The 144,179-nt window shown below is 41.9% G+C and overlaps 2 protein-coding genes across 3 annotated transcripts; one reads left to right on the forward strand and one right to left on the reverse strand.

The window, feature by feature from the left end:
- Nucleotides 1-247: 247 nt before the first annotated feature.
- On the reverse strand, nt 248-28,947 carry NIPSNAP1 (nipsnap homolog 1). Its single transcript, XM_075276619.1, has 10 exons — nt 28,813-28,947; nt 19,616-19,743; nt 17,868-17,913; nt 16,903-16,997; nt 16,767-16,837; nt 16,438-16,578; nt 14,014-14,045; nt 12,285-12,379; nt 3,360-3,443; nt 248-1,227 (listed from the first exon to the last, which is right to left on the reverse strand). Exons 1-10 carry the CDS (start codon nt 28,893-28,895, stop codon nt 1,163-1,165), a joined length of 840 nt encoding a protein of 279 aa, XP_075132720.1. The 5' UTR covers nt 28,896-28,947; the 3' UTR covers nt 248-1,162.
- Nucleotides 28,948-43,136: 14,189 nt separating this feature from the next.
- On the forward strand, nt 43,137-108,330 carry NF2 (NF2, moesin-ezrin-radixin like (MERLIN) tumor suppressor). Of its 2 annotated transcripts, XM_075276653.1 has the most exons (18): nt 43,137-43,202; nt 52,711-53,006; nt 56,791-56,916; nt 58,266-58,388; nt 58,489-58,572; nt 59,612-59,680; nt 61,567-61,649; nt 61,728-61,803; nt 62,593-62,727; nt 65,359-65,433; nt 65,577-65,690; nt 75,264-75,386; nt 76,871-77,088; nt 80,129-80,234; nt 85,727-85,860; nt 92,588-92,735; nt 93,554-93,600; nt 107,971-108,330. In XM_075276653.1, exons 2-17 carry the CDS (start codon nt 52,806-52,808, stop codon nt 93,575-93,577), a joined length of 1,839 nt encoding a protein of 612 aa, XP_075132754.1. In that variant the 5' UTR covers nt 43,137-43,202; nt 52,711-52,805; the 3' UTR covers nt 93,578-93,600; nt 107,971-108,330. The 2 variants fall into 2 exon arrangements, with proteins under 2 accessions (XP_075132754.1, XP_075132753.1); XM_075276652.1 differs by lacking the exon at nt 93,554-93,600.
- Nucleotides 108,331-144,179: the final 35,849 nt, after the last annotated feature.

Below are 144,179 nucleotides of genomic sequence, written 5' to 3' on the forward strand. Positions count from 1 at the left end.
GATGATGCATGTTGTATGTACTCTATGTAATAAAATATTTGTACGGCAACATGTTGTGACTTCTATGTGTTAAATACAATATATTCAAATAAAAAAAAGTGCATGTGCTATCTAGGTGCTGTGCTGCCAAGAAACACTGCTTTCTTAAATCTTCTCAGACATTGAGAAATTCTGCTTTAGTATTTTACATATAATGTAGGCAGGATATCTCTAGCAAATCAGACAATACAGATTCTGACCACATATATTCAGCTGGGTCTAATTTTATTATTTACATCGTATTGTAAGGGGCAGCACATTTTATGAGCCCATAACAAGACATCAGCAGGAACTTATAGGGCATTACCTAAGTTTTAGACTACAGTATATGTTCACATATCACAGCATCCAAAATATTTCCCTGAGAATTTACTAATACATTACCTGGAGTTTTCTGTTAAAATAATACCTGCCTTTTCAACTAGACATTAAAGGGGCCATCTGACTCTGCTAAAAATAAATGAGGCCTGGATATGGTCTTCTCTGAAAGAATAAACATAAAGCACAGTTCGGTGACCTGTAAGCAAACGACACATGACTGTAAGGTCAGTCGATCACTTGATGTTCGTGTACAGGACATTATTGCGACAAGTCGTAGGTTGCAGCAGTGACCTGAGCACAAATGGAACATTACCATTTCTGGCAAGGACTGAAACTGGCAGGGACCAGGCTTTCTGCACAAAAGCTTAAGACCAGTATAAGAAAAGTTATGGTTATATTTATTTTTCTAAATGAGACAATATCCAGGTCTCATTGTATTTGTTGTAGTAGCACAAAAACATATTTAACCATTCTAAGGATTGGACTACTGTCACTCATGGTCACATGGTGATAAAGTGGCAGAGCTTCTCTATGCTCTTTCAATGTCTAGTGGCAAATCTTAGCAGAGGTGCAAAAAATGCTTTACTAAAAGTTGACTTTGATTTAGTATACACAAGACATTCATGTCATTATACTAATAAAATTCCAATGATGGTTATTCAATATCTTCAGTACTATTTGTCCAAGCCTGCTACACCTGATAGATGTCTGCCTTTACGTGTGTAAATATCACTGGTGAATAGGCAGAATCTACAGAAAGCTCAAAAATGGGAATGGTGTCCTTGAAGGGATGACAGTGGCCTCACTGAAGAGGAGAGATCTTTAAAGGAATCATAACACGAGACTCCATGTTCCGCACAAGAGGTACTATAAGAAACAGGAAAAAAAAAGTAATGAACTTGTCATTATAAAAGATATTATGTTAGAATATTATTTAACAGCTATCATTCATGGTCAATAACCCTCCAAAATGAAAAATGGGGATTCATTTCAATTAAGGAAAAGAACTAGTAACAGTAACCCGGGTTACACAAAACACAACAGAAATAAAACATTAGAACCCATAATGATCAAGCAATAGCCTCATGTACATGGAATGTCTGCCTATCATATTACTCTGTAGGTTTATTATAATATTTTCACATAAATTGGCAAAAAAACTCCCATTTTATTACTATATACTGTGTGACGCATAGATTAACATATCAAAAATAACTTTTTTCGAGATCAAATTAAAATAATTTGTGAACATTAAATAAAAACAAACAAACAAACAAACAAGAAAAAAACCCAACAGGCTAGTTTTGCATTTTAATAGGTATATCGGTGGTTTATTCCACCCTAACTGGGAACTTACAGTATCTCACATTGAGGCCACATATATTCAGACAACTGCAGTTTGTGTCAGATATATAAGCACAACAAAACTGGCACCCCTCTTAAAAATCATCAAAATTATGCCCTCTGATATGTTTTGCTACAATACCGGCATCAAAAAGAAACAGTTTAACTGAAAAATAATAAGGTGCGTGTACCTGAAATAAATCCAAAAGAAAAAAATTGTGTAAAGTACACTTTTCTTAAATCCACTAAATGTTAAATAGACTAGCACCAATAAGACTAGGTGCTTTAGATACAACAGGGTCTCATAAAACGAAGATAGCACATAACATGGTGGTATGGTGTGGTGAAAAAATAAACCACTGAGGTCAAACCCCTTACTAATCTAGTTCCAGCCCAGTATCACCCATGCAAGGGCTAAGTGGATCAAAAACAAAGAGTAGAGGGTAAATACATACAAATCCACACACACCACTACACATAGCCACTGGTTATAGGCAAGTAAAAGACCAACCACAAATGTCAGACTAGCCACTAACTTGGAAGTTTACATGACAATCTCACATATTAGCAAATACCGGTGTCTTCAGGGCTTATAGGGGTATTGGCACAGTGGATGCATTATTTGGACATTATAAACCCTTCCTTTTAGGACCTAGGAATGTGTATGTAAGAAAGTGCCAATTAAATCCTCCCTTTTTCCCTGGATACCTCCCTACCTATACGTTAGCATTGTTGTCAGCCGATCAGTTGCCCCATCTGCGCTCTTCATCCAATGAGAGCCAACTTCCACATGCTGTTATTGCACAAGCGCTCTCCCCAAGTAGCTTTCTGAGAACAATCTACAGAAGGGCAGAGGTGCAAGAGAGTTGCTAGGTCCCGTGACTTCAACTGCGCACACACTCCCTCCCAACATCATTCTGAGGACAAGTCTTGAAATCGCAGGAGTGCACATAGTCAGGTTCTCAATGTGACATCAATTACCCATGCTCCCTTTCTCAGCTTCGCTCGGAGACCAAGTCCCAAATATGAAGTAGGTAGGACTTCTACTGATATTTATAAGTGCGAGTCCCATTCTCTGTCTAAGTAGCACTACAAGCAACTTAGACATTATTGTTGTACCATTAACTATGGGACTGCCCCAGAGTGGAATATAGCACTCTGCTATCTCCAGTACTCCTACAGACTATAAACAGACTGTCCAGTTCAGATGGGGGTGTGGACCCATTCTCTTGTTCGGTGAAGGATCAGATAGTTATCACCTATCCTGTGACTAGGAGGGTCACGTTTTAATGACATAAATCTAATATCAATTTTGAAATTCTGCTCCCATCCCTTAATACCACTGCATTAAAACCTGCCCTGAGTTGTGTATACTAACTAAACTTTTTGATTATGTGACCAGTCACACAACTCTACACATCTTTTGTTATAAGATCCAGTTGAAAACTGAACACTAGTTAAGTAGCACCATGTTTAAACCAATTCAGATACCCTACAGGTGCAATATACAAGCGTGGCTTAAAATGTGTATGAGTAATACTTGAAACTCAGTTACATAGTTCATGAGTTTATACACTCAAAAATTTTAATACTCATTTGAATACTTAAGGTTGCATTTACATTTTAGAAACTCATGTGAGATAATACTGAAGTACCTGTATAATAGACATTTTCATCCCAGCCTCTTTTGGTCCATGCAGCTTTCCTTGTTTCTTCTCTGGACTGTAGATCCTTGTAAGCTAACAAATAGATAATAACAGACAGATAATTAGTACATCTAAAGATGTGAAGTAACAAACAATCCAGAGGACCTCCAGTCCAAATAAAACTCACTATGCAAGACCTTCAAAGCTGAGCATTTGTGCTAACTACTAACTAACAACTATTACAAAGTTACCATCAGCTGTCATGGCACAGATACAATGGACCTACTCAGGTTCCCCATCTCTAAAAGCCTTCTAGCTTAGTTAACATAAGTCACTCCTCTCACATTTCCTATTAGTACACTCCTATACACTACCTTTTCCAGTGCGGAGCCTGATGTAATGACAGGTCTTCATTAACATCTAGTTCTCTATCTATTCTAATAAGCTCGGAGGGAGCAAAAGACGGCAGTATTTCTCGATTTTAACTTTCTTATACTATTCCTCTTAGGACGCAGCCTGCAATTCAATGAAGTTTATAAACAGTATAGGCTAGAGCACCTTCTAACCTTGAATTTACACATGAAGTTGCATATCCCATTAGTGAATCATTGGGCCAGACCAAGTTTTCATAAATCAATAGTACACAATGAATATAAGAAACATAGTATTATTTCTTATTGAAAAAAAAAAAAAAAAAAAAAAAAAAACAGTCTCATTCTCCTCTTATAAGGCTCTTCTCTTCCTTAGTTGCATAGAATAGTCTCCATACTCACCTTATATACAAGTCTATGGAGACGTATGGAGGAGACCATTAACTGATTTATTTCTTTATGCTGAGTAGTGGAAGAGACAGCAGTGTCAAATGAGCTCTCTCTCCGTGTAATGCTCCATGCACACAACCATGTTTTTCATCCATACATTGTTTTAACAGATCTGGATTGGATATGGACCCAATCATTTCTATGGCCCTATACACGGCAGCAACAGACATTACAAAAGGAAAATACAAAAATAAATACCTGCCCGGCTAGGCTCTAACTGAACATAGAATAGGTTACCTCACCTAGAATAACAGAAATCCAAAAGCCAGTACAATCATTCAGGACACAGCTCCAAGAATATGACCTGTTTGCTCTCTAGCCAAGCTCTGCCAGTGTTGCTGCTGGAGCTGGCTTCTCAAGCCTCCTTGATGAGCAGACTCTCTGCAGCTGAGTCACTGCCAGAACATCCCCAAAGTGTGGACTGGAGGGGGGTGGAATAACAGGTCCCACTACCAATCCTACCTGTCATTACTAAAAATCCAGCCCAGTACTGAGCATTTACCAAAATGCTCAGCAGACGAAAGTTGTCTGCTGAGAACAAACATTCCTTCTGGAGTTTTCTCATCTCACCCACCTGAGTAGTCTGGGCGAGATGTACACCCCCTCCATTACCTGACCAGCCATCAGCTTGCTCTCTCACACACACACAGTTTGTATATATACCCCTAACAGAGCTTGTATATGTATATAGCCCTAATAAGGTTTCTACAAATAAGCCTCCCCAGGGACAGCTTCACCCTCATCAGACCGTACAGCTGTGTACACGTCTGAGGATTTCACAAATCAATGTTCCCGTAGACCTGTATGTAAAAAGCAACTTGTATATTAGAATTATTACACTATTCATTTATGAGAAAGTGTTTTAGGACTGGAGGTACTCCTTACCCATTAAGATTGCAGTATTCAGTTATGTTCTTTGACCGAAATTAAGTGTATACCATCCATATATATATATATATATATATATATATATATATATATATATAATTTTTTTTTTTATTTTAATTTATTTATTTATTTTCAAAGTACAGGCTGTTCTGGTTTTTGGATTGCCAAATCTAGAGAGGTTGAATTACTTTATATAGGCTCTAATAACTAAAATGTGTTTTGTGTTGCATATATCTATCTATCTATCTTCATTTTTCAAACATTGTTTTCTTCTTTTAATGAATAGTTATGTGAATTACACTTTCATTGTATGGAAGTAGTTCCATAAGTCCATGCCTTCAATCGTCATCATCTGAAGCCATACTTTCTCTTTAGAATTAACAGGATGACAGTAAAGCGCAAAGACTTTTACCCTTAGCTTATTGTTGTAGAATTGGCACTAGCAGCTCCTCTGACCATCCTTAAGTACAAATGATAAAGAAGCTAATTTGCCACTAAAGGCTTAACAAGTGACCTGTACTGGTTACTTGTATGTGTCAACAGTAAGATAAGAAAGGTCAACGGCTGAGACATCACCCCATAAATCAAGCATGGGCTATTACCACACATTCTGTTTTAATGCTTCAATTCCTTGTAAACTGCCTCTGGATTAATGATGTACAATACTCATCCTAAGGGTGGCTAGACTGCATCGCCAATACACAGCTGCTGTTTCAGAACACTATTTTATTATTCCGATCACTTGTACAAGCCAAAGATGAAATATGGCAAGGCTTCTCAAACATCAATTATGTGCCCCACATTTAAGAACAACACCACACCACACTGTAAGGGTGAGTTTACACTGAGTTTTTTGAACGCAGCATTTTCGAGACAGAATCCGCTTCCAAAAACTGCTCCCTTCTCTACCATTCACTTCAATGAATGTCAGGCAGAAAAAGAAGAGTTCAGACCTATTTTCAGGCAGATTCTGCCTTGCAAACCACATTGAAATGACAGAAAAATAATGTAAAAATTTTTTGCAGTGGTCTTTACCTCCAATTTTAATAGGTTTTGCAAGGTAGAGACCGCCTGAAGGTAGTTTTTTTTTCTTCAAGATGAAAAATGAGCTACTGACTCCATTTGAAATGAAGGCACTTTTTTTTTTTTTTTTTTTTTTAGATTTTAAAATATGAACACTACTTATTTTATTGATCCTTGCAAATCTCCATTTCCTGGTCCCCATCTCACATGCAGGAAATGGCTCAGAAGTGATCACTGAGCTAGTTGCTTAGGTGGGTCATGAAAGGGCATTTCCTGTTGTCAAGCCAAGGAAATAGGAAGCGGAGAGTAGCAAGACCTGGGCAGTGTGAGAATAGCAGTGGTGGAGGATTGATATATTCAAAATGTTCTGGCCTCCAAAAAAAAACACCATTAAGTTTTTATGAGAAATACATTCTTTAAAAATTAAATATATATTTGTATAATTAAATTCACAATTTGTATGAATCAATACCTCAATTGAGGCTGTATTTGCTGCAAAAGGTTGACCAACACCATATTAAAAGATATTTTGATGATTTTTCAAAGGTGTTTCCATTTTTTTTGTTCACCCCCTGTACTTTTATGTGTGTTCTAGGGAAAGGAGGGTGATTTGAATTTTTAATACTTTAATATTTTTTTACTTTTTTTTTTTTTTTTGCATTTATTAGACCCCCTAGGGGTTTTGAACCCCAGGGGGTCTGATCACTAATGCAATGCATTACAATGCTAATGCATTGCAATACATTGCAAAAAATTGTCATTTCTTTTGCAGGCTGCACAGAGCAGTCTGCAAAAGAAAATCACTGCAGACCGGCTGGGGAGCCTTTACAAGGCCGGTACAAGCATGCTCCAGATGCCGGCGATCACCGGAAAATGGCGGTGCCCATGCCCCGCCGGGAAAATGGCGCCTCAGTCAACTTTGACCAAGTTGCCGGAGGTGTTATTGCAGACACCGACCGGAGGCATTATCGCTGGGTGTCTACTGTGTAAAACAGTAGACACCCAGCAGCTATTGCAGCAGCCCGACTCCCGGGCGGCCTCCATAGTTAAACACACAGCGTCCGCCAGGGGCCGAAAAGTATTGTCCCGAGGGCCACAGTTGGCCGGCGGGCTGCAAGTTTGAGACCCCTGTTCTACATCATCTCATTACTGGAGTAAAATTGTGACACATTGTGCAACAGATTTATCAGATACAACCCAAACAGGCTAACCACCGCCATTTTCCTATCCACTTTTTACAGTGAAGTGAGTGGTGTAGAAATGCAAAAAAATAAAATCACAAAATGTTTATGCAAATTAGGCAAAACTGTTTCAAAAGTATAATAAAAATAAATTTTATTTATATAGCGCCAACATATTCTGCAGCGCTGTACAATTTGTAGGGTTCAAATACAGACAGAAAGATACATTACAAAGAAAATCATTTCACACAATAGGACTGAGGGCCCTGCTCGCAAGAGCTTACAATCTATGAGGTAAAGGGGTGACACAAGAGGTAGCAGGGGCGGCATTGCTTATGCAGAGGTCAGACACTTTTGTAATAGAGGTGACTGTCATTACATAAACATAAGACTTTATGAGCCGTCGACAGTCGTGTCCTTTAAATGTGGATGGAGCTTGGACCTATAAAGTTAGCATGAGATGACATCATATCATGTGGGGAAATGTGGGAGCGGGGACAGAGGAGGGTTAAGGGTTTACGTTAGACATTGTGATAGGCTTGTCTGAAAAGAGGTGTCTTTAGTTTGCGTTTGAAACTGTAAAAATTGGGAGTTAATCTGATTGTCCGGGGTAGAGCATTCCAGAGAAGTGGTGCAACTCGGGAGAAGTCTTGTATACGAGCGTGGGAGGTTCTGATAATAGAGGATGTAAGTGTTAGGTCATTTAGTGAATGTAGAACATGGGTTGGGCGGTAGACAGAGATGAGGGAGGAAATGTAGGGAGGTGCGGCATTATGGAGAGCCTTGTGGATGAGAGTGATAACTTTATATTTTATTCTATATTGAATAGGCAGCCAATGTAACGACTGGCACAGACCCGAGGCATCGCTGTAGCGTCTAGCCTGATAGATGAGCCTGGCCGCTGCATTCAGAATAGATTGTAGAGGGGAGAGTTTAGTGAGGGGAAGACCGATAAGTAAGGAGTTACAGTAGTCAAGGCGAGAATGAATCAGAGAGACAATAAGTGTCTTTAGTGTATCTCTGGTAAGGAAAAGGTGTATTCTGGAGATGTTTTTGAGGTGGAGGTGACATGAACGTGCGAGTGATTCAATATGAGGGGTGAAAGAAAGGTCTGCGTCAAACATGACCCCGAGGCAGCGGGCATGCTGCCTAGGAGTTATAGTAAGGCCCGAGACTACAATGGATATATCAGGGACAGATCTATTAGATGGTGGAAACAGTAGTAGTTCAGTCTTAGAGAGGTTTATTTTCAGATAGAGCGAGGACATGATATTTGAGACAGCAGAGAGACAGTTGCTGGTGTTCTGTATGAGTGCAGGGGTGATGTCACGGGAAGATGTGTATAATTGGGTGTCATCAGCATAAAGATGGTACCTGAAGCCAAATCTGGCAATGGTTTGTCCAATGGGGGCTGTGTAGAGAGAAAAGAGCAGGGGGCCTAGGACCGAGCCCTGAGGAGCCCCAACAGCAAGGGAAAGAGGGGAAGAAACAGAGCCTGCAAATGATACACTGAAAGTGCGGTCTGAGAGATAAGAAGAGAACCAGAAGAGCGCAGTGTCATTGAGGCCAACTGAGCGGAGCATAGTGAGGAGGAGTTGATGGTCAACAGTGTCAAAAGCTGCAGAGAGGTCCAGAAGAATAAGAAGAGAGAAGTCACCATTGGATTTAGCCATTAGGAGATCATTGGAGACTTTTGTGAGAGCCATTTCAGTAGAGTGCAGAGCGCGGAAACCAGATTGTAAGGGGTCAAGCAGAGAGTTAGCAGAGAGATAGCGGATTAAACGAGACTAGACCAGGCGTTCCAAGAGTTTAGAGATGAAGGGGAGGTTAGAGACGGGTCGATAGTTAGCAGCACAGGATGGGTCCAGGGAGGGTTTTTTCAATAGCGGAGTTATAACAGCATGCTTGAAGGAGGATGGGAAGATTCCAGAAGAGAGAGAGAGGTTAAATATTTTAGTAAGGTAAGTCGTGACAGCAGGTGACAGAGATTGGAGAAGGTGTGAGGGGAAGGGGTCACTACTGCAGGTTGTAGGGCGAGATGAAGAAAGTAGTTGGGAGACTTCCTCTTCTGTAACAGGTTCAAAAGATGAGAATGGACAGTCTGAAGTGCAGTTGGTGAGGGGATCAATGCCACCTGGGGCTTGGGCAGTAATTTCCTGACGGATCTTATCAATTTTATCATGGAAATAAGTGGCAAGGTCATCGGCACTAAGGTCTGTGAATGGCGTCTGCACCTTTGGTGTGAGTAAAGAGTGTAAAGTTTCAAAAAGCCTTTTAGGGTTGCTGGAGAGAGAAGAGATGAGGGCAGTGAAATAGTCTTGTTTGGCAAGGTAAAGGGCAGAACTATATGTTTTAAGCATAAATTTGAAGTGGAGGAAATCTGCAGGTGAACGTGATTTTCTCCAGAGACGTTCGGCAGACCTAGAGCACCGCTGAAGAAATCGTGTCTGTGGCGTGTGCCAGGGCTGCTGCCTCCTATGTGGGACTTTACGAGTGGAGGGGGGAGCCACCTCATCCAATGCATTTTTAAGGGTTTCATTATAGTGACTGGTGGCCAGATTGGGACAGGAGATTGAGGAGATAGGGGACAGAGAGGACTGTAGAGTATCTAAGAGGTGCTGGGTGTCGATAGTACGCAAGTTCCTATATGTGTGTTGGGTAGGTGTATCTTGTGAAGGGGAGAGGGCACTGATGGTGAGAGACAGAAGATTATGATCAGAGAGGGGCAGAGAAGAGTTAGTAAATTTAGAAACTGTGAGGAGTCGATGGAAGACAAGATTAATCGTGTTTCCACCTACACGTGTGGCAGAAGAAGAACATTGTAAAAGACCAAGAGAAGTGGTTAATGAGAGAAACCGTGAGGCAGCTGGGGAGTGAGGGGTATCAACAGGGATGTTAAAGTCACCCATGATGAGGGTAGGAATGTCACTGGATAAAATGTGGGGAAGCCAAGAAGCAAAGTGATCCAAAAATTGGTAGGGTGAGCCAGGTGGACGGTAGATCACAGCTACATGTAAGGAGAATGGGCGGAAAAGTCTGATAGCATGGACTTCAAATGAGGAGAATGTGAGTGAGGGTACCGGTGGAATGGCCTGAAAAATGCACTGTGGTGACAGAAGTAAGCCTACCCCACCACCCTGCCTGCTGTCAGGCCTAGAGGTATGTGAGAATTGTAGGCCACCATGAGACAGAGCAGCAGGGAAGGCTGTGTCTGCCTGCTGGATCCAAGTTTCAGTAAGGGCGAGCAGGCCGAGGGATTTACTAAGGAATAAGTCATTAATATATTCTAGTTTGTTACACACTGAGCGGGTGTTCCAGAGAGAGCAGTTAAAAGAGACAGGGGAGGGGTGAGGGGAAGGAACACGGTAAATATTAATGAGGTTTGTAGGCCTTCTATGTGTGCAGGAAGAAGAGTTAGTGAAGGAAGGAGGGCCGGGGTTAGGAGAGATGTCTCCAGCAGCTAGGAGGAGTACTATACTTTCTGATTTTTAATTTATGCCAGAACTGTTGCTTTGATAAATTCACCCCATGTCAATTTTTTTAAAAGTTATGCCCCAAAAAGTATTTAACCTCTATCCATATTGACTGCTGACAGTCTGACCACTGGGACCCCTCATTGATCCTGAGAACAGCGAGTTTGTCACTTAGTGAATGGCGCGCTGATTCTCTTTCATGGGAGTGCAAGAGATTAAATTAAATGGAAATGTGGCTAAGTCAGTCCAAGTAACATATAATCAGTCTTAATGCACAATGGAGGGAAGAGGGGGGAACCCTCTATTCTCAGGATCAATGGAGATCTCAGCAGATCTCCTTAATTAAATGAAACAAAATGGTGGTCAAGTTTAAAAATTTGCTTTAAAGGGATTTTTTTTTCCCCCTACAGAAGAAACTTACGGCATATTCACAAAATATACTATAACTGTCTGAAAAATACAGGTCCAATTTCTTGGTCACACACCCATTTTCAAAATGAACCCCCCCAATCTCCATTTCCCAGCTCCACCTCGCACACCATGAAATACAGACTTGTCCTCTCTGAGCTCCACATTTTCATTAACTCCTACAGGAATTCATGGGAGTTATGGAAACAACGAAGCTCACTGTTCTCCACATTTTCCATTAACTTCTAAGGGCGTGATGGAAACCGTGTAGGACATTGAACATAGGACCATTGAGGACAGTCTGGATTTCAGAGATATGACCTACATCTCTTAGACAATTATGGTAGGACCAGGCAATTATGACCCAAATCAAAATTTGGCAAATAATCAGGCATTTTATCTTGGAAATTATTTATGGCATACCCCTTTTTAAACAACGCTCCTTTTATAGTAGAGAATCATGTGTTGGGTTACCCTGCAAGATTCGTCCGATGATTAAGTTTGGATTGAAAAGAAACTGCTATTATACTCAAGTCAAAGGGACCCACAATATAATGATCAGAGGGCCCGGGAAAGGGGGGCGTGGTAATCAAAAATAAAATGCACAGTTACTCACCTCTGCTGAGTTCTGGCACGAATCCCTGGTGTCTTCTGCGCTTCTGACCATTGAAGCCTGTGATTGGGTCTCAGCTGTCGCATACTTCAAATAGTGTTGTGACACTTCTGCCTATGTTTCAAGGCACCATTGAACAGCCGAGACCCAATTACAATCCTCAGTGGTCCCTGACGTCAGTCAGAAGTGCCAAAGACTGCAGGAAGTCGTGCTGGAGCCTAGGAGAGGTGAGTAACACTGTTTTTTTTTTACATTTCCTCACTTTCCCTGGGCCTTCACAAATTATACACTGGACCCTGATATCTGTTTCCAATATGGACCGGTTCAGTCCAAACAGAACCTCACAAGTATTAGCCTAACAAAAAAAAACATTACATCAGTTATCCTGGTTGATGTTCAGTTTGTTATTTTTTGATGAATCGCCCAGCTCTAATTTAGGGCATTTTCTGAGCATAGGCTATAAGTGTCTTTAGTGGGAAAACACTTTTAAGGGGAAATATGTGATTATAGTAACTAATAGTCCTTACCCCACAGATGATGCACTACATACAGCTCTCCAATTTGAGAAAAAAATCCACCCACGGCTTCTTGATTCTCCTGACGATGCTTGATAGCACGAGCCCTTAATGCAACAATAAAAACAAATAAAAATACTGTCATCAAAAATTCCTCAGCACAACTAGTTAAAAAAAAAAATACCGTAAACATTCAACAATGAAATTTATTATAAAGGTTTCTGTATTCCGTATCTTCAACAGCTGTCAGCCGTTCATCCGAGTGTGCATGTGTTTCAATGGATAGAGCGGAGTAATCTGTTACTAGACACCTTGGATAAAGTTTTATCACCAAAGGAACAATATTTTATATTAATATTATAAAGAGTTGTGAGGCCCTAAACACACACATATATATATATATAGCCTATCAGTCCTCCAAAATTGAAGAGGTCAGCTAAATTTTTAAGGCTTCCTTCAATTTTTTTTCTTTGGGGGGGGGGGGGGAGACATGACATTTTGCTGCAAACAGCAGTATTTTCACGTGACTAACTAATACTTACTATAGCTGCATCTGTTGCAGTCTGAACTAGAAACACTGAAAAACTACAGCAAATCATCTGCTACATTGCATTTGCTTGCACATTTTTGTGGTATTTTCCTAAATATTCAGCTAAAATTAGAGAAACTTGAAAGAACTGTAGTGATACTCTGTCTAGGACAATCTGCAGGCTTAGCGCGCCTTAAACATTTGACATTCTTCCACACTATGTGAACTGGGTTTACTTTTAATTTTTGCTTACATCAAGGTAACATCTGACCTCTGCTATACAATACTGTAGCTGCACAAATGCAGCAAAACCATGTCTTAAGTTGGCCATACACATTAGATTAATGTCGGATGAAATGCGTACAAGATGTGAAAAAAACTACATAAAGCCTTGAGGACCATATTTACATATCTTCAAGGAAAGATGGGAAAGGGAGTTATGCTTAAAAGCCATTAAAGGTCTAATTAAGGTACAATACATATATTCCAAAGAAAGACAAGCTTAAGATCAAGGGAATAATATCCAAAATTGAAAGTATTATTTCTGTAAATGGTACTTGGAACATTCTCATGTAATGGAAAAAGAACAGTAAACTATTTCTAAAAGGGATGGTTCTAATAGAACAAGCCCTGAACATACTGTGTGCCCGATTAGTGCATTTGAATGTCATACAGGGTGATCCCAAGTCCTGCTGAAGACAAACTCTATATAGAATACCTCTGTCTCTGGAGTACTGTGCTACTATTAGTTTTCTATTTGAAAGGGGGAAGAAATACAATATTTATGGGCGACTGCCTGCAGGTTCTGCAGCTGACTGCAGATGTATTGCCTGCCAGATACCCAACAAACAACTGTGTAGCAACAGAGACTAACAGCTCTCCATGGATGCACCTACAGACAGAGATAGCCGGCAGTTAATAATAAGATTGCAACTCCTTGACTCAGCTGTTGTTTCTAACAATATAAAGAGAAAAGATATCAGTGAATAAATGATATGTTCAAAGGCAAACTCACCTGCATTTTTCCACCAGAAATGATACAAAACACATTACAATTTTTAACACAAGGTGTAAGGTGAGAAGCTCTCTTTCAATACCTATACTCACTCACCATATGTTACGTCACCATATACAGCTTGGTGCTGTTCTCTGTTTTTGTCTCTCTAATTTTTAACACATGGTTTACACAATCTGGAAATTATTCAGACTTACCAGTTATTTCCCCACTCGATCATTGTTCCTGGCTGGGAATAAATGTAAGTACATTAGTAATGCCAGAGAGTGTGATCTAACTAGGTTGTTTATTAACAACCCTTCACTGCCAGGAAAATCTGGAACATTTCTGTAATACACATTTGTTACATAATTGTGACATAAAATAATACAAAGTAATATTACTACAAATTACGACAAAGCATTACAAATCAAGTAAAAGTCTGAACCAAGCAGATTCTGTGAGGGAGATTTACGGAGGATGCACCAAGTTGCATTTAAATAATTGGAAAAGTAGCATACAACAAATGTGTCTCCTATCACTTACACCACCTATTAAAAATGAGTACAAGATGCAGAGAGCGTCTCCATAACTTCACAAAATCACCAGAACTGAAGAGATAAAAGGTCTGGACAGTCTAGATGGCAATAAATATTTCATCATAGAACTGATAAATAACTTGATCACAGTCACTCATTTTTTCACCCTTTCAATAGGGGAAAATCCCTATAAAATAACATATCTATTCTATTGTTAAAAGTTATGCAATAAATAAAATGTAACTCCTCTGTTAAATCCTCTGACATTCCAGAGGTTCTCATTCTGTGCACTGGTAGCTTGTTAAAAGCAGCGTTCTAAGTGCTCCCCTGACTCAGAGTAGCAGCAGCAATTATTTGAGAGTCTTTTACAGCAGCTTCTTCCTACCTCTACCCGCTTCATAGACTAATATGTAGAAAGTACATCTGTCTGAAAGGTGGAGAAGAAAGCATTTTTCTTTAATAATAAATATTACAAAAGTTGGTACATTTACCTGTACTATTAATTCATGCAAAGTTGTTTATAACTGGAGGTATGCTTTCAGTTTTAAGTTTAGAGTTCCTTTAAAGGGGCTCCATCATTGAGAAAAGTCATTTTTAGCTAATCACATCCTTGCATAGGCTTTAGAAAGGCTATTCCACACCTACCTTTTGTATGTTAATTGCATCAGTGGTTTCTGAATATGTCGGTTTTTATTCATATGCTAATGAGCCTCCAGCCAGCACAGGAAGTTCCCAGCGGCCTCCTCTCTCCCATTATCTTCTATGTGTGTGTCTGCAAACAGGATGCTGAGTCATCATCAGCAGCAGCCTGTGAGGTATACACTCATAGGAAACAATAGCAAAGAGGGTACACAATGCATATGTCTAATTAGCATATGAATAAAAACAGACTTATTCAGAAACCACTGAGGCAATCTACATACTAAAGGGAGGTGTGGAATAGACTTTCTAAAGGCTAGGCAAGAATGTGATTAAAAATGACTTTTTCCAATGATAGAGACTAGAGATGAGCGAACACCGTTCGATCGAATAGATATTTGATCGAATATCAGGCCTTTCGAGGTATTCGATTACAATCGAATACCACGAGGCAAACTCAGTAAAAATTTGTATCCCCTCTCACCTTCCCTGGCGCATTTTTTTCACCAATAACTGCGCATAGGAGGTGGGACAGGAACTACGACAACGGAGGCATCGAAAAAAAAAAAAAAAATCAGAAAAAGGAATTGGTGGCCGAAATCAGGTGACCTCCACTTTAGACGAATGGTGAATTTAACATTCGATTAATTTGAGACTGTGAACTATGTGACTGTGAGACAGGGACAGATCTACAGGCAGGGTTAGCTAGGGATAACCTTTATTTAGGGAGGAATGTCAGATGCAGCAGAGCTGAGTGTGCAGCATGGTTCAACGCACACTCAGCACTGCTACATCAGATGCAGCAGAGCTGAGTGTGCAGCATGGTTCAACGCACACTCAGCACTGCCACATCTGATGTAGCAGTGCTGAGTGTGCGTTGAATCATGCTGCACACTCAGCTCTGCTGCATCTCTGTGTGTGCTGAGCTCTGCCGCTTCTCCGTGTAGTAGTGCTGTGTCAGCACTGCTACATCTGAGATCGAACCACAATGGAAACTACTGTGGACAGATCTTAGACTCCGCCTCCTCCGGCTGAACCAGCGTTGATTGGCCGAATGCTGTATACTGGCCAATCAACGCTGGTCAATGCATTCCTATGGGAAAAAGTCAGCTCGCACATATCGCAAGCTGACAGGGATCCCAACGTAATACAGTGCTTCCCCTGCTGTCCCAGTTGCATTCCAGGGTGTTGGCATCATTTCCTGGGGTGTCATAGTGGACTTGGTGACTCTCCTGAGTCGAATGGTGGGATCCCATGAAACAAAGCATTTTCCCCCATAGACTATAATGGTGTTCAATATTCGTTCGAATAGTCGAATATTGAGCGGCTATTCGAAACGAATATCAAATATTTTACTGTTCGCTCATCTCTAATAGAGACCCTTTAATTTTATATAATACAGACTTTACATCTGTGTATTTTTATATCAGTACAGTAATTGGAAATTAAGTTTTTTGAACAAACCTTTAATCTATATGTACGCAGTTCATAGATATTAGGACCTTTACGAGGGGTTGGTTCATTCCAAAAACTAAACTCCAGAAGCAGTTGGTTTCTACGGGAAAGCAGCATGCGACTACGTTCTTCACGGAAAGCCAGGTATTCCTGTAGGAGAAAGAACAAGGTGCTTCATAAGAAGAAATAGCAAGCAGGTTTCTTCATGGAAAAAGTAGAAAAGGTATACATTTTTTTGGAAATTAGACTATAAAGTAAGGAGCACTTGAAGGATATACACTATAGCTACAAATAATGTGTCTACTAGAGGATTTTGTAGTATTATCTTTGCTCATTACCTTGTTATTTTTCAACTTATTCATACAGTCCATGAGTGCAGGATATCCCCCAGAGAATCGCCACAGATGAACTGAAATGAAAACCAGCATTTAACCAGCAATAGTGCAAAAACCCTCCCAAAAAGTCTGTACCCACCTGCTTGATCCTGCTCCCCATACCACGTATTCCAATTACCCACCAAAACACATGGGTAATCTGGGTCTTGGTGTAGCTTAGGCAGCACTTCCTCACTACACACATATACAAAACACAAAGTAAGTAAAGTAATAGGGATAATAAAGCCAGGCAAGTCAAGGGTTGACCAATAAAACACCCCCTTTCTCTATACCCAATAGGTTATATAGACAGTATAGTGGCGGGGAGTTAGCCATTTTGGAGACCAGTTTATGAACCAGCACCAAAGATTTGCTAAATAAAATAGGTTCCTGCTCTGATGATCCTGGCTTGTCTATTTATTATATGGTTAACCATCCATCTAAAGGGATGTTCTCATCTCTGTCTTTCATGGCCCTGTTTCTGGCTCCCTTAGGTGGTTGGGAGTTACAAACACAGCGGAATGGTGACAGCTAAATAGTAAACAGCACAGCTCCCCATTTCCACTATTTCAACATCCCTCTGTGGGATTTAAGGAAACAGCATGCAATAGCCGAATTATAATTTTCCTCCAAGTACACCCTAGTGTTTGGGAAAAGGAGTCTGGTATTTCCATCTTAGCCACTATTGGTTGTGGTCCAACAGGTGGGGCCCTAACAAATCATCAAGTGATGAAATATTCTAGTGATACACTATCACTTTATGATGCTGGAATACTCCTTAGAACTGGAGAATCTCGACTTTAGTGCTAAATACACAGCCAAGGCTACTTCACCAACAACTTTTATATATATGCCACTATGGCGGCAAGATCAGCGATTAAGATTTCAGCTGACATTCTGCAAGTTATATACATAGTTTTATTTAAAAAATAAATAAAATTTGAAATAAAACGTTTACATGTTTATATAAAAATTATCATTCACCAAAGCTTTCTCTTCTCTCTCTACATAACATATGATCAGTGCTGCCGCATATGCATAGCAAGGCAGATAGATGGTACTCACGTCAGTTTGTTATAAGCGTTCAGGCATTCTGGCTTCACATTATGAACTATAGTGAAAAAAAACAAGAAAAAAAACTTCCTTTAGATGCATCTTGATCTTTACCAGGAGTTCATTGTTTCAATCTAAGGAAAGCTTATAGTGGATGCTAACTAATGTAACAAGAATGGCAAGCTAGCTGTATTTAGGGTGCAGTAAAAAGAAGTAGCCGACATTCAGTGGCCTCATGAAAGCATAGTGGCAGGAGCCATGGTAAATTATTGTCCACATAACTGCATATCGGTGCCACCTTGTGGCTATTACTAACTGTTGAAGCCATAAAATAGTATATATAAAATATATTTGTCCATTGTTCATACAAGAATTACTCAATTACAATTAATAATGCAGAAGCCAATAAAAAAAAACTGCTCATATAAATGTGATACATTTGTGCCTATATTATGAAACACGCTTCATCTCAGCATTGTTCTGCACTAGATTATACTGCATTGACAAAAACCTACATGTTAGCAGAAAATCAGAATCACCGATACCTTATGTACACAACTATATTACAGCTAAGTTTTGTGCAAAGGCAGGGGTATAAAAACTGAATGTACCACGGTATGCCACAAGTTTTATGTGGTTCCTTTTGGCATGATCCAATAAACACCATGTAACAGATATACTTCTATGCTAACACAGCACCAAAAGTGGCATGGTGTAACAGTGCACAGAGCCCCTGTGCCCATCATTTCAGCCAGGGAATAATAATTGTAGAAAAAATAAAATGTGTGTTGCAATCCAAAATAGTGCAATGGTTAGCATGCAAAAGGGAAGATGTTTTTTTTTTTACTTCCTCTGAACATTGAGTAGGTTGGAAACTCAGAAACTGATTTCCCTTAACTTCAAATTAAAATGTTAAAAGAACCAAAATGGGCAGATCAGGATCAATCAGGAAGATTCACGTAGACAGAAAGTATAACTTCCTAACTATGGAACCTCTGGTGTTTCTTACTTATCACAAGGAAGAACATATCTGTTGAATGAACCACGACACCAGTCAGATTTCAATATGCTTAATTCTTTCATTGTCAAGGGAGACAGACTGCCACCTACCAGGTTTAGTAGTACTCCCCTCTCCCTATCGAGAACACGTGCACACTCAGCCAAGGAGTCCATGCAAATATGTGGGGAAGTGCATGTAACAGCTGTTGACTAAGCTAAAGTGTATGGCCAGTTTTTGTATAAGGAACTTAATTTAAGGATCAACAATTTGAGAGGATACATAAAATACAAATAAATAAAAAGTATATATCTCTTCATATTCAACATGTCCTTAAACATGGAGAAAAAAAGATTGATTCCAATGGGCATTTTCAATCACAATGAGATTTATAAAGACCAGCGCACCGCCTCTTAAATCAGACAACTTTTGCCAGGCCATGAGCCTGAATTGAAATCTTCACCAGCTCATACCTGGCATAAATTTCAGGCACCATTTATGCCCATGCCACAACTCTTGCAATGTTATTATTCAGTAGAGTGGCAAGGGAACCATAAAACGCCACCTGAGTCAATAATCGTTGCAAGTGGAGTTTTAAAAGTGGCCAAACAAATGGTGTAAATTGCTGATAAATAAGACCCAATGTGCCTCCACTGCTTTGATGGGTGCTGTGGTCCTCAAAAATGTGGAGATACTTGATACATGAAAAGCGGTCCTCTGAAATGGACAACACAGAATCTGTACTTTAAAACTGCTCTCTTACACTGAATTTTGTACAAGCCACTGGTCTCCTTTTTAGACAACAAAGTTGAATGTGCATCTTTGCGTGGATCCACCTTTCGTACAAAAAGAGACCGAAGCCAGCTGCTCTCTTTGGAATTAGATGAGTACCTGGTGGAAATAGGTTGAACAGGATATTAGGGTACATTATTGAGCATCTACTCATATAAAAAAAAAAAAAAAAAAAAACAAACGCAAATGGATCAAATTGGAATAAGGGTTCTGCTCGCAAAAACTAACAATCTATGAGGTAGAGGGTGGGGGTGACACGAGGTAGCATTCATAGTTCATGCAGCTTTAACAATAGTACAAGGATTTGCTAGAGGAAAAAAAAAAGTGAATATGACGTATCTTAAAGGGGACCTTTCATGTCCTCTGGAACATGCGGTGTAATACACCACTAGAAAGCAGACAGTGCGCTGAATTCAGAGCACTACCAGCTTTCCCGTTCTGTGCTCCCGCTGAAAAGCTATTGGTGCCGTTACCGTAGCTCTTCAGTATCAGAAGGGCGTTTCTGACAGTCTGTCAGAGAATAGCTCTTCAGCGGGAGCACAGAACTGGAAAGCAGATTTCAGCGCACTGTCGGCTTTCTAGCAGTGTATTACACCGCATGTGCCCAAGCACGAGAAAGGTCCTCTTTAAGACAGATTCCACCTTGAAAAACCCATTGAACGCAATGAAAGCAGAAAAAAAAGCAACAATTTTTGATGCTTTTTTAAATGCAGTTTTTGCAAAAAAACGCATCATTTGAAGGGAAGTTTACAGTTTTTTTATGTATAAAAAAAAAAAAAAAGTGTCAAAGTAATTTCCTAATTCTTGAAATTTATTTTTTCAGCCTGCATAAAACTCATACCCTAAACATACCCAAACCCTTAGAGCCGCCTCAGGTTCTGGTCCAAAATACGGTTTGCTGCAACTGGCATCCAGTCGCGCACTCTGCTCTGGACTAGGGCCAAATGAATGGGCCTAGTCAGGAGGGAGTGTCTTCAGGCGGATGCTGCGAGACGAATCCGCCTGAAAGAATAAGCATCTTGCTTCTTTTTCCGGGAGCCGGAACAAAACGGCTCCCGGAAAAAAGAACTGACCGTCTCTCATTGATTTCAATGGGAGCCGTCTTTTTGGTCAGGATTTTGATGCGAATACGGTCTCAAAATCCTGACCAAAAAACCCTGTGTGAACTTATCCTAATGCTCTTATTCATTTCAATGGGAGCCAGGAGCTGATTTTTTTAGCTAGAGGAAAACAAGAGAGTCTTAAATGGGTTGTCCCATCACAAGGATCCTATCTATAATGCTTGTTAATGTGAATGTAAGACTTTTCCTAAATACATTGCTTCAGCAAAACTGCTGTTTGTCCACTATCTTACTTTATTCTTTTTTTTTTTGACACATCCCTTGACTTATCTGGTCATAAGTCAAGTGATGTATCTGCTGCTCTGAGGGGGAGGGGCTAAGCGCACGGGAGCGAGCCTGGAAGGGGGGGGGGGGGGAGAGTTTACCCTTTGGGGGGAAGGGACTGCCAATACAGACTGTGCCAGCATCTACACTCCCCGGCATCCCCCTCTCTATTACAGCGGATGCCAGGGAGTGTAGACGCCGGCACAGATGCCTGCAACATCGCTATGCTCCTGCCCTGCATGAAGCCAGCAGCTGCTATTCCAGAGGGGGGGGGACGACGACGACGACAGAGGAGCGGAATAACAAGAGCTCCTGCCACTGCTGGCTTCATGCAGGGCAGGAGCATAGCGATGTTGCAGGCATCTGTGCCGGCGTCTACACTCCCCGGCATCCGCCTCTCTATTACAGTGGATGCCGGGTCTGTATTGGCATTGTGAAGGCTAGACTGGTCTCACCATCTATGAGCGTGCACGCAGGGCCAGCGGCATCTCGCCACTGGCTTTGCATATGTAACCCCGCCCACCAATGACGCAACAAAGCAGGAAGACAGAAGATTTTACAGCAACGAAGACTAGTGAGTATGCGACGTGGGAATACCCCTTTAAAGGGGCATTCCACATGGAGTAAAGTGGCGCTGATTCTGCCACGATGCCTAGCTTTTCTTTTTTTGTCTCCCTCCTATTCATTTCACAGGGTCTTGCAGGGAGGGGTCCACCTAAAGGTAAATCCTTAGGGGGTATTCACACGGAGTAAAGTGGCAGAATCAGTGCTGATAAAAAAAAAAAGACTCACATTGACTTCAATGGGTTCCGTTTTCCACGTGGAACACATTGAAATCAATGGGAGGCTTTTTAACCCATTGATTTCAAAGTGTTAAAAAGTCTCCCATTGATTTCAATGTTTTCCATGCGGAAAATGGAACCCGTTGAAGTGAATGCGAGTCTTTTTATCAGCGCTGATTCTGCCACTTTACTCCGTGTGAATGCCCCCTAAGGATTTACCTATAGGTGGACCCCACCTTGCAAGCCCCATTGAAATGAATAGGAGGTAGACAAAAAACAAACAAAAAAAAAAAAAAACAACTAGTAAAATCTGTCTGAATATAGATCCTGGAGCCTCTTGTTATCTGTGGCTGAAAGAATTAGCTAGAGAAAAAAAAAATCTGCTCCTGATTCCAATGAAATGAATGAATAGGGTGGCATTTTTTGATGCAAACGCCACCTGAAAAAAAACCTCATGTGAACATTCCCTAACAATAAATGCTAAAAGTTGTGACATAACTACATACCACACCTTTCACTTTAAAGGGGTTGTCCCACGTCGCATACTCACCAGTCTTCGTTTCTGTGAAATCTTCTGTCTTCCGGCTTTGTTTCGTCATTGGTGGGCGGGGTCACATATGCAAAGCCAAGCGGCGAGATGCCGCTGGCCCTGCGTGCGCGCTCATAGACCAGTCTAGCCTTCACAATGCAAATACAGACCCGACAGGGTCAGCCGCTGCTGGCTTCATGCAGGGCAGAAGCATAGCGATGTTGCTGGCTTCACCTGTGCCGGCGTCTAACCCTGTGCCGGCGTCTAACCCTGCATTTGTGGCCCCTTCCCCCAAAGGGTAAACTACCACCCCCCCCTCCAGGCTCACTCCCATGCACTTAGCCCCTCCTCCCTCCCCCTGAGAGCAGGCAGATACATCACTTGACTCATGAGTATCTAGGTCAGGGCTGTGGCCACAAAAAAAATGAATAAAGTAAGATAGTGGACAAACAAAGCAGTTTTGCTGAAGCAATGTATTTAGGAAAAGTCTTACATTCACATTAACAAGCAGTATAGATAGGATCCTTGTGACGGGACATCCCCTTTAATAACTTCCCCTGTATGAGCAGTCTCAGATGCCCACAGTCCTTCAATGAAATATGAATGCTACCACTTGTGTCACCCCTTCTACCTTAGATTGTAAGGTCTTGTGAGCAGGGCTCAACCAGTGATATCTCCTACGCTCATCTTTTTCTACATCTCAGCCCAGTACTCCATAAACAGTAACATTCAGTGAGAGGAAGAAACAGATTTCAAGAGAGAAACAAGGGAAAGTGTGAAAAAAATACAGGATTTCATAAAAAGAAGCCGAAATTGACGAGACAAATACTGCAAGAAAAATCAAAAGGAGTCCAAAAGTTTAGTTACACTTTAAAAACTACCAGTTTCATCAGTTTTAGGCTAAGGCCCCACGTTGCGGAAATGCAGCTTTTTTTTTTTTGCAGATTTTGGTACATTTTTTTTGGAGCCAAACTCACGCTAAATCCGCCTCAAGATCAACCTCCAAAAAAAGCCTCCCAATAGAACTCTATTGTGTGCACTGACCCTTATACGTCTGTCTTTTGCTCAATCCACTCCTGCCTTTTGCTCAAAAAAGTGCAGCAAAATCTACAAAAAAAAAGCTGAATTTCTGCAACATGTGGCCTCAGCCTTGAGACTAAGGCCTCACGGGACGTAACATAGCAATAAAGCGCTGCGGGAAAAACCACGCTACAATGCATTACGGTTCTTCCTGCAGTGCTTTAAACAGAAAGTTTGCAGAGTTTTCCTTTGTGGACTTTTTGTTCAATTACACCTATGGGGAAACCGCGCTGGTTTCCATAGGGCCCCCGCCTAAATATGTGTTTTTTCACTATTGTTTGTAAGCAGCCTTAAAGGAATTCTACCATTAAAAAACTATTTTTTCTAGGTAACACGTCAGAATAACCATTAGAAAGGCTATTCGTCTCCTACCTTTAGAAGTGCTCTCTGCCGCGCCGTTCGTTCGAAATACCGGTTTGTACCGGTATGCTAATTAGTTCTCTCGCAGCGATGGGGGCGTCCCCCAGCGCAGGAGATGCGATGGGGGCGTCCCCATTGCTGCTCGAAAATCGACTGCAGCGCCACCTCTGTGGTCTTCTGTATCCTCCCCTTCCTTCTTTGGCTTGATGTCGGACGCCTGCACAGTACGCTCTGTTCAGCGAAGACTTTGAGGAACGTACTGCGCATGCTCGAAATTGCGGTGTTGGCACTATGGCTGCGGGCATACGCAGTACGTTCGGCAAAGTTCGCCGAACAGAGCGTACTGCGCAGGCGTCCGACATCAAGCCGAAGAAGGAAGGGGAGGATACAGAAGAACATACAGGAGGCACTGCAGTCGGTTTTCGAGCAGCAATGGGGACGCCCACATCGCTGCGACAGAACTAATTAGCATACCGGTACAAACCGGTATTTCGAACGAACGGCGCGGCGGAGAGCACTTCCAAAGGTAGGAGAGGAATAGCCTTTCTAAAGGCTATTCCAACATGTTACCTAGAAAAAATAGTTTTTCAATGGTAGAATCCCTTTAAGATAAGTCATCAATATCAGATCGATGGGGAGCCAACAACCGCCACCAACACTTACAAGCTGTTTGAAGAGTCTGTGGGACTCTATTAGATAACAGACAAGGTACCATACATTTTTTGGGGGCTGTGCATGGTATTGTAGCTCAAGCTTATACATATTAATGTGTCTCATGAGGTCTATGTAGTAGAAGAGGTGCTTGCCCTAGTGCTGCAGTCACTCAGCTGATCAGCCAAGAAGATTTCCATGCACAGAACTTTATTTTTCATCTAAAACAACAACAAACAAGATGGAAGAAAGCTTCTGCATTGTTTTCAACATTACAGTGAATGGTGAGAGAGACAGAATGTGCTGCATCATTCATTCTATTTACGTTTTTCAGCCCATTGTTCTGATCCTATGACGCATCAGAACAACAAACTAAAAGCAGCTAGTGTGAACTTATCCTAACATGTAATAAAGAGTCCGAATACCCAGTACTTGTAAATAATGCACATTACGTTTCAACAATTGTAGCAGTCTGTTTATTATGGGATTAGAGGAACGAACAATTTCAGCTGCCAATTCAGCAGACTGGCTAGACACAACTGTGACGGGAGCAAAAGCCGTATCAAGGCCCATATCAGATACAGTGAAACTACAGCAGGGTATAGATCAATAAACTAAATCTTACATATCACACATTTGTTGTGGAGGGTTTTTTTTTTGTGTAGTAGGATGATGCAACTATATTGTTTTATAAATTCTTAATAATCCATATTATTGGCGTTTCCTTCATCTACTATCCTATTGAAGTCTGAGGTCTTAATTTTAGTATGATGTGTGGAAAACTTCTTTCCTTGATAGAAAAGTTGTGATGGGAGTATTTATATATAATTGTGAGACACCTCTAAGAACTTTAAATGTTGTCACCTTAAAGGGAGACTGTCAGCAAACATTGCTAGGTAGGTTACTCAAAAGTAAAGGTAAACTCAATTATGTCAGCATTGATAGCAGTAACTTTAAAGGGTTCTTTTGGGACTATAAAATGTTTGAAATAGGTCACCAATATCTTATTTGTGGGGTTACAACTCCCAAAAATCCCACCGATCAGTTGGTTTCCCAAGCTCCATGGTCTTTCCAATCACGAACGACATGACATTCATCACATGGCTTTGCTGCAGCTCAGGCCCATTCAAATCCCTTTAATTAAATCTGGAACTTTGCAGGCAGATCTGCTAGGAGTAATCCAGCCAGAGAAGTCTTCTGGCTTTTTGTCAGAAGACTCCACCATACCCAGCCCCCATTTTCTTGAAAGCTTCAGCAGTTTTTTACATCACCTTTCATGCCTCTAAATCAGGGGTCCTCAAACTGCGGCCCGAGGGCCACATGCGGCCCGCCAAGCACTTCTGTCTGGCCCCGCCGACAACGCCGGCAGGCGTGCATTTATAATGAAGATCCTGGGGAGCTCGGACCAGGCGATGGAGCGCACTTCACTTTACCTATTGGAGGGCACCGCTCCCGATGTCTGTGCGACCTGCTCTGCCTCCGGCCCACTGTTTAAAAAGTTTGAGGACCCCTGGTCTAAATGATAGACTTGTCATTCAAATGAAAGGGAAGGGATTATTGACACAAAGCCAGGATATTTACCTAGCTTAGCATCAACTTCAGTCTTGCCAGCATGAAGTGAAAAAGAACTAAAGTTCACTTTCTGAATGAATGACACTTTCACTAATGGCTATGCAGATCTGTTTACACTTGTTTATATGGCACCTATGGATTGATACAAAGGGACGCAGAAAGACTACCCTGCGTCCTCCATAGGAAACAAAGAAACAACAATATGCATGAACAACCAACGCTCCATTCATTTGTACTCAGATTCTGGGACCATGATCTCTGGAAGCCCCATGAAGCTAGTGCTTCATTCACAAGGAGGATGTAAGGGGTCTTTTGGGTTCCTGTTCTACAGATAGCTGGGAATCCTATAAGTTGGACCCCCGCGATCTGACACTTACCCCTATCCTGTGGATAATGCTATGGATCCATGAAAAAAGATAGGCAGTATAAAAATGTAATTTTTCACACAGATCAAACTCAATATATAGGTTTTTTTTATTTTTTTTTAAACACATAGAAAATCCATTTTTCACCCACATGAAAAAATAGATGAGCTGATAGTGGAGAATACCAAAGAGCACATGCACATAAAAAACGGACAGGGGGAATTCTTAAGTTCACACTAAGATTCACACTAGCATTTCTGTGTTTGTCCTTTGGGTCCGCAAAGGGACCCAAAAGACAGAGATTCTGTCTACTTAAAAGAAGCATCTACACGTCGAAGCCCATGAACCCCAAGACTTTTGTCTCAGCCAATTTCTCTGTGGGATGGAGTCTCGAATGTTGGTGTGAACCTAGCATAACAATCAAGGGCCCAACTACCAAGTAAGGACTATCTAAATAAATAAAAAAAAAAAAAAAAGCAACCCCCACCTTTTAGGACATGTGCGGAACGTGAAAATAAAGAAAAACACAAGTAAAACAATTGTTACAACATAGATTTGTTATTTTCACTGTATAGCCATAGCCTTGAAAAAGGCGTCATAAAAACGTATGTCTCAAAACCGAGCTTCTGGGTACAGGTACTAATTCACTAGCGAGGAAGATCACAGAACAAGGGCAGAGGACAGAAACCTAGCTAAACTTGTTTACTCACTGTGCCGATAGAGCAAAAGGGTAATCGCTCCCAGTCCATGAAACAAACGCAACCTTTACCCTCCTCATTTACAGGTCTCACAGTGCACACCGCGAGGGGACACTGTAAAGGGGTGTAGGATGTGTTGCACAACATGACATATAACCACTATAAATGAATTTTGCAATGTTGTATAAAATAACTCGCCAACATTACACAAGCAGACATGTTTTTTAGTATGGAATGATACAGAAGAAATTGGAAACTACTACTAAGGGTATGTAAACAAGATGAATGTTTTACAAAGATTTTGGTATATGTTCCACGCCAGAATAATAGTGATATCTACATCCCACAAAAGTAAATTAGGTTTCCAAAGAAATAAGTGGCCTGTAACTTATTTCTGGCCCAAAAAAGCAAACATTAACCCTATGAAGCGAGTGCAAACTGAAAGATCCATGACACATCCATTGGAATTTTGCTGTTTCCAAACACTCCGTAGGGTTAATTCTTGATTTTTGGCCAGAAATTAGTTTTTAATCTTCAGCTTAGACTACATGGTAAGCTACATCATAGTAAGACCTTAGTTATATGTCATTGTTTCATCTGTGATTTGTCTTTATGGTTGTGTGCCAAGAGGTTAGGTGTAATTGAAACATATGCAACAGTTCTGTTTTCGATCCTGTCCTGGTTTTGGCTTACAATCACTGATATAACTTCTAAGCACTGTGTGAATAAAGATTGACACATTTGCCACACATTTCCCTATTAAGTGTCTCAAATACGGCACAGGGTCATATTGAATTATACATTTTCTTCCATTTGCATGGAAAAGATTGGGGCTTGGGTTGACCACCATATTTATCAAGCCCTATCCCATTTTTTCTGATACTTGAGAAGGATGAGGGAAATATGGTGTGGCATCTAAGTTGTGTATAGCGCAGACTTTTTAAGCAGACAGGGCCTCCATTTTAGGGTCCCCATGCGGACCTGAACAATGGAGATCCGAATGCTAGTGTGAAGTTAGGACGGGTCAGATCTGTCATATTTAGGAGCTGTGCCACATTCCTCAAACACTGTGCTAAGGATTATGGCACATGCTACATTCAACTTACATACTTGCATGCCACTCGCCAGTTTATCAGCATTTATATATACAGTGTATATATATATATATATATATATATATATATATATATATATATATATATAGGCCCTGGTGACTCCGCAATCTAAAAGTAAAACTGACCTTGACTGTCCTACAACTGCTATTTAGTCCGATTTGGATTTTACAGCATCTAAGGTCTATACTACAAAAATCACAAAGATCGCCCCATCTGATCATTTCTACACAAATGGTCAGATTTTATAGGAATAACTAAAGCCTATTAAATCCGGCTAATCCCCCTAATGAGATTTCTGATAGAATCACAGTTAACCCCCTAAAATCATGCCTACAGTCCAGGCATACTTAGCTGGCCGGATTATCTGACAGCAGCTTTGTCCATATACTTAGAATAACTCTAGTTATGATCACAGATTTATGACGCCTTGCAATAAATAAAATACTGGGCTTAAAAAGTACAACAACCTACACTGGGGGCCAAAGGGTTAATGTAGTTGTAGTTGTGTCAGGCATTGCACTCTCCCCATAGAGTTACGTGCACCCATAGCATGGAGTAAGTGACCCCTCTGCACTTGTGACAGGTTAAGATGACGCCTCACGGAAAAGTGTTCCCCAGCTACCCTTCTTACCAGCGTGTCAGCTCGGCCACGCATTCTCCCCGGAGCCCATGGCAGCGGCTCAGTCCCGGGATGATGGACACCCGCGATAACATGTTCTCAGTGTCACATGAAAGATGGGAGCTCAGGTGGGATTCAGTGCGTGCGCGCCTACTAACCGCGTGCCCGTGGCCTCACAGCCCTCACTGCGCATGTGCTGGGTTAATCTGCGCGCCGCCTCGCTCTCTGTAGTACCGGGAAATTCAGGAATAAAATAAGAGCCGGTCTCTGACCTGTAGCCTACAGTTATATGAACGGGAGCTGGGAAGAAAGTGAGGGGATGAAGCTGCCCTGGAAGACTAGGCTCCTGTTACTAGTGTTACTGTAGTGGACTGGGAACGTCATATACTGTATTAGGCCAGTTACAATAAAGTTTCTTCTGTAACTGATTGTTGGTGAGGAGAGCACAGCAGACTGGGGGAGATTTACTAACCCACTACATTTCTAGGGGATATGTGGCACTTCCATCTTTAACAATGGGAGAGCCCTTCATAGGGTCATTCACCAATGGCTTTTATACTCAGACCCCATATAATAACAGCAGACTCCACAGGGGGCGTCACACTACCATTGGTGTCCGCTCAGCAGTGTCCATGGTTATTGTCCGTACAAGACTATAAACACACTAGCTGCTCCATTTGCAATTTCCATTCATTTCAATGGGACTTTATCTTGTGTCCGTTTGTGTCCTTAAGGGCTCGTTCACACGTGAGCCCAGGGGAGGTTTTTGAAATGTAAAGGACCAACGAACCGGATTTGAATGTAAATCCGGTAATGAGGAACTGCGCTCTTCTCAATGATTGGATAATACGGTTTTATTAATCAACGAACTGTCAGTATGGAGAGAAGCAATTCACTGGAACTTGGATTGTGCAGTCTTGTGTAACCTCCGTATTTTGTTAAACTGGGGTTTCTTGGGAAAACATGAGAGGAGTGTATTTTTCCTGCTGTCGTAAGAAGAATAGCAAGAAACAAGCGGAGTGTGATCTGCCTCTGCTGGAAGGGGCTCTCCAAAAGTAACTATTGCACCTGAGGAAGGGCGTGGTTTGACGCCCGAAACGCGTTGTGTGTGAGTTTGTTGATTAATAAAACCGTATTATCCAATCATTGAGAAGAGCGCAGTTCCTCATTACCGGATTTACGTTCAAATCCGGTTCATTGGTCCTTTACATTTCATAATTCGACGCCCGTGTGGTGTTAGGAACATTGCTGCCCCAGTTGAAGAGAAGCCTTGTGGTTGTCTCATATTGTTATTTCGGAGTTGTGACTTGGGCTCACAACCTTTTATGGTGAGCGTCATTCCTCTGTCACATAATCCAATTTCTGAGAGAATTACTACACTACGGTTTGCTCAGTGTCTATATTCACTTTTGTTTTTCAGGGGAGGTTTTTGACAGCGGATTTTGCGTCCAAAACCTCCCCTTACAATGGTGGTCTATGCAGACCGCCAGGCTTCTTTTTTCCGCTAGCGGCGGGCTTCTGCTAGCAGAGAAAAGAAGCTACCTGCCCTATCTTCAGGCGGAAGCTGTGCGGGCAGCACCCTCCTATGTCGGCTCATTCATTTGAGCCGACAGTAGAGGGGAAAGCCGCGATGGTCGCAGCAGGCGGGTTTTGATCAGAGAGAGATGCGGCTCGCCGCGTCTCTCTCGGTGTCAAAACCCGCGAGGGCAGTTCACGTGTGAACTAGCCCTTAGGCTGAGTTCACATGGAGTTTTTTGGTCAGGAATTTGCCTCAAAATCAGTCTCCAAAAAAAGCCTCCCAATAGAACTGTATTGGGAGGCTTTTTTGGAGGCTTATTTTGAGGCGGATTCCTGACCAAAAAACTGTGTGAACTCAGCCTTAGCATCCGTTTACAACCAGGTCCATTTTTTCAAGAGGACAAAAAAATCCTACATGCAGGACTTTTCTGTCCGTTTGAAAAAACAGACAGCAAGTGTCTTTTTTTTTTTATTTTAACGTTGAGGTCTATGGGCAACGGACATATAATGGCCAGTAACTGATAGCCATGAGTTATTGTCCGTTTGTGTCCGTTATGAAAGGTGTCCTTTTTTTTGTTTAACTGGACACCTGCTGAGCGGACACCAACGGTAGTGTGAACCCTGCCTTACTGGTTAAATAAAATAATTGCACCAGGCCATGGTCAGAGTGAATGGGTTACTTTCCGATCCTTTTCCCATACTTAATGGCACCAGGCAGGGCTGCCCCCTGTCGCCCCTTATTTTTGTTCTGACTCTAGAACCCTTCCTTCGGCATGTCAGGGCTAACCCACAGATTTCAGGTGTTGCTCATTCCTCACTGATCTATAAGGTGGCAGCCTATGCGGACGATTTATTGTTCTTTCTCTCCTCTCCTCATCTCTCTTTGCCGGCCTTAATGTCTGCTTTCCAGGAGTACTCGGTGCTGTCCAATTTAAAAAAAAACTTCTCGAAGTCTGAGATTCTTAATGTCTCTCTCCCCACCCATCAGGTTGATTCCTTGAGTCGCTCTCTTCCTTTCCGTTGGGCGCCTTCCTCCCTTAAATACTTGGGGATCTACCTTACTCCAGACCCAAAAGATTTGTTTAGTTGCAATTTTCCCCCATTACTTACCTCCATCCGGGCTGATTGTTCCAGGTGGTCTCTGAATGCTTTTACTTGGTTCGGGAGATGCGCCATTTTTAAGATGAACATTCTCCCTCGTCTTCTCTACCTCATGCAGGCTTTGCCCATTCATGTCCCTACTTCTTTTCTCCGGTCCCTTACATCTATTCAACTGAACTTCATTTGGTCAGGTAGACCGGCCAGAGTGGGCAAGGCCCTCCTTTTTCGCCCCAAGGACTGTGGCGGTTTGTCTCTCCCAGATATGCATTCATATTATTTGGCCACTCACCTGACGCGAGTTGTTGATTGGTGCAGACACGGTTCGTCCAAACCTTGGGTGTATATCGAACAGGCGTTTTCCACGGTCCCTTTGCAGGCGGCTCCCTGGTTGTCTTCTTCCTTTCTCTCTTCCGTTTCCTCTCATCCCACTATTGCTCCGACTCTTCGGGTTTGCTCCAGAGGTCTCATTCGGTCCACCTTCCTTCCTGGAAATTCATCCTTTTTCCCTGTATTGGGTAACCCTGGCTTTTCTCCGGGACTTGTTGATCATGTTTTCCGCAACTGGCGTCACCTGGGGATCCACCGCGTGTGCCACTTCCGCAGTGATACGGGCTGGCGTACTTCGCCGGGCCCCCGAGCCCCTCCTGACTTGCCCCCTTTGGATGCGTGGCGGGAGATGCAACTCCGTCACTTCCTGGCTTCTCTTCCCGACCCCTCGGAGTTCCGCTCTGAACCTACGTCCTTGGAGAGGATTTTGGTTGGGGATGGCCCCCTTCGTCATTCTCTCTCGCTCACATATCGAATCATAATTGAGCCTCCGGATGACTTTGTGCCCCCATTTATGTTGAAATGGGAAGGTGACTTGTCTCTTTCTCTTTCCCGGGATCAGAGGCGTCAAATTTTTCGCCTTTCCCACTCCACCTCGATCAGCTCCCGCTACCAGGAGGCTAGTTATAAACTTTTGTCACGGTGGTACAGGGTCCCTACGAGGTTACACGCTATTTTCCCTCAGGTGTCTCCTTTGTGTTGGAGATGTGGTCAAGAAGACGGTGACATGCTTCATATCTTCTGGTCCTGTCCTGCTCTGTCCTCCTTTTGGGATGGAGTCAAACGTGTCACCTTGCAACTCACCAATACCCCCAACCACTTGGGTCCGGCCCTGTTTCTCCTCAATCATTGCGAGTCCTCGGTGAAAGTTTATAAACGTTCTCTGCTTCGCTTCTTGGTCATCGCTGCCCGAGCGTGTATCCCGCTCTTCTGGAAGCGTGTAGAAGCCCCTCCTCTATCCCTCTGGATTTTCAAGGTCAATGAGATTATGCGGATGGAAGAACTTACCTCTTTCCTGCAGGACTCGACTGATGCTTACATCAAGACCTGGTATCGCTGGTTCCAGTTTCAGGGTACCGGAGAGTATCGGACGCTCCTGGGTTCTGGTCCTCTCTCATAGAACTGACGGCCTTCACTATATCTGCAGGTCTCGCTGGTACTTGGGTTTTCGGGTTTGTCTTCTGCTCGCTCCCCCTTCCCCCCTTCCCATTCTCCCCTCCCCCTTCCCTCCCCCTTTTTTTTTTTTCCCTTCTCTTTCTCTCCCTCTCTCTCTTCTTCTCTTCTCCTCCTCTCTTTTCTATCCTCTCTTTCTTTCCTACTCTCCTGCCATGGTTTGTTACTCTTTTTCTTTTCCCCCTTTTCATCCCTTAATTTGCCTTACTTGGTTTGTCCAGGGATTTTCCCTGATGATTCCGTTTTGTTCAGTGTTTTTTCTTTTTAGTTGTTATTTGTCATTTTGCTTTTGTATATTGTCTTTGTACATCTCTGGGCGCTGGTTGGCCCTGATGTTCACTGTTTTTGTGTGTTATAAAAATTTGCAATAAAAACTTTGAATTAAAAAAAAAAAAAAAAAAAAAAATAATTGCACCATTTTTATTTAGTGATCACATAAAATATTGTATTCATTTTATTGGGTAGTTCGTAGCCAGGGGCGGATCCAGGGCCGGGCGAGCCGGGCAACCGCCCGGGGCCCCGCGCTTAGTGGGGCCCCGCGGCCCGGCCCTAACAAAATGGTCCCGGTCAGCCTCGGCATAGTCGGGCAAGTGCCGGGGCCCACAGAGCCTCTGGGGGCCCCCCGGCACTTGCCTGTCACGATTTCAGCTCATCAGCGTCCGTCCGCCGATGAGCTGGAATACATACGCGATTAAAGCAGGAGCTGTGAGCTCAGCTCCTGCTTTAAAGCTCCGGCCCGGCTTGCGTGTGTAGGTGCGATGACGTCATCACATCACGCTTACACACGCAAGCCGGGCCGCAGCTAAGCAGGAGCTGAGGTCACAGCTCCTGCATCGCGTATGTGACTGGAGTGAGAGAGAGGAGCGTCGGGGGAACGATGGAAGGTGAGTGATAGAAGGTGAGTGTAAGTGTTTGTTTTGTATTAAATATAAAAAACAAAAAAACTTTGCAAGTCTTCAGTAGGTGATACCTTTTTTAATGGCTAACTCATAATGATGACAGAATATAACGTTTCGAAGCTTCCTCTGAGCTTCTTCTTCAGATATAACTAAAAACACTTTTACTTGTATTAAATATTAAGATGGAACATAATGAAGGGGGCCCATGAAACTGGGGGGCAAATGAAGGGGAGGGGGGGAACGGCATGACACTGGGGAAGATGAAGGGGGTGGGGAGAGAACGGCATGAAACTGGGGACAAAGATGGAGGGGGCCCAAAGAAACTGGGGGGCAAATGAAGGGGAGGGGGGAACAGCATGACACTGGGGCAGATGGAGGGGGGAGAACAGCATGACACTGGGGCAGATGGGGGGAGAACAGCATGACACTGGGGCAGATGGAGGGGGGAGAACAGCATGACACTGGGGCAGATGGAGGGGGGGAGAACAGCATGACACTGGGGCAGATGGAGGGGGGGAGAACGGCATGACACTGGGGCAGATGGAGGGGGGGAGAACGGCATGACACTGGGGCAGATGGAGGGGGGGAGAACAGCATGACACTGGGGCAGATGGAGGGGGGGAGAACGGCATGACACTGGGGCAGATGGAGGGGGGGAGAACAGCATGACACTGGGGCAGATGGAGGGGGGAGAACGGCATGACACTGGGGCAGATGGAGTGGGGAGAACAGCATGACACTGGGGCAGATGAAGGGGGAGAACGGCATGACACTGGGGCAGATGGAGGGGGGAGAACGGCATGACACTGGGGCAGACGGAGAGGGGGAGAACAGCATGACACTGGGGCAGATGAAGGGGGGAGAATAGCATGACACTGGGGTGGATGGAGGGGGGAGAACAGCATGACACTGGGGCAGATGAAGGGGCGAGAACGGCATGTTCACTGGGGCAAATGAAGGGGGAGAGAACGGCATGACACTGGGGCAAATGAAGGGGGGGAGAACGGTATGACACTGAGGCAGATGAAGGGGGGATGGCATGACACTGGGGTAGATGAAGGGGGGGAGAATGGCATGACACTGGAGCAGATGAATGGGGGGAGAATGGCATGACACTGGGGCAGAGACGGGGGGGACATGAAACTGTGGGCAGATAAAGGGGGAGAATGGCATGAAACTGGGGACAGAGATAGAGGGGGGGGGACATGAAACTAGGGGTAGATGAAGGGTGTATATGAAAATGGGGAGAGATGGAGGGGGGACATATAATTTACGGGTGACTGTAGGAGGATTATACTGTGTGGAATCACATGAAAAATTAATGAGAATGGGTGGAGTCAACATAAAAGTCAATTGCCCAGGGCCCCGCAAACCCTGGATCCGCCACTGTTCGTAGCGGTTATGGTGACACCAACTATGTCTATTACCTCTTATATTTTGTGACTTATTTAGTAAATTGTATTATTAAAATGGGTTTCTTGTTATTTCATTTGTTATCATAATGTTTTAGTAATTTCTAAAATATATATATATATATATATATATATATATATATATATATACTTGTTTTAAAAAATTTACTAAAGTATATTTGAAGCCTTAGCTCATTGAACCCTGATCACACCCAACTGACCCTGCCCATATTGTAACCACTCTACTGCTTGAGGGTGGGTTCACACGGCGCCCGATCTCCGTTTTGCAGGTTTCCGTTTCCTGCCTGAGAAACTGCGCAGGAGACGGAAACCGGCAGGCAGTTTTCAAACCCATCATTTGAATGGGTTTGAAAAGTGTCCGCCCGTGAGCGTCTTCTGCTCTCCGCAGCAAAACCAATTTTTTTTAACCGGGCACAAAGTCGAACACGCAGGACTTTGTGTCTGGTTAAAAAAAAAAATGGTTTTGCCGCGGAGAGCAGAAGACACTCACGGGTGCTGGTGTGAACCAGCCCTTAGTCGCTACATTATATTCAGTGGAAGGTTGTTTTGTCAGCAATAGTAAGCATATAATGGTACTGACAGTAAGGGCTCGTTCACACGTGGGCAAAGGGGCAGATTTTGACAGCGGATTTTGCTTCAAAATCCGCCCCTTTACAATGGTGGTCTATGCAGACCGCCGGGCTTCTTTTTTCCGCTAGCGGAGAAAAGAAGTGACATGTCCTTTCTTCAGGCGGAAACCGCGGCGCGCTGGGCCGTGGCTTCCGCCTAGCGGCAGCACCCTCCTGTGTTGGCTCATTCATTTGAGCCGACATAGGAGGGGAAAGCCGCGATGGTCGCGGCAGGCGGGTTTTGACTAGAGAGAGACGCGGCTCACCGCGTCTCTTTCTGTGTCAAAACCCGCGCGGACGGCCAACGTGTGAACTAACCCTAAAAGAAAACCTCTCATAGAGAATAATGGAGGCAGTAGAGTGACTGCTCCATACACTATCATTAGGTCTGATAACCCCCAATCACACCTAATGAAAAAATACAACAGATTGGGGATCCCCCAGCAACCTCCTCATTTACTACACTGGGGCCTGACCTCTGTGCACTGAATACTAATGAGCCAGAGACAGTGGATACTTATTGGGTGAGGGTGCTTGAACATCAGGAGTAGAGATGAGCGAGTACTGTTCGGATCAGCCGATCCGAACAGCACGCACGCATTGAAATGAATAGACGTAGCCGTCACGCGGGGGGTTAAGCGGCCGGCGTCAAAGCGGAAGTACCAGGTGCTTCCATTCATTTCAATGTGTGCGTGCTGTTCGGATCGGCTGATCCGAACAGTACTCGCTCATCTCTAATCAGGAGACTTCTGTAGATATTTCCCATAAATGTCTTTTGTGGGAAACTCCTTTAGGCTAAGATAAGATAAGATAATCCTTTCATAGTCCCACAGTGGGGAAATTTCAGTATGTTACAGCAGCATAGTAATACAGATAACAGGATAGTACACAGTTAGGGTGAATTCACACTGAGTAAACGCTAGCTTATTCTGAACGTAAAACACGTTCAGAATAAGCGGCGTCTAAAGCAGCTCCATTCATTTCTATGGGAGCGGGGATACGAGCGCTCCCCATAGAAATGAATGGGCTGCTTCTTTCACTCCGTGCAGTCCCATTGAAGTGAATGGGGAGTGCCGGCGTATACGGCAAGCTCTGCTCATGCCGGAGCGTACACGCCGGCACTCCCCATTCACTTCAATGGGACTGCACGGAGTGAAAGAAGCAGCCCATTCATTTCTATGGGGAGCGCTCGTATCCCCGCTCCCATAGAAATGAATGGAGCTGCTTTAGACGCCGCTTATTCTGAACGTGTTTTACGTTCAGAATAAGCTAGCGTTTACTCAGTGTGAATGCACCCTAATATATTACTATACAAGACGTATAAGAAGAATAATATTACAGACGTAGACACACATATGCTGAGAAGAGAAGATATACTAGGAGCCCATAGCATCTAAGGAACAGAAGAAGAAGTCATAATTAGAGATGTGCGAGTACTGTTCGGATCAGCCGATCCGAACAGCACGCTCCATAGAAACGAATGGATGCACCTGGTACTTCCGCTTTGACGGCGGCCGGCCGCTTAACCCCCCACATGCCGGCTACGTCCATTCATTTCTATGCGAGCGTGCTGTTCGGATCGGCTGATCCGAACAGTACTCGCTGATCTCTAGTCATAATCATTAGTTTTCTGTGCGGAATGATCTTCACTTGGTCTGATGTAGATTATACAGCCTGATCGCGGTTGGAAGGAAGGACTTGTGATAGCGCTCCTTCTCACACTTGGGGTGAAGCAGACGGTCACTTACAGTGCTGCCAAGTCCCATCAGGGTCCCATACATGGGGTGGGATTTGTTCTCCCGCATGGAGGTCACCACAGACAGCATCCTTCTGTCACCCACCACCTGTACTGGGTCCAGGGGGCTCCCCAGGACAGAGCTGGCCCTTCTGATCAGCCTGTCAAGTCTATTTCTGTCCCTGGTTGATATACTGCTCCCCCAGCAGGCCACACCGAAAAAGATGTCTGAAGTAACCACAGAGTTGAAGAAGGCCCTAAGAAGTGGCCCCTGGACTCCGAAGGCCCTCAGCCTCCTGAGCCGGTAGAGCCTGCTGTGACCCTTTCTGTGCAGCGCCTCCAGGTGATCAGCCCAGTCTAGTTTATTGTTGAGGAGCACACCCAGATACTTATAGGTCCCGACTATCTCAATGCATGTCCCTTGGATCTCCACCGGGGTCGGAGCACTTCTCCGTTTACTAAAGTCCACCACGAAGGTGGGCTTTAAGGCCCCATGTAGTGAGCTGCAACCAAAATAAGGTGCAGAAAAGCCTGCCCTATACCTACACGGAAAATGCTGCGAGCGTTTTTAACTTAAAGAGGACATTTCACCACTTCACCAGGTCTCTACCTCAATTAACAGGGACTGCTTTACTAATTCCCATCATTCCCCGAGTAATCAATGCTGTTAGTTTAGGTGCCTAATATGTTATTTGGGCTCATTTTTAATGTAGGGGGAGCGGAGTCAGGCAGAAGCAGGGAAGTATTGTGATTCTTCCTCTAGAGCTCTGAACCACACCCCTCTGTCTGATACTGCCTTTCTGACATCACTGAGTTTAACCCCTTCCCCCATGGGCATTTCTCGATTTTCATTTTTGATACCCCCCTCACCTTCCAAACATCATCATTTTTTTTTCCGCTCTCAGAGCCATATGAGTACTTGTACTCTTAATATTTGTGGGACAAATTTTTCTTCATGATGCTACCATTCCTTAATCTGTTCAATATACTGGGAAGCTGGAAAAAAATTCAGAATGGGGTGGATTTGAAGAAAAAGTGAATTTATTTGACTTCCTTATGGGCTTCATTTTCACGGCGTTCACTCTGCAGCGATAATGACATGTCACCTGTATTCTGTGTTTCAGTGTGATTCCAAGAATACCAAATTAATATGGTTTTATTTACATTTTAACCCCTTAAAAAAAATTTTTTCTAAAAGTTGCCATATTCTGACACCTGTAACTTTTTATACTTCCATGTACGGGGTGAGGCGTCTTTTTTTGCGGGGCCGGGTGTACTTTTTAATCCTACCATTTTGGGGAAATGCTTTTGCTTTGATCAATTTTTATTCAACTTTTTATCAGAGGCAAAACAGTGAAAAAACGGCTTGGCGCCTTTGACTTTTTTTTTCCCGCTACGGCGTTTACCGTACAGGAAAAATATTTTTATAGATTTGTAAACAGGACATTTTCGGACACAGGGATACCTAATGCGTATGTGTTTCATAGTATTTAAAGGGGTTGGCCACTTTCAGACGAATATTGAGAAACAAATGTTATTGGTTGTACAATAAAAGGATATACAATTTTCCAATATACTTTCTGTATCAATTCCTCACGGTTTTCTAGATCTCGGCTTGCTGTCATTTATTCAGTTACTTCTAGAGGATAAAACTCTGACCATGGTCATGTGATTTACAGTCCATGGTCATGTGATGAGCACACAGGTGATTACCAGGCAGATGTCTGATTACTGTGCTGTGACTATAACGAGCAGCACCTGTGTACTCATCACATGACCATGGACAGTAAATCACATGACCATGGTCAGAGTTTTATCCACTAGAAGTAACAGAATGAATGACAGCAAGCAGAGATCTAGAAAACCGTGAGGAATTGATACAGAAAGTATATTGGAAAATTGTACAACTTTTTATTATACAAACCATAACATTTGTCTCTCAATATTGGTCTGAAAGTGGCCAACCCCTTTAAGTACTTTTTATGTGTTGCAGGGAAAGGGTGGTGATTTGAACTTTTAATATTTTTTTACTTTTTTGGCATTTATTAGACCCCTAGGGGTCTTCAACCCTTACTTAAATCAACCCTATGCACTTCATCAAACATTGATTCATCAGGAGCTCAGGCTAGATTCATTGCAGATCTAAACTGCTCATTGATGAAAGACGGTGATATACACTGCCCGCCGACAGGTCCGCATATGATACCAGCGGCGACGCGCCCAGCCGAACACCACCCTTATAAGCGTCATGTAACACCTCCCCTCCTATCTGGCCAGCCAATCACCTCACACTAACCGTGCCCGGTTAGTGTGAGGACCTCGTGGTTTATTATCCCAAATGAATGCCCCATTGATGTCCTATCTGTAGTATTAGGCCCTATACACATCTGCTTTCGGGTTTCCGTTTGGGGAGTCCGCTTGGGAACCCTTGAATGGAAACCTATAAGCTTTAAAAAGCGGTTACCTGGGAAACGCGCAGACCCCATAGACTACAATGGGGTCCGTATGGTTTCCGCATGAAACATGCGAAAGAGAAAAGTCCTGCAAGTAACCTTAGGCTTGGTTCACACATGCTTACGCTGGGTTAACACTAGCGCCCGGACTCCATTATCAGGTTTCTGTCTTTTGCGTGCAGAAGATGGAAAGCTGTCAGACCGGGTCCGGTCGTGAGCGCCGGTGAGCGTTTTATGCTCTCCGTCGCGAAACCGGTTTTTTTAAACCAGACACAGAGTACTGCATGTCTGACTCTGTGCCCGGTTTAAAAAAAACGGTTTTGCAGTGGAGAGCATAAAACGCTCACCGGCGCTCACGGATGGGCATCTTTCAAACCCATTCAAATGATGGGTTTGAAAAGATGCCGGCAGGTTTCCGTCTCCTGCTCTCTTTTGTGCAGGAAGTGAAAACCTGTATGAACGGAGACCGGTCGCAGATGTGAACGAGCCCTTATGTGATCAGTCCGTTTGAGACTTAAAAACGGACTGATGCACATACTGATTGCATACTGACACCTTTTTATGCTGATAGCAAGCCCTGTCTAAGATGTGTCAGTTTACTTTAGATATCTTTTTCTTTTAATCTCGGAGAAGACTTGACTAGAGGACAGATAAGGGGATTAAAAGTAAAAAATTGTAAACAGAGTAGAGATAAGAACATATAATAAGTGTCCATATAATAAGTGTCCTCTGTTTACAGGTTTCTACTTTTAATCCCCTTAAGGGCTCCTTCACATCTGCACCCTATCTTCGTCTGTCGGGTTTCCATCTTCTACAGACTTCTACCCGACAGTGTCCGGCCGTGAGCGCTGGGGAGCATTTTGTGCTCTCCATGGCGAAACAGTTTTTTTTTTGTGTCAGACATGCAGTACTTTGTGTCCGGTTAAAAAAAAAATGGTTTAGCTGCGGAGAGCACAAAACGCTCACTGGCGCTCACAGTTGGACACTTTCCAAACCCATTCAAATGAATGGGTTTGGAAAATTAATACAGGTTTCGATCTCCTGTCCAGTTTCGGGCAGGAAACAGAAACCTGCATAACGGAGGCTGGGGCGCAGATGTGAACCCGGCCTTATCTTTACTCTAGTCAAGTCTTCTCCCAGATTAAAAGAAAAAGATATCTAAAGTAAACTGACACATTTTAAATGGACAGCTTTTGCTATCAGCATAGAAAGGTGTCAGGGCTTGTTCACATCTGCGCCCAGGTGTCCGTTCTGCAGGTTTCCATTTCCTGCATAAAACAAAGCAGGAGACGGAAACCTGCAGGAGTCTTTCTCACCCATTCATTTGAATGGGTGAGAAAGATGTCCAGCTGTGAGCGGCGGTGAGCGTTTTATGCTCTCCGCCGCGAAACAGGTTTTTTTTTAATCTGGACACAGAGTCGGACATGCAGTACTTTGTGTCCGGATTAAAAGAAACGGTTTCGCAGCGGAGAGCATAAAACGCTCACCGCCGCTCATGGCCGGACCCGGTCTGTGGTTTCCGTCTTCTTGCATGCAGAAGACGGAAACCACAGAACGGAGACCAGAACGCAGGTGTAAACCTAGCATCAGTATGCAATCAGTATGTGCATCAGTCCATTTTTAGTCTCAAACTGAATTCAAACGGACTGATCACATAAGGATGTGTGAACCAAGCCTCAGGGCTCGTTCACATTTGCGACCCGTTTCTGTTCATGCAGGTTTCTGTTTCCTGCACAAAACTGGGCAGGAGACGGAAACCTGCAGGACTCTTTCATACCCATTCATTTGAATGGGTTTGAAAAATGTCAGGCCGTGAGCGCCGGTGAGCGTTTTATGCTCTCCACCGCGAAACAATTTTTAAAAAATCTGACACAGAGTCGGACATGCAGTACTCTGTGTCTGGTTTAAAAAAAAAACGGTTTCGCGGCGGAGAGCGTAAAATGCTCACCAGCGCTCACGGCCGGACCCGGTCTGACAGCTCAGAACGGACTCCGGGCGCTAGTGTGAACCTAGCGTCAGGTAAACGCTTTTTAATGTGTACAGGCCCCCAAGCGGACTCCCCGAATGGAAACCTGAAGGCAGATGTGATCCGGGCCTTAGGGTTGGTTCACACTAGCGCTTGTATTCCGTCCACAAGGAGACCCCCCCGGACGGAAAGCAATCGCAAGCGATGTGCTTGCAAAGCACATGGAGCCCATAGACTATAATGGGCACGCAGACTTTGCCGGCGGCTTAACCCCCTGCGTGCCGGCTGCGTCCATTCATTCCTATGGGTGCATGCTATTCGAAACGGGAGTTTCGAATAGTACTCACCCATCTCTAGTTCTTATCTATGTGGACAGGTGTGTCTGCTAACTTGTCATTGTGCTATTCTGGACATAGGACATTTGGCCAGCCATCACTGAGAATCCATTTTAAAATAACATGGTGAGGGAATTAACCCATTTCTGGCAGTTTTTTGGTACAGATGGGCGTAAATATGGCACATCTTTTTTGTGGCCCTTTTGTATGCCAAACATACACCACATTGTTGGTTCTCCCCTCTGTCCACAAAAATGGATGGAGACCAAGGTGAGATGGGGTGCAAACACCAAATTTATTACAACTCAGCCCATAAAACTGGTGTGACTTATACCTGGTATCTACACAAGTCTTAATAAGTTCCCACAGACTTCTGTGGTTTCAACCATTTTTCTGCTGCCAGCCATTGGTGTTTATCAATAAGATTATTGAAAGACCGTCCAGAGAACGCTCTGCTCCGAAGGTTTCCTCAGTATGTCATCACATGAGTTCTGAGGAATACTTCCATACTTTGGTGTGAATACTAGTAGTTCTTTGTACAGGCTGCATCACTAGCACCAGACTGGATGAGAAGATGCAGTAAGTTCCCGCTGCCTCCTCCTCCTTCCATCCACTGCACACTACACGGCCGCACACATAATAGTACCACCCGCGTGTCATCTACTCCAGCCAACCACAGAGCTTCTCTCACAAAACATAGAGAGATTTGGTTGAGAGCCCTACTGCAATTGGTGTATTGTTCTAAACGGTCATTGGTCGGTTCCGGATGATGGGCGGGGCTCGGGCAGCAGGGAAGTGCTCCGTGGTGTTTCTGGATTTTCGCTGCTTCCGGTAAACATCGATAAGGAATAAATGTAAGTGAAAGATTGTGTGCGCGGTATTGTGGGCGGGGGCGGGGGCGGGGGAAGAGTCTCCGCCGCGCTGCTCACGGGTGGCGGTCACGGGGCCTCGGTTGTTGTCTGTAGTCAGTCTGGGAGGAGAGTTGTTGTGCTGCTCTCTGAGTGCTCTAGTCCATTGTAGAGTTGGGAAAGTGCTCAGTGTGGATGTGTCCTGCCAGGTCCTTTCTGGGTGTGTGCACTGACCGGTCGATTTGTTGCCCCCATGATTTTGGATGTTGGTAGTGGCTCTATGACTGCGGGATTACGAGAGGAGTGGCCCAGGAATACTTGGAGTTTTGGTGTTTGTGGCTTGCAGGAAAGGCCAGTGGTGTCCATGTGGCAAGCAGAAACCTACATGGGAGGGGGAGGGCTGGCAGCAGTGTACATGCTTCAGTACTATGTATCTATTGGGAAGGGGCATATAGTAGGTGGGTGGACTTGTGGTGGAGGCCTTTCAACAGTACACAGCAGAGTCATGGTGCTGTATGTTATGGTTGAAGAAGTGGTGGGAAAAGATTGAAGGGGGTCTGCATGGTGGCCAATGAGTGACAGATCTGTGTGGTGGCCAATGGGAAGCAAGTGACAGAGATCTGTGTGGTGGCCAATGGGTAACGAGTGACAATGATCTGTGTGGTGGCCAATGGGTAACGAGTGACAATGATCTGTGTGGTGGCCAATGGGTAACGAGTGACAATGATCTGTGTGGTGGCCAATGGGTAACGAGTGACAGAGATCTGTGTGGTGGCCAATGGGTAACGAGTGACAGAGATCTGTGTGGTGGCCAATGGGTAACGAGTGACAGAGATCTGTGTGGTGGCCAATGGGTAACGAGTGACAGAGATCTGTGTGGTGGCCAATGGGTAACGAGTGACAGATCTGTGTGGTGGCCAATGGGTAACGAGTGACAGATCTGTGTGGTGGCCAATGGGTAACGAGTGACAGAGATCTGTGTGGTGGCCAATGGGTAACGAGTGACAGAGATCTGTGTGGTGGCCAATGGGTATCGAGTGACCAGAGATTTGTGTGGTGGCCAATGGGTAACGAGTGACCAGAGATCTGTGTGGTGGCCAATGGGTAACGAGTGACCAGAGATCTGTGTGGTGGCCAATGGGTAACGAGTGACCAGAGATCTGTGTGGTGGCCAATGGGTAACGAGTGACATCTGTGTGGTGGCCAATGGGTAACGAGTGACAGATCTGTGTGGTGGCCAATGGGTAACGAGTGACAGAGATCTGTGTGGTGGCCAATGGGTAACGAGTGACAGAGATCTGTGTGGTGGCCAATGGGTATCGAGTGACCAGAGATTTGTGTGGTGGCCAATGGGTAACGAGTGACCAGAGATCTGTGTGGTGGCCAATGGGTAACGAGTGACCAGAGATCTGTGTGGTGGCCAATGGGTAACGAGTGACCAGAGATCTGTGTGGTGGCCAATGGGTAACGAGTGACAGATCTGTGTGGTGGCCAATGGGTAACGAGTGACAGATCTGTGTGGTGGCCAATGGGTAACGAGTGACCAGATCTGTGTGGTGGCCAATGAGTAACGAGTGATAGAGATCTTTATAGTGGCCAATGAGAGGCAAGTGACAGAGGTCTTTATAGTGACCAATGGGTAATGAGTGACAGAGGTCTGCATGGTGGCCAATGGGTAACTAGTGACAGATCTGTGTGGTGGCCAATGGGTAACGAGTGACACAGGTCTTTATAGTGGGTAATGAGTGACAGAGGTCTGCGTGGTGGCCAGTGGGAAGCAAGTGACAGACATCTGGCTGGCGGATAGAAGGGGTTTGCTTGGTTGGGAAGCTGTAATGTAGGTCTGTTCAGTGGTTGGTGGTAAGTGAGTAGTGGAAGTCTGCATTAGCGGTGGAGAGAACATAACATTTTTAGTGGTTGGCCACAAAAATCACTTAAAGAGGACCTTTCATCAGATTGGGCACAGGCAGTTCCATATACTGCTGGAAAGCTGACAGTGCGCTGAATTCAGCGCACTGTCGGCTTTCCCAATCTGTGGTCCGGGTAAAGAGCTATCGGTCCCGGTACCGTAGCGCTTTACAGTCAGAAGGGCGTTCCTGACAGTTAGCCAGGGACATCCTCCACAGCAGCGCCTATTACGCTGTAGAGTGTGAGTGGGGAGGAACGCCTCCTCCCTCCCGATAATACTCATCTATGGACGAGCACTGTGAGCAGAGGGAGGGGGCGTTCCTCCCCGCTCACACTGTGCAGCGCGATTGGCACTTCTGGGCAGAAGGGTGTCCCTGGCTAACTGTCAGGAACGCCCTTCTGACTGTAAAGCGCTACGGTACCAGGACCAATAGCGCTTTACCCGGGGCACAGATCGGGAAAGCCGATAGTGCGCCGAATTCAGCGCACTGTCAGCTTTCCAGCATTATATAGAACTGCCTGTGCCCAATCTGATGAAAGGTCCTCTTTAAAAATACTTGAATATGACATTGAGCAAGCTATTAAGTGCAATGTATTTTCTTTATTTTGCCATTTTCACTAACAAATATGCTTGCTGCCTCCATGTATAACACAGTATACTCACATTGCTTAGTGCATTTTCAGTATGTACTCTTCTGGTGCTCGCTGTGTTCATTTGTATTAAATTTTTATTTTTTGTGACAGTTCTCATTTATTTTATGCTGTTCATATAATGACTTAGGTGGGCATAGAGCAGGTTTTTTTTGGGGGGGGGGTTTATTGGGAAGCTTCAATAACAAGTACTACTAACTGAATCTGTGATCACAGGAGCCAGGGCTCCGTTTCTTCATTATAGCAGTACTGTGCATTACCAGATGAACTTACTGAAATATAGTGTTATAAACACGTCAGTATGGTGACTTCTGTAGTGTATGAATTATTTTGCGGCTAGAGATACTCCATATAGAGCTTGTCAATAAAGATCATTGATCATCTGTCCACATGAGATTTAATCACTGAGATTTTCATTGATAACTAGAAGGGTCTTGAGTCCCCTGTATGAATGGAGCAGTGGAAATGTGGTGGCACTCTTCATTTCTCAACAACTTTATTTTTTTTCTGTTCTGTCATAGAAACAGAAAATTGAAAATAAAAGCTGTGTAGGATCTATCATGTGAAAGAACACTGGTGTGCCTTGCACATCAATTTGACTATAAGAGGGGTATTTCATTTTACTAGTCAGAATATCTGATCATGCTGTTTGTCTGTTGTTTTTACAGCATCCACAAATGTAAATGTAGCCATTGCTGAGTGCAGATTGCCTTTCATTTCTGTAATGAATGAAGTAATGCATTACTACAGGACAACAGTAATTTTCTATCACATCATTTCATTATTTGAATTTCTGTCTGAACTTCTTATTTTCCCTCCATCTGGTAACTAACCTAATAGAATATATACACTATAGAATACATGTGTAAAACTAACACTCCCATTGACTTCAATGAAATCTTTTACACATGTAAAAAAAAAAAAAAAAAAAAAGAGTCGTGTATTATGCTAAAATACACTCGCGTTAACTCAGTGTGCATGAGCTCTTAGGAAGTGTTTGTCTCGGTCCTGTTCCTCACCCTATGTATTCAGTCACTGGCATGCTCATGTCTTCTCTGGAATCTGCCTAGGATCCATGCTGAAACATCTCCTCACCGCTCAGTGTCATCACTGCGTGGTATTCAACGACCTCTCTCACAGTACAGCGTTGTCAAAAGAACTCTATTGGGGAGGCTGATTTTGAGGCAGATTCAGCGTCAAAAATCAGTGCCAAAAAAGTCTGTGTGCACTGACCCTTACATCACCTATCTCACTTCAGCTGCAAGAGCAGCGCTTCCAGGATGGAAGGCCTGCCCCAGTGCACCAATATGATGGTAACAGTTGAATATTATTGAGGGAGGTGATAGACTCCCTTTATTACAGCAGCCAGACTCCTCTGTTGTACTGCTGCACAGATGCATCTACTTTATGCCAGGCGCTTCACTGGTTGCCCATAGAACACAGAATACAATTTAAACTCATTACTCGGACCCATATATCTGTACAGTGCTGCACCTCCTTACATCTCTTTACTTGTCTCTTTCTACCACCCTAATCGTACTCTCTGTCCTGCCAATGACCTTGGGCATGTATCCTCTGTTGTCTGAACATCCCACTACTGTCTCCAAAACCTTTCTCAATTTGCATTTCTGCCATTGAGTGCTGTACCCTAGACATGCAGATTAATACCCAAGCATGGCAGCTTCAAACATCCCCTAAGGCCCAATGTAGAGAGTCAAAAATGCGGTGGAAACACATTTGCCTTTTTTATTTTATTTTTTATGTACTGTTTTGTACAGAAAGTCGACAGAGTTTTCTTCTTCAGACTTTTAGTTCTATTATACCTATACGGAAACACTAGTGTTTCTGTGCGTATAATTGACATGCTGTGATTTACAAAAACGCAAGTGGATGGGATTAGCCAGTAATGTAAAACGCAGCATGGGGCCCTGGCCTAAAAACACTTTTTAAAAACAAACAAAAAAAAAAAAAGGTTTAGAACACTTTTCTATATTCTCAGCCTTCCTGTCTATTTTATGCCTCAAAACCTGACCTCTCCATCTAGAAGGTGCACTCCACTCAATTAGTATCTGTAGTATGTTCATAGGTACTGCATGTTGGGCTCAACAATAGAACAAGCCCTCTCAGGCCTGGTTCACATCTGCGGTAGGGGAGTCTGCTTGGGGACGCCCAGAACGAAACAACGGTGAGCTTATGAATGCACACGGACCCCATAGACTATAATGTGGTCCGTGTGGTGTCTGCATGAAACATGTGGAGAGAAAAGTACTTCATGAACTACTTTCCTCTTCGCATGACTTGTGCAGAAAACAAACGGACCCCATTATAGTCTATAAGCTCAACGCTTGTCAATGCGTTCAGTATTCCGTTTGGGGGGTCCCCGAACGGAATGCCGAACGCAAATATGAACCAAGTTTTACCTCTTGTTATCCCTTATTTCATCATAGATTGTAAGCAGGGCCCTCACTCCTATTGTTTGATGTTATGTCCCCTCTTTATTGTAAAGTGCTTTGGAACATGTTGACACTCAAAGTATTATTTATTATTAGCAGTGGTTCCACATGTACTACTGTTCCATTCACAAAACAGGAACCCCATGCTTATGATCAGTGGGGTCTTAGTGGTTAGATCTCTAGTGATTATACATTTATCACTTCTTTTGTGGATAGGAGATGTGGTTTGTGGGTCAGCCCTTTATTAATATAGTCATGATGATAACCTACTTCACTTTGGTTGTACAGTTCAGACAAGTCTTTAAGCCATACTGATAGGAAATGTAGATTGTGAGCCCTATATGGGACAGTGACTGAAAATGTCTGTAAAGCGCTGGGGAATATGATGGCTCTATACTAGCAAGCAAAATAAATAAATGTTATGCATAACTATTTTTGTGATCTTGATCACAGAGTACAATTTGTTATAAAATACAGTTTAAGTCAGAGTAAGGCTAAGGCCCCATGGGCCGGAAATGCCGCGCTAATGTGCTGCGGGAACAACCAGGGCGAGAACGCATCGTGGTTCTTCTTGCAGTGCTTTAATCAGAAAGTTCACAGAGTTTTCCTCCGCTGACTTTCTGTTACCATTATATCTACGGGAAAGCCGCCGGCGTTTCCGTAGTTAGAATTGACAGGCTACGATTTCTAAAACCATGCTGGTTTTGGAAATCGCAGCGTGTCCTCACTGCGGTTTTTATTGCAAAGTGGGCATGGGATTTGCATGAATCCCATCCACTTTGCAAGTATTGTAAAACACTGTGATTTTTCCTGCAGCGTTTCCGGTCCGTGGGGCCCCGGCCTAAAGGTCTTATGGAATTCAGTGCAAAATTCTCACTGAATATTGCCAACATAATACTTGTATAATACATGTGAATGTGATTGACCTCTTCAGTAACCTAGCACTGCCACTACACAGAGAACAGAGCTGTTCTCCTGTCTCTTTTCTCTAAAGTTCCAGTGGTGGCTATTGCTGACCATTGACAGTATCAAATGTCAGCTCCCCACTGGGAGCTATCTAATAAATGATGACCTGTCCTAATTTTAGGTCATTAATACAGGAAACCCCCTTTAATGGATTCTCAAAGGGTTATTTGTTAAAAGGTATCTCAAATATAGGGATTTCCCCTTTTAGAATTTTAACAGAGTGCACAGAGTACTCTCAACTCGCTGCAGTCACAAGGCAGGGGCAGAGACCACAATTGTTGAGATAGATGTGAGTCTCATGGTTGGGACCTGCATCTATAGGCTAAGGCCACAGATAGCAATTCACAGCTGAAAAGGCTTAATTTATTTTTTTACTGCTATCAACCAATATAGGGCTGCATTCACACTGGCCTGTTTAAGCCCATTGTTCTGGAAAATTATGTTGCTTTTTTTTTTTTTTTTTTTTTTTTTTGAGCCAAAGCCAAGAATGGCTACAAAAGAGATGGAAGATATATAGACATAGACAACTCTTATACTACTACGTTTTGCTCAGCCCACTCCTGGCTTTTGCGATCATTTTACATGAGAATGTAAGTGCTGCAGTCCCTAATGTCCAGCAATGGGTGGTGCAACACAACAGTGACCCAAACCACACAAGTAAATCAACTAAGGAATGGTTAAAAAAAAGATGATTTGTATTTGGAATGACTAAGTCAGAGTTTTTATCTTAAAGGGGATGTCCAGTTATTTATTTATTTATTTTTTAATTTGCATCAAAGATCCATCCTGTAGAAGTGAATGGAAAGAGGCTGTGATTACATGCCCATGCCACCATAAAGTAAATGGCTTGTTATGTAAACAGAGAAGGGGTCAAAAGTGCTTTGGTGCCATGGCCCCCTCAAGCAACTGACCCGGCCCCCTGGATTTCAGTTGGAAAATTAAAATAAAAATTAATAACCCATTCAATCCTATGAGATGCTCTGGCATGACCTCAGTAGGGCGTTGACACAAGGCATCCTAGAAATATTGGTAATCTGAAAAACATTTGCAGGGATAAATGGTCTGCAAATCCTCCCCAACTTTTTGAAATCTTGTTTGTTGCTACAGGGAATGTTTATTGGAGGTCATTGCTGCTAAAGTGAGATTTATAGGTTATTAAATTCAAAGGGTCACTTACTTTTTTTTTTTTTTCTCCCTGCGCTGTGGATGTTTACTGAATGTGCTCCTAAAAAGGCATGAACAGTTCAACTTACTTTAGTTAGTTTGTGTTTGTATGTAATTGGGACTTAAAGGGGCTTTCTGCGACTTATATAGTGACTACCTACCGTTGGGATAGGTTATCAATATGTGAGTTGTGGGCATCCGAGACCCAGAACCCCCACAGATCATCTAGTTGAAGAGGTTGCTGCATTATTGTGAGTGCTGCTGTCTCATCACTGAATATTAAGCACAGCTCTGTACATTAATAATAGGTAGTTCAAGAACAAGCAGCTCAAAATGAACTGACCACCAAACTGCACTAACTCCATGTGCTGTCTATTTTTGGTGGGGTTTTTTTTTTTGCAGGCTCTTAGGGCTAGTTCACACGTGAGTATAAGGGGAGGTTTTTGACAGCGGATTTTGCGTCCAAAACCTCCCCTTATAATGGTGGTCTATGGAGACCGCCGGGCTTCTGTTCTCCGCTAGCGGCGAGCTGCTGCTAGCGGAGAAAAGAAAGGACATGTCCTTTCTTCAGGCGGAAGCCGCGCTGTCTCAGTCGCGCAGCTTCCGCCCCCCGCAGCTCCCTCCTATGTCGGCTCATTCATTTGAGCCGACAGCAGAGGGTTAAGCCACGACAGCGATGGTCGCGGCGGGCGGGTTTTGACAAGAGAGAGACGCGGCTCGCCGCGTCTCTCTCTGTGTCAAAACCCGCGCGGGCAGTTCACGTGTGAACTAGCCCTTAGACTTGCATTACTGAGATGAGTAGAGAAAGAAGAAAAAAATATTTTGTGTAACAATTTTTTCTCAGCAGCTCTTGGTCATTGAAAAATGATGGGTTCATGAATGACTCTGTTCACTATAATCGGTTGTTGTGCGGTCCGTTTTTTCACAGACAGCACTTGGACAGAAAAAATATTGTGAAAGGGCCCTGAGAGAGTCTACACTCACCGGCCACTTTATTAGGTACACCTGTCCAACTGCTCGTTAACACTTAATTTCTAATCAGCCAATCATGGCGGCAACTCAGTGCATTTAGGCATGTAGACATGGTCAAGACAATCTCCTGCAGTTCAAACCGAGCATCAGTATGGGGAAGAAAGGTGATTTGAGTGCCTTTGAACGTGGCATGGTTGTTGGTGCCAGAAGGGCTGGTCTGAGTATTTCAGAAACTGCTGATCTACTGGGATTTTCACGCACAACCATCTCTAGGGTTTACAGAGAATGGTCCGAAAAAGAAAAAACATCCAGTGAGCGGCAGTTCTGTGGGCGGAAATGCGTTGTTGATGCCAGAGGTCAGAGGAGAATGGCCAGACTGGTTCGAGCTGATAGAAAGGCAACAGTGACTCAAATAGCCACCCGTTACAACCAAGGTAGCCAGAAGAGCATCTCTGAACGCACAGTACGTCGAACTTTGAGGCAGATGGGCTACAGCAGCAGAAGACCACACCGGGTGCCACTCCTTTCAGCTAAGAACAGGAAACTGAGGCTACAATTTGCACAAGCTCATCGAAATTGGACAATTGAAGATTGGAAAAACGTTGCCTGGTCTGATGAGTCTCGATTTCTGCTGCGACATTCGGATGGTAGGGTCAGAATTTGGCGTCAACAACATGAAAGCATGGATCCATCCTGCCTTGTATCAACGGTTCAGGCTGGTGGTGGTGGTGTCATGGTGTGGGGAATATTTTCCTGGCACTCTTTGGGCCCCTTGGTACCAATTGAGCATCGTTGCAATGCCAAAGCCTACCTGAGTATTGTTGCTGACCATGTCCATCCCTTTATGACCACAATGTACCCAACATCTGATGGCTACTTTCAGCAGGATAATGCAATGCCATGTCATAAAGCTGGAATCATCTCAGACTGGTTTCTTGAACATGACAATGAGTTCACTGTACTCCAATGGCCTCCACAGTCACCAGATCTCAATCCAATAGAGCATCTTTGGGATGTGGTGGAACGGGAGATTCGCATCATGGATGTGCAGCCGACAAATCTGCGGCAACTGTGTGATGCCATCATGTCAATATGGACCAAAATCTCTGAGGAATGCTTCCAGCACCTTGTTGAATCTATGCAACGAAGAATTGAGGCAGTTCTGAAGGCAAAAGGGGGTCCAACCCGTTACTAGCATGGTGTACCTAATAAAGTGGCCGGTGAGTGTATATGTATGTATATGTGTATATATAGCTTTGCGCCACACAACCATGTTTTTGATAAAATCTTGTTGGTCCAGTCATGTTGCCCCCAGCGGTGTTCTAGATATGCTAGATACATATGAACTGCCTATTTTCAGTTTATTTTCATTCTCAAACTTTTGTTTTTCAATTTTTCAGAATATTTGGATTTAGATTTCATGCCCAAATGCCATGCAGAGAGACATGGAGAAATTTAGAATATTCAAGCATTTCTACAGCAATAAGAAGCATGGATGAAGAACTGGTTGTTTTATGAGACACTTAAGAGACCTCTTGTTGGGTTGTTTCATTTGGATAATAACTTACAAAGGATATTTAACATGGCTGGAGCTATTGCTTCAAGAATGAGCTTTAGCTCTCTGAAGCGGAAACAGCCTAAAACTTTCACAGTCAGGATTGTTACAATGGATGCCGAAATGGAATTCAACTGTGAGGTAAGATGTACCAACTTACCGTATATGGTGTCATATAGTGCGGCGCGAGAAGGATGAGGGTTTTTTATGTACAAAAAACCTCACTCTTTAAAGAGGATCTGTCCCCAGGTCTAACATGTGCTTTACCTCCCCTTATACAATCCCCTTTTCTTCTTCTTCCTAGTTCCCTGAGATATACAATTTTCTGATATACTTTCTGTAACAAGTCCTCACAGTTTTCTAGATCTCTGCTGTCTGTCATTCATTCTGTTACTTCTAGAGCAGTGATGGCGAACCTATGGCACGCGTGCCAGAGAGGGCACGCAGAGCCCCCTCTGCTGGCACGCATGCTGTCGCCCTGATCGCTCACTAACGGCGAATCCGATGCAGGATTCCCCGTTAGTGAGCGATCGCTGCCTTCAGCTGGTTGTGCAAATGCGCATCCAGCTGAAAGCTGTCAGTGTAGCTCAGTGTAGGCCACGCGTACTACGCGGCCTACACTGACTACAGAGTGTGACCTCTGAACAAGCGCGGGCGTGATGACGTAAGTCATCAGCGCGCGCAGTGAACAGAAGAGAGAACACCCGGCAGCTCTTCAGGTAACTATATTGTGTTTGTTTGCACTGTCAGGGGAGGGGGGCAACGGTAGACATTTCATGTTGTGTAGGAGGGGGCTACTGTAGACTTTCATGCTGTGTGGGTAGGGGGAAACTGTGGACCATTTTATGCTGTATGGGAGGGGGCTACTGTGGACCTTTCATGTTGTGTGGGAGGGGGCTACTGTAGACTTTCATGCTGTGCGGGTAGGGGGCTACTGTGGACCTTTCATGTTGTGTGGGAGGGGGCTACTGTAGACTTTCATGCTGTGCGGGTAGGGGGCTACTGTGGACCATTTTATGCTGCTACTGTGGATCTTTCATGCTCTGTGGGAGGGGGCTACTGTGGACCAGTTCATGTTGTGTGGGAGGGGGCTACTCTGGACCATTTCATGCTGTGTGGGAGGGGGCTACTGTGGACCATTTCATGTTGTGTGGGAGGGGGCTACTGTGGACCATTTCATGTTGTGTAGGAGGGGGCTACTGTGGATCTTTCATGCTCTGTGGGAGGGGGCTACTGTGGACCATTTCATGTTGTGTGGGAGGGGGCTATTGTGGACCATTTCATGTTGTGTGGGAGGGGGCTACTGTGGACCAGTTCATGTTGTGTGGGAGGGGGCTACTGTGGACCAGTTCATGTTGTGTGGGAGGGGGCTACTGTGGACCAGTTCATGCTGTGTGGGAGGGGGCTACTGTGGACCAGTTCATGCTGTGTGGGAGGGGGCTACTGTGGACCAGTTCATGCTGTGTGGGAGGGGGCTACTGTGGACCAGTTCATGCTGTGTGGGAGGGGGCTACTGTGGAGTATACAGGTATAATCCTGTGTGGGGGCCACTGTGGGCTAGATTGTACTGTGTGGGGGGCCACTGAGGGGCAGATTGTACTGTGTGGGGTCCCCTCACTATGTATATCACACAGTATTTGTTTTATAGCAGACGTGAAATTAGTACAGGATGTAATAACATTGCACGGTAAACTATAAAACAGATCCTGTGCGATGTAAATAGTGAAAATTAATTGTTTAAAAGTACAGAATGCAGAGACCTTTACCTTTCAGTACAAGATCTGTAAAGCCCCAGTCACATGACTGTAATTTGTGGGTCCGCAATTGTGGACCCACAGAGTTTTAAGGTTAAATTGCCGTGTTGGCACTCCGTGATAATTTATTTGGTTTTGGGTTGCAGTTTAGGCACTCGGTCTCAAAAAGGTTCGCCATCACTGTTCTAGAGGATAAAACTCTGACCATGGTCATGTGATTTACAGTCCATGGTCATGTGATAAGCACACAGGTGCAAAGCTGATTACCAGGCAGATGTCTGATTATTGTGCTGTGACTATAACGAGCCGTGCACCTGTGTCCATCACATGACCATGGAGCGTAAATCACATGACCATGGTCAGAGTTTTATCCTCTAGAAGTAACCGAATGAATGACAGAAAGCAGAGATCTAGAAAACCGTGAGGAATTGATACAGAAAGTATATTGGAAAATTGTATATCTTTTTATTGTACATTTGTTTGTCAATGCTGGTCTGAAAGTGGCCAACCCCTTTAATTCTTTTGGGGAAGTGACATCACATCCGATAGTCTCATAACAATCCTATGTATCAGTCCCATTCAGATGAAAGGGCTTTTACTGTAAATAGCATTTGCAAGTTATCTACACTAATATTATGTTGATTGCTGAGGCAGAGGTACACAACACAGGGGATTACATTTGGTGTTGGTGTTGTTTGCAATAAAATCCTGAGGATATGATAAAATGTCTGTAGGTACAATAGCCCTTTAAGGTGTGCATTTAACGGCTAGATATATGTAGTGACAATCAAGTAATGACACTTTGCTTTTTTTGAAGTTAAAGATAACACATATAGAATCAATGAGCTACCATGATATACAATATGTGAAATGTTTTGCAGTTATCAGATCACCAAATGTAATTAAAGGGATATTTACTAGGATGTACCATCTCTATGATCAGTGGGGCTCATACTTCTAGGAGTAGTACTTTTGTCACCCAGCAGAGAAAGACTGTAAAGGGTTCACAGCTGAATTGGTCCTGCAGCACCTCCTGTCTCCAGCTTGTAATATGCCTTCACGTTATAAGAAAGGAATACCCCTTTAAAGACTGCATTTGTTACACACAGTTTTATTATTCTTTTGTACATGTTATAGTACGGGAAATAACCACTGTAGGTTATAGTAGAGAACTTATAGTACCTTTAGACAGATGTTAATTTTCAGGCAATTGACCTTTGGGTTTATAGAAGTTCTAAATTTTAAAGAGTCCCCTTCATATCCTTAATATTGTGCTTGTTACATATCGCTCCAAAGCTGCCAGTGGCTGAATTCAGCACATTGTCAATTTCAGTGCATTTAGTTTCAGTACAGGCAGTATCAGACAAGGTTTTTCAATCAACCTATTAAAAATACTTTTAATCCTTTTAAGAACAAAGTTCTTGCTTTGTATAAAATATCAGTAACTTTGACATAGAGGTTCTCTACATCATGTGTGTTTTATACTGCTACATAGCCGACAGTGCTCTGAATTCAGCGCACACTCAGTTCTGCCGATATCGGTGCGGTTAGTTTCGGTAACAATATTGCTGCACTGTCAGAGGGGCGGCCTCATAACTCAGCATCATTAATGGGCAGTGAGCAATGTCCCTTCGACAGTACACTTCTATAGTCTTGTGAATTCAGCTTTGCAGAGGTATACAAGACGCACAATTTTTGAGGACTTCTAAGTTGCTGATGTTTTCTATAGGTGTGTAAGTAAAAAGCATTGTTTGCTCCTAATGCGCTTATAAGAATTTTTATTGAAAACCTTGTCTGATGAGAAACCATTGTGACCAGCTCTCCATCCTTTAGGCCTTCGTCACATGTCTATTTCCTCCTGGCAGCATATAGATGTATGGATTTTCTGGACTTGTCGTGTCAGTGTTCATCCATTTTCATGTTCAGAATTGATCAAATAGTTTTAGAAAACAAATTTTAAACTTTGAATTGAGTTTGATAAGTGAAAAATGGACAAAAAAAACAGAATACTTCTGTATGCTGTCTGTTTTTCACTAACCAATACAATTTAATGGGCATCCGTGATCAGTTAGAGGTGAAAATAGAACTCAGGTTTTATTTTTATAGACTATAATTTTTCTTAAAACGAATGGTTAGCAATATCTTGTATCTGTATCCTTGCTGTCTCTTAGGTAAAGTGGAAGGGGAAAGACCTTTTTGATCTGGTGTGTCGTACTTTAGGACTTCGTGAAACCTGGTTCTTTGGGCTTCAGTACACTGTTAAGGACACCATAGCATGGCTGAAAATGGATAAAAAGGTAATTTAAAGGCATCACTATTTTTTGTACACTCATTGACACAAAAAGCACCAAGACAGAAATGTTGGATTGCTGCAGAACAGTTATGTCTCAGGCAGATATGTAAATGATTACAGATAATAGATGCCTAGTATTGCCGCAAGAGGGTATAAAAGTGGTTTCCCTGGTCATTGTACCTCTTGGTGAGAGATTACTGACTGCTAGACCTGTCTCTGTGACACATTAAAGACAGGGTCACATTACTGGACTGAGAGAAGCAGGGTGGTAGTCTCAACCTATCGCTTTCTCGCCATCTACCCCAGCTGTTAGGAAGTGTTGGGCGCACTGATTAAATGAGGGCATGCAGACGTTGTGAACAGCTTCAGTTTTGCCAACAGACCACCTGCAGAGAGGATTTTTTTGATGCACTGATAAGCACAAGCTGCTCCCACAGTTTCTTTGTCCGTCATTTAGATACAGGTGACTCCTTCATTATGTATGCCTGTCTCTGCCTGGACTTGGCACTTAGGAGACAGAAATGGGGTACTATATTTAGGTAGCGGGTACAGAGCGCACAGTTAGATAGCCGTGTTTCGCTGGGAAGCGGTTCTGCTATGTAGAAGAGTGGAGTGGAGTAATATATAGATGCTGATGCCCTTAACATCCACAAGGGACAAAGAATTAACAGGATCCAGACCACTGAAGAGGTGTGTGTGTGTGTATTTATCGATTACAATAAAGCAACATTTTACTGAATACTTTGGGAGTAAGCGCAGTGCCTTTTCAGTAGTCCGGATCCTGAGAAATGGGGTACTAGTCTCCTTTCAATTGTACAGTTTTCCCCAATAAATGTATTCTTTTGCTCTAAGGGGGCGTTCACATTACCGTCGATGTCCGACAGGTAGTGTCCGCTGCTAATGTCCGTGCAAAATCTTGTGCGGACATTAGCATTGGACACTGGCTGTGTCCGTGACATTTTGCACCTACAGGTCGGGTTTTGCTGTCCGCTTGAAAAGTCGGACATCTTTGGGAACGGACAGTTAAGGACAGGCACGGACTGTAAAAGAACGCACCCGATGTCCATTTAAATCAATGCAAAATGTTGCGGACACAGCTAGTGTCCGCTGCTAATGTCCGCACAAGATTTTGAACGGACATTAGCAGTGGACACTAGCTGTTGGACACAGACGGTAGTGTGAACGCTCCCTAATATTTTAACCACTTACATATATCATCATTGAATTCCCACACAGAAAGTTTCATTCGATTCCAATCACTCCTTGCTGTGTTGTGTTTTTTTTGTCAATGAGTGTTTTGATATAGTGTTTACATAACTTTGCCTAATATCTGGTGCTTTTTACGTCCTAAAGGTATTGGACCATGATGTCCCGAAAGAGGAGCCTGTCACCTTTCATTTTTTAGCCAAGTTTTACCCTGAAAATGTTGAAGAAGAGCTTGTACAAGAGATTACTCAGCATCTCTTCTTCCTGCAGGTTGTTATATTACGGTTTATATATTTCTCTTCTTTTGTCCATTTAATTTTTTCTATCTTCATAGTTTTGGCTCATCTATTCTCTTTACTGTTTTGAACAGGTTAAAAAGCAGATACTGGAAGAGAAAATATATTGCCCACCTGAAGCGTCTGTGCTGCTAGCATCTTATGCTGTTCAAGCAAAGGTGAGATTTCTCTTCAACTGCTGTTGGCTACAATATTATGCTTGCACAATCTGTTAAGGAATTATTGTTAAGCCATGTTCACACAGCTTAGTTTTCATGCTGAAAAATCAGTTGATAACTTGAAAGAAAATCTAAAGCAGAAACCTGTGGCTGAGCCTGAGATTTATTCCTCTAATTTGCAGTTTGCACTGCTGGGGATTCATATACTGATAATACATGTGTGGCTACTCGCTGCGGGAATAGCCACATGAATCTGTACTGCAGATTTAATATTTGCATGTTGAAAAATTCTTGGTTTGTCTTTGAATACACCAGGAAATCCACATTGATATTAAGGCATGTGAACATGACATTACTAATCTGTTTAACATTTATTTTTTTTATACAGCCATTTGAATTATTTCTATTTTTTATATTAACTATTTAGAAATTGACTTTCATAGCAATGCTCTAGGGGTAAGTTCACATGGCGGATTTTATGACAGGACCAGCCATGCAAAATCTGCAGTGGAAGTCATCCTGCTAGTGGAAGAAAGATTCTCTACTCCCATTAATTTAATGGGATGTATGGGTGCAATCCACCCGAAGATCGAGCAGGGCGTTTATTTATTTTTTTGCCAGCTGATTTTTTTTTTCAACCAGCAAAGCGTAGCATCTGCCTCCCATTGAAGTGAATTCCGCCATATGAACCTGCCATAATAGTATTACCAGCAACTGTTTAGGTGACTAAGCTATGGATTAACTTACTATGTCTTGTCAATTTCAAACTGCCCATAAAGGGTTATGGGTATTTATGACACCAACCCACTCACTTCCAACTTCCACACCAAATGAAAAGGTGGCTTTGTGCTCCAAATCATACTCAAAATCATGTGTTTCCCCCAGTCCCCCCTTCCCATCACAAGGTTCTACAATATTCTAACAATTGAAATGGTAATAATTAAAGAAATTGCACCAGTTGATGTAAAACTTTGCTTTCTACCAGTATAGGGAAATACCGTAACTCATAAGAATTATCATTGTTATTTACTGTTTTTAGTATGGTGATTATGATGCATCTGTACACAAACGGGGATTCTTGGCAGAAGAGGAGCTACTTCCAAAAAGGGTGAGCTAGAAATAATATGTAGGATTACTGGCTTCTTAAAACTGCATTATTTTCATTGTGATGGCAGATATGTGATGGCAGTTATCTGTTGAAAAACTCTTCAACTGATTTCATTTTCATTGATGGGTGTCAAGGCAGATTATCTTTTCAATGGAAAACAGACTAGGCCACAGTTCATCCCTTATGTATGGTCATGTTTACAGGGTATTCACACTCTGTTTACAGTACTCTGGGACATAGCTCAAGTGCATCTATAGGTCTCCATTAACCTGAATTCCAAAAGAGTATAATCTGGCCTCCATTTAGCTGGCATACTCTAGCGTACTACTTTTTAACCCCTTCCCGACATGCGCCGTAATAGTACGGCGCGTGTCGGGTCTGTAACTATGGCGACCGCCCGGGAGCCGGGCGGCCGTCATAGCCGCCGGGTGTCTACTGCTTTAAGCAGTAGACAACCGGCTCTCATGCCTCCGATCGGTCCCCGGACCGATCGGAGGCATTAACCCCTCCGGCGCTGCTGTCAAAGGCGCCGGAGGCGCCATCTTCCCGGCGGCGCATGGGCGCCGTCATTTTGGCAGGGATCACCGGCTCCTGGAGCATGCTCCAGGGCCGACCCCCCGTTGCCATGACAGCCAGGAGCCTTGTTAAGGGCTCCCAGCCAGTCTGCAAATTCTCTCTTTTGCAGGCTGGTGTATACAGCCTGCAAAAGAGATGATGATTTTTTGCAATGCATTGCAATGCATTAGCATTGTAATGCATTGCATTAGTGATCAGACCCCCTGGGGTTCAACACCCCTAGGGGGTCTAATAAATGCAAAAAAAAAAAATAAAAAAAAAGTAAAAAAAAATATAAAAAGTATTAAAAGTTCAAATCACCCCCCTTTCCCTAGAACAAATATAAAAGTAGTTAAAAACTGTGAAACATATACATGTTAGGTATCCCCGCGTCCGAAATCGCCCGCTCTACAAATCTATAAAAATATTTTTCCTGTTCGGTAAACGCCGTAGCAGGAAAAATAGTCAAAAGTGCCAAACCGCCGTTTTTTCACTGTTTTAATTCTGATAAAAATTTGAATAAAAAGTGATCAAAGCAATAACATTTCCCGAAAATGGTAGAACTAAAAAGTACACCTGGCCCCGCAAAAAAAGACGCCCTATGCATCCCCGTACACATATGTATAAAAAAGTTACGGCCGTCGGAATATGGCGACTTTTAGAAAAAAAAATTTTTTAACACCGTTTTGGAATTTTTTTTAGGGGTCAAAATGTAAATAAAACCATATAAATTTGGTATCCCTGGAACCGTACCGAAACACAGAATACAGGGGACATGTCATTTTGGCTGCACAGTGAACGCCGTAAAACCAAAGCCCGTAAGAAAGTCGCAGAAATGCATTTTTTCTTCAAATCCACCCCATTCTGAATTTTTTTCCTGCTTCCCAGTACATTATATAGAATAATTAATGGTGGCATCATGAAGAAAAAATTGTCCTGCAAAAATTAAGACCTCATATGACTCTGGGAGCGGAGAAATAAAAAAGTTATGGGGTTTAGAAGGAGGGGAGTCAAAAACGAAAAACGAAAATCAAAAAATGCCATCGGCGGGAAGGGGTTAAAAAAAAAAAAATTCTTAAAATGTATTGACTAGTGTTTTCCTGCACTATTCCATACATAGGCATCAGTCTGGATTTAAACCTGTCTTTGACTGTAAACATACCTAAACATGTACTTCATGCATGGAGCAGTAATACTGCCTTATGTCTAGCCAGAGAGTGTGGCAACCTCAGCCTTACCATATCTATTGCCAGATCTTACAATAGATGAGTGCACTCATGAGTGAAATCACATATTGGAATATTTTAGTTCTAATTATTTGTATTAATTAGGTAATAAACCTATATCAGATGACTCCGGAGATGTGGGAGGAGAGGATCACTGCATGGCATGCAGAACACCGTGGGCGCACTAGGTAAACTGGTAACCACTACAACTGTTTTAGATATCTATCTCAATTAAATTGAGTCCAATGTTTTGTTTTGTTTTTTAGAGATGAAGCCGAAATGGAATACCTGAAAATAGCACAAGAAACAGAGATGTATGGAGTAAATTATTTTCTCATACGGGTGAGAAATGGATCATTATTAGGAACCTGGGGGTTTAGAGCTTATTTTTGAAAGAATGTCTGTTTTCTGGTAAGGCAGACTTGTACTGAAGGAGGTTTGTGAACCAGACATCCTCCTTAGAGCCAGGGTGGAGAGCAAACAACAGCTCCATGTTTAATGGACTCAAGTTAACCACTTATTTTATGCGCATCACATAATTGTCCATTTCCAAAAGCTGCATGGAGCTTCTCTGAGTTTAAAGAAAAAATATATATATTATTGCTGAAGGATTGGCAATCATAACAAAAAGTCTATATATATATATATATATATATATATATATATATATATATATATATATATAGTCATGTGCCAAAACTTGCATTACAACTTTATACCCAATCATGCATTGTGAATTGTACTAATTGCACCTTCTGTTTTGTCTTTGCAATGTATAACCACACCAAATTGTATTTAAAAAAAAAAACAACTTACCCATCCACCATTAAAGATTAGAATCCACTATACATGCAATATCTAGCGCTGTGAGATTCCCTGAACTGGCTCATATACCAATTGTACTAATTTAGACTTCAATACGGTGATACTTAGAGCGGATTGTGCTCATAGGTCCTATCCACGACCTAGGTCATCAATATGTGATCGGTAGGGGTCTGACACCCGGGACCCACAAAGATCAGCTGGTTGAAAACACTGCAATGTGAATTGGTCATAAATATAAAAGATTCTCTCTAAGTTTCTCCCCAATCACTCTGCATTTTTGTTCTGTCTCATCATTTCAAAATCCAGAACAAGAAAGGCACTGAACTGTTGCTGGGAGTTGATGCCCTGGGACTTCATATTTACGACCCTGAAAACAGGCTAACGCCTAAAACCTCCTTCCCTTGGAATGAGATTCGGAATATCTCCTACAGTGATAAGGAGGTAAGTCTATACTGCATGTCTTTTATTTTTCCTGCAAGGACAGTTTGAATTGGTGTATTGGTGTAAATTTATTTTATCTATATTGCTGTTTGTAGTCTATGGGACTCACAGGTTCAAGCCCCCTGCCACCCCCACCCCCCCATAAAAAAATAAATAGAAGTTTTTCTGTTTTGTTTTTTAACTTAAAATTTTTACCCCACTTTTCCTAGACTTCCACTTTCCCTATAAAAATAAACAAAACCTAAATGATGTATCCCCTTGTCAAAAAAATGCATGTACTTTGAAAATATAAAAAATATTTATTTCCTATAGCAAACATTGTAGCAGAAAAAAAATCATATTAGCCAAATTACAGTTTTTTCCATTTCACCTCCAAAATAAAATTGAATAACAAGTAATCAAAAATGTCAGGCATTCCCCAACATAGTATGTAAACTGCACATTACAGTGCAAAAAAGAAGCCTTGCACACTTCACTACATGGAAATATAAAAAAGTTCCAGGTGTCAGAATTTGGCAACGAAAATAATTTCATTTAATAAATTTTTGCATCTTTCAAAGTTTTTTATTTTGTAAAGATATTAAAACATGACAAAATTATATACATTTGGTATTGCTGTAATCATGCCGACCCAAAGAATATAAGAAACGTCGTTTTTAGCGCACAGTGAATGTTGAAAAACAATCCTGAAATTCCACCCCATTCTGAATTTCTTTTCCAACTTCCCAGTACTTTCATGTATGGAATAGTAAAGGATACCATTACAAAGTATTTGTTCCTCACAAAATAAGCCCTCATATGGCTCTGTAAATGGAAAAATAATAAAGATATTGATTGCTTTTGGAAGGGAGGGAGTAAAAAACAAAAATTAAGAAATGAAAATTGACTTCAGCAGATAGGGTGGAAAGATCTGTAATGGATCAGATACACTCTATCATAAATTCTTATGGGAAGAGTTTTGGTTTTGTTTCTTTCAACCACTTTTTGTCTTTTAAAAGGGCTCTATCAACAAAATTTTGCTGTATGAGCCCCACATATGCGGAAATAGCCTTTAAAAAGGCTACTCAGGTACCAGGAATCTTATTTTAAACCCCCCTGCCCGTTTTAAAATAAAACTATAAAAACATATAGGTAAATCATACCTTTGCGTGCACAGGGTGCGGTCGTGCATGATCCGACACCATCTTCGGTCCCGCCTTCCTCTTCTTTCTTCTTTCAGCGACGTTCTCCTGTCCTGGCTCTTCTCCGCCTTCATTTTCTGTTCTTCTGGCGGGTTGCAAGTATCCCTTAGAACTACGCGAGCATGCGCAGTACGTTCGCGAATGTCTTCACTCCGGAAGAACAGAAGATGAAAGCAGAGAAGAGCCAGGACAGGAGGATGTCGCTGGAAGAAGAAAGAAGACGAAGGCGGGACCGAAGATGACGTCGGATCGTGCACGACCGCTCCCTGTGCATGCAAAGGTATGATTAACCTATATGTTTTTATAGTTTTATTTTAAAACGGGAGCGGGGTTTAAAATAAGATTAGCGGTGCCTGAATAGCCTTTTTAAAGGCTATTCATGCATATGTGGGGCTCATACAGCAGTATTTTGCTGATAGAGCCCCTTTAATGATTTCATCATTAAATGAAATAGAGCACTATGCCGTCAAAGGCAATAGAAACTAGATAAATAATATAGTAACTAATGCTAGTGTGAACATATGGTAGTGTTCTCCAATAGAGGTGAGCGAGCACTATTCGAAACGGCTGTTTCGAATGGCACGCACCCATAGGAATGAATGGAAGCGGCCGGCACGCAGACTTTGCCAGCGGCCGGCCGCTTAACCCCCTGCGTGCCGGCTGTGTCCATTCATTCCTATGGGTGCGTGCTATTCGAAACGGGAGTTTCGAATACTGTTCGCTCATCTCTATTCTCCAACCTTCTGGATGTTTCTCTGCAGCTGTTGCAAAAATACAACTCACAGTTGTCAGGGCATGGTAGCAGTCATTCTTTTGCAACTGCAGGAGAATTTTGGATTAGGGGTGTATATTACCTGGTATTGTTGCTAAGTTAAAACTTCAGTAGGATCTTAAAGCATACCTCCAAGTATTTAAAAAAACAAAACAAAAACACTTTTCATAACTAGTGCAGGTGAATATAAGAAACCTTGCAAAATATCTTATTGAATAATTCTGTCAACTACATAAAGATTACAGTAATAGTCAGAAAATAATTTTTTTTTTTTTTTTTTTTTTAGTAGCAGTTTGTGCTGGTAAAAAGAAACATGAAAAATGTGAAAAACAGACACTTTTCCCCCTCCCTTTTTTATATACATTTTCTCTATTGTTATTTGAAGGAATATCTTTCTTATGTCAATTGATCCTTTGGAGGAAAAAGTGGAAATACTTCTACTGTCTGTATGAAGACCCATATTTTTCTCAGGAAAGGCAGGGACTATGTACTGTAAGGATTGTTTTGTAGGCAGGTGGACGTCTTCCTTCAGAGACAAAGCACTGTTTTCAGTTTTTTCCTTGAGGGTCACTAACTGTAATATCAGGTGTAAAGTGCATCTGACAATACAGTTTTAACAGTTAGGATACAGCTTCTCAGGTAGGACGATTTTTATCTATTTTTTTTTCTTTATTTCAGTTTACCATCAAACCACTTGATAAGAAGATTGATGTCTTTAAATTTAACTCTTCAAAGCTGCGGGTAAACAAGCTGGTGAGTTCTTGTTATTACTGAGACCTGTGATTCTAATGTTTATTTGCATTTGTCCCATGTGTTTTGTGGGAATATACTACACAAGCTCTTCACGATTTACAGTTAATGATTACCATATGATTTTCTTTTTCTTTTGTTTCTAGATTTTACAGCTTTGTATTGGAAACCATGACTTATTCATGCGTCGAAGGAAAGCAGATTCCCTTGAAGTTCAGCAGATGAAGGCTCAGGCCCGGGAAGAGAAGGCCAGAAAACAGGTTCGACCTTGGCTCAGTACCACTTACACAAATTCATCTTCTCTTAGGGTCATGTTTTGCTACCCTTTAAAAATATTAGATGCATTTTGTATAAATTAATAGTTGATTAATCCTTAGACATAGCAACATATGCTCTGAACGAGGAGAGGGAAGATAGCTGCTTATCTACCCCAGAATGAAAGGATTGGGCTGATTCCAACATCTGCCATCGGGGGGGGGGGGGTTGGGGAAGACTCTATATATTTTAAATGTTTGGCAAGTTCAGCTTAAATACATCTGATACGTATGACTAGCCAATGTCATGTCATGTGTCATTAGAAAAATGGCTATACTTTGAGAATTGTAAACAATAATGACTAGCAATGCCATCCTCATTGTTCAGGCTTACCCTATAGTCATGTGCTAAGACCACCATGGGTATTATGTTGCATCAGACCCACTTGCAGGAAAAAGCAGACAAAATCAGCAGTTTTTTAAAAGAAGGTTGACTGGGCTGTTTTTCTAGGTTGAACCAGCAGCTATTAGACCACCTGCTATGGGTTTAAAACCCACAAGACACTTTGTGCTGCAGGTTTTCTCAGCAGTGAGTGTGTGGACGGGAGTTGTTTACATCCCATATATTACACTGGTACTGTACTAACCATCTGTGAAAACTCCATGTGTGGCCCCAGCCTTAAAGTGATTGTCTCATGAGACACAACCATTTTTAAAATGCGGCTGTCAATCTCCCCAGGTCTTGATTTGCTGTAGAAAGTTATGGCCATCTAGGCTTTTCTGCTGCATTGGCCACTTCAGGGCCCTAAGCAGGGAATCCGCCTCTATGTTGTCCATATATCACATGAGATTTATGGACAGAAATTTTCATTATGCCATAAAGAAATATAGTAGGGGATTCAATAGAAATTGTAGACTTTGTTTTAACGGGATTCCTTTATTTTATTTTTCCTCCCTGCAGCAGAATTCTGTTGCAGTGGTGATTTCAAAATCCATAAAATCTCATATCTTAACCTGTATAGTATGCTAGCTGTCATGAATGATACTTTGCTTATGTGTTTTCTGGTTTATGTATTTTTAGAGAGCGCGGTAAAAACCCACACGCTGACAATTTTAACATTGACTAACATAAAGCAATGCCTAGAGCTGATCATTCCTTGGGATGTCTCTAAAAACGCCACTATTTTTTGGCCTTTGAAGCATCTATAGAATTGGGATGATGCTGTCTCTCATTCAGGAATTTGATGGATTTCTGTATGGTATTCTTCAATGAAGCTGTATTTAGCTCTTGCTCCCTTCTATCTTGTGCTAAGGGCAGGGTATCACATATGCTCAGCTAGGCGCTTGGTCCAGTTCTCTTTGTACACTGCGTCTTAGTGTGGCCTGCAATTACCCAATCCCTTGATGACAGCTGTGTTAAGTGTTGATGCAGCTGGACAGGAATGTTAATGCTATGGAAAGGGAATGGGCCGTCGCAGTGTGACGCCTCTGCAGCACTTAGCATTCAAACGCACAGTCCTGAGCCTTCAATTCATCTCCTCCCGCTCACTCATCCTTTTGACTGCCTGACTAGCATACAGATAAGCTTTACTGCGTTTTCTCCAATTCCAGTCTTGTCCATAAGGGGTCACTATTTACTAATTACAGTACAATATTAAGTACATTGTTACAAAACTTTGAGATGGGTAATGGCAACATCACATGGGTGGTTTATACAGCTTATACCTTTACAACGTGATCTATATACATTTTTGCCTTTAAAGGCAATAGCACCCAGCATATCAACCCAACCCTGCAGGGTCACCTGAATCAGGTGTTGTTGTCCCAACAACATGAATGGATGCCTAGTTGCCAAGATATTGCTGTTTTTGTCACTATGTCAAGGAGCTCTTTAGAGCAACAGAGCATTGCTGTTTACCTCTTTGGAATAACGGCAATGCCCCCATTACTCTAAAGAACTAAATTGCATATTGACAAAAACTGTGATATCTTGGCAAAAGATGCAAGTGGAAAATACTGTTTAATTCAGCTGACTGTAACCTACCTATTTGTCGTGCTGGGTAAATATGTCGGGTTCTGCTGACTTCCTTTAACTCACATGTTAGAAAAGTGTAACAGTGACTTGTCCGAAGTTTTGATCAGTGGGGGTCTGGATTCTGAGACTTTATACTGATCACTGAAACTAATGGGCAGAAGGGTCAGCCAAGCACTTTGCTTCTTCAGCTTGATAGGCTTTCCTGGACAGCTGCGGATGGGCTCACTGGCTTCTATGAGCCCTTCTACAACTACTGAGAAGAGCAAAGCAAAGTCAATTACATCTAAAGAGAAGCAGCACTATATCAGCGGCAAGCTTAACACTCAGACCCCAACCTAGCAAAACTTCTGAGGTCGCTATTTTATGTCAAGAATTTTCCAAAATGACGTTTACTATTTTTGTGATCACGCCCATTTCACACACAAGTCACTCAGAACATAATGAAGTTCACATACTATATGCCAACTATCCAAACAAAAACAAATCTATTGTTAGCGTAGGGTTTTTTTTATACAGTTTGTTGTACAGTTCTTTGAGCCTCTCCAATTTTTTTTTTTTTTTAATTTTATTTTTTTTTTTGTATCCACTCCTATTTTTGACTGCATAAATGCAGCCTAAGGCATCATGCACACAACTCTGATTAAAATATTGAGGCGATTATTGAGACCACAAGCCACAGATAAAACATGCCTTGTTACTGACCCATAAATAAAGATTACTGACCCATAACTCCAGTGCTTTAGTTGTATTTTAACCCTTTAGTGATGTAACATTTTAGACTCTGAATGTTAAGGTTCATGGCGTTGATCATGCAGAATAAATTAAATACTAAGTTTATTTTAGGGGTTGTTACTAGAGATGAGCGAGTAGTATTCGATCGAATACTACGGTATTCGAAATACTCGTACACTGTCAAATACGCGGTAAACGCAGTAAAAATTTGATTCCCTTCCCACCTTCCCTGGCGTTTTTTTATACACCAATAAGGGAGCATTCACACGGCGTAACGTCCCGCGAGATTTGGCACGTGTACGCCGCGTGACCCTTTGCGTGCCGTACACGCTCCCATTCATTTCAATGGGAGCGGGGAGCGTATGCACCGCGCTAGTTTGCGGCCGTGCATTTATTCACGGCCGCAAACTAGCGCGGCGCATACGCTCCCCGCTCCCATTTAAATGAATGGGAGCGTGTACGGCACGCAAAGGGTCACGCGGCGTACACGTGCCAAATCTCGCGGGACGATACGCCGTGTGAATGCTCCCTAACTATGCAGGGGAGGTGGGACAGGAAATAGGACAATGTAGGCATTAAAAAAAACGTATACAGTAGAGATGAGCGAATAGTGAAATATTCGAAATTCAATTTGAGTAGACCTCAATATTCGACTATTCGATCAAATACCTACTCGATTGAACACTACTCGCTCATCTCTAGTTGTTATGGATGTGTTGATACCAATTATATCTTTTATTTATTTGTTTTCATTAACCGGAGGGGGCTCTTTTTTACTGTTGTTGTTTTTTTTCTTTGTAAAATTACTTGGGTGCTGTAGGCAGCACTGACCGCACCAAATATGCTTCTGATTGATAATGGGGGGGGTGATATGAACAAAAGTCCATAGTAGGCCCTCCATTTGGGGTTATTTGAAGTGACAGAAACAAGAGAATAATCAAATCGTATTCTCCTCTCCCTGCACTTGTCCTGCACACTGGTTAAATCGAAAGTGCGAGTATATGTACCTCAAAATCTATGCGGGTTACAGACATGATCTGGAGTTAGAGCTTTTTATAGTTAGTGTCAATGAATGTGTTGGGGTGAACAGTACTGCACTTAACTCAAGCCCTGATTTACGGAAATGCTGGTGGTTTCCGTGTAGGTATAATTGAAGCAGAAAAAAGACAGGAAAAAATTGTGGATTTTCCGTGAAATGATCTGTGGCAAAAACTGCAATGTGTTTCTGCCACGGTTTTTTCCGTAGCGCTTTTTGGGGCCTTAATCTCAAATGGGTTTTATACTTATTGCCAATCATTAAAGGGAAAGTATCAACAGAAAATGGCCTATTGTTTAAATCAATTTTCCATGTTATCTAAATTAAAAAAATAATAATAAAAAAAAATATCCAAAATATTGCAATTCCAACTGCTGCCACTAAGCCTAAAGTAGTTTGTGACTTCTTGCCTCTTGGAGATGGACCATGGACTATACACGTGGGGTCTTAAGCAGATTCTATTGACTTCTGTGGAAGAGTTTTCTAGGCATGCTCTTCTTTTTTTAATAGGCAGTGGCAGATTCTTTTTACTCACCCACCCACAGTGACCAGTGCAGCTGTACTGCTGCCTCCAGGGTGCACTGTAGCTGATGTAGCGTCCTGATGTCCTTCAGCTTTGTGACATAAGTAAAGCAACGCCTAGAGGCGGCAGTGGAGGCCAGCATGCACATGGGCGTGGATGGATAAGTAAAAAATATCGACTGCGACCTATTGCAATAATACAATAAGTAGTGGCTAATTAGCAAAACAAATGTGCCCCCCTCTCACCCTTTCCCCTCAGTCACCTCATTGAAGATGCGCTGCTGATTACCACTTCCTCATTGTGTGTGTCTCGCCACAAGTTCACTGTGGTCTTCAGCAAAGTAATGTCAGTACGTGTATGCCTATGTCTGATTCTGGAGCTCAGTGAATGTATATGCAGAGGTTTTCTAATATAATATAACTTAATTCAGTAGTCTAGCGTACTGACAGCTAAGGAAGATAACTTACCTGTCATGTGTATTAGCCTCCTATTGATTTCAGTTGTGGATATGTCAGGACAATAGAGACAAGGAGAGTTCTGAGGTAAACAGAAGGGGCACAGCCCTCAGTAGACTGGCAGGGCCCTTGCATTCTTGCAGTTGGCTAGGAGTCTCAGGTCCACTGACTAGTTCTAATACTATGTTTTACATATCTCTGTGGCATACTGAGTTAGTTAAGCTTATATTTACTTGCATTGAAATAGTCAAAAAATAACATGTATTATACCTACAGATTGGCCACAAATTACACTACTCAAACTATAGTAAGTGAAATCTGTGGCTGGATCCAGAGTATGAGTTAAATCCACAGTCATTTGCATCTCACTATTAAGTTGCGAACTTTCGGGGGATTGGGGCAAAATCTTTGATTTTAGTAACATAAATATGTCATACTATTAATCCAATACAAACACAGCAAGCTTGTAGTAAAATAGAAAAGGACACAAGTGTGTCCATCAGAAGGTCTGCACACCTATCTCAAAGAAGCATTCTGGTGATTTTAGGTTTCATTATTATTTACCTATTCCCCCAATATTAATATCCGGTAATTCAACCAGTATTACATGATTTAAAGGGGTTGTCCCATCACAAGGATCCTATCTATACTGCTAGTTTATGTGGATTTAAGACTTTTCCTAAATACACTGCTTTATCAAAACTGCTTTGTTTGGCCACTATCTTAATTTATTCACTTCATTGTTTACACTCCGTTTCTATGGCCCTTGGGATTATCTGCTCATTTGTCAAGTGATGTAGCTGCCTGCTCTCAGGGGCGAGGGAGGGGCTGGGAACAGCTCTGAGCTGTTTGTATCTTTTAAGTAGTGGAGATTCTCAGAGAGCTCCGGGATTTCTGAGCTCTTATCAATCGGTTTAATTGAATTTGGCTGATAAGGGCTGAGATAGGGAGTCCATTACCTCTGTATGTTATGCAAACTGACTCAAATCCAGCTACATCAGCTTCACACTGTGGTAATTCATTTACAACCAATCCCGTGCAAGTGAAACCCTGCCCATCCATGTGCCGAGAAAAGCAGAAAGTAAATAGAGTACAACAGCCTGCAGGTTAGTGAACAAGCGTCATGGGAATACCCCTATAATAATCCCTTTATGTTATACTGTCGTAGTAATCCGCTTAGGTGGGAACTTAAATCTTCTTGTTGTCTGAGGGTTCTCCAAATTTCTAATATAACTTTCAAAAACCAGTGGAGACGAGAAGAAAATACACAAAGGTGTGTACATGTCAAGTCTGCAGGAAATCTCCAACTTTCATGAATGTGAGCAAGCACAGATCCCATGAGGGTGTGGGTCACCAGTCAGTTGAAAATACATAAGGATGTTCTTAATATTTTGTTACCCTTAATGAGGACTCCATTCTTAGGACAATAAAACTGTAGGCTTGGGGGGTGGGGGGGAAGACCATAAGAACCTGGCACAGGGAAGCATATTAAATAGACAAGACTAGTTCCATCTGTTGAAGCTTGCGCAGATGGTAGCTCAAGGAATCTTCTGTAAGAACGCTAGTGGATATAATGTGCAATAGAAACACATTATAGGGTTAACAATTTATAGTGTTAACTATTTACTTTCCATTTTTATTTCACCTACACTCCCATGCCATCTAAGTTGATCTGCTTATCATCAGCAAAAAATCTACAAGTGAACAAACCTTCAGGTATTTGACTAGTCCGGCATTTTAACATGGGGGTTACATGATTGTAAATGGGTCTGTTACTGTGGCTGTCCTGTCAGAGGCAACTATGTTCAGAGTACGCAAGGACCCTTAGCTGATGGCTGATATTGATAGAAGATGATGTGGCCTGCTGTGTTGTATTACATGCTAGCCATGTAGAGAATGGATGTTCACGGCTCCAGTCCACCTAGACAAGAGCTGCCTAAATGGCTTTGTATACTGACTAGTGAGGAACATGTTCTAGAATTGCTTGGAAAATGTTCCTTTTGCAGTACAGTAAGGCTCCGTTCTCACGGAGTAACGTGCCGCTCATTTAGACACGTATATACGTGTCAGAGCGCAGCGCTTCAAAACATATTCCATTGATTTCAATGGATGCCGGCTTACGCGCATGACACACTGAAATCAATGGGTTACAAACTATAGCCTTGTACAGTAACTATAGCCTTGTGCAGTACTACAGTCTGTGATTGTAACTTTACATTGCTCCCATAGTCATCTAATTGAAGTCATTACCTGTGGCCATGTAAATCAAAATGATATGCACAAAATGAGATGAGCATGCAGATCCTGCAGGAGAAAGTGACCTGCCTGTCTATTTTTACTGTACTGTACTTGGTTAGTATCATTTGCAATGTCTTTTACTTCAAGGGTATGTTATGGTGTAGACACCATTTTACCTACAATCATTACATTTTGTGAAATTGTGCCGTTTTTTCTGGCCGCCACTGTATAAGTCTAGCTGTTATAAGGGGGAACTGTTTTTTATATATATATATATATATATATATATATATACACACACACACCAGCAATACCCGCGACTTCGTCTGCGGCCCCCTTCCCCCCTAGGCAAGACACCTGCGGCAGCCGCGTACCCAGTCCCCCCATTTTGCCCCACGGGCGACCTGGAACACGCTTCCCCCCCCAACTGTGAGGCCAGCTTTCCACGCCAACCCCTCGCGAGCCCGGTCCCCACTTCCTCCCTCCGTGAGGCCGGCCTCCCCCCTTCCATCCCCCGTGACCCCTGGCCTACCCCTCTTTCCTCTCGTGACCTCGGGAAATTAAGGGGATTATTATTTATAATGGAGGAACGAAGTAGCAACAAAAATAATTTTATGGTTGGGGTCACCTCAACATGAGGAACTGTATTAAAGGGTTGCAGCTTTAGTGAGGCTGAGAACTACTTTCTTAGGTTATGTTCACACATTGTAGATGTGCTTCCAAAATCTCTTTGACTGTCCCATTCATTAAATTTGTGTACATGCTGCAGTAACAATCCCTGGTAATCTTGCAGAAGAGTTTGCACCAAATCTACCACTTGAAATGCAATTTTACTTGTATACCAGTTCTCCAGTGTAAATGCAAGCTCATCATGGGAAGTACATGGTCACTGTTCACTAGCAAACAAGTCAAACGTCACTCTACTTTTACAAAGCTTTTTCAGTAAATCAATTCTTCTATAAGTCTGAAGTATCTTTTTCTTCCCATATGCTCCCCTATTTCATCCACAAGGAGGCGTTGTTGTTCAGCGGCACAATAATATTAACATTTTTTGAATTAAAGCAGACAGGTCAGAGCATAGGTGGAATGACACACCGGAGGTTAATGTAAGATGTTTATGTTGAAGAAGTGGTGCAGACTGTAAATTCAACTTCTTTTAGAATTGATGTTGGTCGGTAATACACTAGAAATACTTTAACATTTCATCTGCACACCCTGATTTTTCTCTAGTGATGGCTACTTGTTCCAGGTACCTCTTAAATAGGTGATACTGTTTCAGCAAAATCTTTCTAAATCAATAGTACAAGCGATTATAAGAAACTTGGCAATATATTTTTACAGAAAGAAATGCGTCTTTCTGCTCTTATTAGTCTGTTTGACAAAGCCCATTCTCCTCTGCCCGTTTCCAACCCCCTCTGGGTTAAACTGACTTTAACTGTTAAAAAATAACTGCTTCATCTATCTTAAGACAGCATGCAATTCACATGACACAGATGACTCATGTCAATAGAGGGGGGGGAAGGGGAGGGAGAGGAGTGAGCAGGAAGTGCAGGAGAAGCTGAATAGAAGCTTTCTATCACAACCAAAGCAATTGACTCACATCACAGGTCACCACTTCTACAACTACAGGTCATCACTTCTCTTTATAGGTCTTGCATGGTCCTGCTGCTGTTTCTGAGTCAGAGAGATACATTTTTAGAGTAATTTCTCCAATACGTACTTACAGTTTATAGCAGTTAGTCACCACCTTCCAGTTCAGAGAGGACTACAAACTATAGATACAACATGCAGAGACATGAAACTGCTGAATGTAAGTTTTATATATTGATTAGAAAGAATGTTACTTCTCATATACACACAAAAACAAAACAGCTTATCTTGAAAAGTCACCTAAAGGCATTTTGTATAAGGAGTCAGTGGCCAGAATTCAGTATATCAGAGGGGCCACACGGTGGCTCAGTGGTTAGCACTGCAGCCTTGCAGCGCTGGGTCCTGGTGTTCAAATCCCACCAAGGGCAAAAAACCATCTGCAAGGAGTTTGTATGTTCTCCCCGTGCTTGCATGGATTTCCATCCCATATTCCAAAAAGACATACTGATAGGGAAAAATGTACATTGTGAGCTCTATGTGGGGCTCACAATCTACATAAAAAAAAAAAAAAAAAAAGAATTCAGTATATCAACCCAGCCCTGCAGATACGAGATAGGTAGGGTTGGGTCTCTTTCCCTTGTGATTCGATGCTTACATTACTAAGATATCACTGTTTTTGACAATATGGAAACTGACTCTTTGGAGATCCAAAGAGGTAAGTTCAATGCCCTCTTTTCTCCAGATAGCTGATTTGCATATTGACAAAAACAGCAATATCTTGGTAACAAAGGCAACGATTCACAAGGGAAAAACAGTGCTTGATTCAGGTGTAGGTGTAGGGCTGGTTTCATCTGATGGTTCTGGTAACAGATTCCCTTTAAAAATAAAATTGCACAGAAAAGTGAAAAGTTTCATGGCAAAGTTTTAGTGCAAAGAGTTGTTTGTTCACTTTCTTCTGACTTTGTTACAGATGGAACGCCAAAGACTAGCACGGGAAAAGCAATTGAGGGAAGAGGCTGAACGGACACGGGATGAGTTGGAAAGAAGATTGCTACAGCTGAAAGAGGAGGCACAGATGGCCAATGATGCGCTTGTGAGTGCGTGACGTATTTTGAAATGATTTCAGAATATTTTCTAGTATCATTGTGTGCGTTGTCACTGTATTGTACAGTGGGGCAAAAAAGTATTTAGTCAGTCACCAATAGTGCAAGTTCCACCACTTAAAAAGATGAGAGGCGTCTGTAATTTACATCATAGGTAGACTTCAACCATGAGAGACAAAATGAGAAAACAAATCTAGAAAATCACATTGTCAGATTTTGTAAGAATTTATTTGCAAATTATGGTGGAAAATAAGTTTTCTCATTTTGTCTCTCATAGTTGAGGTCTACCTATGATGTAAATTACAGACGCCTCTCATCTTTTTAAGTGGTGGAACTTGCACTATTGGTGACTGACTAAATACTTTTTTGCCCCACTGTATATACAAAGAGTCTGTAACATTGGTGAATACAGGTGCACTTTATGAATGCTGCCCTGGTATCCTCCCTCAGTGCAGCCTGTGCCACATTCATCAACTGACTGCATGCCCTATTAAACATAGTGTGAACTAAAACGGTGTTATTTTATATCATTTTTTTTAAGTAGAAAAAGTGTCTAGAAAATCTTAAAAATTGATATCAATTTTTTCCCCTAATTAGTAACATACCTTCTAAAGCCTTTTCTGTACATTCCAAGTGATAGGTTATTGGGAGCAAATTTATTTCATTGACCCAAAGTTAAAAAATTGTATTGAACATACTGAGAGAGATTTGTGAAAGAAAACTGCCTTAATTGCCCATCACTTTGCTGTGATTCGTTGCTATTGACAACAAAAACAGTTTTTATATTAGACCATTTCATCAAATCCCCTCCACTGTCCATAGTAGTTATTGTGACAAAATTTTAATGAGTGGATAAATTCCATGCAGAATAAAATATGTACTCGGTGTACTTTTGATTTATGGTGTGATGGCATTTACATCAGAAAGAAGTTGTATTTAATTTCTGTATTTAAAGGGGTTTTCTAGACAGAAAATCTTTTTTTTTTTTTTTTTTTTTTTTTTTTTTTTTTTTAAAGAAAGGTCTGTTAGTGCTAGTAATGGGTTAATACGTACACCCATATACCTTTAGCAGTGTTTGAAGTGATTTTTGTGTGTTTATCGCAGCTACTAGCATCCTCTGACTTTGTTTACTTGGTGGTAGCTTCCTGCTGTGCAGCTTCCTGTGTAGCTGCTACACTAGTTCCCTCTCTTTCAGCCTCCCTCCTTTATTACACAGTTACAAAACACTCCCTGACTCACTAGCCGAGCCCCTCCCACCCTCCCTGTCTCACTGACTAGCAATGCCACCCATTACTAGCCCCAACCACCCTCCTGTGTCTCCCTATCTAACCTATTCCGCCCACTACTAGAAGAAAGTATTATAGAAATGTGTACCTTTTCTGACTTTTGGACCCGTTCTTGGTTTCGGCTTCCAAATACTTCTGCAATATATGCCAAGTGAAAGTGACTTTGCTCTTGTATTTCTCCTCCTTAGATGAGATCTGAAGAAACTGCTGACCTTCTAGCAGAAAAGGCTCAGATTACAGAGGAGGAAGCCAAACTACTTGCCCAGAAAGCAGCTGAGGCTGAGCAGGAGATGCAGAGGATCAAAGCCACAGCCATTCGTAGTGAAGAGGAAAAGCGACTCATGGAGCAAAAAGTACTAGAGACTGAAATGCTGGCCCTGAAAATGGCAGAAGAATCTGAGCGAAGGTATATGCATACAGGTTTCATATACAGTGGGGCAAAAAAGTATTTAGTCAGTCACCAATACTGCAAGTTCCACCACTTAAAAAGATGAGAGGCGTCTGTAATTTACATCATAGGTAGACCTCAACTATGAGAGACAAAATGAGAAAACAAATCTAGAAAATCACATTGTCTGATTTTGTAAGAATTTATTTACAAATTATGGTGGAAAATAAGTATTTGGTCACCTACAAACAATCAAGATTTCTGGCTCTCACAGACCTGTAACTTCTTCTTTAAGAGTCTCCTCTTTCCTCCACTCATTACCTGTAGTAATGGCACCTGTTTAAACTTGTTATCAGTATAAAAAGACACCTGTGCACACCCTCAAACAGTCAGACTCCAAACGCCACTATGGTGAAGACCAAAGAGCTGTCAAAGGACACCAGAAACAAAATTGTAGCCCTGCACCAGGCTGGGAAGACTGAATCTGCAATAGGCAACCAGCTTGGATTGAAGAAATCAACTGTGGGAGCAATAATTAGAAAATGGAAGACATACAAGACCACTGATAATCTCCCTCGATCAGGGGCTCCACACAAAATCTCACCCCGTGGGGTCAAAATGATCACAAGAACGGTGAGCAAAAATCCCAGAACCACGCGGGGGGACCTAGTGAATGAACTGCAGAGAGCTGGGACCAACATAACAAAGCCTACCATCAGTAACACACTACGCCGCCAGGGACTCAGATCCTGCAGTGCCAGACGTGTCCCACTGCTTAAGCCAGTACATGTCCGGGCCTGTCTGAAGTTTGCTAGAGAGCATTTGGATGATCCAGAAGAGTATTAGGAGAATGTCCTATGGTCTGATGAAACCAAACTGGAACTGTTTGGTAGAAACACAACTTTTCGTGTTTGGAGAAAAAAGAATACTGAGTTGCATCCATCAAACACCATACCTACTGTAAAGCATGGGGGTGGAAACATCATGCTTTGGGGCTGTTTCTCTGCAAAGGGGCCAGGACGACTGATCCGGGTACATGAAAGAATGAATGGGGCCATGTATCGTGAGATTTTGAGTGCAAACCTCCTTCCATCAGCAAGGGCATTGAAGATGAAACGTGGCTGGGTCTTTCAACATGACAATGATCCCAAGCTCACCGCTAGGGCAACGAAGGAGTGGCTTTGTAAGAAGCATTTCAAGGTCCTGGAGTGGCCTAGCCAGTCTCCAGATCTCAACCCTATAGAAAACCTTTGGAGGGAGTTGAAAGTCCGTGTTGCCAAGCGACAGCCCCAAAACATCACTTCTCTAGAGGAGATCTGCATGGAGGAATGGGCCAACATACCAACAACAGTGTGTGCCAACCTTGTGAAGACTTACAGAAAACGTTTGACCTCTGTCATTGCCAACAAAGGATATATAACAAAGTATTGAGATGAAATTTTGTTACTGACCAAATACTTATTTTCCACCATAATTTGCAAATAAATTCTTACAAAATCAGACAAAATGAGAAAACAGATCCAGAAAATCACATTGTCTCTCATAGTTGAGGTCTACCTATGATGTAAATTACAGACGCCACTCATCTTTTTAAGTGGTGGAACTTGCACTATTGGTGACTGACTAAATACTTTTTTGCCCCACTGTAAAGGTTTCATCGATTAAACAAAGCAGCCACTAACAAAGAGCAGCTGTTTCTGCCCATTTATTTTATTGATCGGCATGCTGTAGAGTAGTACCTTTCCTCCACAGTTTCTGTAACTGGTCTGATTCAGTTTGAAAAGGAGTTGTTTTAAAGTGTACATCCAGTTATAAACAACTTTTCATAAATGAACAGTACAGATGAACATAAGAAACTTTGCATTATATCTTAGTAGCCTCTGCTCACGACTTCGCCTGCATGTTGTTGGGGTCGATAATCCGCCTATATTCAGCAAATTACTGCTGTCGATGGCTTGCCTGCTTCGGCATTTCAGCAGCTGTCAAGCTGGCCTGCCACTAAACTTGTTCCTCGTGCTGTGCCTGTGATTGTTCCAGCAGCTCGCTGGGATGCCATCTAATGAACGTGTTGTTGGCATTGGTAATCTGCCTGCTGCGGCGTTTCAGTAGCTGTCAAGCTGGCCTGCCGCTAAACTCATTCCTCGCGCTGTGCCTGTGATTGTTCCAGCAGCTCCCTGGGATATCATATAATGAGCGTGTTGTTGGCGTTCATGATCCCCCTCAGCTCCTCTTGAGGAAAACTCTGTTGACACCCTCTTCTTGTAGATCACATATGAAAATAAACAAAAACTAACAATAAAAACTTTAGGTATCTGGAACACATTGCATATGTCCCTTCTTATTTTTATCTTAATGCTTGAACCCTTCCTCAGATGTGTATGTATTAATTTAGAAATTTCTGGCGTTGCAATTCAAATAGCCACATATATAAGGTGGCAATTTTACTAATCCACAGGTTTCATACATATTTCAGGTTGTCTAATTTTAAAATCAACTTTTCAAATTCAGAGCCCTTAAATATTTCACTCCCACCATCGCAGGTATCAGAATCAGTTCTAAAACAAGTATTAAGTTTATATATATATTTTTTTTTCATTTAGGATGTTATGTTATTGCCATATCTGTTAAAGACCATTATTTATCCTACACCATAGACCCTTGGCCTTGTGTCTGTAGCTTTCGGCAGCACAGCCATGTCTGTTATGAGGGACTTGAGGTGATAGCCTCAGGCGGTGCTTTGTGGCGTGAACTGGGGGTGCAGTTCAGTAATTTTTTTTTTTTTCCATTAGAAAAGCAAAGAAACGTGATAGGGAAAAAAGTTTTATGTTTTTTACATTAGGGTGAATACAGACAGACACACAGTAGAGGGGCTGGATGAGAGCAACGGACATTAAATAACAGTAGTGTGAACCTACCCTTAAAATTTAATTTTCAAAATTGGTTGATGTCAAGACATGAATGACTTGATGACAGAATGAGACTACCATTTATTAAAGCGGCTTTTCAGTAAGAATAAATTGTACTAATGTTCATCTTTATCTTTCTTCCCTTGTCTAAGAACTAAAGAAGCAGAGCAACTGAAGCAAGACTTACAAGAGGCCCGGGACTCTGAACGTAGAGCCAAACAAAAACTGTTAGAAATAACAAGCAAAACGGCCTATACGGTAAGGCTTGACCTATACCAGCAATTAATATCTGCTCATCCTCCTTTGTAATGTTGTCTGTATGTTGTGGGGATTTTTTGTTTTCTTTTTGTACTTTTAAATAAATGATAGCCAGATAGTTTAGTCTATGAAATATGTGAAATCCATTGGAGGACCATAAGAACAGACAGACCACAAAACTAGTAGGCATGAACGGAGCCTGAGGAACCCCATTGACTATAACCTCTTTAAGACTCCTGCAACTTTTTGTATTTATCCATCTCCCATTTCAGAAGTCATAACTGTTTAATGTTTTTTGTCAACAAAGGCATGTAATGGCTTGCTAATGGCTTTTTAATTGAACCATTTTGGGGTACATAAAAACTTTTTTTTTGGGAGGGGTAAAAAATAGGAATTTTACAGTTTTTTTAAGTTTAGCTGGGCGACGCGATATCTTTTGCGAATAGTTTTTATCGGTGCATTTTTGGACATGAAATAAAAACAGCAATTTTTTTTATTTTTTTAAAACTTTGTTTTGTGTTACGTTCACAATTTTCTTCATATCTTGTTAGTTCCATCCTTTAACAGGCACAGCAAAACCAATTATTTGCAGGATTTTTATTTTTTGGTTTTTAACATAATAAAAGTTTCTGAGATAAGGAAGTTTATTTACATTTTTAAAGGGATTCTATCATTTGTAAAATGTATTTTTAGCTAAACATGCCTGAATAGCCTTTAAAAAGGCTATTTAGGTACTGTCTCTACTACTGCAACTGACCCCACAGTTTCTTTTAAAAACGAAAAAGTTGTATACGTAAATCAACTCCACTGAGCACCCTGGGCATTTCCCAGGGCCTCCAAGCACCTCTCACTCCATTCAGAGCTATACTTCGAATGTCCGAGTGCCATTTTGTTGTAGTTCCCTATAGAACGGAGCATACTGAACATGATCGCATGATGGATATATCTGTCATGGAGCACACAGTTACTTTTGCGCCTTCTCTCTCTCACACTTTCTCTCTATCTATCTATCTATCTATCTATCTATCTATCTATCTATATATATATGGGGGGAGAGAGAGAGGTCATGCAGCTTCATTGGGTTAAAGGGATTGTCCAGGAAAAAATCAGCTGGGGGCAGTGAAAAAAAAAAAAAAAGTATACTCGCTTGTCCCCATTGCTCTGGTGTTTTCCTAGCGCATCCCGGTTCTTCTGCTCCAGTGGCTTCTTTCCGGTCTCTTCCAGAGTTCCGCTGATTGGCCTCAGAAGTCACATGACTGTTGAGACCAAGCAGAGACCTCAGCAGCCCTCAGGAACAGTACCCATGATGTCAATGGTAGTGACATGGCATGCCATTTGCTGTTTGGCCACAATGGTCACATGACTGCTGAGGCCAATCAGCGACTTTAGCGGAACTCCAGATGAGACCTGTTCAGTACTAGGACCAGAACATGCCAGGAGGACACCGAAGCATCAAGGACAGGTTGAGTATTAATTTTTTTTTATTTTTTTCACTGCTCCCGAATAAATTAAAATTTAAAAGGGTTGTCCATTTTTGCCTTGACAAACCCTTTAAGCAATACAATGTACGGTAATCTACCAACATATCCTTATATGTAGAGATCAACGAATAGTATTCGATCGAATACTACTATTCGATCGAATACTCGTATCGGTCGACTACCACGCAGGAAAATTCCATTGAATTAAATTCAAAAAACCTCCTCGTGCTCCTCATCCTGCTACTTCCGGAACATGGAGGATCCAAGGTGTTGAACTTTGGTTTCCATGGAAACCGGAACAACATTCCCATTTTTTCCCATAGACTATAATGGTATTCGATCGAATACTACTCACTCATCTCTACTTATATGGTGATCCACCACAGGCCAGAGATAGATAGATAGATAGATAGATAGATAGATAGATAGATATGAAATATTTAAAAAATTTGGTCAAGTGTGAGGTTGCAAAAGCTAAATGTAATGTGCTTAGTACTGTTACCCTTGTGTTCAGGCAGGTTGTGATGCAATAACTGAAACAATCAGACAGGTATCAATGCTTTGTGACTACAATGCCAGCGTTATATTAACATACAGTGTCAATGTCTATATTGACCAGGCAGTAAATCCCTGGACTGTTCTCTATCACACTAACAAACATTGATTTCACCATGTGCTTCCTCTGGGACTAGTATTCTATTAATAGATATGGATGTTCTGACTATCTGGTTATTAAGCTGAAATTGGCTGTTGGAGCGGCCTCACTGGCTCCTAAAATCTGCAGTAACTGGTCCTCTTCTTTACCATCATGAGTCTTTCAGTATTGGGTTTTGCAGCATGAGATCTTCAGTGTTTGACACATACATGAGCTTTCTAGAGAAAAAAAATGGCTTATATATAGTGTGGGCAGCAATTCCTTGGAAGATCTGCAGTCGGGTAGTCAGAACTAGAGTGTAAGATAGCTAGGCACTTGACTTTAATAAGACTCCAATACAAATGTGCATTCAAACTGTATTGATCTCCTGCTGTGTGAAATTACTCTGCAAATTATTACTGCTGTTATTTGAAGACTCACTCAGAGGTACTACCGGACAGAGAGGTACATATTGTGCTTAATAGTTTTCCCCAGCAAAACACCTCTAGAGAACTCGTCTGTCCATATAAAAGCTAGAGTTCTCTTTTAAATATTTGTTCCTTGTTATGTACTAGATGTTGCCTGCAGTTTGGCAACAGTGATTTGTAATCCCCTTAATTCATTACATCTGGCAGATCTCAAGTTTCAGTTCAAAAGGAAAAAGCGAAGAAAGAGTAAATTTTTGTTTCTTATCCTATAATTGCTTTTCTTTGAACAGCATTTTTCATCCTTCCGAAAAACATCATGTTTGTAAAAAGTATTAATTCAGCGATATTCAATCTAAATGCTGACAGTCCATAATGACTGAACAGTGAAGGAATACACTCTTCAAGCATAGATAACTTTCACTTTTCAACTGGGTATGTAATTTTAATTTCAGATATTATCCACATAATAAGGCCCCTTGCAGACGGCCGTGGTGTGGGTCAGTGTGCTGTTTGTGTATTTCACGAATACCACACTGACCCATTATTTTCTATGGGCCCGTACACATGACCGTGATTTTCACAGTCCCGTGTACAGGCCTACAGTCTGGGCTGGATCAGATGGGACAGGTCCTATTCCTGTCCTATTTTGCAGCCTGTGCTACCATGGCTCCTATTCACATAATGAAAGGAGCCGTGGAAACATGGGAGGCACCCAGGGACATCCCCATGTGCAGCCTGTGCTTTTAATTCACAGCAGGCCGGTTGCAGTATGTTCGTCTGCAACCAGCCTTAGACTGGGTAGAGCTGACTTTGTAAAGGTATCAACGTACATCCGTGTCCAGAGGGTTGCATTAGTGAGATGGAGGTCCCTTCGGCCTCCGTCAAGCTGGTAAACCCTACAACGTTATGCAATTCACATGCAGTAAATCTGTAGACAAACTACATTTCCCATGATCCATCTGCCTGCCCTCACTCTGACCGTGGATTCTTAAACAGTGGTTTGGCATAGTGAATACATGGCCCTGACTGTATAGACTATACAGTCAGGGCCAGTGTATTCACTATGCCAAACCACCGTTTCCGAATTCACAGTCAGAGTGAGGACAGGCAGATGGATCGTGGGAAATATAGTTTGTGTACAGATTTACTGCATGTAAATAACAGTGGTGCAAAGAGCACTACATAAATTGAAGCCTAGCAAAGGGTGCACAAGAAAACGGGGAATATTTAGCACTGCTGTGGATGCATTTGCTGATAATTTTTGGAAGCTTAATAAAGTCTAGTCCAGTGCATCTAAAATGAAAAATAAAGCAATTCTGCAGATAATCTTCATTTACACGTTTATTGGCATTATGTGGAGATTTATTACTAAAAGGGTTTTTCCGGTTTCATTAAAGGGGTTGTCCAGTTTCAACAGATAAAATGTTATTGATTGTATATTGAAAGGTTTTAAAATTTTTTAATCTACTTTCTGTATCAATGCCTCACGGTTTTCTAGATCTCTGCTTGCTGTCAATCTTTGTTTACTTTCAGAGGATAAAAATCAGTCCATGGTCATTTGATGGTCATATGAGACACGTGTGTGTGGGGCTCCTTACAAGACAGATGTCTGATTACTGAGCTGTAACAAGCAGTGCACCTATGTGACCTCACACAGCCTGAGAAGCAAAAGCAGCGCTGGTCTGCTTGACTCCCTCAAGTCAAATCCCCACTGATCTTCAATTAATAAAGTATCTATGCTTCTTAATAAATTAGGCACATTTAATGAAGAGTGGCATAGGGCAAATAAATCTGCAAAAAGTCACTTTTTTTTTTTTTTCCAATTTTTAACACCACTTTGTGGGGTCAACATAATAATACATTGCCTCTACTGTGTCAAAAATTGCTATGCTTGTATCGCCAGTGGCTTATATTTATTGCCAGCCAATAAAAAATATAGGATTTCACCATGTCAATCCTAAAATTTTATTTTATAATTAAAATGGTTTTCCCAACTCGCCTGCTCAACAACTTGCAGGCTGTATGCTCTGTTTACTTCCTGGTTTTCTTGATAAATTGGTGGGAGGGGTTTAACTTGATATCTCAGAGGCAAAGCCCGCTCTGCTTGCAATAAACTCAGTTTTAGGTCTGTGTTTACATACAGAGGTAACAGACTCCCTGCCTCAGCCCTTATGAGCAAAGTTCAATTAGCAGACCTGATAATTGGAAGAGCAGGAGATAAACAGCTTAGAAATACAAGCTTGCGCCGAGCACTCAGTTCCCCCTGCCTCCTGAGAACAGTGAGCTAGTCACTTGTCCTGGAGCGGAGAGATAAGATTATCATCAGGTCCTGGATATGGAAACACAGTGTAAACAATGAAGTGAATAGTCTCAGCAGCCAAACAAAGCAGTTTTGTTGAAGCAATGTATTTAGGAAACGTCTTGAATCCACATAAGCTAGCAATATAGATAGGATCCTTGAGATAGAACAACCCCTTTAAGCTGGGGAATGTGAAAAAAAAATATCAAAACATACTCGCAGTACCTCCCAGCGTTGTCCAGTCCTGCAGATCCATTGTGGTCTTCCACCGCACGTGACTCAGGACGTCACAGTCGGCGAGGAACTGTACTGCAAGAAGATGGTCAAGCAGCAGGACTGGAGCACACTGGGAGGACACCAGAGGACCAGGGGCAGGTGAGTATGTTTTGTTTTTTTTCACCTCCCCCAGTCAAGTTTAAAAAATAATATTTTGGCCTGAACAACCTTTTTAAGGAGACCAGATAGTTCATATTTCTCAGTGATCATGGCGCTTGTTTCCCCTGACATGCATTTAATCTTACTATACTCCACTGCTAACTGAAAAGAATAGAAGAATTCAGAATTGCACTTGTGTACAGTACTTTGTTACCTGTTATCTGTTCTTTTCTAAAACATGCAATTTTTCTAAACGTAAGTCATTACTTTTCCAGCAAGCAGCAGGAACTAGCAGTAGCTCTGTGCCCCCTGTCGATGTGCCAAGTTTCAGCATGCTCGGTGACAGCCTGCCCTACGATTTCAAGGACACGGATATGAAGCGTCTGTCTATGGAAATTGAAAAGGAAAAGTAAGAGTTTGCCTTATCTGTATATGTAGTACATGAACTATGCCTTTACTCAAATCTTTGTATCTACTTTTAGTCTCTGTATGTTTTTGTATATCTTATATTGCTAATACTACATGTTCTACAGCAATGTGCACACTCCATTGGGCGGGTTATCTTCTGCAGTGTGTCTGTCTGATAATCTGTCCACAATAAGGAAACCTTGACTGGGTTTCCAAACATTAACAGATCATAGAAAGTTCCTGTATTCTTGGGCAACTGATCAAGAGAACAGACTGTGAATACAAAGATGGCTTGAGAAAATCTGTAAAACTCTTAATAACAAAAATGTTTAACTATTAGTTATCTACAAATTTCAGAGTTCAGACCCCAACCTACCTGCAAGTTATTTCCTATCTTATGGGTAGGATGTAACTTTCTCAAATTGGAAAAACCCGTTTAATTCTGTTTAAGGTTACATTTTGAGGGCTCTGTAAGCTATTAGTTATCCTTGGCATTATAGTCTTATGTTACAATATTTTCAGCTTCCAGTGGTCCCGGAAACCAATTATTTTTGAGATTTATGGGACCACTGTACATGAATATTATTGGGCAGACCTGTACATTTTTCGGACTGTAAGTAGATGTTTATGTATGACTGCTCATGCATTTGTATTTTGCAGGACCTGAACTAATGCTAATTTGTATGTAGATAGAGGTACAGCTATAAATAGTTTTCTGAAAGAAAGATATATGCTAATATCATGCCCACCAGGTGATTATGCTTATTCATGGCATTTCATTAAAGTATACAGTTATACAGCCTGACAGTAACAAATGTCATGTAGGGTGCTTTCACACATGCCAAACGGCTGTCGCCAATTATTGCTCGGCTAAACCTGATGTGTTTTACCGCCAATTACTGTTTGGGAGGTTTTCGGTGGGGTCTTCAATGGGGCTACCAACAGATTATTTTGGGAAAAAATTCTTTAAATGGAACGTGTCACCTATATTGATACTGAGTGAAACAGATAATATAACTTTTTCTTTCTAATTTGTCCTTGTAGATATATTTTTTCTTACATGACAGTGGGGGTGACTTTTTACCCTGAGCTGCTGTGAACAGCCTTTATAGCAGCCAAGTGGAACACAGATACATCAGACTGGAGATGACTTATTGGGCCAGATTTATTAAAACGGTCTAAAAACAAAACACTATACACTGTACATTATTCTCTTAGCTTACGAGTTATATCATTATTAGAGATGAGCGAACACTATTCGAAACAGCCGTTTCGAATAGCACGCTCTCATAGAAATGAATAGAGGCGGCCGGCCGCTTAACCCCCCAGCTACTTCCATTCATTTCTATGGGAGTGTGCTATTCGAAACGGCTGTTTCGAATAGTGTTCGCTCATCTCTATCATTACATTACATTACCATTCAATAGATGACGGTCACAGTTCATGCACTTCTTCCCCCTGCACAGTGACCTCTGCAGACAGCAAAAACATGTCTAAAATACTAGATTTATTAAACTGTCTGAAACTTTGTGAATCTGTCATAGTTGCCCATAGCAAGCACATTGCAGTTTTTATTTCATTTTGTATTTTACTCCTGGGATTAGTTGCTTTGGGCAACTAAGTCAGTTTAATAAATTCCAAATATTTTTACAGCGTACCTCTACTTATACATCAACTTTTCATAAATGAGTAGTGCAGGTGAATGTAAGAAGCTTCTTGATTATGTCTTATGAAAGAAATAGCTTTCCTTTGTCACTTAACAAACTAAGTTACTTTTTACATATTGGTTTATGGAGAGGGAAGGGGGAGAAGGCTGCTGGAAAAGGCACAATTGAGTGTGTGTTTACACAGAGTTTTTTTTTTAAAAAAACTGATTTTAAGGAAGATTCTGAGTAAGATCTGCCTACTATGTATTTACAAGGATGGCACTGGTAGAATTTTTTTTTGTGCTACCATATTTTTAGTGTGTGTGTGTAAGGAAACAGATTTCTTCAGATTCGTAATTTTTTTTTTTTTTTTTCAGAAATGAACAGTACAGGTTAATATATGAAATTTTGTAATATATGTTATTAAAGAAATATGTTTTATTCTCCGTTTTTTTTTTTTTTTTCTTTTTTCAGGCAGTTACTTTCTCCGTATTAGTGTCTGAAGTGTGAAGGGGGTAGAAAAGAGACCCAAATAATTGCTACTTTTAGATTCTGCTATTTTTAAACTGCTTTAACACTGCTAGGTTGTAGATAAGAGATTGTAGCTTTATTTACACTTTCAGTTTGGATACATTGGTTCCAAGCAGTCAGATTGAAGATAAGGAGCATAACAGCTTAACAAGTGGTGAAGGAAACCTTTATAAAATAAAAAAAACTCCTTTATAAAATATATTATAAAGTTTGTTATTTTCACCTGCACTATTTATTTCTAAAAATTTGTTTATAACTGGAGGTACACTTTTATATGATATATTAAAAAGTTTCTTACATTCACCTTTATTATTCATTTATGAAAAGTGTTTTCTATAATTGGAGGTGCATTTTAGCATAAAAACTTGAACCCAACAATGTTCATTTTCTTATGACACATTCCTATACAGAACATGCAGAGAGTTCTGTTCTTCGTATAGTAGCCATACACTGCACTGCAGTTCAGATACAATTGATATAATTTAAATCTGTTTCCGGCTCCATTCACTTCATAGTATGGGCTTCAGATCCAGTGTATAATCGACGCACTCAGTGTGTAGACTGGGCTATAGTGTGTACTGTGAGTAGAAACAGATTTTCTTTTTTCTTGAAACATACATTAAACAGCACATAAACAATAGCCGACACAAGCAACAAATTGAACAGATATAGCCCCTGCCCCATCCATAGGATACACAGATACAGTTCCTAAAAAGTAACTTTCCCCAGGAGAGGGCACCTGCCTGTCCAACAGAGAAGCACTAGGAGTAGTCTATGGCTCGCTAGCTAGTGATACATAGGGTATTCTGTTCCAATGGTGTAAGGTGTGGCTAGGCAGTCCTGATACGTTAATCATGTCTCCATATTTAAAGGAACATTTTCTATTAAGGTAGACACCCCATTCCAATCTAATAACATTAATTTCATATGAGTTCTTATTTTATAGGTGGGACTGATTGAGTCCAGACCTGCAATACATTTATGTGCTTGATATAAGATTCCCTGTATGCCCAAAGTGGTCAGTTCATCCATATCAGTAATATCATTAGGTCCTAATAGGCAGATCTTTGATTCATGGGGCAACACTACTCCAAATGCTTTTGCTTTTTAATAAAACGCAGAACTCACCTCCAGAATTCCCCCTACCCCTAACACATAGCATTCGCATACCATATGCACTATCCCTGTGTCCTTCTTGTTTCACTTCTGACATCTAGAATGTCTTAATTCCAGTTCTGTGTATGAGTTTGGGCATCTTGTAGACCCTATGGAGAAAATATATGTGGCAAAGCTTGCTGGGCTTCTAATGGTGATAGCTTGGGTACCATTTTCATCATCTCTCCTGAACTCTCATTCAAAATGGTCCCCACAGATCGTCGTTATAAATAAGACATGGCTCCTCACTTACCCCAACCTGAGACATTAGTCTAGGACCAGGTGTGTTTGCGTTGACATGGCAATACTCCTTGCATATCTCATAATTGCCCATGGGACAAATTACATGATAATTATTATCTGTAAATGCTGTATAATCTGTAAAAGCATCCCTCCTCGTGGATTAGCTGAAGGAATTTAACTCCTCTAGCCTCTGAAGGAACTAACATTCTATCTGAAAGATTTCTAGGAGCTTAGGATGCCATCATAGCATATATGTTGACTGGGTCTCTGATCCTATCCCATACTCTTGTCATATGGATCAATGTAGGTTATTTCTCTCCCCCTGCACCCTCTAAGATGCCAGCCTCCAAGTCACATATTGCAAGATCCATGCCCACCATGTAGGCGATCAATCTACCCACCCATCCCCCATTTATCTGCAACTTTTTAGTTGTTGAGCTTGTGAAGCAAAAAATTGTATCCAAGGGTTAGGGACAGCTAAATTCCATTTTCAGGGTTTTAGTCTAAAGCAGCGGCGAACATAAGGCTATTGCAGCTGGTTCAATTATACAGTAGACCACAGAGGAGGGGGCCCTACTTGAGAATTGACCGAAAATAATCTGTACAGAACTGAATTGCTTTTCTCAGTGCACAAAGTGTCATATGCTGCAGTTTCAGGGCTCCTGCATACAATAGTCACTAGTGGCTCTGTCATTACAACTAACTTTCCTTATACTGTAATATAACTTGCAGTATATTCTGTAGTCATGACAAGAATGTGAGCAGACATTGGCAGATGAGTGCAAACCTCTACAAGGCTCAGTCCAGTGTGTGAGCTCCCTTTTCTGCTGCCATTCTCCCCTAGGATGGGACATCGTAGTGATGGTCCCTCCCGTATAATAAGGTCTGGGATCTAGCTCACAGAATACAAAGTATATTTATTGTTTCTTGTGTGTGTATACAATGTGGTAATGTGTGTATTTGTTAAACGTGTACATATATATGTACTGTGTTTGTCTGTTTATTGGGTATACAGCATATGTTCTTTTGTGCGCAGTCATGTATAATATGTATGTATAACTTGTAAGTATTTGTATTATGCACATATATATTACGTGTATATAATTGCATATGTGTAAGTACTCATATAGCGTGTATGAGTATTTTTATACATGCTTGTATATTCATGTGAATTGTGTATATCAGTGTGTATATGTGTTTAAAGGAGTTATCTAGGAACTAATAAAGCTTTCCCTGCACTGGTTAAGGAGGACCTTTCACCACTTCCTCCACATGCAGCTCCTTCCATAATTTAATAGCTGCTACTCCGCTGATTCCAGCACACTTGGATTTTTAAATGCTGTTAGTTGCGGTGCCTCATATTCTATTTAGGTCTTTAAAGATGGTGGCCACTCTGAAGCAGAGCAAAGTGGCTATCATAGTCACCAGGTGTCCCCATCACTCCTTTTCTGGTGCAAACATTTAGGTGCAAACTAAAATTTCAAATCATCCTCCCTAAATTTGAAATGCAAATTAGTAAACAAAAACCCCCAAAAAATTATCTGTCCCATATGGCAAACACCATAGCGGGCTAAACAAAAAACAAGAGACAAACCACCATTTTTTCACCATTTCGTCTCCCATAAAAATTTGAATAAAAAGCGATCACATCAGAGATTTCCCCAAATGGTATAAATAAAAATTCCACCTGGCCTCGCAAATGCCTTTATGCATCCCCTTACATGGCAATAGAAAATATAAGTGTCAGAATATGGCAAATCCAAGAAATTAAGTTTAAAAGTATCTTTTAAGGGGCTATAAAGTAAAACAAACAAAAACACCATATACATTTGATAGTCCCTGAATCATACCAACCCATAGAATACAGGTGACCTGTCATTTTGGATGCAGAGTGCACGCCATAAAAACAAAGCCCATAAGAAAGTCTCACAAACACGTTTTTTCTCTAGTTCCACCCCATTCTGATTTTTTTCCCCAGCTTCCTATTACATCATGTGGAATATTAAATGGTTCCTTGAAGTACAATTTGTTTCATCTGACCAATCTGGATGATTCTGAGAGTGATTCGGAGAAGGTGCTGTGGTCAGATACTGTATATTTACTCGAGTATAAGCTGAATTTTTCAGCACAGTTTGGGTTTTTTTTTACCACAAATTTTTATTTATTTATTTATTTATTTTTTGGGAGGAGGGGGGTCTATGACCAGCCGCAATAGTAATGTATAGAATCTCCCATAAAATAGTGGGAAAAAAAGCTTAAAAAAAATATAATAAAGTAAATAAAAGTTGTAAATCACTCCTTTCCGTAGAATACATATAAAAATAGAAAATGACTGTGAAACACATGCACATTAGGTATCCCTGTGTCTGAAAGTGCCAGGTTTACTGAATATAGGGTATCTGCAGTGCTCCTGTTCCATCGGGAAGGGGTTAATAGGAGCACTGCAGTTACCCTATATTCAGCCAGGCTGAATTCCAAGTGGGGAGAAAAAAAAACAGTCCTCAAGCTCAGGGAAGGGGCAGACAGACAACCAAAACACCCCCTCCCCTTCCCCAGCAACTACTGCATCCAAAAACTCCGACCATTTTAAATTTTGAACTTTTCCAATAGCTGCTGCATTTCCCCCCTCTGCTTATACTCGAGTCAATAAGTTTTCCCTGTTTTTTGTGGTAAAATTAGGGGCCTCGGCTTATATTCGGGTCGGCTTATAGTCGAGTTTATACGGTACTTATTTCTCTATGCAAAAAGCAAATACATTTATAAAATTTATACAATGTGACTTTCTGGATTTTATTTCAGATATTCTATCTTTCACTGTTAAAATTAACCTATCCTTAAAATTAAAGACTGTTCATGTCTTTGTCAGTGGGGAAACTTACAAAATCAGCAAGGGAATCAATACTTATTTCCTTCACTATATATTCCCTGCCAGACGACTTCAATATTAATGATAAAATGAACAGAAGTCATAGGTTGCTGAGTTTATGTCTTGGTGATACGACCTTCTGAGACTTGTATATTTGGCAAAGGCTAAACCATAATATTCACCATAGTAGACTTTCAGTAAAATTAAGATAGAAGGCTCTGATGTTACTGTGTTTCGTTATCTTAATGTGAAATCTTTTATATATTTATTTAATATTATTTTCTTAGGGTGGAGTACATGGAAAAAAGCCGCCACTTACAGGAACAGCTGAACGAGCTGAAAACGGAAATAGAATCCCTCAAGTTGAAGGAACGTGAAAGTGCAATGGATATAATGCATGAGAATGCGGGCAGCAAGCAGAATACAATCAAAAAGGTGAGGCAGTGGACACTAAGTAAGCGCTGTGTGGTTGGAAGCACAGCTAGCAATATGTCCAATTTTTATTTGTTTCATCAATATTACAGTAAATTTTTTCCATATCTCTCAAAGTTGTCCCCAGTGCTTTACCATGTTATAAAAGGGGCACACTATGTAGCTGGCAGTAGCAGTTTAAGCTAGGATTACACAACCACACAAAGTCATCTCTCAGTTGCAGTAGCATCACAGCATTATTACCATTAAACACTTGCAGAGAACCTTGGTCAGATTTTTTTCTTTGTGATTTTTTTTTATTTATTTATTTATTTATTTTAAATTTTAAGCCATTTTTTTTCAGCCAACCAGAAGAATATCCAGTAGGAGAAAAAGCCCTTCCTTTATATTTTCGATTCCTACTGAATCCTCCTGGCTTTGGCTTAAAAAAAAAAAAAAAAAAAAAAAAAACCTGCATTTTTAACCAGAGCTTGTGGATGAACACTGTGCAGACTGTGAGTTTGCAGGCTGTGAAGGATGGGTAACATTTCTTTACTGACCCAGACCAGGCAAGTTTGAAAACCCCGAGAGAGTCAGATATGGTCACACTTCTGTTACTCTGCAGTGTATTGGTTGTGTTTGATACATTTCAATTATCGCACAGAAACGTGTAATGGTATTTATAAATGCAATGTGCTGTAGAAATAGGGATGAATTTATCATCAGTACAAAGCTGGAATAAATAACTCCTTGTTTTCCTGTATGACACAGCCATGCTGGTTTTATCTGCTTGCATAATATATTGTTCACATGCTGTGGCATTTTTGTTTTTCTCCTGTCAGGGAAGGAGAGCAGTCTGCATCTGAGAGTGACACATAGTGTGTGGCAGGTATTGTGTATGTGTGTGTGCATGTAATGTATATTAATATTTTTATATAACTAACCTGCGCGCGTGTATATGAGTGCAGCTCTCCTATAGCATGAGGGGCTGTTTATTGCAAATCAGTAGTCCACTTTTTCCTAACACATTTACAGTACTCCACAATTTAAAGGGGCTGTGCAGTCATGAGAAGCTACTCACTGTCCACAGGATAGGCCATAGCTTGCTGATTACGAGGATCTGACTGCTGGAACCGCTACTGATATCAGTGAGAAACGTCACACTCAGCTATCTGTGGCAGTTCCCATTAAAATGAATGGAGCGGCAGCACGCATTTACAACCAGTAGCTTCATTCAAACACCTCAGTTTTTATAAATAGTGGGGTCTCAATGGTCGGATAGGGGGTATCTTTTTGTGACTGGACAACCGCTTAAAATATATTAAAAATTCTGAATATTTGTACATGTACTTTCCTATACTTATGATGTTCTTTTTAATTTCAGTGAAAACTACCATAGGGTGTGGCCTTAAACCTTTTCTGTCCTGTACTGTAAATGTACACAGGTTAGGCCTAGTTCACATCTGCATTCGGTATTCCATTCAGGGAGTCCACTCGGGGACCTCCCCAAATGGAGTACCGAATGCATTAAAAAGCAGTTAGCTAAGAAACCACACGGACCCCATAGACTGGAATTGGGTTTGTGTGTTTTCCACGCAGCGTTGGCACGAATAATGTGGAGAGAAAAGTGCTGCTTTCATTACTTTTCTCTCCGCATAATTCATGCGGACACATCACGGAAAACACACGTACCCCATTATAGTCTATGGGGTCCGTGTGGTTTCTTAGCTAACCGCATTTTAATGCGTTCAGTATTCTGTTCAGGGGGGTCCCCAAGCGGAATACCCAAATTGAATACCGAATGCAGATGTGAACCAGCTCTCGGCAGGTTCGAGCTGCACTGTACTTTTATGGTGCTGGGATAGTTCAGGTGCTGACCCTTCATCTTCCACAAAAAGTGTAATCTGTAACTAAGCTGTAGCAAAGATCCAGTCCTCACTGTTTAACCCCTTAAATGCAACAGTATTTAAGCAATTATTCACATGGAAGAGGCTCCTCTTTCACCCTGTTATTCTCCAGTTCTTAACAACTGTTAAGGAGTTATGGAGGATTAAAAAACATGGAAAATTTCTTCTCAGGAAGTGACATCACGTCATTTTAATGGGACTAAGTTGTGGCATTGCCGTGGGACCAGCAGATATGAGGTCAAATGTTTATGAAGGAGTCGGATAGTTCTCTGCCAAATATATTTTGAATCGCTTCCTGAGAAGAACAAATCAGCCATATTTTCTAATCTACACAATCATTTTAAAGGCGCTTCTCCGCTGTTTCCATTACAGTTGGAATTTTTTTTCTAGCTTCTACCTTTCCCGAGCAATCGGTGCAGTTAGTTTTGGTGCCTCATATACTATTTAGACTCTGTACTGTCCGGTGGGAGTTATAGGCAGGAGCAAGTAAAGGGTGTGATTCTGAGAATCTCAGAATAACAGCCCTTGCCTGCTTTTGCCTGACACTGTCCATCTGACAGTAGAGAGTCAAATAGCATACAAGCCACCAGAACTAACATCCCTGATTGCTCAGGAATGGTGGGAACTGGACAGAAAATTCCAGTAGTGCTAGAATCAATGGAGCTGTCAATATTAAATGATGCAAAAAATTCCTCATAGTGGAAGTGGTTAAAGGTCCTCTTTAAAGAGTACTGGCTGTGTACTAGTGCAGGAGTCCTCTTTTCCATTACAGATAATTTAGAGATAGAAAAGTGGCTTTGCTTCACTATTACATTTAGTCTCACAGCCAGCAGCCTTAAAACACATCAGTACAGTTAGATTCTTAAGGAAAAAGTGGTCTGAACCAAAGCAGAAGAGCAGTGAATATTGAATGAATATTAATAATTCTAGTTAATTTTAATACCTGCACTGCAGTTTCAGTGCCCGGTGTAATAACTAGGCTTTCTGCTGTCAAGGGTGTAAAGAACTTGTGAAAGTTCCTCTTCAAGGCTGAAGCCGGACATGCATAAATGCCACCGTGGAAAGGCCCTGCAAGAACTGCAGCATTTTACCGCAGTCTAGTGAACCCCATCCACACATTGCAAAAAATTACCTGTACCGGAAATGCTGAGATTTCCAAAACCGTTGCATTTTTGGAAATCTTAGCATGTCAATTATACCTTCGGAAATGCGGGTGATTTTTCTATGGGTATAATTGAAGCAGAAAGTCCACAGAGGAAAATTCTGCAGACTTTCTGTGAAAAGTGCTGCAGGAAAACCCACAATGCGTTTCCGCCCCGGTTTTTCCCACAGCATTTTTTGGCTGCAGGCCGCTACATGGGGCCTTAACCTTAAAACGTGTATATCTGGCTGGACAACTCCTTTAACAGTATAATGTATTTTAAAATTGTAGTTTTTTTTTAAAGTCTTTCACAGTCTTTCAGGACAGTAACCATTTTTAATTGTTCAGAGGGACAGATCTGAAGACCTGCAAGGGTTAAAAAATGTCTTAAGGTGCTGATGCTTCCCTCCATGTTAATAGCTTGATATTTACCAAGGTGCTTAACCATTCTATCATAACTACTGTGTTTATTTGAAAGATAACTTTCCCTAGACCCAAGAATATTTGGCTAAAATATTATGTTTAAAAACCCTTCACTAATTCTGTAGCAGCGTTCTCTTAGCTCGTTTTCCTAAAAGGTATTCCGGCAAGTAGTGTTTGTGGGGTTTCTGTAAAATGTATGAGACCCGAGGGCATCATGTTTTGTTTTCCCAGTCACCTAAAATAAGCTTCAGTTAGGATTTCCTTCCTTTTTCCCAGCTTTAGCGTAGTAATGGTGTTTTTGGAATACCATTCTCCCAGTGTGGCTTTAACATGTTGGACATGTTGTTGATGTTACCCATTGGACTACCAATTTAACGGGTTGTCTCAATAAACCAGCAGAAGCTCAATATGGCCTTACATCTTATTTCCTGCCTACATTGGTGAACTAGCACCACAGGACTATTTGCAAGAGCCTTCCACTCTGCTCATATTGCTGGCATCCTGACCCTGGGTCTATGATGTACTTCTACTCTAATAAGGCATATGGACATAGAGGTACCCCATCGATTGCTATGTTATTTGGGCATACCAATAAACATTTACTGATGTTCATGGCTCTTTTAAGTGGAAATCCTTTTTACCATTATATTCTTATCAAACAAAATCTAGAAACACATTTTTGTGAACACTTGATATAGATCCTTTGTCTCAGTGAAACTAAGCTGCCAACAGCTATGTGACACAACTAAAAAACCCCGCTTGTGGATGTGTAACATTAGATTGCAATCCCTCGTTGCTGCAATACAACTAATTCTGGTGTATGAGTATAGCATGTTCACTACTACTTCCGACTATGTAGTTTCAGGTCACTCGTTGGGTTTTAATGTGACCACTATAATTAATCTTTTTTTTTTTTTCTTTTTTTTTTTTTTATGTAGATTGTGAGCCCTATATAGGGATCACAATATACTTTTTTTTTTCCCTATCCGTATGTCTTTGTGGAATGGGAGGAAATCTACGCAAACACGGCAAGAACATACACACTCTTTGCAGGTGTTGTTCCTGGCGGGATTCAAAACCAGGACTCCATCGCTGCAAGGCTGCAGTGCTAACCACTGAGCCACTGTGTTGCCCCCCGCTATAATTAATCTTATGGCAGGTGGCCACAAGTAGCTGTGTGACGCTAGCCTATAAAGGGCTTATTCTGTTTCTACTGATGATGACCTATCCTTAGGATAGGTAATGACTATTAGATCTGTGACAGTACTGAGACATTGTAGCTCCCAGTATTGTTTATCTGTTGCAAATCACACTGCCCATACACTTCAATTGAACAGTGCTGCAGTATGTAAGGCTGCCATTACAGTTTGTATGGCGAGTGAGCAGTGCAGCTCCTGGCATGTAAACAGTACCTGCAGTAGTGCTGTCTCAGTACAGCTGATCTGCCAGTATCCTAGGTGTTGCACCCTTGCTGAACTATTATTGAGGGGCCATTAATAGTAGAACCTTAATAACCCCTGTAGGGTTTTATTTTATTTAAATGCATATCTTTTTATTTTAAAGTAAAACTAAAGGAATTTATTTTTTTACATATAATGCTAATTCAGCAGCAATATTCTAGCAGTATAATATGTTTACACTAGCCCATTTGCTTCCATACATTTTTAACCCTGTCATTATGGGCAGCAATGCCATGTGATCACCTGACTGCCCATACACATTTTGCCCTCCTGTGTAAATGGGATATCAGTCATTCCTTTATAGGACTTCCTGTGAAATACAGGAGTACATCACCGCATGAAATTCCCTCAGACAGCTCTGCTTCCCAGGCAGCTTTACCTTTTTTTCCCCCCCTCTTCCTATTCCTCCATAAATATAGAGTGTTGTTGAAGATATCACTTCTGCCCATATAACAGGAGTGTAGGATATAGTTAGTCCCTGCAATGATTAGCTGCAAAGTTATAAAGCATTTCTGATTGTCTGCAGTATCTGTGTGTGCTGTGTGCAAAATCTCCAGTGTATTCTATGAGATGCAGCAGAACACTGCTCCGGTTTGTAAGTGCTGACAGGGAAAAGCCTATCACAACAGGAGAATACAATGAGTTACTATAGTGTGAGATAGGAGACAGAAGTTCTCCATCACTAGTCTATCAGTTACTTTACTTACATAAGATTTACAGCAGAACTTTGATTAGTCTTCTCCTTGTGTTCCTGGAAAGCCAGAGGCATTATCGAAAGTAAAGGCTTCATAAGGGCCATCATATCAAACAGGAAGAAGGAAATGGCAGACAGATGCCAAGGCAAATAAGTAGATGCAAGAGCCTCTATATCATTCTTTAACCCTTTCACTGCCAAGGGTCTCTGGAAATTTTGCACCTCTGGCTGCCAGAGCAATTTTCACAGTTTTGAGATGGACAAATCAAACCTAAATTGCAACATTAAAAAATGCATCCAACCTGCAGCATTGTCAGAATGCCACTTGGTACTGTATACGAACAGGCACCTTCATGCAATTTTTATTTAAAGTGAATGTTTTATGAAAAAATGCAAATAAATGTATATTAGTTGTTAAAAGTGGAAACCAAACAATAAATTATATGCACAAAACCTCCTAAAAATAAGAGTTCAATATGTGCAGAGGTCATTCATATCACTATGGCCTACACCCGCATCCACATGTCTTCAGAAAATCACCAGAACTGGAAGGAACAAAATCTGCTTTGAAGCTGGAAATGTTAAAAAAGTATGATCCTATAAAATGTAGGGATTACACACCATGAAAAGCAAGTGAACCCCTAAAACCTATATATTTTTTGAAAGTAGACAACCTGAAGATTACATGTCTCAATCCTATTAATATTATAAAGGTGAAAGTTTGTGAGTTTGGATGTTTGTGTTTTTGTGTGTTTGGATGTTTGTTCCTCAAATCACGCAAAACCCGCTCCACCGATTTGGCTGAAATTTTCCACAAACATAGTCACTACACTCGATTGCGCAATAGGCTACTTTTCGTCACAATAGCGCAGATACGTTTTTCCCAGGACCCCCACAAAACCCAAACTCACATCACTATCTCTGCAATCTCACACACTTTGGACCATAGCAAGCCACAAAATTCATATTACCCTCTACAGCAGAGGTCAGCAACCCCTGGCACACGTGCCAAGAGTGGCACTCCTGCCATATTTCACTGGCACAACAGCAGCACAGAGTTAAATGAAGTCCAAGCTCCCTTCAGTGCTCTGCTAGAGCTGAGGCATAAGGACACTCCCCTTTGAGAGAGGTGCAGGAAACCCAGGGGGTGGAGCTTAATCGCTCAGGTCTGTGCCTGCTATAGTGATTGCTCCTGCCGTCTGCACCCTGCAAAGATTCCCCGAGGAGGAGAGGAAGCTGCTGGCAAAGTGAAACTGCATAACACACAGGTACATAGGATTACTGTTCTCATTAATGTCAGGCATTTGGGGTTATTAGTTTAGTCTTAGTAACTCTATGTGCCTCACATTAATAGGAATAAACCCCATCATGTCCCTCATATTAACCCCTGTGGGCCTCATATAAAGGTTACTAATATGTGAGACATGGAGGTAATAATAAAAGACCTCAATAATGAAGGTACTCAATTATTACCTCCAAGTCTGTCACATATCAGTAACTCTTACACATGGGTTAATGTGAGGTACATGATGGGGTTAATTGCTATTAATAAGAGGCGCATGGAGTTACTAAACGGTCATGCACAGGGACAGACTTTATGTTGCTTGCTCAAGAGTATCCTGTGCCCAAAACGTACATGTACTGGCGGAAAATAACAAATCATACAATGTCTTATATCCAAGTATATTCACTTGTAATACCTCTGTCCCAAAGACACTATGTACAGTTTCTCAGGACACCGTATAGCAGCTCAAATACAAATTAACTTCAACACAAAAGTCTCATGTATTCTCAGAATTACAGAAACAACAAGATTCAAAGTTACATTTCATATACCATACCTTATACACAGTACGAAAACCTTAGCCGCGCCTGTATTTACCCACTTCCACAATCACCGCAGACGAAGTCGCGGGTACCAGCTAGTAAGTTATAAATAGCCACATCCACTTGCATGCAACTTTGTGACAAATACAAATATATATATATATTTTTTTTAAATTGCACTAAAACACAAATTTGCCCCTAAAACTCATGTTCAATCTCACATTCATATACAAAATACATTTAATATAATAACTTAAGTTGTAGACAATGTGTGTGTATGTATATATATATATATATATGTATACACACTATATGTACCGCAAACATCAACTACAACAAGAGCTCGGGCTCACATAGTATATTAAAGTATATTACATAATGTATTAATGACACAAATACTGCAAAAAATCAAAAGTTGTCCGAAAGTTTAGTTATGCTTTAAGAATAGCCCTTGTAGCACTATAGAATGATTTTTACTTCTTTAAAGGAGGCAAGTGCTCTGGAGGGGAGCACATAATGTCACAATAAAGCACTTAGCGAGTTATTCAATAACTTTACATTACACACAGGCTAATTTTCAAACTGGGGACAATTTTTATATTTAGGTCTTTTTACCCAAGTTTTCTTTAACGGGTTTGTCCAATTTCAGCTATAAATGTCTTTGTATAAAGAAAAGTTATTCAATTTTCCAATATACTTTCTGTATCATTTCCTTGTGACTTTCTAGATCTCTGCTTGCTGTCGTTCATTGAAGGACAGTCCATGGTCATGTGATGGACAGACTGGTGCATGGCTTGTCATAGTACTGGAATTAGTCCTTAGCTGTAATGAATGTCACATTCCCCATATATATAAGATAGTGGACAGTCCTGCTGGTGGTTTGACTGATTTTGCACAGACCAAATTTATTTTACAGTCTCCTTATTGGTTACATTATATAAACTTAAGGGACAGTTAAACTAATATTGCCTAAGTGTCTTCTGATTTATACTGCTCAAGATTTTCTGAAGTATTTAATGTAGTTTGAAAACCTGCTGTCCTTTTGGACTGTCAAGTCTAAGTCCAAGTTTTAGGCACAAAATCCATTTTAAAAAGTGGTTTCCTTAAGAAACCCACAGACCCGATAGACTAAATGGGGTCCACCGGTTTTCCATCTGAAAAGGGAATGGGGAACAGAATCCCCAGGCGGAAACCAGGCGAAGACATGGACCTAGCCTTATCTAGCACAGATAAAAATGGTACAACTTGAGTTAATGGCATCATGATTTGAATATAGATCCAGGTCTGCCTTTTTCATGTTCTGGTCATGTTTTTGCCCTTTTTAAAGGGGCTCTATCACTGGGAAAAGTCATTTTTAACTAATCACATCCTTGCATAGCCTTTAGAAAGTCTATTCCACACCTACCTATAGTATGTAGATTGCCTCAGTGGTGTCTGAGTAAGTCCGTTTTTATTCATATGCTAATGAGCTTCCAGCCAGCACAGGAGTCATCAGCAGCAGCAGCCAGTGCTGTATACACTAGGATACACTATAGGAAACAATAGCAAAGAGGCTGTGCGATGCATGGTGCACCAGCCTAATTAGCATATAAATAAAAACGGACTTATTCAGAAACCACTAAGGCAATTTACATACTAAAGGTAAGTGTGGAATAGCCTTTCTAATGGCTATGCAAGGATGTGATTAGTTAAAAATTACTTTTCCCAATGATAAAGCCCCTTTAACGCTACCCTTGTCATTCTCCTGAAAGGGGGCATGATGTGGGAGGTGTCTCTGTAAATTTGGTGTAAAAGATGCCTGAAATCAACGCCGTGCAGTCACATGGGCCTGCAGAGTTTGTGCCTGATTTATTTTTAGGGGGAAGCTTGCGTCTCATCATAAATGAGACAAACCCTCAACCATATGTTGTATTCGCCAGTTTTCATAAATCTCCACCTATGTCTGTAACTAAAGTCAAATACATATGAGATATGAGAAAAGCAACACAGGACATCCTGTAGGCAAGTACTGTATGTAAAGGATAACAAATTCATACTAAACATAATGGGGCCAGATTTACTAATGAAAATGCGCAAAAACTCTGTATACTTTGGTCTCGCCAGAGATTGGCCCTTTTTCTGGCGGAAACAAGTGTATAGGAGGACCTGTCAGCAGGTCTGAATAACCTAAGGACATACATCATCTGATGTGCGCTGTGACACTCTCTGCGTTTTGGTGTTTTTGTTTAGCTAAATTCATTCGGCTAATCCAAAGATATAAGTGCTTTTAGTATGCATGCACATTAGGGTATAGTAGCCAATTGGCTAGTAACACTGCTTTCTCCATATGCTATATGTCATGCAGTGTTACTGCCCACTTGTCTACTATATCCAAACATGCATCAGCATTGAAAGGCCTTATATCTATGGAATTGGTGGAAGAAAACGCCAAAATGCTCAGGTAGCCACAGCTATCAGATGGTGGATGCCATTAGGCTATTCAGACCTGCTGACAGGTTCTCTTTAAGATTTCCTTACTAAACCTATGAAAGAACTTTGTATCCCTGTGGTTTTAGGAATGGAATGCCTCAATGCTTCACCCACTATCTTTAATTTGTGCTTGTAAATGATACTATACAGACCTATTTTTTGTGTTCTAGGGGTTAAACATTGTACTGGAGCCGGTATTAAGAGCTGCTGTATAAATCAGTGAGCTTCCCTCCCATTATTCACAGGGCTTTCCTCTGTGCCACAATTCTGTCTCATCATGCCATCCTCCTCTTCTCACACACGAGGTGTTCCATATTCTAGGGGAAGCCAGCCGCCCTGCATCACTCTTAATTGGATGCGAGAGCTGAGCTGGCCGACAGAGAGAATGGGGGCAGCCGGAGGCGCCCCAAGGGAATCCCCCTCCCCTCTGTTTCTTTCCCTGCTCACATTGCGATGTGCACCAGAGCGGAAACCCTGAGTTCTAGTATGTGCTCCAGCTGCCTGTGATAACCACTCAGAATCCTTAACGCATTTCTGTCACATGGGCCTCAGCATTGCGCTCAGGACTGTCTAAAATAGGTGTCTTGTCTGTGTTTGGCCACTTAAATATTTATTTTCAGCTCTTTTATAATACATCTGCTTTGCAGTCAATGTGTGATATCATTGGCTTTCTACTTCGCACAATGTTTTAGGAGGAAAGATTGAGGATATCCCTGTGATTGGATGCTAATGCAACATCCTGTAATACATGAAATGCTCAATAAAGGAAGCGATGGAGAGCTTCTCTCCGTGAAGAAGAAACCATTGCAGACTAATTCCCACAGTGAGAAGATTATAGCAAAATGAGCCCACTGATAATGTAATATTAAGTTGGGCAGCGTGCAATCCTCGCTTGTTTATTATGTAAGGGTTATAAATAGGATATATATATTGTCAGACATCACCTAGACACAGAAGGCTTTAGAACATTACATTGGTATGAGTTCATAAGCTAAAAAAATGTCTGAGCAATGCAGAAATACTTCTTCTTTGCTTCTCTCTCTGATTCAATACCTATGATCCCACCTGATATCATAGGTTTTGTCACGAAAACCATTTTTGAACAATGTCTGCAGTTTGGCAGGGTGCATTTTACTGCTGAAAGAGTCCCCTCTGCCATTAAGAATTGCTATAAATAATATGTTTTATTTATATAGCATTAAAATATTCCGCAGCACTTTAGAAAGCCTAGGGTTAAAGTACAGACAAAATGAGACATTACAGAGTAATAAGCCAATTTGCATGATGGGATTGACAGCCCTGCTCGCAAGAGCTTACACTCTATTAGATAATAAATGAAGTATTCTTTGGCTACAGTGTTTAGATGGGTGGTAGTTGTTAATGTAACTTACACATATTTTAAAAAAAAAAAAAAAAAATGTAATGTATCAGACAAGGCCATCTTCTTCCTTTGTTCCATAGTACAATTTTGATGACACATGCCCATTGGTGACGCTGAAGGTGTTGAACAGGAGACTGCAAGGGCACTCTGTCCGGTCTGAAGTTTCATGGCTCCATAGGCAACAAGTTGCGATAAACTCTTGGAGAGAATTATCACGACCGGCACCAGTGGAGCTCACCCATAATTCAGGATATTTACACATAAAAGCAAATCTATGGCAGCCCCTGGGTTGCCATATATTTTAATGTCGTTTATGCCATATCCATTGAAATGAATGGAAAGGTGCTGTTGCCATCCTGATTACCACTCCATTCAGAATAGGTGAAAAAACTTCTCTGTTCTCCTGATCATTGGGGGTTTGAGCTGTCAGTCCCCCAGTGATCTGACAGTTATCCTCAATCCCATGGATTGATAAAATGGGAAATACCCCTTTTAATGTAGTTGTCCAGGCCGAGTAAGGTGAAACATTAAGAAACCCAAAATAATACTCCCCTGTCCCCACCACGCTCCGTTGTCGGCTGCTGCTGTGCAGTACAGCGTCCGCTGGTGCCAGTGTCAACTGAAGTCCTGCACCCCACATTGCAACGAAGGTCAATCAGTGGCCATAAAAGAGGAGCCAGTGACGTATGTGAGTGACACAAGTCCCTTTCCTGTGGTTGCTGAGGCCACTGATTGGACTCAGCAGTCACATACAGCACAGGCCTTGCTCCGACACGGGAACAGCAGCGGGGAACAATGGAACGCCGGGGGCAGGTGAGTATTAACCCTCCTCCCTGTCGTCCTCCAGGATTTCTAAAATTCCTTGGACAACCCGTTTTCACTTTTCAACAATGTATTCTATAATAACTGTACTGTGGGACTGGACCAGGCTAGTCTTCTCTCCCTCAACAGTGAGCTTTTGGCACTCATGAACCTGTTATTGGTTTACCACTTGTTTTGGATTATTTCATGTTGGTACTAAACTCTGTTGGGAAGGAGCACCAAACCTGCCATTTTGTAGAAGCTCTTATCCAGTTGACTAGCCATCACAATGTGTCTCAGTCAATGTTCGTCAGCTGACGCATGACCATTTTTGCTGATTCCAACACATTATCTTCACAGACATTGTTCACTTGCTGCCTCATATATGCCACCCCTTGAAAGGTTAAAGTGTCATGAGATATTAAATGTTGTTCACTTAACCTGTCACTATCAATATCTGATTATTGAGGTTTAGTTGTGGGCACCCCCTTCAGTCAGCTTTTTTTGTTTACCAGGCACAGCTCCAGAAATTTAATTGTAGCTCTGCCTGATATTACAACTCAGTCTGATCGGTGAGGGTGCTGAGAGTCACGTTTCAACAAATCTCATATTGATGGTCTACCCTAAGCATAGGCCATCAGTATTCTATTCCTGACTGATATTACTGTGTTTATAAATATATCTGTCTGTCTATCGATCTGTCTATCTGGGTGCACTTCTTTCACTGCCGCAGTTGCCCATCTTACTATGTGTTTGACATGCAGAATGTGAAACAGATTGCAAAATAAGACTCTGGTGTCACAAGAACTTTCCAGTACCTGACCAGGGAAGGTCGTAGGGGGATTCTCAATTCATTTTGCCTGGCATGTGTGAAGATTAATTGAGGTTAGGAAAGGCCTTGGTAAATGGACAGTGTATGCAGGGCTGCCAGCTGTCAATTTCTAAGGATAACCTCTCCTTGTAAAGTCTATAGCTTGGTCAAGCTGCATTAATCATTTATAGTCAGGTAGCCTGGGTGATTAGAAGATTTCTCTTGTAAGGGCTGTGCAGTACAGGAACAGTAAGAAACCAATGTGTCCATCTGTCTGAGCAGTGATTATAAACCTGTTTGCAATTCTTTTTACCTTTCTTAAAGATATGTACATTACATGTAACTACACTGAAACATATTCCAAAGACATACTGATAGGGATTGTAGATTGTGAGCCATGTATGGGACAGTGGCCACAATGTCTGAAAAATCGCTACAGAATATGATGGCGCTATAGAAATAAGCTAAATAAATGATAATAAGTATATGTGGAGACACCTAGATTGCTCATCTGCTTAGGGTGTGTTCAAATGTTGAGGTTGTGGAGAAAAAAACACGTTGCTTTGCCACATTTTTGGATGTGGTTGCATTTTTTTTTATGTTTACATTGTTTATTTAATGGGTTTTATCAATAAAGAAGAACAATAAGACCGATAAGCCTGTATCGATCCACTAATCGCACAAATATAACAGCAATGCAAAACACAAATCAAACAGTATCAGGCAATAAAGTCAGAAAAGAAAAGATGATACACACACAAAAAAAAAACAAACACCCACAAGGAGAGACAAGAGGAGACAAGTGAACAAGAGGGCAAAGACGACAAGGGAAAACCAACAACAAAGTAGGGGAGGATCCAGATAGTAGCATATCACAGAGGCTAAATGGCCCAAAACGCGTCCCAGGGTCCCACAGGTTCCAGGTGGTTACAATTTTTAAAGATGGAGTGTAAAATAAATGGGTTTCATCGGTAACAACTGCAGCCACATTGCAAAACCACTGCAAACTGCAAAAAAATGTTCAGTTTAAAAAAAAAAAGTTAGTGCTATTAATGGGTTAATAAATGCACCCATAACCCTTTAGCAGTGTTTTGAGTGATTTCAGGGTGTCTCTGGGAGCTACTGGCATCTTCTGCGTTTCTTTTCAAGGTTCAGCTTCCTGCTATATAACTTCCACACTATCTCTCTCTCCCTCTCCCTCTCCCTCCCTCTCCTCAGCTCAACCCCCGACCCCAGGATGCTCATCCTCCTTTTTTGACTGCTATAGAACCATTGCGGTTCCCTAGCTGGCAATCCTCTACTGTGCAGGTCTCTGATGCTGCTCCCATGCCTGTGCAGTAGAGGTGGATTATAGGCTGCGTAGAGCAGCGCTGCGAGTATAGTGCAGCCAGACGTCATAGAAGGAGGAGGAGCCATCTTGCAGGAAGAAGCCTGGAAGGAAGAAGATAGGTAAGTATGATGGAGTGGATGGGGGGTGTAGTAGTGATGTTCCGTTTCTGGAAACTGATTATCACTGGATAACCAGAAAATGTCCCTGGGGCGGTCACATGATCGACCCAGGTATTTTGGTAAATATACATTTTTGGTTAATTATGAAGGAGGGAGGAGGGTGTTTAAATTAGTGTAGGGCTTTCCATTTATCTTGAACAACCACTTTAACAATTATTTCCACTAAAAACATATAAGTTTGTTTCTGAGAACAGTGGAGACTTGCTTGTGCTTGCCACTACTGTCTGATACTAATGTCTGCAAAGTTTATATATAGATAATGTGTCTTGATATGAGGGGGTTACTGAGGATGGGTTAGGCTAGGATTGTTACCGGGCAAATGTTACTTCCTTCCGAGTGAATCCACCTCCTTCAGATGAAACGGACAGTACCTCTAAAGAGATGCAGCTTTTTTTTTTTCTTTTTTCTCTTTTTTTTCTCAGATTTTGCTGCAATTTTATGAGCCAAAGCCAAGAATGGCTACAAAAGGAAATGGAATTATATAGGAAATTCTTATACCTTTACCACGTTGTTGTTTTTTTTTTGCATTAATTGTGTCTCGAGCCGTGGACGCTGCGGCTGACTCAGCTGCGGAATTCGGGGGAAGATACGGCATGTCACTTTTTTTTCCCGCTAGCTGAAAAAAATCGCTAGCGGGGAAAAAAAAAAGTGATGGACTCCCATTGAAATGAAAGGGAGATGTTTTGCAGGCGGAGTCTGCGTCAAAATCTGCCTGCAAAAAACTCCATGTGAACATACCCTTACAGGACACACTGGCTATAAGGTGATTGTTGTACTTATTCTGAAACGTTGTAGCCTTGTTTCCACCTATAACTTTTTTTCTCTCTCTCTTCTAGCTCACTTTGCAGAGTACACAATGCAGAGTCGCCTTCTTTGAAGAATTATAATCCGTAACCTGTGTATTGCAGAGGTCAGCGTTCTCCAAAGATGAAAGAAAAGGCCATATTGAGACATCAACACAACTGCAACTTGTGATTTCCATGAATTTGCCTAAACTGCCGTTTTATTTTATGTTTTTAAAGGACGCCTGTGTTATGTCTCATTACAGCACAAAACGGTGGACACTACAAAGTGTTTCTTAAAACTTTATTCATAAAGTATATGGTCTTTGCAGGAACAGTATAGCTGTTCAAGTAAAGTGGTGTAAAATAGCATTTCTCCATACACTGAAAGAGTTATGCATATGTTGACAAATTTGCGCTTTTTGTTTTTATATTTGCAACGTATGTATGTGTGTGTGTGTGTGTGTATATTTATATATATATATAGATATATATATATATATATATATATATATACACATATTTTTTATATATATATATATATATATATATATATATAAAATGTTTGCACACACACTATAGTTTGGATTGTGAGCAAATGCTTATACATACCACTACATTTATGTGTATCCTATTCCCCATCTCTTCGTGCTATCTTTTGCGGGTGTGAGCACCATTACGCAGGTTACATATTGTTATGTACTGGATTGTGGTTTCTTGATGGTCTGCTATGGTAAGGCCAAGAAATATAGGGGCAGTGCAAATAGTTATGTATCAATAGTCATTTGGCTTTAAAGTATTATAACACAAAGTCCTGGAGGGGTAACCTATACCCTAACATGCAGCTGCAGAAACGGGGAGCTGGCTGTAACTACAGCCGGAGCTCCCCTACAGAAGGCAAGGACAGACCTTTGGGGACACATTGTATAAAACATAAAGAAAAAACTAGAAAACTAAACAATTTAAAAAAATAAATAATACGCCAATAACACGCCCTTCTAGCCCACCCCCAACGACACAATACAAAATAAAAATTACCGTAATAGAGAGGAATAACTATTTTCGAAAGATTTTTAATAACACTTTGTGCTATTTAATTTTTTTTTTTTTTTTAAAGTGAAAAAGACATGTTTTCCCTCCTCTTTTGTTTATATTTTCCCACATATAAAAAAATAAATAAAAATAAAGTTCTATGTGTCATTGAAAAAAGACGTAGAAATTAGTTGAATAACGCAAATGATAAAAATGTTATAGCCCTCAAAACCGCACATACAAAAAATCCTGAAAATATGTCTGGTTCTGGACCAGAAATTGGCCCAGTACTGAAGTGGTTAAGAGGTTTCCCAAAGAGGATTTTTTAAACCTACTCAGAATGGATAAAAACATAAAATCAGTACTCTCTGATCCCTTGCCATTCTAATACACCCCCGATCACGGATAATGTCTTCTTCCTTGTTTCGTCTTATTATATGGGAAATAACAGAAAATTCCCACTCTGCCAACCAGTGGCCATAGCAATGACCTGCCACCAATTGGCTAAATCAGGGGTAGGGAACCTTGGCTCTCCAGCTGCTGCGAAACTACAACTCCCAACATGCTCCGTTCACTTTCAAGGGAGTTCCAAGAACAGCAGAGCAAGTATGCATGCTGGGAGTTGTAGTTTGGCAACAGCTGGAGAGCCAAGGTTCTCTATCCCTGGGCTAAATGGACATTTCCCATGTGCGTAGAGACCAACAAGAAGCTGGTAATTATCAGAATTGGACCTGTGCAGGATTTGTGAAATGAGTACTGCTACTTTTTATATTTTTAATCTGAGTCTGTTTAAAAAAAAAAAAAAAAAACCTTCCAAACAACCCCTTTTATTCTTGTGAAATTGGAATGTAAAGATTAGTTATTTAATGTATTAACTAAAGTAAGATCATGTTTGACCTAACTTCAGCATTAACAGCTATGTCTACCTTTGCAGTCAAATAGCTCCAGTGCATCTAAGATAACACATTTGCAAAGTTACTTTATTTGACTGATAATATTGAACCAGATTTATTATTCCTTGTATACCAGTTTTAAAGGCATGAAAAGCTAAGTTTTTGCTTTAAAAATTGCAGCTTTTTAAACTGTGTATCGCCTTTACCTCTGCCTTGAAAAGGGAGGTATGACGAGGGTGACAGGGAACAGGACCATCGTCTTCGCCAGAACTATCATCATTTTACACCAGAAATCTGGTATGTATGATGCAGGAAGTGTACACCACTGTGGGTTGGCATACATTTATCCCCCAAGTGTACAGTCCAGCAGAGAGTGTGCACCCTCCACTGGCTTCATGGCTATGAAGGCTGGCGTTAGTAACACCAGTCTTCATAAATCTATCCCATTGTTTTTGTGTACAGTTTACAGACTGCAAACAAACTCTTTGTTAACTGATCCTACAGTTTGAGCCATGCATTTGGTTGCAAATATGAACATCTACTTTTAACCTTAAAATATCCATGTAGTGCTGCATATACATATAGAAACAGTTTAAAGGGGCTCCATCATTGGGAAAAGTAATTTTTAACTAATCACATCCTTGCATAGTCTTTAGAAAGGCTATTCCACACCTACCTTTAGTATGTAAATTGCCTCAGCGGTTTCTGAACAAGTCCATTTTTATTCATATGCTAATTAGACTGGTGCACGATGCATCGTGCACCCCCCTTCGCTATTGTTTCCTATGTATGTATACAGCACAGGCTGCTGCTGATGACTCAGCTTCCTGTTTGCGCACACCCATAGGAGATAATAGCAGAGACGAGTGCTGCTGGGAACTTCCTGTGCTGGCTGGAAGCTCATTAGCATATGAATAAAAATTGACTTATTCAGAAACCACTTAGGCAATTTGCATACTAAAGGTATGTGGAAGGTGTGGAATAGACTTTCTAAAGCTTATGCAAGGATGTGATTACCGTAGTTATAAATGACTTTTCCCAATGATAGAGCCCCTTTAAGGACAGACAAGTGTATAACTTGTGCCTACAGACAACTATTACTGTTAAAGTGGGCCAGACCCATTTTCCTTTATTTACATTTTATGTCATAGTTAGGCATGGGGACAAAGAGGTCATGTATAAATTCTCTACAAACAGTTCATGATAGCTCAGCTTCCCGCACCCCTGTAAATGCTGTTTTGCGAATGCAGTATGAAATGGTCACTAATAGAGATGAGCGAACACTGTTCGGATCAGCCGATCTGAACAGCACGCACCCATAGAAATGAATGGAAGCACCTGTGATGCTGACTTTGCCGGCGGCCGGCCGGCGTCACAGGTGCTTCCATTCATTTCTATGGGTGCGTGCTGTTCGGATCGGCTGATCCGAACAGTGTTCGCTCATCTCTAGTCACTAACCTTTCAATAAACTTTACAAAACTCAATTGTGACCATACGATGTTTTGTAATACATTTTCAGAGTAAAATTCTGGCAGTTTCCTTTACTCCCTCTTTCCCCAAGCTAAGCAGAATTTCACTCAGAAATCTCTGTTGATTTCGGTCTTACTAGAGAAGAAACGTAGGTCATAGAAGCGTCACATTACAGCTTACATTAGAAATCTCTGTAGAGGGAAAGGGAAGGAATGAACAGGAACCCAGTTAGAAAGGAGAGTGTCCTGTATATATATCATTCTGCTGATGCTTCTGATTATGAGAGAGTTATAGAGCAGTTTCTCCTTTAGTGTCTATATGCAGTCTGTGGCAGATATCATAGCGGTTGGTTTCCAGCCACCAGCTCTGAGTCAACTGAAATATATAACATTTTGCTAAAATATGTCATTTAGTGGCTGGAAACCTTGTTATTGCTCATGTACACACTGTACTATTGATTTATGCAAAGTCTGTTGAAAGGTCATCTATGCTGTAAGCTTAACCAGAGCCAAGATTTCTTACAAATTACTGTTACTCTTAGGGGGCGTTCACACTTGCGCCCGTCTTTGCCTCGGGGTCTCCGTCCTATTCCCCAGGGAAACTGGACAGGGGACGGCTTCCCAGCAGTCCGTTTTAAAACCCATTCATTTGAATGAGTTTTTAAAGCAAACCGTCAGTGTTCGCATGCAGCCTCTGCGTGGGGAAACCGTTTTTTTTTTGTTTTGTTTTTTTACTGTATATGGACACAAAGTCCTTCATGTCCGACTTTGTGTTCGTGCAAGAAAAAAAAAAAAACTCCCCTGTGGAGATGCTGCATACGAACCCCGACGGTTTACTTTTTTAATAATAATAATAATAATAAATTTTATTTATATAGCGCCAACATAATCCGCAGCACTATACAATTTGAAGGGTAAAACTGACCACCGGGAAGCCGTCCCCTATCCAGTTTCCCCAGCGAATAGGATGGAGACCTGGCGGGTGGACAGGGGCGCAAGTGTGAACGCCCCCTTATTTAGTTGTGACTGTTTTTAAAGCCGCTGAACTAGTTCAAAACACTAAAATATTTTCTAGTTGTGTTGCTACAAATGCTTCTTTTGTATGACCACAACTAATATTCTTAGCTTATTTTATTGCTTTTTTACTTTTGCATCCACTTTTACATCTAGTTTTCATAGCTAGCTACGAAACATCAGTCTTCTTTAGTCCCTGTGACAGCACCACTGCTGCTTTAGCGGCTGCACGCAATGCAGCCACAGTTGCGGGACAATCCGCATGTTGATATAAATGAGGATGTGATATCAATATGTGATGATATGTGTCTAAATGTACTATTCATGCTCCCACACATGACTGACAAGTGACTCTCTTTTGTTTGCAAAGTCCTTTTTATTCTCTTTCTTCACCAGCCTTACACATTTGGCATGAGTAACATTTTCTAAATCTGTGACATTGCAAGTAAGGCGGGGGACTGAGAAGAGAACGGAGGGAGTTGTTTGAAGAGAGGCTGCTGCCATGAAATTGTACTGACCTAATTCAGGTTTCTCTGATGGATTTTAAAAATGAAACTGCAGTATTTTTATATGTATATTTTATATATACCCTGTGTCTTCCTGCCAGTCTTGAGGTTATTTGACTGGTGCAGGGAGTCTTCAGTATTGTTTTGTTAAAACAACGTGTTGATTTTAAATAAAAAGAAAAATAATGGAAAAATGTGTGTTTTATTGACTTAAAGCATTGTCCTTTAGGAAGGTGTCAAAAGGGACACATGAATCTTGCATAAGACATTAAATGTATATTTTATGTACCCATACACCTACTCCTCAGATAGGTTTACAGTAGGGAATGATTCATTTGGTGCTATAGTCATGATGAAAGATTAAAGATCTCAGTATTGTTTCCAAAAACAGATGAACAGCTAGCAATGGCGTCAGAACTAACAGCAGATAAATCTGCCTGCAGAGGGAATGACATGCAAACCATTCAATAAATTATCAAATGTACAAGAAACACTTTGTGGCTGCAGCACTGAAGAAACGTATCAGTCACCAGAAACCACTTTGTAGAAAAATCAGTTGTAAATTGATTTAACACTGGTGGTTTCCTTTGTCAACATTTTACAGTTTAAAGCCCGGGACCCATGTAGCAAAAAAGCCATAATTTGGCTGCAGTGGAAACGTTTTACATTACCTGCATAGTGGATAGGATTCTGGCTAATTCCATCCACCCATTGCAGAAAAATATCTGCAGTGGAAATAATGCGATTCCGAAAAATGTCAATTATACCTACGGAAACGCTGGTGTTTTTTGTATAGGTATAATAGGGACAGAAAGTCCGAGGAGGAAAACTGTAGACTTTCTGTGAAAAGCGCTGTAGAAAAAAACCAAATGTGTAGCCTTAATGGGGCTTTTCCTCAAGGTAGGTCATAAATATTAGATCAGGAGAGATGCAGTTACCAGGGCCCCCACAGAGTGAATAAGGCGTGAACACGTTTGTTCTGTTTTTTTTTGTTTGTACTGTTTTTTTTATGAAGTGAGCAGAACGTATGAAAAGGTGTCATCATTTCTTTTATTCTAATTATTGTTTGTCATATGGGGAATTTTAGCACTTCTTATTGCATTGAATTGCATATTAAATTACTTTTTCTATTTGTTTTTTTGGGGTTTTCTTACATCCCGGTTGACTTTATTACTAACAAAAAGTTGCACATATTTTTTTTTTGTCCTTTGCAGAAGACCAACTGAAATCACATTGAAATCAATGCAAACCAATAATGGAGTCATTATTGAAGGTTTTTCTTGTATTAAAATGGGTAAGCAATAGAGATGAGCGAGTACTATCCGAAACTCCCGTTTCGAATAGCACGCACCCATAGGAATGAATGGACGCAGCCGGCACACGGGGTTAAGTGGCCGGCCACCGGCAAAGTCTGCATACTGGCCGCTACCATTCATTCCTATGGGTGCGTGCTATTCGAAACGGCCGTTTCGAATGGTACTCGCTCATCTCTAGTAAGCCTAGAGAAAAATGTATTTTCAAGCATATACTTTTTTTTTTTTTTTTTTAACAAAAAAAAGTCCTATTATCGTTTCCTCATTTGTTCCTTATGTTGGAGTAACTATAAAGAGAAGGTTCCCACACCCATTATAAAGAGGAAATAGGGAAAACTGAGTTACCCCCTTCCATCCCCAAACCAAAAATACCATAGCAGGTTTATAGTGTATATACAGCTCCTTCATGTGTTACATTTTACCCAAACTGTTGTATTATACGTTAAATTAGAGCTATTTGCTGAATTTGCGCAGTGTAGTAAAGTAAGCAACTTGTAACGGCAGGTAATATTACTCTGTTACAAGTCTATTTATAATACCTTATGACTTTGGTAATGCTGATCATCTATTATAGTTGTGCTATTGGATTTAGTATATTAATAAAGATGCATTGCCTTGCTATACTGACTTTGGCACTGGTAAACAATTATAATTAATCTTGCGGGTTCACATTAACAGGACTGGAACGTCCAGTGTTTCTATACAGCAAGGATATATTTTGTGTGGGTCTAGGTTAAGGAAATTCTGTACAAGGATTATAGACAAGGCAGTACTGATTATATATATTTTTTTACTCTGATAAAACAGTGGAAGAACTCGTATGATAGCAGAAAAAGGTAGTCATGAATAAATTCATGGTGTAAAAAAAAAATGTATTTCAGTTTTAGCTAATATAAGTCATGTAACTGGCACTGTTAGTCCCATGCAAGTAGCCCATAGATGCACAGAACTAATCTTCTATCCACAGACCTGTAAAGATAGATGTCTACATCACTTGTATAGGTATGTATATTAGAATGGTTTTCCAAGACCATAAAAGCAACACATTCAAATATTTTTTAATTTAGGAAAACTGCTTTAGGGACTGCTGCAAAACTATGATGAAAGTAGGTAGAAAAACCCTATTTTTCTCCTATACTATCTACCTTGTAAAATGCTCCTGTATCTGATTTTATGTACCAAACATCTCTTAGTACCACCAAATGGGTTTGAATGCTATGGACACTTTTGCATTTTTTTAATTTGCTTCCTAAATGCAATATTAAGCAACTCTGTAAATGACCTTTGTTAAAAATGTCCTACCATTTTCCTATTGAAGAGTCTAACTTCTTTACATAGCTGGCTGTTCTGCTGCTTCTCTTAATCTGAATGCTCCTAGTTGCATTTGCTCTCTTGTTCTCTGATTTCCTTGGTGTTAAAGACAGCAGTAAGAAGAGGCTGTACGTTGCAATTCAGGGAACAGACAATGAACTATATCAAAGTGTAGATATGTGGAGAGTGAAGAAAACCTATTGTAGGCTCTGTAGGGGGAACATTACATATTCCTCAGCATTACTGCCTACTAGTACAGTAGAGGGTAGATCAGCACTCATTGGCTGTAGAAGGGCAAGATATAATAGAATAAATGAAGTTGTACTGTTACATGAAAGCTAGTGAAGGCGGCAGCATACTGAATGGATATACCTCACATCTTTAATGTATGACTCCAAGGGAAATGCCTTTGTGAGAATCCAGCCTAAATTGTAGTTGTTTTTTTTTTTTTTTTTTTTTAATTACCTCAAGGTTAACTAAAGCTGGATATAAAGATATTGCTCATTTGTCTTAGCTGGACACAGCGGATAAAATATGCATTATGGCTATCCAGTGATTGCGGCTTCAAATGAGACATGGCATCGAACCTATCAACAAGCCAAATAATAAAAAACATCATGGTCAACATTACTTTGAGCCGGATCAGGACCACTCCAAACTGGATGCTAGAAATCAATCCACAAAAGACTATGGACTGTTTTATCATCAGTTTTTCTACCATGGCATAGGGAAAAAACGCTAGGTAGTAAATCTTCTTCTCTCATTTCAAAGGTGTCTACAGCCTTAGCCTACATTCAGACGATTGTAGGTAAAAATGGACGTTGCAATCGTCCATTTTTCGCAGAGGTTTTATACCTGAGGGGTGTCTGTTTTCATGGATCCCTCATACATTGCAGTGTGTGGAGAGATCCCTGAAAGTGAACAAAAATAGAGCATGACCGAATCCTTCCTCCTTTACACCTCCAATTGCTTTAACACCAATAAGAACATTAGTTGGTCAATCATCACAGCCAGGGTCAGAGGCATCTCAGCCAGTGTTGTAGAAGGCACCTCTTTGCTACCAGTGCTATGGAATGAAATATTTTGGGTATGCTATACGGTCCCCAATCAGCAGCAACGGATGCGTCATGGCTGTGGAATATGTAAGTCAAAGGTGCAGTGAGACTGGGGGCAACAACTAGCTGATGCATTGATGTCCAAAAATAACGACTGTTAGGGCACGTTCAGAGACCATAAAGTAGGTTAGACATGGGCAGTTGGCATTTGGGGCAATCTGTCATTCCGTCTGGATTAATTGAAGAGAGAGTTACGATAAAGGCTAGAATGGAATTATATAGTATGCTGAAATGCATATCCATATCTCAATGAGAACCACCCTTTACACACTTTTTATGGGAATACAAAGCTATTTTTTTAGAGTTCCCCATACAGAGGCCTATGGAAAACCAGAAAAAAATTATATACTTATATATTTACATATTACTTTACAACTAAACATCAGTCTGCAGAATTTTTTGACAAAGCTCAAGAAAAAAAAAGCAGTCTTTGCTAAAAGTGCAATATGAGAGACTACCCTTACAGTGATCAAGCACAGTACAGAAAGACTTATAAGCCTGCACTTTCTGACATCTCAAGTCTTCCTGTTTAGGTCTATGCACGCTGGAATGAGAAACACAGCCAAACAGTTCTGTAGTCAGCATATGGTCAGGGAAACCATAGTACTCTGATAAAAAATTCATCCCAGCCAATTTATTTTCCGAGATCAGTTGGCCAAGGTGCCTTATCCTTCAAGAATTAACTGGATCAGGAAGCAGCCAAATAATGTCTATAGGTGCCTTATATAAACCGTGAAGTTTTTATCTTGTAAGCAGTAACAAAAACACATGCAATATTAGAGTGTACATGGTTTATTCAGCAAACAGCCGATCTGTGCACCAAATATTTTAAGGATTTGGGACACATAAGGAATGTGCCTAAAAAAACCTGAGTCTGCTTCAATTTGCCTTTTTGCCTATAAGAACACCACAACTATTATAATCATCCAAATTATGTTATAGGCCAAATATGTACTGTGAATTCACTATGAAACTTACTAAGCTATAGATTTTAATGGAAAATTGCAAGTTTCTAACATATAATTAAAAAAGTGAGTGTGCCATATTGTATATAAGCTTTATTGACTTGCACACTGCGCACTCCTTCCATTCCAGTAGAGAGCAGAGGGTAAGAAGGGCCCTTTACTTCCTCCCTGCCAAGAAACAGACTGTGAGCATTAGATAATAGGATAGGATAATATATTTTAGCTCTAAGGGGTCATTCACACTGTGGTTGGTGTCCGCTCAGCAATATCTGTGGCTATTGTTCATACAAGATTTTAGCAACGGACACTAGCTGGTCCGTTTGCAATTTCTATTGGGATTTTATCTTGTGTCCTTTAGTGTCCGTTTACACCCAATCCATCTTTTCAAGCGGACAAAAAAATCCTACATGCAGGACTTTTCTGTCCGTTTAAAAAAAACAGACAATAAGTGTCCGTTATTTTTTTTTTTTAACATTGAGGTCTATGGGCAACGGATATATAATGGACAGTAACTGATAGCTATGAGTTACCGTCCTTTTGTGTCCGTTATAATAGGCGTCCATTTAAAAAAAAAAAAAATTTAAATGGACACTTTTTGAGCGGACACCAAGGGTAGTGTGAACTCTACTTAACAAGCAATAACAAGTTATCTATAGAGGGAAGGGCACTGATTCATTAGGGGTGTGCTTTAATTACTTTTCCCTTACACATTTTGGCGGGTTCATGTCTCATATGACTGTTAAGCTCCTCCCAAGGCTTGGGAAACTTTTACAAAATGGCAGCTGGAAACAATGCATTATGTGGCCTGGCTGAAATAAATGGATTGGCGATTTTTACATTTCCAGTTCACCTCTAAAGCTATCATCACTGATAGTCTTTAGGGGCTTAATGAATAAAAAGTTATTCAATGAGTGGAGTTTCTAATACCCTCTACAGCACTGCTCATTAATACAATACCCGATGCAAGTATTAATTATTAATGTTAAGCAGATGAGTTGAATGTTTGCCGTAGGGCATATTAAGCTAAGGAAACAAAAGTGAAATATAACAAGATCAGTCAGCAGCAGCAAAGCCTGTCCATTGACAGATTGTAGTCAGCAAAATGCTTCTACACAGTACACAGTAAGGCTATATGCACATTAAGCAGACTTGTGAGTACTAAACCTGTCAATTATTTACACACTGTATGATGAACGTAGACCAGGCAGTCCATAGGTGCACCAAATTTAGCAAAGTGGCTTCTACTGGCTGGTAAATGTGGGACATGTTTGGACACTCACTAGGAGGGGTAACATTCAGTTACCCCTCCTATAGATTGGCTTACTCTTCAACCAATTTTTAGAGCACTTTAATGTACCTTAATCCTTCCTCTTAAAGCTAATGTCATTGATAAATTCCACAGAAAAAGCATCTGAAACATATAATAAACTTAGTACGCCTAACTCCTGTGTTTTAACTATACCTCAGTGATGTAAATTTTTAACATTGTAAGACTGGGTTCACATCTGGGCTGGAGTCATTCACTGTGTGCACAAAATGCGTGTGTATCTAGATAGAAAGTAAATTCACTGGAAAAACATCTAGAACAAATAGATAAAATTTAACTTTTATTAAATAAAGGACTAAAAGAGTATCAAAAAGGTGTTTCAAAAAGCCGAAAACACCAGTGGATCTATGTTCTCGGTCACACTGTCCACCTGGATGTAACCATGTGTGCCAAACAATCATAAATCTACTATTGTGGTCAGACAGTAATGTGATACTACTGTGTGCGAGGGTCTAGCAACATAATAGGCTACAGCACATTACCTAAATGTATCACTGACTCCCTCAACCATACAGAGCATGCCTAATAGACAAAATAGCACGTAAAAAACTTGTGCCAAACTCAAGTGTGCTATAAGCCCTCCAGTGCTTGTCTCCCCCGAGGTTACTGGCCTAGTGCCACGCCAACGGGATCTGGCAAGCCTGAAGGTGCTTAGATGAGCGGCACTAATACGTCAGCTATTAGTCTAATAGAAGGCATGTAACTAAATGATCTGACCCTTTGGTAGCCCAACGCTGCGTTTCATCACAACTTATGAATCATCAGGGGCCAATCAGTTATAGTTCAGCATGGGTTAATACCCAAATCACAAATGTCTGTGACCAGACGTGACCGCACTGATGTCGGCGGTAACGCGCCGCAAACACAACCCACCTTTAAAGGACAGTCTCCTCCCAACCAATGTGACTCCTCCAATCGTTATGCCCGATAGGTGTGTCTTCGCTCGCACGCAGAGGCACACTGCAGATTGTCGCACATGCTCACTCCAAGCGAGGACAGACTTTGTTACTCGGCCGTGTGCAACATGCCGCGCATGCGCTTCTAAGCAGAGAACGGACTTAGCTCTCCAAGCACGTAAGAGCATATCTACTGCGAGATCTCACACATGCGCACCGCAGTAAGGAAAGAACTTAGTCCCCCTGCCGTCTGTATAATGCCGCGCATGCGCAACTAATCAAAAGACGGACTTGTTTCCCCGATCGAAAGGGGAATCAGATACATAGACCGTCAATAGAATATTAAAGAATAAACAGGTAAGTATGCTGCCTACGAATACATTGAATGTATATGTAGGTTGATTACATAGGTAAAAAATCCACCCTCGAGTAGCAAGAAGACAACTTGCAATACGCTAAGGAGGAGAACAAGGAAATATATAGGGGGACTATATCAAGGATACAAAAATGGGGAAAGCCACTGACCATAGCCCATGGTCAGATCAACATATTGATGTACATACATCTGGGCTGGAGACTCCTTCAGTGAAACCACAGACTTTGCCGTTTTAAGTATTGGCGGTGTCTTTGTATAACTGTCAAAACAGTGGTCTGGCTCGCCGTCATTTGGGTATCCAAGCCGAACTTTAGCCATACCTCCCAACTTTTGAAGAACCGAAAGAGGGACAAAACGTGTGGCGCGCATAGCGCGCAGCGGCAAATTTAGCCCCTCCCACTTTTGTGTTGACCCTGCCCACTTGTTAATTTTTCATGTGCCCGCACACAGTATAATCCTCCTACAGTCACCCATAAATTATATGTCCCCCCTCTATCTCTCCCCCAGTTTCATATACACCCTTCATCTGCCCCGTTTCATGTCCCCCCCATCTCTGCCCCCAGATTCATGTCCTCTCCATTTCTGCCCCCAGTTTCATGTCCACTCCATCTCTGCCCCCAGATTAATGTCCCTCCATATCTGCCCCCAGATTCCTGTCCCTCCATCTCTGCCCCCAGATTCATGTCCCCCATCTCTGCCCCCAGATTCATGTCCTCTCCATTTCTGCCCCCAGTGTCATGCCATCCTCTCCTTCATCTGCCCCCAGATTCACGTTCCACCTCCACATTAAACTTACCTTCTCCTCCGCTCCCTCGCCGCTCTCTGCCCGCCTCTCTCGCTGACACATGCGGCTGAAGGAAGGAGCTGACACAGGTCAGCTCCTCGCTTCCCGCTGCCCGCCTCTCTCCCTGACACACGCGGCTGAAGCGGCTCGCGTGCTCGCTTCGCCGCTGCGTCTCTCTCTCTCTCGCTGACACATGCGGCTGAAGCGAGGAGCTGACCTGTGTCAGCTCCTCGCTTCAGCTGCATGTGTCAGCGAGAGAGAGAGACGCAGCGGCGAAGCGAGCACGCGAGCCGCTTCAGCCGCGTGTGTCAGGGAGAGAGGCGGGCAGCGGGAAGCGAGGAGCTGACCTGTGTCAGCTCCTTGCTTCAGCCGCATATGTGTTCAACTCAGATCTGCGTCCTCTGGACGCAGATCTGAGTTGAAATCGGGACATACCTCCCTCCAACCGGGACCGCGGGACCTGTCACCCAAATCGGGACTGTCCCGCGGAAATCGGGACGGTTGGGAGGTATGCTTTAGCACCAAGTCCATGACCTGTACCTGGAAATGATAAAGGTATGTTTTGAATATTTTTTTCTGGAAAGAGACTGCATTATGCCAGCTTATTTTGTTACACAGCAAGAAATAGCCACTAAGTGATATTATACTGTGTAAAGGTCGCACTAAGGGTCATTATACCACATAGAGAGGTCACTATGGGACATTATACTGTGTGGAAGAGCCACTATGGAATATTATACTGTGTGTAGGGGCCACTATGGATCATTATACTGTGTAGAGGTGGCACTGAGGAACATTATACCACATAGAGAGGCCACTATGGGACATTATACTATGTGGAGGGGCCACTATGGAATATTATACTGTGTAGAGGTGGTACTGAGAGACATTATACCACATAGAGAGGCCACTATGGGACATTATACTATGTGGAGAGGCCACTATGGAACATTATACCACATAGAGAGGCCACTATGGAACATTATACTGTGTGGAGGGGCCGCTGTGGATCATTATACTGTGTAGAGGGGGCACTATGGGACTTTATTCTGTATAGCGGTGTATTTGTACGAAAAAAATTAACAGTTTACCAACAAAAAACCATGTGGCCTAGGACTGGATGCAGCTATAGCTGTATCCAGATAGCTAGTGTGTCACCACCCTAAGAATGCTGCCATACAGTACGCCTGGACACATACATTTACCACTATTTGAGGGCTGCATATATACTTGTATTGATTCTAAAGGGAAAGCACAAGCGCGTCCCGGTTAATAGCAGTAAATGTCCAGAAGCATATGATGGCAGCACTTCTGTGATATGGATTTTGGTATATGACTTTAGTATAGGGGTCATGAGCCTTACAATTATTCTCCGGCACGCCGAGGACCTCAATTTTGCTTAATTTTAATTTAAATAGACACGTCATACAAAAAGGTTGCTCACCTCTGGCATAGTTGTATATCTTTTACCACTCCTCCATAAATATGGGTACCCAACTCCAGTAAGCATGCATGTTTATTGTAATAGGTAAATGTATGGGTGGAACATTGGACAATGGTTGAGATGCTTTCATCTACTTCAGTGCATTGCTTAAGCACCCTGAAATAAAAGGGTTCAGTGGACATTTATGTGCGGTCACTTTTAGCCTTAGACAATGGACCTTCACTTTTACTATTTATCATCGCCAATTCAATGAGACAAGAGTCATTGCAAATAGCATTCTATAGCTATACAAAAAGTTATAAAAACACAGAATAGGAATAAAAAGAAATTACAGCATACATATTTACCAAATGTGATAAATTGTTCCGTTCACAGTGAACATAAATACTGATGGTTTATATCAACCTCATATCAGCATCTTTATTATGATGCAATAGTTTGGAAACCAGAGGAATATATGTAATTGAATATATCAATATACATAGACAATGGCAGGTTCAGATTAGATGCTTGATTCCACCCGTCTTAGGGGATCGAGAAGGCTGTTTCTTTTCTTCTAAGGCTGTGGTTTCTTTCCCTCATGAAAGATATTTTTTTTTCTATAACTGTATGCTTCATTCAGGGTAGGAGGGAGTTAACCTTAAAATGTCCTCATGGGGACATTTGTCGGTTATTTAATCTGCAGGCTGAACATGTAGTTACAGCAAAGAGAGAGAGTGAGCAAGCGTATGTGAGGGAGGTTTCAAGGAGAGACGTTCAGTGCCTACTCTCCCATAATCCTTAATTTGGAAGTAACGGGGTCCCCTCATCACCATATAAATAGCCCTTATTTAATCTAATTTATGTCCTGGAACAATTCCTCTGTGGCTCTTGGGCAGAATGTAAAATCTCCTCCCTGCTTTGTTTCTTACAAATAGATTTTCCAGATTCTCTGTATCACAGGAGAATGTTCTTCCATTGAATCCATAATGAGCTCAAACATGCTAAGAAAAACATCGATATGCAGGTATTACACAGTCAAATAATATTACATCATCTTAGATAAACTCATTCCTGAGAGCACTTCATCATCTGTGATTTGCACAAACCCGACATCAAACGGAAAATGAGAATATCTTGGTACAAGAAACAGTATCTCTCTGCTATGACTTGAGAAGTCACTGCCTTCAGGTAAAAACACATTAAGGGAGCCTTCACACGGAGTTACGCTGCGCTCATTCTGATCGTAAAAACACGTTCAGAATGAGAGCGTAAAAAGCAGCTCCCATTGACTTGAATGGGAGCCGGCATACGTGCGCTCCCCATTTAAATCAATGGGAGGCTTTTTTCCCTATGCTTTCAATGTGATACGCGCGTAATACATCAAAAGCATAGGGAAAAAAGCCTACCATTGATTTCAATGGGGAGCGCATGTTTGCCGGCTCCCATTCAAGTCAATGGGAGCTGCTTTTTACGCGCTCATTCTGAACGTGTTTTTACGATCAGAATGAGCGCAGCATTACATCTTATGAAGGCTCCCTTACATTAAGGCCCCATGTAGTGGGCCACAGTGAAAAAGCGCTAAGAGAAAAACTGCAGCTGAAATGCATCACAGCACTTTTTACAGAAAATCCACAGATTTTCCCCTGCGGACTTTCTGCATCCATTATACCTATATGTATACCGCCGGAGTTCCTGTATAATTGATATGCTGCAATTTGCAAAAACAAAAGATTTTCAAATTGCAGCGTTTCCACTACAGATTATTTTCTGCAATACGTGGATGGGATTAACCACAATGCCTTCCACTATGCAGTTAATGTAGAATGTATTTTAAGGGGCTCTAACACTGGGAAAATACATTTTTAACTAATCACATCTTTGCATAGGCTTTAGAAAGGTTATTCCACACCTCCCTTTAGTATGTAGATTGCCTCAGTGGTTTCCGAATAAGTCAGTTTTTATTCATATGCTAATTAGACTGGTGCACGATACATCGTGCACCCCCCTTCGCTATTGTTTCCTATGGGAGGCCGATGATGATGATGATGATGACTCAGCTTCCTGTTTGCACACACACACACATAGGAGATAATAGCAGGGACAAGTGCTGCTGGGAACTTCCTGTGCTGGCTGGAAGCTCATTAGTATATGAATAAAAACGGACTTATTCAGAAACCACTGAGGCAAGCTACATACTAAAGGTAGGTGTGGAATAGACTTTCTAAAGCCTATGCAAGGATGTGATTAGTTAAAAATGATTTTTCCCAGTGATAGAGCCCCTTTATTTTAATGTAATTCCCATATTGGAATATATGGCCATTTCCATAGGATATGCCATACATGTCTTATAGATAAGGGTCCCAAATATGGAGAGAATGGGATCCCATTCGTGGTACAAAGGAATGGTGAGGGGGATGCACATTTGGAAGTCTGTCCATTTACTTGCACAGGAGTTCTGAATATTGCCGAGGTTGTATGTTTAGATGGAAATACCCCTTTAAATGGCTCTTTTGCTCTAAGGCCCTGACCACACAGAGCAGTTTTATTTTATCTGCAGTCAAGACCAGAAGTGGATTGGAAATAGAGAACAAACCTTAACTTTTTTTTTTAATCCAAAATATATTTGGCTGAAGTAAAGCAAATCTGAATCTACAGCCCAAATTTGCTTTGAAAATTGTATTTTATAGGGGTAGTTCTCTCAAAATAATAAAAAAAAAAACATTGCCTGAATCGCTGAATGCTATATTGCTGTGCTAAACCCCAAATCTATCCATCTCCACACACACAGCGCCTCCTTCCTCGCTAGATAGTGACCAGGTAGCAGGACATGCTGTGAACAGTGACATGAAGGGGACAATGTGGCAGTCAGCGATTACAGGCAGTGTTAGGGGGGAACAGCGAAATGAAAGATTTGGTTTTATTATCTAATGCTAAGGAATCTGCCATAGGCAGGTTGTATAGTACGTGCTGTATACAGGACAGGCACTCCTTAGCAACAACGCTCAGTTAGAGTGTTGCTAAGGAGAGATTTTAGAGAAACATTTTTAATAAAAGGAAGAAAAGTAAAATCGATAAATAATGTATATTACAAAAATGTTTCCCCTCCAAAAAAGTATAAAAATAAAATGACACCTGCAGTTTAAAGTATCCAGTGGAGTCAGCAAATATGTCCAACCACCCAAGAACCACAAATGATGAGAGTCCAAGATCATGTATTGTATGGTTGGTATCACATCAGCATATCATACAGACCGAGATCTAGTCTAAGAGTGATAAAGCAGTTATACTGTACAAACATGACACCAACCCCCACACATAGCCATAGGCACCCCCTCCCATTCGAAATCCCCATGGCGATCTCTCTATTTCATAATTCATATTGGTACCCAGCATGGCACTGCTCTAAATCTTGGTCCTCAAGGTCCTCCCAGGTTCTGCTCTTTGTCCTCAGCATGTCTCCCCTCTCTTACCAAGTTGCCACCAAGATTCCACCATTTGTCACTAGTCCCCAGCCTTGCTCCCTCTCTTAATCCGGGTTCCCAGCCCGACTCCCTCCTTTAATTCTGGTTCTCAGCCCGACTCCCTCTCTTATTCCTGATTCACAGCCCGGCTCCCTCTCTTAATCCTGATCCGCAGCCTGGCTCCCTGTCTTATTCTTAGTCCCAAACCTTGCTCCCTCTCTTACTCCTGGTCTAAAACCTGGCTCCCTCTCTTAATCCTGGTCCCCAGCACGGCTCTCCTTCTCATTACATGTTTGAAGCATGGCTCTTTCACTGTGAAACCATAGTTTCTAAAATTTCATGGACTTTCATTTCCATTATTTCCCTGAAGTGTTATCTTGATCTTGTATTTAATCTTGAGTTATCTGTTGTCTATCCTCAGGGGACATTGTGCTCTCACTGACTTGTGTGCTCTACTTATGTTATTTTCAAAACACTTTTGGAAAATTGTGACTTTTTCTTACACAATAAATTGCTCTTATTTGCTGAACGAGTGATTATGAAGATAATCTTGTTTCCTTTAGTCCTAACAGCGGCACAATGTGGGGTATTTCTGCCCCTGTGTGCTGGTAGGACAGGCGGATATTTAATTAGCCAATCAAATGCGTGGCAGGCCCTATAAGAGGGCACAAGAACCTCCCCTCTGCGTGTAAATACAAAAGTACCTCCATTACATTTATATACAGTTTTATACATAAGATATGATTCCCAGGGTGGGAAATCTTGTGCCGCTGTTAGGACTAAGGGAAACAAGATTATCTTCATAATCACTCGTTCCCTGTCGTCCTCAACAGCGGCACAATGTGGGGATATAGCAAGCAGGTCCCCAAGATGGGTGGGACAAACCCATGACCGAACTTAAACTGGTCTGGGCAAAGGCAGTGGAATCTGCCACTTGGTCCTTCAGGCGGTAATGCCGAATGAAGGTGGATTCAGATGCCCAAGAGGCAGCTGCATATATTTGGTCCACAGACAAAGCACTTCTTTCTGCCCGTGAAGTGGACACTGCCCTGGTTGAATGGGCATGAAGGAAAGATGGAGCCGACAGCCCTTGGGTGGTATAGGCGACTCTAATAGTCTCGGTAACACACCAGGATATTGTAGCTTTGGCGGCTTTGGCGCCCTTGTTTTTCCCCGTGTAGCTGACCAACAGGTTTTCAGTCCACCTAAAGGGGCGAGTGCGCTGCAAGTAGATCTGCAGGCATCTAACCACATCCAGCTTGTGCCATCTTTCTTCTTCAGCAGAAGAAGGGAACGGAAAAAATACTGGAAGGGAAATCAGTTGGTTCCTGTTTACAGCAGATGGCACCTTGGGACGAAACCCAGGGAGGAACCTAAGCTGTACATGGTCAGAGAAAAAGGTGGTATATGGCTCCTCAGCGGACAAAGTTTGTAGTTCACTAACGCGTTTGGCAGGTGTGACTGCCAATAGCAGCGCCATTTTGCCGGTTAGCGACTTGAGGGAGACCTCTTCCAGAGGTCCAAATGGCTGGCCACATAGGGCGTTCAGGACCGGAATAAGGTCCCATTGGTGGACAGGGGTGTTTACCACCGGTCTCAGCCTAGTTGCCCCTTTAATAAAGGTGCTCACTAAAGGATCCTGAGACAAACGCCTCCCCAGATAGGCGGACAGGGCCGCTACGTGTACCTTGAGTGTGGCCGCAGCAAGACCTCTGTCTAGTCCGTCTTGAAGGAAGTCCAGGATCGCCTCCGTAGGGGGATCGGTGGAGTCCACTTGATGCTGCAGACACCAGGCATTAAAGATGTTACCTATTCGACGGTAGTTCCTGTTAGTCGAATCTGCTCTGGCGCTGGATAGGGTCTTCAAGACGGCTTGTGACAGTCCTCTATTTCTCAATAGGGACTGGTCAACCTCCAGGCTGTCAGGTTGAGTCTCCTCAGATCCTGGCATCTCAGCTCTCCTTGGGTTACCAGGTCTGGGAGTGGGGGAAGCCTCCAATATATGCCCTGACTCATTTGTATGAGCTGAGCAAACCAAGCCCTTTTTGGCCAGAACGGGATTATGGCTATTCCCGAGGCTTGGTCCTGTCTTATTTTTATCAATACCTTCGGTATGATTGGAATTGGAGGGAATATGTAAAACAGCCTGAACCTCCATGGGATGGACAGGGCATCCACCGCCAAGGGATTGTCCTCCTGGTACAGAGAGCAGAAGGTCCCCACCTTGGCGTTGAGTCGGGTAGCCATAAGATCGACCTCCGGGAGACCCCATCTCTGGACGATCTGTTGAAATACGTCTGGATTGAGAGACCATTCTCCTGATACGGTAATACCCTGACTCAGCTGATCCGCTACTATGTTCAGGGAGCCCTTTATGTGAACAGCGGATAACTGGACCAGATTCTTCTCCGCCTAGGCAAATATGAGATTCGTCTCTCTCAGCAAGGTTGGTGACCTGGTGCCCCCTTGTTTGTTTATATAGACTACCACCGTCATATTGTCTGACCGGTTTTTGACAGACTTGCCTTTCAATTCTGGGGCAAAGTGTACTAGGGCCAGGTACACTGCTCTGAGTTCCTTGAGATTGGATGACCCCAACTCCGGACATCTCCATCGTCCTTGTACAGTTTTGTCTTGACAATGGGCTCCCCATCCCCAATGGGATGCATCTGTTGTCAACAGGGTCCACACTGTCGGGACCGTGGACCTTCCGTCTTTCAGGTGTATCCACCATCTGAGGGAAAGACGGGTAGCGGGAGAAAGGCAGATCTTCTTGTGCAATCCCCGTGGAGACCTGTTCCAGGTTCTCAACACTTCCATCTGCAGGGGACGCAAATGCCATAAAGCCCAAGGCACCACCCTGGCCGAGGATGACATCAGGCCCAGGACTCTCATGGCGGTCCGGATGGTTACCTGCCGAGTGCGCAATAGGAATCGTGCACTGGCTTGGATTCTTTCCTTCCTTGGACTGGAGAGGAAGATCTGCATCGCTTCTGAATCCACTATAAATCCGAGGAATTTTCTTCAGGTGGATGGAACGATTTTGGACTTCTCCCAATTGATAATCCTAACTCCTGTAGGAAGTTGATGGCAAGGTTGAGCTGCTGGAGGAGGGCAGCAGGAGACTGAGCTTTCAGTAGCCAGTCGTCTAGATAAGGGACGATGAAAAGACCCTGAAGTCTGAGGGCCGCGGCGACCGGAGAAATCACCTTGGTGAATACCAGTGGGGCGGATGTGATGCCGAATGGCAGAGCTGTGAATTGATAGTGCTCCCTGTGGCCGGCCATAGCGACGGCAATCCTGAGGAACTTCCTGTGGAAATGAGCAATGGGGACATGTAGATAGGCGTCCTTCAAATCGAGGGTAACCATCACCTCTCCTGGCTGAAGAAACACAGCCACGGAATCCACGGTTTCCATTCGAAATGACCTCTTCCTGATAAACCGATTGAGGTACCTCAGATCTATTATCATCCTCCAGCCCCCGGTGAACTTGGGGACCAGAAAGACGGGGGAGTAGACTCCCAGACCGAGGTCTGAGGCTGGTACCTTCTCCAGGGCGCCCTTGGTAACATATTCGGCAACCAAGGCTTCTAGACTGGCCTGCTGAGAAGGTGGAAGTGTTTGGGTGGAAACGAACCGATCTGGAGGTGGAAGATGAAAGTCGATGTGATACCCGTGTTGTATGATCTTCAACACCCATGGGTCTTGGATATGGGTGAACCATGCTCTGGAAAAGGAGGAAAGACGTCCTCCCACAGGAAGGGGGGCCACAGGGAGCTGCCCCACGTCAAAACTCAGGCTTCCTCTTGGTGTCCTCCTTGGAAGCGCCACGACCAGCTCCCCTAGGGCGATATCTAAAACGCCGTTGTTGGGAAGGGCGTCTATAATTAGAGGAAGAACCTCTGCCTCTAGAGGGGCACGTCTGCCCCTGGATGCTTGAGGTAGGGACCTTCCCCTACCTTCAGCTAATCCCTCCATAATGGCGTCTAAGCTTTGGCCAGACACCCTTCCCGGCTCAAAGGGGAGAGCACAGAGTGCTGCTTTAGACGCAAAATCTGCCCGCCAAGGCTTTAGCCAAAGGGGTCTACGGGCCGCAGTAGACAACGCCATACATTTGGCGGAGATTTTTAATTGATGGCAGGAGGATTCCGCCAAATAATCTGCAGCCCTATGAACTCTTTTCATAGAGGCCAGAATCTCATCTCTGTCTACGCCCAAGTCTATATCCCGCTCCAAGGCGGCTAAGCGGTTGCGCAAAAAGTCACCAACCATAGAGGAGGCTATGGCCACAGAGGCTTGCGCGGAGGAAGCTGAGTAGACCTTCTTCAGAACGGAGTCCGCCCTACGATCCAGAGGGTCCTGAAGATTTGAACCATCTTCCAAGGGCACCAGGGTTCTGCGGGACAGCTTTGCTACGGCCAAATCCACCTTCGGGGGAGGCCCCCAGGAATCCCACTGGGTAGTGTTAACAGGAAACAAACTCTTGAAGATCCTGGAAAGCGAATGTCCTTTCTCTGGCTGTTTCCACTGCTGCGCCATAAGGTCGGTCAGCGTGGCGTCCGCATGGAAGGCAATATGTCCCCCAGAGGCAGACGTGGAGGCTTCCCCGTCAACATCTCGGCCCACTGTAGACCGGATGGACTTCAGCAGCCTGCCCGTTTGTTCATAATGGAACGCAGTTCTGCTGGAATAACTGAGTCGTCCTTGGAGGAATCATCCTCTGCCACCCGCAGGTGTTACAAGGGGGGGGGAGAGACGAGGAACGGAGCTCAGAGCATGGTCTCCTGGTGAGCTGAGACAAGGTGCAATGGATCCCTTTGAGGGAATCATCCTGCAAAACAAAAAGGAGAGTACAAGCAAGGGAAAAACTATTTACCCAAGCGATGCCCAAACTCACCATCTCCTTGACCCATGCCATCATATCTCTGGGAGAGGGCTCCACAGGTGGAGGACCTCTGCACCCGCGACAACGGGCCCACTCATAGCCTGAAAATAGGCAAGTTATAGGACCAGTAGTACCCCGCAGGGCACAACCTTTCAAGCCGCTACCTACCATCAGGGAGCGGTGTGTCGCAATCGAAGCAGGAAAGATGTTTCCTCTTGGAAGAGGTTTTCTTCCTACCATCCCCAGGAGGGGTAGTAGAGGATGACATATCCTACAGAGAGAGATAATAGACCATGCAACACTGTCACCATGACATCATACCAGCTTTTAAAAAAAGGGTAAATCTTACCAGGTCCTGTAGACCGGACAGCGAGGTGACGGATCCCAATAAAGTTTGCAAACTGGAAAAGAGTTCAAGATCAATGAACACCACAATCGCACGCCTTCAGCAGATACTGCAGGAAGGTCTCTGACACCAGGCCAGCCAGCCTCTTAATTCTGGCCGGCTGGAAGTGGGCGGAGCCACAATCAAAGCAGGTGAGGCAACCTGCCCAGACAACTACTCCTGTAATCAGGGGTCTGCAAAGATATACATTCCCCCCCACCAAGAGGCCCTTAACACGGGCACTTACCCCCACATCTCCCCGTCTTTTCCGGCCTTTAATAAGGCCTGAATCTTCCCTGAGTGAGCGGCCGCCAGCGCCAGGCCGTTGCCATGGCGCTATGATACTTCCGGCGAAACCGGAAGTGCGCGCTTACAGCGGCCGGCGGGGAACAGGATACACAACAGTGTGGTTCCACCCGCCGGCAGTCCGCGCGGCCACCAGAGGCGGCATGCGGAGTCCCCGGACTCTCACCAAAATGTCAGGTAAGTCACAGGGAGCAGGGGAAGCGGAGGAGAGGGGGGGCAGGGGGGATAGAGGGGGGTAGCCACACATGGCTAACAAGCACCTTCTCCCCGCAGGGCACAGAAGGTGACAAGAAGAAAACAACCGCTCAGGAGGTGAGTGATCCTGCTGAGCTTCTCTAAGAGGACACAAGTCCTCCCACCTGTCCTCTGTCCACACAGGACAGAAAAAAACACGCAGAGGGGAGGTTCTTGTGCCCTCTTATAGGGCCTGCCACGCATTTGATTGGCTGATTAAATATCCGCCTGTCCTACCAGCACACAGGGGCAGAAATACCCCACATTGTGCCGCTGTTGAGGACGACAGGGAAACAAAAATGTCCAATGAAATGTCAATGTGGATGAGGATTGTACAATGTATACAGAGCACAGGACTAGTTTATATAAGGCTGAGTAACTTTGAGTAACACTACTTATCTTGACCGTACCTCAAAACATTGTATAAATGTGTTCACAATTCTGCGTCTTCAGGACTGATATCTTACAGTATTTTTACTGATTAATTGGGGCAGATTTATTAAAATAGTGTAATATCCCTAACAACCAATTACAGCACTGCTTTTATTTTTTATTCTGTTCTTGAAAATTGAAAGCTGCATTGTGATTGGTTGCTATAAAAATTAAGTGTTTTAATAAATCTGCCCCATTGTTCACATGTGCTTGCAACATAGATAACCATACTTAACTGTAAAAAAATCATGGCTGGGTTTCAGACAAGTAGCAAAAGATAAGATAAGATAATCCTTTAATAGTCCCACAATGGGGAAATTTCAGTGATACAGTTTCATGGATGATACAGTAGTATATAACAAGAGAGAGAAACACATACAAGCTCATGGCAGATAGAGAAATCCTAGGAATCATAGCAACTAAAAAAGAAAGAAACACAGACACACGGCAGGATCATTTAGTTCTCTGTGCGGAGTGATGTTAATAATACAGCCCGACTGTGGTTGGAGGACATGAGGAGGGGGTCACAGCATGTAGATATAACAGGCAGAAATGTTTTTTTGCAGAGATGGGGGACATATGCAGCTATCATGATAACATGTGGTAGTTCCTTTGGTAAGTAGTGAGATCTCATGCTCACAACTGATAGTTTGGTACCTTGCATCAGTACTATTGTCCATTAACCACAAAAAAATGCCCCAAATGTCCTTCATCACAAGCCCTCCTCTTCCTTTCTTCTTACCACTGTGTTCTACTGCCCAGAGAGCTCTGAAGCCATCCAAGTAGACAGGGTGCTGCTGTCTTGCCAAGCTACCATAAACTCATGGAGTAGGTGGGTGATGGTAGGTTCCCAGGCTGTAACAGAGTCCCACGTGTCCACAGTAATAGCAAGAAATACCAGTCAGCTGTAGCATCTTCACACATCAGTAATAGACACCAAAAATCATCTCCTTGAAAGAAGAAGTCCACACTTCCATGAAGGTTTCTCCTCCAGCTTTGTCTGCCTCATGGTGACCATATGGTTCTTAGCTCGTGGGGGGGGGATGGTAACAGGCAGATGTGCACACAGGAAACCAGCTTGAGTCTTCTCAATGCTTTAACAATAGAAATAAAAGTAAAAAAAAATACTCCACAGGGTCTTCCATTCAATTTATAGCTGCTAATTCATAGTGCTAGTTTACTTGGTTAGAGGTTGAAGATACAGACAAAAAGAGTGAAAACATTCATAGTCCTATACATTGGTAACCATTCAAGATGAAAGGCTGCCACCACTAAAGTGGTTAAAGAACATCTTTAAAACACTGAAAAATTATCTATTTTTATAAAAATGTTTATTAAAACAGACTTCACTTTTCTCTAACCTGTTTTTATTTACAAATCGTAGATTTTTCTCATTCTAGTTTCTGTACAGGATTACCGGAGCTGCCATCTTGTCTGAGCTTCTCTACACTGCTAGCAACATTTAGTAATATGATTTAGTCATGGGCAGCCACAGTCTGGAGATGACTCATTGAGGTCAATGAGTTTTCTCTTTGAAGGGAGGGGAAGTAGTAAAGCTATGACATATATTGTCAGTAGTGGATGCAAAGGTGGGTGTTATCTGTTGAGGTGTTAACTTCTATTGTAATACTATCTGTCTTTTTTGTGATGTAAATGAGGTTGCAAAGGAAAAACCCCTACAAAATTGGCAAGTTTCTGTCTATTATTTGGCTTAGCAGCCAGAATGAAAATTGTGAGATATAGTACTTTTTAAAAACATTGTATCGTGAAAAATGTACAAACAAATATTATAAGTTCTTAAAAAATATAATTAGCATAAAAACTTGATTTAATAACTAGCTAATTTTCTGGTGACTCATTTCCTTTAAATATAGTTATGTTTGTTGGTTATCCCCTTGAATTGTCCTATTCCATTGTACTGCAAGAATAGAAGAACCTAGGGCCAGTGTAAAATATATAATTTACATTCCATCGTTAGACCAATAAACTATAATAAGCGATGTTACAAGGTGGACTTACCCTTTAAGTGACAATAGATTGTGGTTTGATAATACTCTTTGTCCAAGTATCTGTTTGTTCAGCACTTTTCCTATCAGCTATCTGACATTACTAATAAGGTTAATGTACCCTAGCCACATGCTGTAGGATGAGACCTCGTGTCCTGAGTAAGCACATCTTTTCTGCTGTCAATAAAGTCTGTCTGTGTCCTCGGAAGGACCACTAACTTTTCAGAGTATAATTCATCTACACGTATTTCATAGTCCTTTCATTTCTAATGTTACTGACCCCATATACAACGTGAGAAGATATTATTTGAGTATGTCATTGATATCGCACAAGACCTGCAAAGGGTGGCAGATTTATGTATTAACTCTTTAGTGTCCAGCCCTTTTTGGTCCTTAATGACCAAGCCATGTTTGCACTTTTCCACCCTTGCATACCAGGAGCCATAACTTCTTCCTTTTTATGTCAATGTAACTGTATGTGGGCTTGTATTTTTGTCAGACAAGTCATAGTGTCTAATGGAACCATTTTGGGGCACGTATATTTCACTGACTAACTTGTATTAACTCTTTCCAGGAGAGAACGGGGGGGGGGGGGAAGCAATTCTATCACTGTCCTTTTGCACCATAGATTTTGCACTCTTTGTCTAAATAACTTGATAAAAATATTCTCTGCGTTGATATTTTCTAAACAGATTTTTTTCTTTTTTGCATCGCCACTTTCCAAGACCCTTAACTTTATTATTTTTATGTCAACAGGATTTTGTGGGGGTATTTTTATGCAGAAGACCTGCCATTTTATTTGATGCCAGTTTGGGGAACATAACACACTTAGGGTGTGTTCACACGATGTAATGTTGCGCGTGATCTGGCACGTATACACGTGCCGGCAGACGACGCGCTGAAAATGCTCCCATTCATTTCAATGGGAGTTAGGAGCGTATACGCCACGTTATTTTGCACCCGTGATTTTTTTTTTTTTTTGTAACTTTTTTACACCAGCTGACAGACAAAAAAATGGCACAACTGGTACTATTACTGAAAATATTTATTTTTGCATTGTTCACTGTGTGGGGGACAATAGTATTTTTTCTCTAGCCCCCTCATTCCTGAGCAACAAGCATGGTTAGTTTTGGTAACTGATGTGCTATGTAATGTCACAAGGCCAGGGGGGCGTCCTGAAAGGCTCGGGATGGTTGGAAGTTATGGACATGAAAGGACCTGCAAATAAGGATGAAATGTTCAGTTTATTTTACTTATCCCTTTTACAATCAGGAGTCTTACATCTTGTTCCCACTGAAATCCTGAGAGTTTATTTTTACTAAAAGAAAATCACAGGGCTACCCCAGAAATAAGAAGCTCAGATATGCAGTGTGATCCCAGAAGGATGTCACTGTGTTCCGGTACAAGTTCAGTATTAAATTCCTTCATAGCTGCAGGGATGGCAGAATTTTACTTTTTCCACAAGATATATCTAAGGTTTTTTTCACACATGGCAGTTTGTGACTGCATTTTAAATGCTTTTTGTAATGTGACTGGAAAAAAAAGCACTCCGGCAAAAATACAAATTTTTTATCACTAAACCTACCAGTGACGCTGGCGTTTTTTTCCACACGGTTTTTGCCAATTCCCCGTGGATTTTCCACCTCCCATTGACTGCGTTGGTTTTTGCAGGCAGAATCTGCCTGAAGGAAGCTTTTTTTCCGCTAGAGGAAAAATTCACTAGTGAAAAAAAAAAAGCTAGCAGAACCCATAAAACTCTATGGGGAGGTGTTTTTTCCACATGGATTCTGGTACGGGTTCAGCACCAAAATCCTCACCAAAAAACTCAGTGTGAATAGACCCTTAAGCAGTTATCCCAGGCACAACAGCTTTCGGGGGGTTCATCTCTGATACAAGCTGGGCACAAAATATTGTGCACTGAAATTATGTATTTTTAGAAAAATTGCCATTTTCACCGCAGCTGCAAATTCATGTCTGAAAAATAAACGAATGTTACACTTGGGGTTAAAAATATGCAATGTAACCCTGGAAAAATTTCTTCAGGGGTGTAATTTCCAAAATGGGGTGACATGTCAGAGGATTCCACTTTACTGGCATTTCAGAGCTCTGCAAATAAAGCTGCGGAAATCATGACTGGCATCAAAGGGGATAGAACCCACAATCAGACCTCAGCTCTGACCAGGGGTAATGGAGCAGGGTGTTAGCTGTTAGTTGCATCTAGCACCCGCTCTGGATGCCACCTGCTCGCACACTAAGTGGATGGCCGGCATCAGACATAATGGTATGTGCAGATGTGCTAACACCGTGGCATCTTAAGAAGTATTATTACATCCAAAGGGTTAATACTTAAATATGGAATTCTTTTTAAAGTCTAAATCAGTGATTTACAGTCTTATTACAAAGTTGAGTCTCATTTTTTTAAATATATTTTGGTCCAAAGAAAAAAGTTCAGCATAGGTTTTAATAAAGAAATCTATCAGGTTCTTCCAGCACTATACACTAACTGAGATATGTTGACTGCTTTGCCAAACGTCTTCAAGCAGGTGTTTTGTCGTTTATTGTGAAAGCATTAGGTCTTGCTCCTGCTGTGTTTTGGGAAATCCCTTCCCTGCTTTGATGGTTCTGAAACACTGGTCTAAATGAAATCTAACCATTTCATGAAATCTCATATCATCAGTGTTATTAGTAGAGCGGAAACACAACAAATGGGAATAAGAATAATTTTGGAGAGTTGCCAATTCTAACTAAGCGACAGTCTGAAACATTTCAAAATATTTACTGATCTTACAATTTACTTCCTGAAAAAATACATTTTCTCCTTGCATGTACATATGTAAATTAATTTTCCATGCACAATATCTTCTACTTATTGATTTTAATTGTGTTAGGTCGAGAGCGGATGTTTTAACACCACCGACATTAGTATTTTCTATTAAGAGCTATTTCAAGTTACTTAAATGAATAAATCAAAGCCAATGGAAGCAAACTTAGTACTGGGGCAACCTTGCTAAGGGTATAAGTAATCTTCCTAACTCCTCAACTGGTTGAACCATGGATTCTACAAGACCTCAGAAGACGTCTAGCAGTAACTTTTTCAACAATTTGCACTGCAGTAATTCTTCAGTGAGATTGGAGCTAGCCTTTGCTCCTCAGCATATTAGTGAACACTTTTGACTATATTGCTGGTTTACCATCTCTCCTTCCTTGGACTATTTTTGTTGGTACTAACCACTACATAAAGAGAACAGCCATCAGAACCTTCTTTTAAAGATGCTTTGGTCAGGGACAGGGCTTTGGTGGTCGCCTGTCCGGTAACTGTGAGTGACTATGCCTGGCCAAATTCAAAGACTAAGTTCTAGCATTGAAGAACTCACACCACACAACAAGCATTGGTACAAGCTCCTCTCTTAGCTACAGCAGTAAACACAAAGAGACCTTTATTGAACACTAGCTGTTACCCGCGACTTCGTCAGCGGTGATTCGAGAATTGGGTGGATACAGATTTGTTAAATGTTTGCGTACTTGAAAAAGTGGAGTGGATAGCAAATACTCCAGGTTATATTGAGTATAGCTGGTACCCGCGACTTGGTCTGCGGTGATTGTAGAAGTCTGTATATACAGGCGTGGGTAAGGTTTTCATAGTGTGTATAAGGGATGGGATATGAAATGTAACTTTGTATCTTGTTTTTGCTATAATTCTGAGAATACCTGAGACTTTTGTGTTGGATGTAATTTGTATTTGAGCTGCTATATATACGGTGTTGGTATAAACTTTACATAGTGACTTTGGGACAGAGGGACTTGAAGTTAACCCTTTCCCGCCGATGGCATGTTTTTATTTTCGTTTTTGACTCCCCTCCCTCTAAACCCCATAACTTTTTTATTTCTCCGCTCCCAGAGCCATATGAGGTCTTAATTTTTCCGGGACAAATTTTTCTTCATGATGCTACCATTATTTATTCTATATAATGTACTGGTTAGCAGGGAAAAAATTCAGAATGGGGTGGATTTGAAGAAAAAATGCATTTCTGCGACTTTCTTACGGGCTTTGGTTTTACGGCGTTCACTGTGTAACCAAAATGACATGTGCCCTGTATTCTGCGTTTCGTTACGATTCCGGGGATACCAAATTTATATGGTTTTATTTTCATTTTGACCCCGTAAAAAAAATCCAAAACTGTGTTAAAAATTTTTTTTTTGAAAAGTCGCCATATTCCGACAGCCGTAACTTTTTTATACGTGCGTGTACGGGGATGTATAGGGCGTCTTTTTTTGCGGGACCGGGTGTACTTTTTAGTTCTACCATTTTCGGGAAATGTTATTGCTTTGATCACTTTTTATTCAAATTTGTATCAGAATCAAAACAGTGAAAAAATGGCGGTTTGGCACTTTTGATCATTTTTCCCGCTATGGCGTTTACCGAACAGGAAAAATATTTGTATAGCTTTGTAGAGCGGGCGATTTTGGACGCGGGGATACCTAACATGTATGTGTTTCACAGTTTTTAACTACTTTTATATGTGTTCTAGGGAAAGGGGGGTGATTTGAATTTTTAATCCTTTTTATTTGTTTTTATATTTTTTTACTTTTTTTTAAACTTTTTTTTTTGCATTTATTAGACTTCCTAGGGGTATTGACATGGGTGGGCGGTGTCGCGGATTGTCAGAGCGGTGGGGGTCGGCAAACATGGCTGCTCCAGAGCGTTAAAGAGAGCCTCCTGGAGTATCGTTAAGGGGAGGGGCAAAGTGGTAAAGTATATGTATATGTGATTGTGTGGGGTTAGGGGCTAGGCCAGTGATGGCGAACCTTTTAGAGACCGAGTGCCCAAACTGCAACCCAAAACCCACAAAATTTTCGCGGAGTGCCAACACGACAATATAGACTTAATACTATGCGGATCCACAATTGCGGACAGTTACTGACCAAAAATTACAGTCATGTGGGGCTTTACAGAGCTTTCAATAATACAAACAACGTTGTACTGAAATGTAAAGGTCTCGGCATTTGGTACTTTGAACAATTAATTTTCACTATTTACATCGCACAGGATCTGTTTTATAGTTACCGTGTAATATTCTTACATCCTGTACTAATATCACGTCTGCTATAAAACAGATACTGTGTGATATAAATAGTGAGGGGACCCCAGACAGTATTATATGCTCTGCAGTGGGCCCACCACACAATATTATATTCTCCACAGTACCACAGTAGCCCCCCAGTGTTATATGCTCCGCAGTAGGTGTCCCCCCCCCACAGGATTATATGCTCCACAGTGGCATCCACACACAGTATTGTGTGCTTATAAATAGGCCCCCCCCAGTATTATATGCTCTTTAGTACACCCTCCAGTATTATAAGCCACCCCAGTATTATAAGCCCCCCCAGTATTATACACTCCCCCCAGTATTATAAGCCCCCTCAGTATTATACACTCCCCCCAGTATTATACACTCCCCCCAGTATTATACACCCCACCCAGTATTATAAGCCCCCCCAGTATTATACACTCCCCCCCAGTATCATACACCCCACCAAGTATTATAAGCGCTCCCCCCAACATCATATACACAGTGAGCCACTCTCATACTCACCCCTGAAGAGCCGCCGACATCCACCTTCTTGTCACTGGCGGCGCTGATGACGTCATCGCGCCCGCGTCGGGGCAGAGGTCAAACTCTGCAGCCAGTGTAGGTCGCGCGATCCGCGGCCTACCCTGACAGCTTTCAGCTGTATGTGCATTTGCACATACAACTGAAGGCAGTGATCGCTCATCAACGAGGAATCCTGTACCGGATTCCCTGTTGGTGAGCGATCCGGGCGACCGCACGCGTGCCAGCATGGAGGGCTCTGCGTGCCCTCTCTGGCACGCGTGCCATAGGTTCGCCATCACTGGGCTAGGCTGTAGACGGCAATATGAATTTTGGGGCTTGCTATGGTCCAAAGTGTGTGAGATTGCAGAGATGGTGGTGTGAGTTTGGGTTTTGTGGGGGTCCTGGGAAAAACGTATGTGCGCTATTGTGACGAAAAGTAGCCTATTGCGCAATTGGGTGTATTAACTATGTTTGTGGAAAATTTCAGCCAAATCGGTCGAGCGGGTTTTGCATGATTGAGGAACAAACATCCGAACATCCAAACTCTCAAACCCACAAACTTTCACATTTATAATATTAATAGGATAGGATGTGCAGGAAGTAAACAACAGCAAGCTCTATCATGAGTCTGATTGGTTGTTCGGGGTATCCGCCTCCTGTGACATCAGCTCCAGGGTACTACCCCTGGGATAGCAGTGACCTCCTGCGACGCCCCTTCCTGTGATGTCGCTTCCTGTGGAAGTGCCAGGCCCTCCCATTCTCCCATGGGAAACCCTGTCTCCTTGTTCCACATGGTTACGCCTACACCTGAGCACAGCGACCAAGCATAGGGGCCATCTTTTTATGTAATATCACATTCAGTTTCAAATATAAGTAATTATACTGCATTTAGTTTTAAGGATAACAATGTTTTTTGTGATTCATATATTTACAACCTTCACTTTCACCCGGTCCTCTTTCCATTACAATTTGGCCCTTACCAAAGTAGTTCAGTCCTTTAGGCTTGCCAATTTTAAATGCTTACACCACCTAAACTTTAAGAACTGACTATTTACTTGTTTCCTAATATATCCCACCTTTGACATATGCCATTGTCATAAAATAATCAATGCTATTCACGTTACAATTTTTAATGTTATGGCTGAATGGTGCATATAAACAAATTTAGAATAGCTCCCTCGCTATTCTACCCCCCTGTAACCTTCCAATATCCTTTCTTTAAAGCCACAAGATATCCCAGTGTCAGTGCCATGAATAGCGTTATACTTGTATGTATGTACATCCTATCACAATACAGCTATTGATTTCTATAATACAGTTTAACCAAGCCATAATGTAAGATATGACATCTCAAGTCTTTTTATGTCCTTGAGACTTGGACTCTCCCTATGAATCCTGCTACTAAAGAACTAAGGAGGAAAATTCCGTCTGTTGTAACTGATCCCTGGGGAAATTCACAACTCAGAAGTGAATGTGGTTATGGTAAAGAAAAGAAATAGAAGCAGGTTTGGTAGATTCACTGAATGTGGGAATACGATTAATATACAAATAAAACTTAGAAGTAAGTAAATCAGTTTGGGCAATGTAAGAGCCCTTATTTTCAAGTATAAAAGCATCATTAATATGTAGATATTTTTATTAGGAATTCAATTATCCTTAAGAGCACGCACCTGTCGCATGAGCTTATGCCCGCCACCGCTTTGTAAAATCCCTACTGCAGTAACTGGAAGACAAAGTGTTTAGAACATGCAGAATAGGTAAAACCAAATCTGCACCATAAATGTTATTAGAGCAGTTAAAAAAAAACCAAAATTTTTTTTTAAAAAATGGCCCCCTTTTGAAAATGAGCCTGTGTACTGATAAGTTGTTGGTTTGGTTTTTTTTGCAATGTTTTGTGCTCCTCTTCAGAGTTCTCACTGCTCCTCTGATATACACATTGTGGAAGTGCACAAAGATGGGAGAAGTTTGATCTCTCTGTGCCCTGCTCGCCAGTTTTCATGAAAATGAGCAGAGCGGGGCAGAGACTAAGGCAGGCTGGGGATGTCTCAGCCCCGGTAAATCTGCTTTCCCGTTCGTCCATCAGCTCACCAATGGGGTTAAAATATCTCCCTTGGTACAAGTAGAAGAGACAGGTTAATAAGCAGTAATTAAGAACAATATATCAATTAACCGTCGACTGCCCATAAAAGGCTGGAGAGACCACATCACGCTTGTGTTTTTATTTTCCCTTCAGGTCTTAGAAGAGTACAGTACTTATTTTTCTTTGTTTCTATTTTCTTCATTAAGTTTTTTTTCTTAGTTTTTCTCCATGCCAGGCTACATACCAGATGAGTTCCTGATCCCATATCCTGAAGAGCCACAATGCCCTCTTTTTTTCTATTCTTTTAATTTATATTGTGTGGCTGTGCATGTTGCGTTCTAGGACACAGTATAATATATTCACCAGTGTCCTGCTGCTATAGTCATACCTGGTATTTGTCTTGCATGCATTTCTATTGGGAAGTGTGCTGCGGAGATACAAGTGCTGAGCCTTTACTGGTCACACCTATCATGGTGAGATGCAGCCCACAATTCTCCCAGCATGAATGGCACAAGTGTGATTTTATTCTCATGACATTGAGCCATTTTAATTGAGAAAAACATCTATGCAAGACTGCATTCTCGCGTGACCTCGGTATTCCAAGGATATTTAAACACTTGGCACAAGAGATGCAGAAGTGAATCTTTAGTCCTACAATGTAAGTTAGTATTCATCCGGCTTAAGGACACTCCTGGCAGGAGTTTGTTGCATTGCAATTTATATAATTACAATCCTGTGCACAAGGGCATAACCATCAAGGTCACACCCCAGGGCTGGACAGACGGTAGGTTGGGGAAAGCCTGCGGACATGTCAACTCACCTGGGTTTTCCAAGAGTTTCCCGGTTTTCAGGCCCCCTCACCTGGTCACCCAGTGAGTAGTCACTTTCACCAGGCATGTGATTTATTAATATTCATGGCACAATGATGTCACATCAGCGCAGTGAATACTAATGAGGATGATGACTGGAGATCCCTTCATCAACTTAAAATGTATTTCAATGGGTGTGAGGTGGGGCTTGAACTCAGAACATGGTGTATACAAAGCTGTCTCCCTATATATCTCTATATACCAGTTCAATGTATGCTTAAAACTCTATTGTTAGCATACAATATATCTAGCATGCACGGAATGTAGATATATTTTTCTATATGTGTATATAGGGACAGAAATAAGAATGCAAGAGCTAAATGAAATAAACTCCCATTGAAGCTAAAGGAGCTTGTGGCTCAGAGGGTAGGGTGATATCAGGACATCACTGACGCTATTCAACATAGTGCATGGGATCTCGAGAATGAGGGTGAAGCGGAGGCACCATGACACTGACTAGCAATTTGACTAGCAAGATTTGCCCAGAAATGGAACTGCTATTATTATACTCTGGGGCCTCAATATCCAAGAGTATAATAAGCGGAGGACCAGGGAAGGTGAGTAAAAAATAATAGGTTTACGCACTTCTCCGGGGCTCCAGCTCAGGTTTTCGGGACTCCTGAATAAGACTGCTGAGGTCCAATCAATGTGGGCCATGCCATGACGATACTGTGATGGCGCAATTTATCCATATCCTCAGGTCACTTTCATCAACTTCTTCATCTTCCACAAATGTGAAATTTTTGGGAAATTTGGAAACAGTAAGGTCCACTATAGGACATTATACTTTGTGGACAGTTCACCATGGGATACTATTCTGTGTAGAGGGGCTACAGTAGGACATTTTACTGTGTGGAGGGGCCAATATGGGATATTATACTATGTGAAGTGGCGACTGTGGGACATTATCGTTAGTCATCACCATCATTGCTATATATCTGTTGATGTTTCTATATATAAACATAAATATATGCATATCATGGCGATTATTGGATTGAGAATGGAAGAGAAAAAAAATGAAAACACTGTTTATGTGGTGGTGATGATTCCAAGCGTGGAAGCAGGGAAGAGGTGCTGCAGCTGCAACCTGTATAATTGCATTTACTTCTCCGTTTCTAGATCTCTGGAAATAGTGACCAACAATGTCTGTAAAGTGCTGTGGAACATGTTAGCGCTCTACATGTAAGACTAATAAATAAATATGGATGAGTTTGCAAGATGACATTTCCAGAGATGAAATTCTAGAGAATCTACCATTCATGAATTACACAGTGAAATTCCTGTGGATAGTCCCTAAGATGTCATTTGTGTTTTTATTTAAATCCATGGCAACTTCTACTGTAGCACAAGCTCTATAGATCAAGTTATCGAATGATGATATCCCAACAAAGACCTGCTTCTGCAACTTACCTTTCCAGCCCAGAATTCAGTGCAGCCATTACCAGGAAAAAACTCTGGAATGCTTGTCTGAGAATGAAGATCATGTGTTCCAATAGGCTAAAGCCTAACAACTACATCCGTAACTTGAAGAGCCTCCACTTACCATATGTCTTCTTGTTGTAGAATGGACCCTCAGGCACCA

This window comes from Leptodactylus fuscus, chromosome 1, assembly GCF_031893055.1.
Source record: "Leptodactylus fuscus isolate aLepFus1 chromosome 1, aLepFus1.hap2, whole genome shotgun sequence".
Taxonomy (NCBI): domain Eukaryota; kingdom Metazoa; phylum Chordata; class Amphibia; order Anura; family Leptodactylidae; genus Leptodactylus; species Leptodactylus fuscus.

Bases quoted from the DNA above. Each gene is read 5' to 3' on its own strand.
- NIPSNAP1 (XM_075276619.1), bottom strand. From the start codon at position 28,895: ATGTTATCGCGGGTGTCCATCATCCCGGGACTGAGCCGCTGCCATGGG. The intron at 17,914-19,615 runs GTAAGAGAGCAG...TTTTCACTATAG, and splicing joins TGGCTTGTACAAAATTCAGT to TTCATAATGTGAAGCCAGAA. The intron at 12,380-14,013 runs GTAAGTCTGAAT...TGTTGCATTAAG, and splicing joins ATCGAGTGGGGAAATAACTG to GGCTCGTGCTATCAAGCATC.
- NF2 (XM_075276652.1), top strand. From the start codon at position 52,806: ATGAAGAACTGGTTGTTTTATGAGACACTTAAGAGACCTCTTGTTGGG. The intron at 53,007-56,790 runs GTAAGATGTACC...GCTGTCTCTTAG, and splicing joins AAATGGAATTCAACTGTGAG to GTAAAGTGGAAGGGGAAAGA. The intron at 58,573-59,611 runs GTGAGATTTCTC...TACTGTTTTTAG, and splicing joins CTTATGCTGTTCAAGCAAAG to TATGGTGATTATGATGCATC.